Here is a 144,179-nt window from a genome sequence, read left to right on the forward strand (position 1 = left end):
TTTCCAATTTTCCCAGCAATTTTTGTCAAATAATGCATTCTTATCCCAGAACTGGTGTCTTTGGGTTTGTCAAACACTATATTATTAAAGTTATTGGCTATTTTGTCCTTTGAACCTAACCTATTCCATTGATCAACTAGTCTATTTCTTAGCCAATACCAGATGGTTTTAGTAACTGCTGCTTTATAATATAATTTTAGATCTGGTACAGCTAGGCCACCTTCATTTGATTTTTTTTTCATTAATTCCCTTGAAATTCTTGACCTTTTGTTTTTCCATATGAACTTTGTTGTTATTTTTTCTAGTTCATCAAAGTAGTTTTTTGGGAGTCTGATTGGTATAGCGCTAAATAAGTAGATTAATTTAGGTAGTATTGTCATCTTTATTATATTTGCTCGCCCAATCCAAGAGCATTTAATATTTTTCCAGTTGGTTAGATCAGACTTAATTTGTGTGGAAAGTGTTTTGTAGTTTTGCTCATAAAGTTTCTGATTTTCCCTTGGCAGATAGATTCCTAAATATTTTATACAATCAGTAGTTACTTTAAATGGAATTTCTTTTTGTATCTCTAACTGTTGGGTTTTGTTAGTGATATATAAGAATGCTGATGACTTATGTGGATTTATTTTATATCCTGCAACTTTGCTGAAGGTGTAGATTGTTTCTAATAACTTTTTGGTAGAATCTCTGGGGTTTTCTAAGTATACCATCATATCATCAGCAAAGAGTGATAATTTGGTTTCCTCATTGCCTATTCTTATCCTTTTATCTCTTTCTCAACTCTTATTGCCAAAGCTAGCATTTCTAATACAATATTAAATAGTAACGGTGATAGCGGGCAACCTTGTTTTACTCCTGATCTTATTGGGAATGGTTGCAGTTTGTCCCCGTTACATATAATGCTTACTGCTGGTTTTAAATAGATGCTACTGATTATTTTAAGGAAAAGTCCATTTATTCCTATACTCTCAAGAGTTTTTAATAGGAATGGATGTTGGATTTTATCAAATGCTTTTTCTGCATCTATTGAGATGATCATATGGTTTTTGTTAATTTGATTATTAATATGGCCAATTATATTGACAGTTTTCCTAATATTGAATCAGCCCTGCATTCCTGGTATAAATCCTACTTGATCATGATGTATTATCCTGGGGATGATTTTCTGTAGTCTTTTTGCTAATATCTTATTTAAGATTTTAGCATCAATATTCATTAGGGAGATTGGTCTATAATTTTCTTTCTCTGTTTTCAACCTACCTGGTTTAGGTATCAGTACCATGTCTGTGTCATAAAAGGAGTTTGGTAGGACTCCTTCATTCCCTATTTTTTCAAATAGTTTATAAAGCATTGGGGCTAATTGTTCTCGCCAGTCCTCTCTGTATTCATCCGGGCAGCCACTTTCTTGAAGTGATGTGAAGTAGATCTTGGTTTGGGACTGGCTAGACATCAATAAATTAGCTCAACTCCAGAGCAGGAGATCAAAGGTGGCAGCACAGGAAACATATTTGAATTGTTTTTTTTTTTTTTTTTTTAATTGGTTTAAAGTATTAAAAAATAATTAGACCTATCTCCTGGTTTATATCAAAAGAAGATTCTAGCAGGAGATGTTTAAACAGTTTCTTCTAGAGTTGAGTTTAAGGAGTGCTTTGAGGAAGGCAGAGAGTCAGAGTATGCTCTTTATTCCTATTCTCCTCCCTATTTGCCATTAGAGACTGGATTAGTAACAGTGCTGTTGCTTACTGTATGCAGTGTTCTCCTAGTTCTGCTCATTTCACTTAGCATCAGGTAATAATGTGAGTCTCTCCAGGCTTTTCTGAAATGATCCTGCTGATTTTTTCTTATAGAACAATATTTCTTTATCTTTATATACCATAACTTATTCAGCGATTCCTCAACTGATGTATATCCAATCAATTTTTAGTTCTTTGCCACTATAAAAAGGACTGCTACAAATACTTTTGCACATGTGGGTCCTTTTCTCTACTTTAAGATGTCTTTGGAATATAGACTCAGTAGAAATATACAGCTAGATCAAATTTTTGATAGCCTTTTGGGCATAGTTCCAAATTGCTCTTCAGAATGGTTAGATCAGATTACAACTCCACCAACAATGTATGTGTCTCAGTTTTCCCACATTCCTTCCAACATTTATCGTTATCTTTTCTTGTCCTCTTAGCTGAACTGTGAAGTATGTAGTGGAACCTCGGCATTATCTTAATTTGTATTTTTTTATTCGATAGTGATTTAGAGCTTTTTTTCATATCATTAGAAATGGTTTTTATTTCTTCACCTGAAAATTGTCTGTTCATATGCTTTGACCATTTATCAATTAGAGAATGGCTTGGATTCTTATATAATTTGAGTCAATACTCTATATATTTTTAAAATGAAGCCTTTTTAAAAACTTTTGGATGTAAAATCTTTTCCCAGTTTTCTGCTTCCCTCCTAATTTTGGCTGCATTGGTTTTATTTATATAAAAGCTTTTAAATTTAATATCAAATTATCTATTTTACATTCCATAACGTACTCTAGTTCTTCTTTGGTTATAAATTCCTTCCTTTTCCACAAATCTGAGAATTAGACTATCTCTTGTTTTCCTATTTTGCTTATAGTATAACCCTTTATGTATAAATCATGAGCACATTTTGACCTTATCTTGGTGTTGGGTGTTAGGTATTGGTCAATGCTAGTTTTAGCCATACTATTTTCTAATTTTCCCAGAAATTTTTGTCAAATAGTGAGTTCTAATCCCAGAAGCTAGAGTCTGTGTTTCTCAAATACTAGATTTCTATAGTCATTGACTATTGTATCTTGTGAACCTAACCTATTCCACTGATCAACTATTCTATTTCTTAGCCAATACCAAATGATTTTGATGACAAGTGCTTTATGATACAGTTTTAGGTCTTGTACAGCTAGACCACTATAATTTGCTTTTTTTTTAATCATTAATTCCCTTGAAATTCTTGACCTTTTATTCTTTTAGATGAATTTTGATAATATTTTCTAGCTTTGTATTTCTTGGCAGTTTGGTATGACACTGAATAAGTAGATTAATTTAGGTAGAATTGCCTTTTTTATTTTATTAGGTTATCCTACCCATTAGAATTTGATATTTTTCCAGTTGTTTAGATCTAGCTTTATTTGTGTGGAAAGTGTTTTGTAATTATGTTTATATTGTTCCCAGATTTGTCTTGACATGTAGATTTCCAAATATTTTATATTGTCTACAGTTATTTTTAATGGGGTTTCTCCTTATCTCTGTTGCTGGAGAGCATTCTTGTTTAATGGAATAAAGTAGATGCCTTTTTTTTTTGGTGGGGGAGGTCCACTCAGGTCTTGAGAGTTTGTGATTCCGTGTCAGTTGTATAATTTAAAAAAAGAAAAGAAAAAGAAAAGAAAACCTTTAATAGCTTCTCTGCAATTTATAGTCTGATTATGTTGAGAATTCATTGCCTGACATTTCAGGTCTTCCTTTATATGACTCTCAACCTGTCTTTTTCAGTCTTATATCTCATAATTTCCTTTTACATCCCTTTTGCTTCAGCCAAAGTGGATTCCTAGTGTTCTTTTCCATGCTTTCTGTACTGTGTTCTTTTGCTTACACATCTTTCTGCCTTCTATTTCACTTCCCTCCCTCCTCCTCATTCCTAATTTATTGAAACCCTCCCTATCCATTAAGACCCAACTTAAATACCACCTTCTGCATGAAGTCTTCACTGATGTTTCCAACCAGAAAGGATCTCTTGTCAGATGTGAATTTCCATAGAACTTAGAGCTATTCTTAAGAAATTTTTACTACTCTGTCTTGTATTATGGTTATGTGTATGTGTTTTATTTCTGACAATTTGCTTGTAAGCTCAGTGGGAACAAGTTCTCTTGCTCTCGACCTTTCAGTACCCAAAGCACTTATTAGCCCAGTGCTTTATTATACACAGGAGGTGCTCATTTGCTTTTGGTTGAATGATTCTCTAGCAAGACTTTTTGTACTTTTTTTTTTTTTGGTAGTTTGCTGAGCCTCGAAGAGGACTTGTGAAGCTGAGAAAGAACATACCTTTTTGGGAGGGGAAGAATATCTTTTGGAAGATGCTGAATAATGTTGTTAAGAAGGTTTAAATTGAAAGCCAAGGGAGACAGATCAATAAAAGTTGGGGATATCATTCTTCACAGATCCTAAACGGATTACATTCCAGGAAGGGGACAAGATTTCAAAATTTTAAGAAATTTAATTAATTTAAGAAAGCTGGGAAATAAGCTGGAATTTGAATTAGTAATCTATGAATACAACCATGACTAACAAAATAGAGATAATTTGAGACTAAAAAGGTATATAGACAGTTTAATCAGACAAAATAGAAGGAGAAATATGCCTTGTTCATTGAAAATTCGCCCTCCATATACTTTCCTAAGACTAGGAAATAAAGGAAGATTGCTAAAAGAAAAGTTTTTCCTTAACTTAGAAAAAGAAAACCAAAGAATATCTCTATTATAGAGTATAGAGATATACTATAGATTTTGATTCTAAAAGGACACAGATCTTTTTTTGAGTATGTTAAAACAACAAACATCTAGAAATTCATATCTTCCTCTCTGATATATTCAGCATTCTGTAGTCATTTTATAATTAATATGCTGCTTTACAACTTTTCTCATATCGTTATTATATGTATATTTTTCTTCTCAACTATGTTGTATTTCTTTCTTTTTTTTTATAAATTTTTATTTAATGATTACTTTATATTGACAACATTATTCCTTGCACTCGTTTCTTTTCCGATTTTTTTTCCCCCTCCCTCCCTCCCCTAGATGGCAAGCAGTCCTTTATATGTTGGATATGTTGCAGTATATCCTAGATACAATATATGTTTGCAGAACGGAACAGTTCTCTTATTGCATAGGGAGAATTGGATTCAGAAGGTATAAATAACCCGGGAAGAAAAACTAAAATGCAGATAGTTCACATTCGTTTCCCAGTGTTCGTTCTTTGGGTGTAGCTGCTTATGTCCATCATTTATCAATTGAAACTTAGGTCTCTTTGTCAAAGAAATCCACTTCCATCAAAATATGTCCTCATACAATATCGTTGTCGAAATGTATAATGATCTCCTGGTTCTGCTCATTTCACTTAGCATCAGTTCATGTAAGTCTCGCCAGTCCTCTCTGTATTCATCCTGCTGGTCATTTCTTACAGAACAATAATATTCCATAACATTCATATACCACAATTTACCCAGACATTCTCCAATTGATGGGCATCCATTCATTTTCCAGTTTCTAGCCACTACAAATAGGGCTGCCACAAACATTTTGGCACATACAGGTCCCTTTCCCTTCTTTAGTATTTCTTTGGGATATAAGCCCAATAGAAACACTGCTGGATCAAAGGGTATGCACAATTTGATAATTTTTTGGGCATAATTCCAGATTGCTCTCCAGAATGGTTGGATTCGTTCACAACTCCACCAACAATGCATTAGTGTCCCAGTTTTCCCGCATCCCCTCCAACATTCATCATTATTTTTTCCTGTCATCTTAGCCAATCTGACAGGTGTGTAGTGGTATCTCAGAGTTGTCTTAATTTGCATTTCTCTGATCAATAATGATTTGGAACACTCTTTTATATGAGTGGTAATAGTTTCAATTTCATCCTCTGAAAATTGTCTGTTCATATCCTTTGACCATTTATCAATTGGAGAATGGCTTGATTTCTTATAAATTTGAGTCAGTTCTCTATATATTTTAGAAATGAGGCCTTTATCAGAACCTTTAACTGTGAAGATGTTTTCCCTTCTAATTGTTTCCCTTGTAATTGTTGCTTCCCTTCTAATCTTGTTTGCATTAGTTTTGTTTGTACAAAGGCTTTTTAATTTGATGTAATCAAAATTTTTTATTTTGTGATCAGTAATGGTCTCTAGTTCATCTTTGGTCACAAATTTCTTTCTCCTCCACAAGTCTGAGAGATAAACTATTCTATGTTCCTCTAATTTATTTATAATCTCGTTCTTTATGCCTAGGTCATGGACCCATTTTGATCTTTTCTTGGTATATGGTGTTAAGTATGGGTCCATGAACTATGTTGTATTTCTCTCATAGTTCTCTTTACATAATAGGCCTTGGATCCTCTGTGACATCAATAATCTTCAAGGCCAGTTCTGTTTATTGCAGTATCAGTAACCACTTGGAAGGTTCAGCTCCCCTCACCCAAGTCTCATGCTGTCTGCAACAGTTCTCTGTGCTCTGCTTCATCCCTTTCAAAGGTATCTTTTCCTTTCTAAGAAGTGAAAAGACAATCCTGTCATTAAAAGGGTTGGAAACTTCTAGGCCGTCATTAATTTAAAAATCAACAAATCAAATAAATTATTAAACAAGTTCTTAGAGTGGGTTATCACTCAACCAACAAGCATTTATGAAGTGCTTACTTAATTAGATGTAAGCTATTGTGTTAAGCGTAGGTTTTGTGCAGTTTTATAATGGTGTAATTTCCCACTTGAATGGAATCTGAATGAGATTAGATTTCCAAGGCCATTTCTCCCTCCTTCTCCCCTCCATCCCCGCCCCCCCAAACATAATGTGTTTTATCTAGCCTTTCCTTGAAGATCTCTCATGAGGGGAAAACCAGTGCCTCCCTGAGTAGCTCATTGTACTTTATTAGAATTCTCTATATTAGGACATTTTCCCTTATATCCTAGTTTTTCCTCTAAGACCACACCAGACAAACTTAATTATTCTTCTACATACTTTTCACTTCCTTAGGTCTTATATTCTTCTAGTAAATATCCCCATTCCATGGATGCCTTCATTTCAAGCCCCTTCACCTGTTTGGTTGGTCTTCAGGTTTTTCAATGTCTTTCCTAAAATATGGCAACCTAAACTAAACACAGAAATCCAGATATGGCCTTCTAAGGATTAATTATAGTTCTATCATCACATAATTTATCCTCAGGTATTTTAAGTATCTTAAGAAATGAAACTTTTCATTTTTGTCTTTTTATTGTTATTGCTTAGAATAGTGCCTTGTGCAAAATAGGAACTTATTATATGCTTGTTGAATTGAATTGCATAATGAAGATCTCTGTCTAGATTTGTCACAAAAAAGGAAAAATTAAGTCATGAATTGAAATATGGAAGAAAAGCTTGATAGCAATGATTATAAACTGATGTACTTTGAGAGAATAAAGAGGGAAAAAGGGGAGAAACAAGAACAGGGCCAGCTAGTGGGTATTCATATGGTCAGATATCTGTTAATTTTGTTGTGTACAAGGCACCAAGTATAAAAAGATGAAGATATGTGTTTTCTACTTTCATGAAATTTACATTCTAATAAGAGGAATATAATATTTACTCTAATGAACATGATACAAGGTAGAATGTGATAACTACATGAGAGATTCAGATAAAATAAGACAATTTGTATTTCTGGCTATAGTGAGAACAGAATTAAACTTTGAGTTGGGCCTTGATAGTAGATAAGGAGAAGAAAGACCATGTTCTTTTTGTGAGTGGACTGAGCAACATAATTTGAAAATGTCTGGGAGATGAGCAAGCCCATAGCAACCTCAGATAGCCTAATAGCACAGTTTTGCTTGAACTCAAGAGTGTTTGGAAGCACATACTCTGAAATAAAATTGAAAAAATAAATTTAAGGCAAATTATGCAAGGCTTTCAATGATAGGCTAAGAAAATTTTCTTCTATCATTTAGGCAGTAGATATGTGAAGCTTTTTGAGCAAGTGACACAGTAAGCTTTTTGCATTAGGAAGATAATTTTGGTAGATTGTGGATGTGTGAAGAATAAATCAGAGAAGGGAAAAACAGAAGGTCAAATTACAAGTTTTAAGGCAATTAGGATAATCCAGGTAATGAAGATAACAATTTTTTTGAGTGGAGAAAATGGAGAAGATGGTTTACATTCTAGTGGAGTACAGGCTCTTTAAAAGACAAAGAATGTCTACTTATCCTCAAGCCCTAGCATAGTAAACTCTACTCCCTCCAAACCATCTCCTCCATTTGGCATACTTTTAAGTTTAATCTTCATACTTAGCATTTTCTGTATCACTTTTTGTCTAGTTGTCAACAAAATAGTCAGTTTGTAGTTTTCTGATTTCTGAGGTGTTAACACAATGTTATACTGACAATTTAACAGTTGGCTCTCATTAGCCTTTCAAGGTGACTCTAGACATACCCTTGGACATGGATCATAGCTTATTGTTTTTCTTCCATTTGATCTTCAATGATTTCCTATATTTGATCCATAATATTTTCTCATGTCCAATAATACTCCATCACCTTCATATATAATAATTGTTAGATACATGAGTTATTTCTAGTTTTTTTTTTTTCTATCATGAGTATTAGGAATGTTTTTGCACAAAGAAGACTTTCTCCTGTTGATCACATCCCTAGAATGTAATTTTAGTCATGAAATCAGTCAGTTAAAGCTTGTAGTTTTATAGTTTTAATTATACAGTGCTAGTATTTGAATTTTTTCCACTTAATTTTTGACTTGGACTAAAGTTCATACTTACTACTATGTGAAAAGATGGCTTATAAAGAAAATGTTTTCTGTTTGGTTCTTAGAACCAATTTTATATTTGATCTAGTTCATTGAACTCAAGCATTAGTGTGTATACATATACACACTATGTATGTCTATGAAAAGGAATATAAGTTCTTTGTGGACAAAGATATTTCCTTTTTTCTGTATCCCTAGTATCTGGCAGATAAAAATGCTGGATAAATGGTTGTTGAAAGAATGAGAGACAGACACTGCAAATAAATGAGCTGGGCCTAGAACTGAACAGGAATAGAAGATACAGATTGTATTGTCTGAGGGAAAGTGCCAAGTTTTTAAAAATACTGACCTCATACTTCTTTCTGAAACAAACAAGCTTCTTCCTTTTTCTTTAAAGCCAATATTTTCCTAGTAATGTTATATGCCTGCAAGTTAAAGAACACTATAGATTCCAAAAAAATTGAAATTGAGGTTCCTTTCTGAAAAGGCAATTGAGATGCACATGTTAGTGTAAGTAGGCTGCAAAATAGTATGAACAAGTAAATATAGAGGATATCATCAATGATAGGTATGGTGCAGTTCAAGTTAACTGGGAGAAAAAATAATTTGATATAAGCATTCCAACATGTGCCTTTGCTTGCAATCATTTGTTTTATACAGTCAGGCATTGAGTTCATGAGATTTCGATACATCCCTTAATTCCTTATTAAACTACACTTAATTTCACATTGGATAACAAGTATAGCTTTAATGAATAATACACAATAAAATGTTCATAGATATTTTCTATTGAATGAATGTAAGAGAGTGAATAGAATTGTCAAAATGTGGCAACTTGCTAGCCAAAGAGGAAGAAAGAGAAAAGATTATGCTAAATTTTTCCTCTAGGTTAGTAGAATGGTGGTATTATCGATAAAAATGGCTGCTTGGAAGGATAGCTAAGTGCAGCAAAAAATCTGATGAAGAGTTACATGGATTAAAATGTATTTGTTGAATTTAATTTTAGATAGAATATTAATAAGGAAGGCCATCTATAGGGATATCAGAATAATGAAGGGCTTCGAGTCCATGTTATATGGAGGTTCATTAAAGAAATTATGGATATGTAACCTGTAGAAAAGCTGGAAAGGCAAGATCATGGGGATAGAATATAATTGTCTTCAAATACTTGGAAGTGCTATAATGTAAAAGAGGGATTAGAGCTATTTCGTTTTGCTTTAAGAATATTACTAAAGCAAATGCAAGGAGGCAAATTTAAGTTTAGTATCAGGAAAATATTCCTAACATCTGGAGCTATCCACAACTAGAATGGATTATTATTATAGGAGGCAATAGGTTTCTCCTTGGAAATTTTCAAACAAAGAATGTATAAACATTTTTCATGTATACTGTATTGGGAATCCATTTTGGGATGATCTCTTCCAACTGTAAACAATTCTTTGAAGTGGAAATGTTTAGACATCTAGAGAATAAATATGATACACTGAAATTACCACTAGATTGGGGTTCACATTCTAGCTCTGCTCCATATCTGTGTGAACTTGAGCAAGTCATTTCTCCTGTTCCTCATTTTCCTCTTTGGTAAAATGTAGGTTGTCAGCCAACAAGCATTTATGAATAAGCACTAGTATGAGCAAATTGTTCTAAGTGCTGGAGGCACTTAGAAAGGTAAAAGCAGTCTTTTGTTCATATTCTGATGGAAACAACATGCAAATAATTACATACAGACAACATAGATTACAGTGTAAATAGAAGGTAATTTTATAGGGTTCATATTCTGATGGAGACAACATGCAAATAATTACATACAGACAACATAGATTACAGTGTAAATAGAAGGTAATTTTATAGGAAGGACTGCAAGAAAATAAGGTCTTCTGCACAAGGTTGGATTTGAATGGAGATTGAAGCAATCTAGGAAATCAAGCTCATTTCTAAGGGTTAATTATAGTTCTATTATCACATAATTTATCCTCAGGTATTTTAAGTGTCTTGAGAAATGAAACTTTTAATTTTTGTCTTTTTATTGTTATTGCTTAGAATAGTGCCTTGTGCATAATAGGAATTTATTACATGCTTGTTGAATTTTAATCCAGCAGCTAAAACTACTTTTTAGGAAGAAATATACTGCAGTGTATTGGGAATATTTAAAATTAAATTAAAAAAAGTTAATTACCAGTGAATTACTTTAAAATCTATTTTTAAAAGAACATAAATTCCATTATAAATGTACGCATGGTTGATTACCTCATCTTATATATACTTATTAGGAATAATAAATTTGAAAAAAAAATTTTGTGAAGAATTCAAATGCGGTACTAAGATAATTCAAGTTAAGTTTGCAGATTTGACCCACGCAGTACAATCTTTTTCAGTTAATTTTTTTTCTCTTTTGTCTACTGATGTGCATTGTTTAGTCTTTCAACCACATATAGTAAATGAATTGAGTGTTAGGTAACAAAAAAATTTATTGTTTTTGGAGATTCTCCACAGATAAGAAATGCATATTAAGAAATTCACATCTTGATGCGAACATCTGAACTTTTTCTCAAGTTAAAATGTGCAAGATTAGATTATTGAAAAGAACAATTCCAGTAAACATGAATTATTACTTAAATGCCCCAAATTCAGGATGATTTCATATCACTATATAGTATTTCTTTAGCATGATCCTATTTCTTACCCGCAGAATTCTAATAGAGATGTGATTTTATGAAATCTCTCTCTTTCCACTCCTCCAACTCCATTTATAACCTTTCCAAGAAAACCAACTCGCTAATATTTTTGCATGTCTAAAAGATATATAATATATACATATAATTAAGGCTATTTTATCAAAATTTAACTAGTCAAGTGGTATGGCATTAATCAAATAAATCGAGAAATGTGTTTGTGCTTTGCATAATATTCTTCCTCTGTTTTTATTGGCAGTTTTTTCTGGTTTTTAGAACCATTTTTCTTGGTGTAGTCCTATCCGAAGATGGAATTTAGTGGCAAATCCCTTTCTTCGCAGATACTTATCCCTGGTCCTCTCGGGAGGAGAGCCTTAAGACCCGCCTCTGCCACAACTGCTGACTATGACCTCTTAGCTTGTTCGATTACCAGGCCCCCAAGGCCACTCCTTTTAAATTTTCCAATGGTTCTGGCGCAGGCCAAGGCGACTGGCACGCTGGGGCTGCAAAGCCCTTCCTCAGTTGAAGGGTGTTTGGGGAGTAGGGGTCGGTTGAGCCCTGGCGGGGATGGGGGCAGGCGGGGATGGGGGAGCGCAGGCTGGGCGGGCAAAGCTCGGAGGAGTGCGTGGCAGGCGCGCTTAGGAGGGCAGGACGAGCGACGATTCCCCAGCTCCCACGAAGACTTCGTGTGCAAGGCTGAGGGAATCGGGGTGCGTCTTGCCTGCCCCGCCCCTCCCGTTTCCAGAAGCTTCAGCATTGGGATCCAGGACGCAGAGAACTGGGGAAAAAGGAGACCCTCCGCTTTGAGGGGCGGGTCTGAGGGCCTAGTCGCATCTGCTGGTCGGTTTGGCCTCTTGGAACTAGGGGTGGGGTGGGGTGGGGGAGGCGGGGTGGGCAAGGAGCCTCGCGCCGAGAATTATGCGTCTGCGCAGTGGTATGTGGCGGAAGCGCGTGCGCGGTGACGTGGGAGGGGGTTGATGGTGCGCGCGCAGTCTCTTCAGCTGGCTGCAGACACACGGTGTGCGAGCGGAACGGAATAACCCGCCCCCAGCGGGATGTGAAGGACTCGGGGTGAGGTCTGCCGCTCCCTGCACGGTAACTCTCGGGCCTGGGTGGAGGGCATTTGTTTAGTACTGGTGCGATGGGGGCTTTCGAGAGTTCGAAGCTCTTGGTTTTTTTTTTACTCTGCCGAAGCACTCGGCGGTGAGAGCTTCGCGCGCCCTACCCAGGCCGGGCCCGACGCGGGGGCAGCCTTGGGTGAGCGCGCTTCCAGGCCCCCGACCGAGACTGCGCATGACACCTCTTGCGCGCCCCCGTTCCCACTTCCGGACTGCTCTTCTGACGAGCTGGAAAAATCGACGCCAAAGGGATCGGCCACGAGGCGGGCGGGGTGAGAAGCGCCCTAGGCGCGGCCCTGCCCTCGCGTGCGTGGGGTGCTGCGCGGCGTGGCATGGTCTGCGTGACGACACTTTGTAGAGTGTGAGTCTGTTGCGATTGTAGGCAACGCTTTGAACTATGAGTGCTTTAAGCTCCATATCAGGCATCTGAATCTCAGAGAGGGGTCGTTGGTAATACTGTTTTCTGGCTGAAATGAAGAGTGGCTTTGACACCTGTGCACACGTATTTCCTTACGTGTAAAGCCAGAACTGACTCTCTGAGGAGTAGCCAGTGTAGAAAGAAGGAGCCGTCGGCTGCTAACTGGTGAGGAATGGAGCTACTTCTGAGCGGGAACCTTAGTAAACAAAGGGCTGATTGCTCGTAGGTGCTGCTAAGTGAGGGCTGGGAAAACAGGTGGGGAGAGAAGGTGCTATTTTGCCTTTCCATCTGTGGGGGCAGTCTCAGGCTGCTGCTGCACTCTAACTGACGGAGAGGACACATCATCTATCTTCACCTGTCCCCTACATCTTTTAGGTGAAGGGGTGGGGTGTGAATAAAACCTCCCCCAACCCTTCTGCTCTTCCAGTAATTAGGGTCTTTTTTGTGCTTATATGAAGAGTGGAGTAAATAGTGATTTCTTGTGATTGAAAGATGGAAAAGTGTTGTAAGCTTTTTACTATGGTTAGTTTCTCCTTCGGATTCTGGGGCCTCTGTTTGCAGAATTTTAGGTGTGGTTCCTTCTATCCAGCACTTTAGCTAGAATAGGATGATGGCAGCTGAGAAGGGAAGCAACAATCAAAATGCTGATGCTTTTGAAGTTAAAGTGTAGGGAACAGCTCGTCTGGCCTGGTTTCCGTCGCAGAACCGACACGTGGATCCTGTAAGAACTTTCGACCCCACTCGAGTTGTGTCCGCGCGTGCTGATGGCTTTTGCTGTAGCTTAACGTAGCTGAATCTTGTGGCTAGCCCTGCAGCTTTACTCCTTGCTCCTGGGCACGACGCCGCTTGTGGGCTGCCGGGAAAGTGAATGGGGGCGGGGTGACGGCTCTTAGCATGGGGGCGGGACCAGGAGGGCTTTGAAGCGTTCTGTGGTCTCCACGGTAACAGAACGCTGCACCTCTCCCGCGGAGCTCCTAGCAGGTTCCGGCGGGTTGCACGTGACCCTCGGGGCTGCTATTCCCCGGAAGAGCTTTTTCTGCTGCGGTTTTTCACGTGGTACCCAACCAGTCAGACGTTGTCTGCGAGAAATACTGCAAGACCTGGCCTCTTGTAGGTGACCAGGCCATTTCTCCCCGAGTGGGTGACATACTTATATTTCCTTTAGGAAGAACGGCACAGTATTTGGACAGCTATTACACGGCCGGATATTCTAGTTAAAGTGTGTGTGAAACTTGAGCGATCATACTAGTGGGTAAACGTTTAGATTTGATAAAACCCTGTTTCTTGCGTGCGACTTGGTGATAGCGAAGGTGAGGCAGCATCGTATAGGTCATTGTGAATTTAGTACTCAGAAAAATAAATACTTGAAATTGCCCTCTGTTGGGGGGAGTGAATTTAGCTAAGGTCCTAGTTTGGGTGGCTTCTGGGCAGCAGAAGCTGATCTCTCTGGGTTTTCAAGGAATAGGAATGAACCTATTTGCATTAGAATGGAGATGCTGTGTTTTTTGGAAGCAGAGTACAATTCAATAAATTGCTTAGATCCTAGAAAGATTTGTTTTAAAATTAATCTATTGTGTTTGAAAACTGACTGGGAATATGCTCTATTAGGGCTTTTAAAAATTACCCACTCTTTTCTCTTCTCCATTCCAACATATTGCTTCATAATTTTTATCTATCTCCTTCCCCCTTTTTTGAGCTTTAAACTTTTAGGACACTTGGGAAAGGGAACAACTAAACATCCATAGTCTTGATGAATTTACTCTCATCATATCCTCAGCTTTAGAAGCTGGAGTGAAAAAATATTTTGGAGATTGTATCTAAACGGAAAGCTCCTTAGAAGATTTAAAGCTCAACAGTAGGTAACAATCTCATATTGAAGTCTGTTTAAATTGCCCTTTCAAATGCTTGTTGAAGACAAATAGCATTTGGTAATTAATTTTGGATTTTTGAATGTCTAAAAATGAGGTATAGAAGTATTTGGAATTTTGGACAATGGAGTTTGATGCTTAGCTGAATATTTAAAAATTTGAATAGGGACTAGAAACTGGATCAGTGATTTTCTTGGTGAACAAACTCCTACTAATGAATACCGTCTTTAAAATTTTCTTTAAATTGACTTGCTCAGAGTAACACAGGCATTTATGTGTTAGAGATAGAACTAAAAATCCAGATCTTTTTGGCTTTGACATCTACCTTCTAGGCATTGCTGCCTCTGCATAGGGCTTAATCATTAAACTAATTAACTCAGTTGTAGTTTGAAAAGTGTTATTTTGCAACCAAGGAACAATTAGCAGAAAGATCATAGGCAAAAATAGATTTAAATTAAATTTGAAATTGTAACCTTTTGTTTATTGAAATTGCAACATTGCTTCAGTTCAAAATATTCCCTGAAAAGCATTATTTTTTGTTGATTGTGTAACTCTGATGACAATTGATAGGATGTATCATTTTGGTATGTCACTTTGTTTTGCTTTTCCACATTTAAAATTCTAGTTACTAAAATAATTCTTTATATGTTGAATAGAGAGAAATGCTGACAATTCTTTAAACTTCAAATTGGATATTGTTTTTATCTAAGCTGTTTTGTACTCATTGCTGGCATATAAATGTTTATTAACTGACAGCATACAAGCCCTGACAGCTAAATCATTGATTCAAAACATGGTCTCCTTAATTTCTTTTGGGTAGGGAAGCCCCTTTGAGGAAACTCCCTTATCAAAGCAGAGTAATAACTATTCTCAGGCTATAAATTGCCTGGGAATAGCATGAGGTTTAAGTGAGTGCCCTTAGTCACACAACCTGTAAGGTAATTGGAGGTGAGGCATGGGAATATATATCTACATCTATATAATCACTTTAAAATTGTACATTTTGCCCATGCTCAGCTGTATGCCTGGTAGAGATATTGATGGCCAATTTTTAAACAATTTTTTAAAAATTTAAATTCGCTCCCCAAGCAGCACCTATGAGATTTATGGATCCATAGATCAAAACTAAATAAGCTCCTCACATTCTAAGTCATTGGTTAAAGAACCCCCAGTTATGTTTCAGAGTAGTTGCTTTTAGTTATATTCTCAAGATCTCCTATCTGTTACATAGTTATTTTTGTGTTTGAAAGTAGCATTATAACTTGATTTGAATACTTTTCTAAATTAAAAAATCTTTTAAAGATTTATTTTAAAATGTCCTATGGACTAAGTTTTATTCATCTCTTGTAGAATAATGTAAAGGATTTTATCTTAAGGAGAGAAATATCAGAACATGTGGCTTTTTTCTTTAAAACATTGATCTATAAATAGAAATTGTTTTGATTAGGAAATATTGTAGCATTTTGGTATTTTGAATTTTTTTTAATGATATAAGTAGGAAACGTGGTTTAATGGAAAAAAGTGTGACAATAGAGTGTTTTAGTATGAATTCTATTTCTGATGCTTTATACTTGTGTGATCTTGGGTATGTCATCTAATTTTTCCAGGCCTCAATTTCCCCTCCTATAAAATAAAGACATTGGACTTGTATGGCTTTTTAAGTTCCTTTTAAAGTCTAGGTCTGTGATCTCATGAATCTATCATTTTAATTCTTCACATATTGTTTTTGTGTGCAAAAAGTTAATGAAAGTAAATTTCCTGAAGTGGAAGAAATCTAAAAGTTTTGAGGTCATGAGGAAATACTTCAAAAATTATTAGGTGCTTACTGTTTTTGTATGTAATTTTGCATTGAATTTGTGGCTATTTTTACATGAGTGTGTTGTTAATTAGATAGTTATTCTACATTGTTTATTGGAATTGACCTGATCACCTCATTGTTGAAAGAGCCAAGTCCATCACAGTTGATCATCACATAATCTTGTTGCTTTGTACAACATTCGTTGGTTTTTTTCACTTCACTTAGGATCAGTTCATGTAAGTTCTTCTAAGCTTTTCTGACATCAACTTGCTCATCATTTCTTATATAGCAATAACATTCCATAACATTCATATACCATAACTTATTTAGCCATATCCTAACTGAAAAGCATCCACTGTTGCCATTTTCTTGCCACTTTGTAAAAATTTATAAACATTTTTTCACATGTGGGTCCTTTTCCCTTTTTTATGTCTTTGGGGTACAAGCCCAGTAGAGGCACTGCTGGATCAAAGAGGTGTACACAGTTTGTCAACCTTTTAGGCATAGTTCCAAATTGCTCTCCAGAATGGTTGGATCAGTTCACAATTCCAGAACAATGTATTAGTGTCCCAGTTTTCCCACATCCCCATCCAACATTTATCATTATCTTTTCCTGTCATCTAATCCAGTCTTAAAGGTATGTAGTAGTACCTCAGTACTACTACATACCTCAGAGTTTTTAAAATTTGCATTTCTCTAATCAATAATGATTTAGAACATTTTTTCATATGACTAGAAATGGTTTTAATTTCTTTGTCTGAAAATTGTCTGTTCATATGCTTTGATCATTTATCAATTGGGGAATAGCTTGTAGTCTTATAAATTTGAGTCAATTCTCTATTTTAAAAATAAGGCCTTTTTCAGAAACATTGTATATAAAAATCTTTTCCCACTTTTCTTCTTCCCTTTTAATTTTGACTGCATTGGTTTTTCAATATTCATTTTTGTAAGATTTTGAGTTTCAAATTTTTTCTGTCTTCCTTACCTCCTCCCTCCCCAAGACAGCAAGCAATCTGATATGGATTATACATGTACAATCTGATTACTCAGAAATTGATGTTGACTGCTGTTGATTTAAATTTCTGTATTTTTCTCCCCCTTGCCTCCCATACTAATAATATATAAACACATTATTATAGGAAATCCTTTTTTTATTTATCTTGAACTTCTGGTGGATAACAGTCTCATTGTGACCAACTGGCCTATTAGATGTTTCCAATTAGATGTCCTTTAGGCACATCCAGGTTAACGTATCCAAAACATTCTTTTGTCGTCTATCTCATTTCTTCCTAATATTTCTATTTTTGTCAGGTTACCAGAGGTTGCATATTTAGATTTTGCATTAGTTCATTTGTCATACATAGTCCTGGCACCTGTTCCTTTTTTTTCATTCATGTGGCTATTATCCTAGTTCAGCCCTCATTTTATTTATATACTATTGCAATGGCCCCTAAATATGTCCCTCTCTCAATCTTTTATTTTTTACCCAGCTGACAAGATGATATTCCTCAAACAGGTTTGACTAGTCTTTTGCTTTCTCAAAAAGCTCCAGGTGTCTTTCTTACTTATAATATGCAAACTCCTCTTTTTATCACTTAAATTCCTTTACAATCTGCAACTTTAGGTGTTCCACCTCTTAACTGGGTTTTTTGTTGTTGAGGTAGTTGGGGTTAAGTGACTTGCCTAGGGTCACACAACTAGGAAATGTTAAGTGTCTGAACTTAGCCGGTCCTCCCGACTTCAGGGCTGGTGTTCTATCGGCAGCGCCATCTAGCTGCCCCCTCTTAATAGGTTTTTAACCAGAAGTTGGATTATCACTTGTTGGCTATGTTATAGTGCGGATTCTTTTTGTGTGTAGGTTGGACTGAGTGGTTGTTGGAATCCTTTCCAACTCTAATTCTGTGTGATACTATGACACCTTGTCAGGTTTACTACACATTACCCATATTTATCCACTCTACACTAAAGCCAAACTGGCATAATGCTATGATTATGCTTCTGCCTCCACTCTCCCCCCCAAAAAAAAAAAAAAAAGAAAAATTAATTTAACATTTCATTTCCTTGCCATTCCATAGCTGCGTGCACTCTCTTCTCTGCTTCCATCATGTGCCTACTATGGTCTTTATCTCTATACTTCTTAGAATCCATGCTTTCCTTCAAAATCCTTCAAGTGCCACGTGTAAAGTGCTCTCTCAGGCTGTTAGATTGTGAGTCTGAGGAATTGAAAGAATGTGTACTATACTACAGTAATAGGGATAGTGGAGAGGGAATAGGGGGAAAGGTAATGAGTTAATTTTTGTACATGTTGAGTTTAAGAATGTCTGTTGAACATCTTTTAGGGATATTTGAAAGGCAGTTGGAGATGCAATATTGGATATCAGAAGAGGTTGGGGCAGGTTGGGTAGATTTGAGAATCATCAACATATAGAGACTGTAATGAAATCCAAGGAAGCTGATGAAAAATCACTACGTGAAGAAATATTGTTATTTATCCTTTGTTTTCAGAGAGGATCATGACATCAAAAAAGATGATGCCATGCATGACTTGTAAGTGAATTATATTTAGGTGAGGAAGGATTGTTAAATCACCAGTCTCATTCTCTCCTCCAGTCATCTGAGATCAGGGATACCTTGGAGGTGGCCCTGCATACAGTGGGAGACCTTGGCCTTTTGAAGCTGAAGCTTTCTTGAATCTCAATTTGTTTGAAGCCGTGCCCATTCAGTGATTGATAGGTAAAAAACTAGTCTTTTACTTAGTCAAAAACAAAATCAGTCTGGCAGGGGAAGATCCTCAGGGTTTCTGCTCAAAACAGAAACAATGGATGTTGACACTCAACTGAGCCATTGGGGCCCAAATTACAAACAAATTAGTTGGTGCGTCAATCTGTAAGAGCCAGTGATTTAGATTTAAGACATGGTTCTTAAGAAAGAAATCTAAACTACAAACCCCACGATAGTTTGTGAAGTTTCAGTGATCAAAGTTGATATTCCTTTGGGGGAGAGCACCTGCAGTTAAGAATATGATAGCCTAATTTGGCAGGGAGAAAAATTCAGAACACAATTTTACAAAAGTGAATGTTGGAAACTATCTTTACATGTATTTGGAAAAATAAAGTATTATTGAAGGAAAAAAGGGGGAGTGTGTGATTCTCTATGTGGACAGAGGAAAGGGAGTAATGGAAAGAAAGAAGGAGGGATGAACTGTGTGCTCAACTGGAACTAGACAGTTGGGTCCCTAGTGGGGCAGCTACTTCTCACAGGTTGTTTGTCTTTTGTTCTTGAAAGAAGACTATGAAATCAGGAAGTGATGCTTTGGATTTCATTTAAGGAGGGCTATGCAGAGTCATCAGTGTCACTCTCATTTGCAGCTATTTGCAAACAGTAACAAGATATAGATCAGGATGCCTGGAGGTGGCCCCAGTAGAAGTGAAAAGATCCCAGGACAGAAATGTGTGGGACATATACAATTAAAATGAATGATCTGGATGAGGATCTAGCAAAGGAGATGGAGAGAAAGTGGTCAGCTAGATAGGAGGAGACTTGGAGAAAGTTTTGCAGAAAACCTAAAAGAAAAGAAAGTAGAAAGAAGATGATCAATAGTGTCTAAAGCTGCAAGAGGTCATGTAGAATAAGGCCTGAGAAAAGAAGGTTGAATCTTAAGGTGAACTAAAGCTAGAAACTAGAAACTAAACCAAGAAGCTGCATTGTAAATAAGTAAGAAGAGGGTGAGAAGAAAAGAAGTGGGGGCATATATTTTAAATATTTTTTAAAGAGGTTTAACCAGAAAAGACAGAAGTATAAAAGATAGTTATAGGGAATAGAAGGATAAAGGTGAAGGTTTTTTCCAGGACTCATGAGACATCGGCATGTTTGTAGGTAAAAAGGAATGAGGCAGTTTACAAGAAGGGATTGAGCAAGTGATAGAGGGGAGATGATAGAGACAAATAGAAAAGACATAAAAATGAATGTTACCTTATTTTGAAAAACACTAGAAAAAAGACTATATGTCATTATGAATTTGTACTTAACTTTTTTTTAAACATAAAATTTCAATTAAAATACTTCTGACCCTGAGCTGCTTAGTATCATCTCTCCTGTTCTGAATTTTTTATTCTCTTCTGAGCATTTGTTGTTTTGCTGACATTCACTATTCTTATGTCAAACCCTCCCCACCCTCCACAAGTATCACAATAAAAATCTCAGAATGTAGTTTATTTATTTATTTTTTTAAACTTAGATTTGGCTTCAGTTCATTCATCCTATTACTCTGGTTTTTGAAGTAAGCCACAATTGTTTAGGTGTAATTCGTTGTATAGTGTAGATGAATTATTGAGAATATTTTGGGTAAATTGAATTTTTATTGATCCAGAAGAGCTAGATATTTATTGTGGGTGATCTTTTTGTAAAGTGGAAGACTTGTTTTGTAAAAACAACAAAAAAAAATCAATAAAAATCTTGTAATAATTTAGTAAGTTTGGATCTTTAAATACTGAGCTTTTCTAAAATTAGGACATATACTTTTTTATTTGTACAGATAATGCTTATTAGTAAGAGTAATCAATTGGGAGAAATAGTTTGAAATAGATTAAAATTAATTTAAAAAAAATTATCGTTAGCTATATGTTGCTCTTTTTGTAGTGATAAAGAATTGGAAATTGAGTGGATGTCCATCGATTGGGGAATGGTTAAATAAATTATGGTATGTGAATGTAATGAAATATTACTGTTCTATAGGAAATGAGGAATAGGCTGATTTCAGAAAAGTCTGCAAAGAGTTACATGAGCTGATGTTGAGGGAAGTGAGCAGAACCAAGAGAACATTGTACACAGTAACAAGAAGATTATATATTAATCAACTGTGATGACATTGGTTTTTTTTATCAATGAAGTGATTCAAGACAATTCCAATATTATTGATGTGCGTTTGAAAATACCATCTGCATCCAGAGAGAGAACTATGGAGACTGAATGTAGATCAAAGCGTACTATTTTTACCCCTTTTTTGGTTTTTTTTTTTTTTTTTCTTTCTTGTGGTTTTTCTCTTTTGGTCTGATTTTTCTTGCACAATGTGATAAATATAGAAATTTTAAAAGGATCATATATGTGATCATATAAAACCTATTTCAGATTGTCTGCTGTTTTTTGGAGGGAGACAGAAAAATTTAGAACATCAAATCTTATAAAAATGAATGTTGAAAACTATCTTTACATGGATCTGGAAAAATAAAATACTTTCGAGGAAAAAAATCATTGCCAGAAAAATTTACTCAAAATTTTTTTCACCTTTAATTTTACTTCATATTGAATTTCAACTGTATTTATTTCCCTGTCTTTCTTTAACCAGTATGCCTTCCTTTTGGGCAAAGATTTTTTAAAAAAGGAGTGGAGGAAAGAAGTTCAGTAAAATAATGCATTGACTTTATTTGCCAACATTTGTAATATTCTCCTCTGCACCCTTTATCTTGTGAAGGGGGGTATATTTGATATTTTTTTCCCAGGGCTTTATAATAACATTGTACTTAGTTCTTATTCTTATTTGTTTCTTTCTATAGTTGAAATTATTGTATATATTGTTTTTCCTGGTTCTTTTTATTTTATTCTACCTTTAATTCATAAAAGTCTTCTCATACTTCTTTAACTTTTGTCATTTTTTGATGGCATAATAATATTTGAGTTCGTGTATCACAATTTATTCCATCATTTCCCTACTTTGTTGTTAACCTTTTTTGGTACCATTAAAAAGTGCAATTATGGATATTTTGGTATATATTTGATCTTTCTTTAACCTCATTAGATTAGTAATGGAGTTTCGTGGATCAAAGGAATGGACATTTTAATTATTGAATGGGTATTTTTACAGTTTTGTAGCAATGGAATGGTATGGTGAAATAATTAAGGTATATTTTTGAGAATACATTGTCCTTTTCAGTTTTTAGATTCATTTTTCACATCCTTGTCATTTTGAAAGTAAGTTGTTATAATATTGTATTATCTATTTTTAAAGAAGATTCAGCTATTTGTTTTGCTTGTTTTCAGGATGATGAGAACACAGGCCGAGCTGTTTTGATTGTGTGTTGTCTACAATTAGTTCAAGAGAGAATTTACTACTAAAGTTATTATGGAGCAACAGCAGCAGGTTGCATTGAATAATCAAGATGGTGGTACTGTATCAGGAGCAGCTCCTGCTTTTTTTGTCATCTTGAAACAGCAGCAAGGAAATAGTAAAACTGATCAAGGGATTTTAGTAGCAAACCGGGATGCCTGTGCTTTAGCCAGCAGTGTGTCATCATCACCAGTAAAAACTAAAGTAAAGACATGCCTTCCTGCTGATTGTACTTCAGGGGGCATCACTGTCACCCTGGATAATAATAGCATGTGGAATGAGTTCTATCATCGAAGCACAGAAATGATTCTAACTAAGCAGGGAAGACGCATGTTTCCTTATTGTCGTTACTGGATAACTGGCTTAAATTCAAATTTGAAATATATCCTTGTAATGGACATTTCTCCTGTGGACAACCATCGCTATAAATGGAATGGCCGCTGGTGGGAACCCAGTGGTAAAGCAGAGCCTCATGTCCTGGGAAGGGTGTTCATTCATCCAGAATCTCCTTCTACAGGCCATTATTGGATGCATCAACCAGTGTCTTTCTATAAACTGAAACTTACCAACAATACACTGGATCAGGAAGGGCACATTATCTTACATTCCATGCATCGTTACCTGCCACGGCTTCACCTGGTACCTGCAGAAAAGGCTACAGAAATTATACAGCTAAATGGTCCTGATGTCCATACCTTCACCTTCCCACAGACTGAGTTCTTTGCAGTGACAGCTTATCAGAACATTCAAATTACCCAGTTAAAAATAGATTACAACCCATTTGCCAAAGGGTTTCGGGATGATGGATTGAACAGCAAACCTCAACGAGATGTGAGACAAAAGAACAGTTCAGACCAAGAAGGGAGTAGTGTCCCCAGTTCTCCTGGTTATCGGGGCCATCTTACTGAAAGTGATGGATCAGAAATACAACAGAGTGTTCCAGATACTGAATTGAGTGGCCATGAACCATCAGAGATGGACTTGGAGAAGGCATCTTTTAATGCAGAACGAGATTTTCTTGGGTTTTTAGATTCTGGTTTGACTCCTGATGGGATTCCACAACTAAAGCAGGAAGCTTCTGAAAGGTATGACAATGTAGTTCTGGTTTTATAGAGTGATAGGTCTGGAGGGATTGTTTTTGTATAGTGGCATTTTAAAATAATGATTATGGACACTTGGCAAATGCTATATCATACTTGAACTATGCAGCATTTGCAAACATTTACTAATGACCATTTTTCATATCTTTCATGTACTTTTTTCCCTTATGAGGGTAGTTGAATTTAAACATTCCTCTCTCACTTTTTCTCCCTCTTCCTTTTTTTGGGGAAGAATTGATATGTGTCAGCAATGTAGGACGTTCCCAGTGAGGACCCTTTTATCAGTGAAGATTGGTACCTTCACAACAACTCAAAATCTTAGTTGTCTGGTATAGTTTAAAACAGAAGTGTCAAATTGTGATGGCAGCAAGTTCTAGTATTAACAGCTCAACCAGATTAAAATGACATATTTGCAAAATAAATAAAAATACAATACAATATAGAGAATGTAATTTTGAAGTTTTCTAAGTTGATAATAGGACTGTTTCTATTTGAGTTTGCTATTACTGCTCTAAAAGGTTAAGTTGAATGGACTTAAAACCGGTTCTTATATTGCCTACAAATTTCATAAATATTTCCTCCAATTTCAGTAACTAAAATTTCTTATTAAAATTGTTATTGGTAGTTTGAGTTCAGGGTATTTTGAATTTCAGACATCTACAGTTGGTTGACATAAGTAGATTATAACTGCCGTGGAGCTTAAAGTAAACTTCTTTTTTTTTTTTTTTAAATTTTTTAATAATTTTTTATTGATATAACGCATGCCAGGGTAATTTTTTACAGCATTATCCCTTGCATTCACTTCTGTTCCGATTTTTCCCCTCCCTCCCTCCACCCCTTCCCCCAGATGGCAAGAGTCCTTTACATGTTGAATGGGTTGCAGTATATCCTAGATACAATATATGTGTGCAGAACCAAACGGTTTTCTTGTTGCACAGGGAGAATTGAATTCAGAAGGTATAAATAACCCGGGAGGAAAAACATAAATGCAAGCAGTTTATATTCATTTCCAGTGTTCTTTCTCTGGGTGTAGCTGCTTCTGTCCATCTTTGATCAATTAAGGCTCTCTTTATCAAAGAGGTCCACTTCCATCAGAATACATCCTCAAACAGTATCATTGTTGAGGTATATAATGATCTCCTGGTTCTGCTCATTTCACTCAGCATCAGTTCATGTAAGTCTCGCCAGTCCTCTCTGTATTCATCCTGCTGGTCGTTCCTTACAGAACAATAATATTCCATAACGTTCATATACCACAATTTACTCAACCATTCTCCAATTGATGGGCATCCTTTCATTTTCCAGCTTCTAGCCACTACAAACAGGGCTGCCACAAACATTTTGGCACATACAGTCCCTTTCCTTTCTTTAGTATCTCTTTGATGTATAAGCCCAGTAGAAACACTGCTGGATCAAAGGGTATGCACAGCTTGATAACTTTTTGAGCATAATTCCAAATTGCTCTCCAGAATGGCTGGATGTGTTCACAATTCCACCAACAATGTATCAGTGTCCCTGTTTTCCCACATCCCCTCCAACATTCCCCATTATCTTTCCCTGTCATTCTAGCCAATCTGACAGGTGTGTAGTGGTATCTCAGAGTTGTCTTAATTTGCATTTCTCTGATTAATAATGATTTGGAGCATATTTTCATATGTCTATAAATAGTTTCAATTTCTTCATCTGAGAATTGTCTGTTCATATCCTTTGACCATTTATCAATTGGAGAATGGTTTGATTTCTTATAGATTAGGGTCAATTCTCTATATATTTTGGAAATGAGGCTAAAGTGAACTTCTAAGTTTAATCATTAAAAGGATCGGTTATGTGCCTTCATCCAATATGTTAAAAATGTTAACTAAGATACCATTTCAGGTAGGGCCCTTGCATTATGCTATTGATGACCACTTTGAAAAATTATAATTTATTGCTTATGTTCTTTTCCTTCAGATTTCACTGAGTAATGTGTGCTCAGGTGCTTAAAACCCTGTAGAGGTTCTTTAATCAGTATTGATGGGAAAAGAGTTATATCATTGTTTTAGGGTTCTTGCATGGTTCGCACCAACTTTTTTTTTTTTTTTTTGGAGACAGTTGGGATTAAGGGACTTGTACAAGGTCACAGAGCTGGTAAGAGTATAGACTTTTAATGAACCAGCTATTGAAATAAATCAAATTCATCTTAATAGGGTTTTATGGACCATTCAAGACTAGTGATCATACAATTAAAGATAGGTAACATATTTGAATGGATTGTAAGACCATTTAGTTCTCTCATCCAGTTACTGGTTAAATAGTTTGTGAATTATCCATGCCCTAAGTTGCTTTAGTCTCCCTCTTAACTTTTTGTCATTAATACCTCCACCAGAGGCTTAGAGAAAGAGGAGTATGGGTTAACACTGAAATAAATTGTGGGTATTTTTTCCTCCATTTCTTTTTCCTTTTCTTTTTTGTTTTTTCGCTCCTTAACTGGGTAAATGATTTGTTGATGAAACTAGAAGTAAAAATGAGACTTTTGGATTATCTTGATGTATCTTGTTTTTGCTCATCTAGTTTTGCGGGTTCATCAGAATTAATAGAATAAATAACAGATTATTAGCTATTTCATTTGCTTGTATCTTTTAACATATTGTATGTTTGTTTCCACATGTTTACCAAGTGTTTTTCTCCCATTTAATGAGGAGGAACATTTTGCCTAAAAAATTATCTCTTTTCCCTTTCTATTTCACTCTACAGAGATTTTAGGATTTAGTATTTGATTCTTGGGAATCATCTAATCTAGCTTCTCACTTTGCAGATGAGAAAACTGATAGCTAGAGAGGTTTAGTTTTCCAAAGTATTAAGTAAGGTTAGAATTTAATTTATCATCCTTTACTCCCAAATCCAGTGCTGCTTCTACTTTATTAGAGATTTAATCTCTCTCTTTTTTAAGCATCTCCAGTTTCTCTTTCTGTGAGTTTTTGAGGATTTATGTAGGTCTTCTGCTTTCTTGAAAGCAAAAATTGTATTTCAGAGTTTCATTCATGATTTTTGTTTTTTACATGAGCTAATTTTCAAATTAAATTTTTCCCTTCATTTAACCAAAATTTGCCTTCCATTGAAAAAAAAGAAAAGCAACAAAGATGTATTGTTAAGCAAAACAATTTCCCTTATTGACTTGTCCAATAAACTATCTCTCAGTGTGTACTTTGAGTACATAAACTTTTTGTCAGGAGATAGATAGTATACTTCCTTATGAATCATCTGAAATTGTATTTGATTATTGAATGGATCATAATTTTCAAGTTTTTCAAAGTTTTGTTTTACAATATTGTTGTTACTGTATAAGTTGTTGTTCTGCTAACTTCATGCTTTTCATTTCATGTGAGTCTTCCTAAGTGTCTCCAAAATTGTCCCTTTAATCAAAGATGTTAACTTGCAGGCTAATATCAGCCAAAAAAACTCCTGAGTGCTACCTGAAACAGATTAGAATGTAACTGGAAAGTATTTAACAAAATAAATAAAAATACAGTACAATGTGAGTAATAAATAAAAATACAGTACAATGTGAGTAATGTTAATTTGTTATTTTCTAAGTCAACATGACCCCACAGGGATATGTTTTTATTTGACTTTGACACCAGTGAGTTTCATCATTTCCTATATCAGTCATTTCTTTATATATTCTCTAAACCTTTCATTCCTACCATTCAATTGAGCTTCGCTTATACTAAAGAAAACTGTAAGGAAATCCAAGGAACACAGCAACTGTCTGACGTATGCAGTGTTCTGCACCTAGATTCCTTTCATCATCTTTGGGTCCAAGATTGACATATATTACTTTTTTTGTTTTGCTTCCTCTTAGTGATATTTTCATTTGTGTTGTCATCATTGTTTAAGTGGATTTCTTTGTTCTGCTTACTTCATTCTTAACGCTTTTTAGTCATATTTTTCAAAATTCCTTGTGTTTATAATTTTACAACAGTTTATCAGCAACAGCATTACAACATATTCATGTGCCAAAATTTATTTGTTTCCTAATTAATGGGCACTTATTTTAACATTTTTTTTATTCTCTCAGAAAGTGTTGCTATAAGTTTTTTGATATTCACAGGACCTTTATGTATCATACTTTTATTATCTCCTAAATTTTAGTGTAAGCAGGCAGTGTAGCTCTACTTTTTCTCTTGACTCTTTACTAATAGGAAGTAGTATTTTACTATACCTAATATACATATAATAACTTTTCTTTGAAAGACACTAATCATGGTCTCTTTGAATTGGAAGATATTTCAAGGGTCATCTAGTTCAACTCATACCGAATAAAGTCAATCTACTTTATAGCTTCCTCTCTAACTTATCATTTGCCTTTTTTTGGGGGGAAGGAGAGGGTGGAGGGCTCAGGCAGTTGGGGTTAAGTGACTTGCCCAGGGTTACAGAGCTAGGAAATGTTAAGTGCCTGAGGCCAGATTTGAACTCAGGTCCTCCTGACTTCAGGGCTGGTGCTCTATCCACTGTACCACCTAGCTGCCCCTTTAGCTATTCTTTTTAAGTCCTCCAGTGATAAATGATAAATCTTTTTGGAATTAGCCTACTTAAATAGATCAGATTATTAGAAATTCTTCTGCACAGTAGTAATTTAGTAGAAGGAGCATCTGATTTAAGTCAAAAGACCTAAATTTGACTGTGTAATGTCATCAAATCAGTCTCCCTGGGCTTTAGTTTTTTCTTTTTCAGGTCTCTTTTAGCACAGAAACTGTGATCTTACGCACGGACCTTACGCATTGCTGTGAGGTATGTACTAGAAGGACTACCAATGTTTTTCAGATGTCAAAACAGAAATGCATTGAGGTTAAGGGTTAGTTAACAAATAATTACTTATAAATGCTTACTGTGTGCCAGGCACTGGATTAAGAACTGGGGACTTGAGCAACATTGTGATTATGAGTCTAAGAGGTAAAATTTGAACCACTTTTTTGATTTAAAAAAAAAAAACCAAAAAACGGCCATTCCACTGTTCTTTGTGTCTTGTTGCTTTAAGATTCAATCCAACAAGTACCAGGTTATACTCATTGGTAGAGATATAAAGACAAAAAACATTTATTGCTCACCTCAAAGAGCTTTCATTTACTGGAACACAATCTATACATTTGTGTTCTTTTATTTTATTTATTATTTTATTTTATTTTATTTTTGGTAGGAAGCGGCATCTGAATTGTGCTTTGAAGGAAACTTTTAAGGGGTTGAAATAAGGCAGGATAGTATTCTAGTTTTGCTAATGAGAAACAATCATTAGATTTAGATGGGTTCATGAAATTCCTAAGTTCCCCAAAAAGTTTTCCTTCCTAAAAATGCTTATGTACATGTATCCTCCTTGTGGAATGTAAACTTCTTGAGGGCAAGGACTGTTTTTTTCTTTCTTTCTTTCTTTCTTTTTTTTGTATCTGTTTATAGCAAAGTGGTTTTTGTTTATATAGCTTAATAAATTGAATTCATTTAGCATTGAAAGAGGCAGTATGGTTCACTCTGGTGTTGGAAACTCTATTGTTCAGGATTGAGGAAAGTATGGCTGTCTTTTTCTAGGAGTTTGATTGTTAAAAGAAAGAAAAAAATAAAAGAATTAAGATTGTGAGAGACCTGACACAGTCGGCAGACTGTGCAGCAGAGGAGGAACTTATCAGGTAGGGAGAGGTTGAAGATGAAAGGATCAAAAGAGCAAAGGTCCAGTGGCTTTATAATTTAGGAAGCAAATAGGAATGCAGGCTTTGTATATCTTGTTCAGATACTAGAGAAGAAGAAAATTTGGAATGATGAAGAAAGAGAAGTTTTTGAGACGAGGGAGAAGAGAATCCACTGCTGTGGTGGATTGCTGTGGTTGGCATGGATTTTTTTTCTTTTACATAGGAGGGGAGACCCTGTGGTAAAATGGCTTGAAAAAGTGTAGGGGTCCCAAAGAAAGAAAACTTAATAACTGTTTGAGGAGTGTAATTGTCAAGAATAAAAGGATTACTATATAGGTCATGAATGCTTTGTAGTGAGCCCACTTGTTATGATTGTATTGTTTTTTTTCTATTAGTGTTTAGCATCAAAGATTGGAAGGAGAAAAGGCAGGGAAAGACCCTCTACAGTAATCAACACACAAATACAATGTAAGCTAACACCATATCTATTACATACTAAACACTCAAATTATTTTTCATTTGTTGAAAGTACATACTAGGCTGATTTCAGAAAAGCCTGGAAAGACTTACATGAACAGATGCTAAGTGAAGTGAGCAGCACCAAGAGAACATTGTACACGGAAACAACAAGATTATGTGATGATCAATTGTGTGATGGACTTGATGCTTCAACAGTGAGATGGTCCAAGACAGTTCCAATAGACTTGTGATGGAAAATGCCATCCACATCCAGAGAGAGAGCCATGGAGACTGTATGTGGATCAAAGCAAATCCCTTTTTGGTTTTGGTTGTTTGCTTATTTCTTTCCTGTCTTTTTTTCCCCTCCTCTTTTGATCTGATTTTTCTTTGCAACATGACAAATTTGGAAAGACGTTTAGAAGAATTATACACATATAATCTATATGTGATTCCTTGCTGTCTTTGGGATGGGGGAGGGAGGAAGAGATGGAGAAAAATTTGGAACACAAAGGTTTTGCAAAGGTTCGTGTTAAAAACCAATTTTGCATATGATTAGAAAAATAAAATGCTATTAAAAAAAAAGTACATGCTGAAGACTACTTACTTTATTTAGTAAATTTAGGTCTTTATTGGATATGTTGAATACCATAGAGAGGTTTCATTCTTTTGAAGTTTTATTTAGGTTTAAATTTATAAGCCAAGAGCATTACAAAAGCATTTAAGAAGAAGGAATATAAGAAGTAAAATCTAAAATATTGTAAATCATTGGCCTATGTTTATAATCTTCCGTTATTTAGAATTATCATAGTATTTCTATTGTCTTTTTCTTTTGGATCTTTTCGAACCATCTTAATTATATGTATAATATGAATTTACATATAATTAAGATGGTTCGAAAAAGATCCAGAAGAATTGTTGTGGCTTTTAACTATGTGGTTGTAGTCAGTATGCATGTTTAAATGTTATGTATGTTAATTTGTCTTATGTGCATATGCCATTAACAAATAATTTATTTGGTCCTTTCCAAATTGATGATGAACCTCATTTGTTAACAGTTTTTTATTCTTAAAATAAGGCCTTTTTTTTTTTAATCCCTTTCTATGTTGTCTTTTATATATGATTCCAGCAGTGGAACTATTGTGTCACAGGATGGGCACAGTTTCTGCAACTTAATTGTATAATTTCACATTGCTTTACAATTGGTTCAACTGTACCAGCAATATAAAGAACTGCTGTTTTACAAAACAGTACCAGTATTGATTTTTGTCATCTTACAATAACTTTTCCAGTTTAATGATTAAGTAGGCACTGAGTTGTTTGCATTTCTCTAATTACTGGAGATTTTGAACAATTTTTTCCCATGTGGTTGCTAATTGGTTTCATCTTTTGAAAACTACTTCTTCATATATTTACCACTTGTATATTAGGTAACTCACATTGTTAGAAATTTGTCAATCTTTTCTACATTGTGGATGATCTAGAAATGTTTGGTACAATGTTTTTCCAGTTTTGTTTCCTTCCTTATTCTGGATATATTGATTTATCCTGTGGAAAATATCTTTATGAAGTCAGTTAATTTTTTTGCTCTTAAAATTTCCTCTAATTTACATTTTACAATTTTATATCTTTCTCAGAATTATGAAAACTATTAACATCCACTTGCCCCATTGTTGAATTTCTTCACATGAACCTATACAGAATAATTTATTCTGCCAACTTTTCTTTTTGAGAACTTAGACTGTTTTAATTTTTGTCTTTATATCTACAGTGGTTTGCATTTAGGTGCTCAGTAAATGATTTTTAAATTTAATCTTTCTAATACACAGTGACACAATACTTTTAAAAACTCTATTTTTAATGTTATACGTTTCTTTTTTTCATATATTTAAAAAAAGAAAGCATTATTGAAAAATGTGGTATGGATTGAACTATCTTATACTCTTTCAATTTTTTTTATTTTTTTATGTTTTTGCATTTATTTTAGGTTATGCAAGTACATTAATTTTTTTTTCATATTTTCATATGAATCATGTTGGGAAGAGAAAAATCAGAATAAAAGGGAGAAACCATGAGGGGGGAAAAAACAGAAGAAAAGAAAAAGGTGAAAATACTGTGTTTTGATTTGTGTTTATACTCTATGGTTCTTTCTCTGAATGTAGATGGCATTTTCCTTCCAAAGTTTATTGGAATTGCCTTGGGTCACTGAATTGCTGAGCAGAGCCAAGTATATTATAATTGATCATCACATAATCTTGTTGCTATATACAATGTTTTTCTGCTTCTGCTTGCTTCACTCAGCATCAGTTTATGTAAGTCTTTCCAGGCTTTTTAAAAATCGATCTGTTCCATTATTTTTGTATTCCATTATTTTCATATACCATAATTTATTCAGCCATTCTTCAATTGATGATCATCTATTCATTTTCCCATTCTTTCCCACCACAAAAAGAGCTGCTACCAACATTTTTGTATATATGGGTCTTTTTTCTTTAGTGAGACTGCTGCATCAAAGGATAATGCATAGTTCTATAATCCTTTGGGCATAGTTCCAAGTTGCTGTCTGGAATGGTTGAATCACTTTACAACTCGACCAACAGTGCGTTAGTGTTCCAGTTTTCCCACATCCTCTCTAACATTTCTCATATTTTTTCCTTTCATCTTAGCCACTCTGAAAGATATGAGGTGTTACTTCAGAGTTATTTTCTAATTTCTCTAATTAATAGTGATTTATAACATTTTTTCATTTGACTATAGATGGCTTTAATTTCTTCATCTGAAAATTGTCTATTTGTATCTTTAGACCATTTATCAATTGGAGGAGAGCTATACATTTCAAATAGCTGTATTTTAATTATGAGTCCCATTTCTTCAATTGTCAGTGATAAATATAAGATTGATTTTTTTTTATTGTCCCTTTGAATCAGGATTGCTAGTTCATTTTATTTCTTGCCTGTTTTTTTTTGTATTTGTTTATAAGAGACCAAGTTTTATGGCAGATTTCTTTCTTGGATTTTGTTTCCTGTGGATTTCTGGATCTTTAATTAGTGCTTTTCCCCTTCATTTTTAAAAATTGCTTTTATCTGCTGTCTTTCAGAGGCCCATCTAGCCCAATCTCCTCATTTTACAAATGAGGAAACGAACAACCAGAAAAGTTGAGTAGTGTCCAAAGGGATACAAACCAAGGTTCTTTGACTCTAACATTTCCTATTCTTTCCTACTTGCACATGCAGGCCTGGCTCGCATGCATGCATGTGTGTGTAAATGTATATGTGTGTATAGAATCATATACACATCTAAATCTGTCTAGCCCTCTTGATCAGATTTCCAAAACACCACAAATATATACAACCTTTATGGTTATATAATCCATTTCTGGCCAAAAGACCCATCTTGGCTTATATTTTAAACTGATTTTGAAGATTGACTAGCTGTATATGATTATTTAGGTTTATGGCTTATATGCTGTTGATCATTTGCTATAAACAAAATTCAGTTTCATGGTCAAATCAAGATAGTAAGAAAATATCCTTTTTTGGTAAGAATTCTCAAAAAAGAAAATGATCAGATTTCTGGAGCATAGTCTTACTGTTCCTTCATTAAGAGTGTATGTTCTATGCAAGCATAATATTTTATATGTCTCACTAGAATGTAAGAATTTAGGTCCTGGTGGAAATTGAACAAAACAGAAACAACCCTCTTCTCCCCCCACTCCCTTCTTATATAGGTATAAAGTAGTATACAGAAATTAAATCAGGACGTTTAGAGAAGATGAAGGCATAGCCATGAATGGAATTCTGAATTTTAAGAAATAGAATACCCTTAAAATATCTTAACAAAATTGAAATAATTAGGAAAGATAGATCACAGTATTTTGAGCTGAAATAGATATCTATGTAGAGTTTATCTAATATTAGATAAGCAAACTGAAGTCCAGAAGAAAGTCATAGAATAATAGATCTAGAGCAGAAAGAGATCTTAGTCTCTATTTTGTGGCTTGGTAGAGGTCACACAGGTAGCAAATAATGGTTTCAGGATTTGATTCTAGATCCTCTGACAGTATTTTTTCCATTAGGAAATAAGGAAATTGCCATGGGCTTGAAGCAAGAACAGGAATGGTGAAGACACATTCGTTTTTGAAAAACGTTAGGCAAGAATTGTGTTCATTTTTTGGCAGCCTTTTACCTTTCATGCTAGTGAATTTGAACAATCCTATATATATCTCTATACTCTTCCATTTTTTTCCTCTTTATCTTGGCTACTATCACTGTAAATGTCATCCAGGTTTGCACTTTTTTGTTTCAGTGAAAGACAGGATTTATGAACTTATAGCCCCAAGATTATATAATGAAAGACTAGATTTAGGATTTAATTCAGGGTTTTGTTTTAATGTGTGTTAGTTTCACTTTGGCAATAAATTGAAGAGGAATTATTTATGTCCTTTAAGCAAAGATGCATTTATTTATTTATTTATTGGTTGGGAATTTTAATTGTTGCCCTTTGATTTGCATAACAATCTCGGTTCTTGTTTCTTCTCCCTCTCCCTCTCCCTCTCCCTCTCCCTCTCCTCACAGCTTCTTTATTTTCTATCATTAATGAAATCTTGAATTATTGGTTTGTAAGAGGCAGCTGGATGGCACAGTAGGTAGAGCACCAGCCCTGAAGTCAGAAAAGACCTGAGTTCAAATGTGACCTCAGACACTTAACACTTCCTAGCTGTGTGACCCTGGGCAAGTCACTTAACCCCAATTGCCTCAGCAAAAAAAAAAAAAAAAAAAAAAAGAATGATTTGTTTGTAAGATTTTTTTTTAAAAAGCTTTTTTGTTTTCAAAAGATATGCATGGATAATTTTTCAACATTAACCCTTGCAAAATCTTGTGTTCAAATTCCCCCCCTCTCCTACCCCTTTCTTTAGATAGCAAGCAATTAATATATGATAAACATGACTATATATATATAAAATCTAATATGTGCACATTTGTACAATTATCTTGCTGAACAGGAAAAATCAAATTAAAAAGTAAAAAAGAAATGAGAAAGAAAATAAAATGCAAGCAAACAACAACAAAAAGGGTGAAAATGCTATGTTGTGATCTATACTCAGTTCCCACAATCCTCTCGCTGGGTATAGATGGCTTTCTTCATCACAAGATAATTGGAACTGGTTACAGCCTTATTTTCAAAACATACTCTTCTCCACATTGTAACATAGGGGGAAAAATAAGTAAAAACCAACTTTCCTAGTGAGCCTGACTGTTTCTGTAGCAAATAGGACCTCACTTTATCAAAAGATGGGAAATGTTTTTGCAATTAATTAAATTCAGTTTCCTTTTACTATTATTTTCTTTAATGTTACTGTAGTCTTTGTGTTCATAGTTCTAGTTCTGTTTTCAAGTCCTCTAAACTACATGTGTGTAGTAGAGCTACCCTTGTTTTTAATTAGTCACTTGTTCTTTTGTGAGTAATCAGAGAAACTTTGAATAATAGAACTTCATTATGTTCGTAATAGTAGTAAATTTAAAGAGGAAAAAATGCTTGATTTTGTTTCAAATTTGATGAATTGATGCCAACTTATTGCTTTTAAGTTGGGGGTACTAATTAACTATTGAGGTTTTGAGACATATTTTTTTCCACCACTTTCATATCTTAGAGATAATTTAAGAAACTAACCTCAAGTGGAAACACTTGATAGCTATCACAACTCTGATTCTTGGGTTGCCCTCATTACTTGACATCCCTATTGATAGAGTTTCAGGCATGAAAATCATATTAAGTTGCAGGTCTTTTTTTCTTTTCTTTCTCTCATTCTTTCTCTGTGTGTGTTTCTGTCTCTCTTTTTCAAATCTGGGAATGAAGGCTTTATAACTGCTTCTAAAAGATTATAAACTTTCAAAACTTCAGTGGAGTGAGTTTAAATACTTTAACATTTTTTTACCTTTTCTTATGTGTTTATGTATATACCTATTTAGCCTGAATCTAGACAATCTGTAAAGTAAGATCCCTTGCAAAGAATAATAAAAGTATACACACTGGGGGGGATGGACCCTAACCAGTTTATCCCACTTGATTTCTTTCCTCAGTAGACAACTGGGTTTCGTGGTCTTCCTTGAGGAAGTACAGCTACTCCTTTTGCTCAAATTGTCATTAATGGTTTAATCATCTTCAAAGTTTGAAGTAGATATGAGTTTGGTCATAGTCCACATGATTATCTCTTTTAATCAGTACTAGAATGATAAATATATGCTGTATTTGGTGTTAATCTAGGCTAGCATCTCAGTTCTGCCCCTTATTTATTACTTTTGTGACTTTGAACAGATGATTTAACTGTTCTGTTTCAATTTTCTCTTTTGTAAAATGTAGGAATTGGACCATATGAACACTATGGGGTTTTTAACTCATAAATATGTGATTCAGTAGTATATTTCTCAAGTTCTAAACTATCTCAAGTATAAGTGAAATAACTAGCATGATTGATGTTGAATGATTTATGAAGATCTAAAAAGGGGGGGATCTTAATCAAGGATCCATTAACTTAAAATTATTTTTTTAATAGTTAGATACAATTGATTTCTTTTGTAATTCTTAGCATTTTATCTTACATATTTAAAAACATTTTATTCTGAGAAGGGATTCATACTAGACTGCTAAATAGGAACATGACCCAATATATAGTCTACAATATTGAGCCAAATTGAGACTTGCTCTGTTTTGTCTCTTTCCTTACCTCCTCCCCCCGGCCCCCATAAAAACAAGGAACAGGCAGAATTTCTGAAGAATTATATTTAGATTCTGTGTAGGAAAAAAAAGAGTACATTAGAAGAAAGCAAGCTTTGTCATTTTGAAGTCTTCAAGCAAAGGCCCAATGATCAAATGTCAGATATATTATAGAGGATAATCTTTCTTTCTTCAAGTGATATACTAAGTAATCTTAAAAAGTCTTTTTCTCCTCTGGCATTCTATGAGTCTCTGAAATGAAAACCTATTACCTGATCCAGAGTTGGTGGTAACATCCATTTTCTTATTCTTGATCTCTCTAATCATTAGAATTATAAATATAGTTTTGTTTAAACTTGTAATCTGTTGGTGTGTAAAACAGGATTTTGGATCCAGTTATCTATAGTTTGCTTTTGTATTCTGTATTTGAAAAATACTTTTATTTTTAAAAAGGATAAGGAGACACAAGTTGGTAAGAAAATGAGAATTTTTATACTTCAAAAAGAGAAAGCCCTTTTTAAACTTTTCAGAAAAACAGATTGTAGCAGACTTTTTGGAAATCATAAAAAAGCAAAACAAAACAATTTCTCCCCTTTATTTGGATCAGGAGAAAATTGTGGAAACTGTTAGCTCTTAATAAAAACTTAAAATTCTTTTTTTTACCCTTTCCCAGTTTGAACAGAGAAGTCCACTTTCAACTGGCCTTATTTGGTTTTCTGTCACTGAAATGAATTTTTGAGGAAGATGCAGCTAAGAAATAAATAACTTAGTGGTAGGATTCTGGTTTTGAAATGTGTTATCCTGAGACCAGCTTGGTGACTTAGGCAATTGCTTAGATGTGACTGATTTGAAAAATCTAATTTCAGCTGTGCTATTTTAGTGTGAAACTCCAGGTCTTTTATATAACTATACAAGGATATAGTATTATATTTGTTGTGCTGTGGTCCATGAGTTGGGACGAATAAGACACAATTGAAGGAAATCAACAATTCTCTATCACTATAATGATCCACAAATCTTGAAGAAAATTGGAATTGGATTTGAATTCAGAATCTCTGGACTAGATTCTACACTTTTAACTTTTAACTTTGGGCAAAAGTTTTCCTTGCCTTTTTAAGCTTTAGTTTCTGCCTGTAAAATGGATGTATTGCTTGTGGTACTTCTCTTGTAAGAAAATGCTTGGTGGGGCAGCTAGGTGGCGCAGTGGCTAGAACACCAGCTCTGAAGTCAGAAGGATCTGAGTTCAAATTTGATCTCAGACATTTAACACTTCCTAGCTGTGTGACTCTGGGCAAGTCACTTAACCCCAAGTGCCTCAGTGGGCCCCCGCTCCCCCCTCTCCCCAAAAAATGCTTGGTAAATTATATAGATGTAAATAAACTATTGTGCCATGAAACAATAATAGCGTTTATATGGTATTTTAAGGTTTGTAAGACATTTTATACATATTTTCTCTTTTGATATATATAAAATAAACTTCAAGATCAAGGCTGTTATCACACCTATTTTGTAATTTAGGAATTTAGGAAAGTGAGACAAATGGGCTTTCACTTTGCTTGTAATCAAAAGCTTATTAGACTCTTGGGGCCAAATTTGAATCCAGGTCTTCCTAAATTCTAGTCTAGCACTCAGTTGTGCTACCTAATTTCCCATAACAATATTCTCAAATTTATTTGATGCTTTTAATCTGCTAGTTTTGATTTATAATGATAAATGGATTCACTTAAGCCACCAGATAGAGACAACATTTATGCAACATTATGCATTTATTTTATTTTTCACTATTTTTAATTAATTAATTTTAATGATAACTGCCCCCCCCCTTTTTTTTTTAATAATTCTTCCTCTTAGGCAGCTGGGGCTAAGTGACTTTTCCAGGTCTTTCCACTTTTTAAATACATGCAAAGATAATTTTCAGCATTCATCCTTGCAAAATCTTTTGTTCCAAATTTTTCTTCCTCTCCTCCCCTCCCTTAGACAAAAAATAATCTGTTAAGCATTTTGCAATTCTTCTATACATATTTCCATTGTTATCATTATGCATTTATTTTAAATGCATAACATTAGCTGGAATATTCAAAGGCCCTTCCTCATATTTGCCATTTTTCTTAAATGTGTTGAAAGGTTGATTTTAGTTGCTGAAAAGCAGATTTAAAGATAGACTTTCTAATATTGAGACAAAGGCTTCAGTAAGAAAATAGAGGAGTTGTCAATAATCTTTTTCCATTTAGGGGAGCAAGAAGATTGATTTATTTAAAAACTGTTCTTTATTGGATATGTTGTTGATAGAAACATATTGTAAAATATGATTGTTGACTAAGTACTCAGAGAATCTCAAGAATGGATATGAAAAGGTACTTTTATATTTAGCAATACCCTGAGATTTTTTCCTTTTGTATATATTGATTGCTTGTGTACAATTAACAGATTTGTTTTCCTTTTCTCTCTAGTCCTATTGCCAGTAGTTTTGAAGACAACTCTCATGTAGCGTCACCATTAGACCCAAATGAAAACTTTAATGTGGTTATTAAAGAAGAACCCCTAGATGAATATGATTATGAACTTGGTGTGTGCCCAGAGGGAGTTACAGTAAAGCAAGAAGACACCGATGAAGAAACTGATGTGTATTCAAATAGTGATGAAGAGCCCATACTGGAGAAACAACTAAGGAGGCAAGGAGAAATAGATGACCCAGATGTTGATCATTCTGCCAAACGGCCACTCAGTAGCCCATCAGGTGTTGCTAAAGCTAAAATGTTAAAACTGGATAGTGGTAAGATGCCAGTGGTCTATTTAGAACCTTGTGCTGTAACTAAAAGCACCGTAAAGATCTCTGAACTACCTGAAAATCTGTTTTCTCAAAGTCGGAAAGAAAAGTCTCCTGTATTGACTGAATTAGACTATATGCCTGCATATGTGGAGAATTCCAGGAAATCCAGCTTCTGCTTACCCAAGGAAATAGAGAAAGAACTTAGGAAACAGCCACCAGAGCTCAGAGTACCACAGAAATACTCCTCTCTTAAAGATCCTGATTGGAAATATCCTGATTTGGGTGATAATAGCATGTCAAAAACACTTATTACTAATCATAAAAGCTTAGATGGAGATTTTTTTTCAGAAAAAGACGACTTGGGTAGAAAGAGAACAACTGTGTTAAAAATTACAGGGACTCCAAAAGCCTCCACTGCAATTCAGAATGTCACTCCAAGTGTTCCAGGAAAGAGAGGAAGACCCAGAAAATTTAAACTCTCCAAGGCAGGGAGACCACCTAAAAGTACAGGAAAATCTGTAACAGCCAACAAAACTACCCCTATGGTACCTGGGAATGCCTTTCCAGATGTGAAGCCCGATCTTGAGGATGTAGATGGTGTCCTTTTTGTTTCCTTTGCATCAAAGGTAAGTTATTACTTTTAGCATGTTTTTTAAGGTCATATAGGAAGAATTAAAATAATCTGATTTAATTCTGTGTTGGTAATATATGTAGAAATCATAGTTCTTATCACTGAAGCCACTACAGTTCTTCTGAAATATATATTTTTGAAACAATAGCACCTATTATTATGCTGCTTGGAAATTTCATTATAAAAACTTCAACTATAATCTTATTTACATCAATGTGTGTGATTTTTGCTTTAATTGAAAGTAGAATTCAGTCTATTTATTGGCATTAAATCTGTAGAGACCTACATAAACTGTAATTCTTTGTTGTCAAAGATAATGAAGTCATGCACCTTTTGAGAACTAAAGGTTTTTCTCTGTAATCAGAGTTACTAACTATATAACTGATTTTTATAGAGTTGATTTTGCAGTTGTCTAACCAGTGATTTTCTTCTCTGGATTCTCCTCTTGGATACCTTCATGATCTTTCTATGTGATCACAGGTTCTGTTATTTTGCTGATCACTGTGATATTGAATTCCACCATTTCTTCTTGTTCCTACTCCATCATGATATTGAAATAACAATTGTAGTTTAGATTCCAACTTTATTGTCCCCAAGAAATTGAAACATATTTTAAAATATGTATTCACAATAGTGTTATGGCATAGTCATTGGTCTGTTAACTTTGAATTTGATATGATGTATAACTCAGTTCAATTTTAAAATCTTAATGTTGAATTGAAATCTTGTTCTTAGGAAGCTCTGGACATTCACACAGTTGATAGAGCAATTGAAGAACCCACCAGTCTTCAGGATTCTTCCACAAGTGATCCAGGTATTCTGCGTAGTATAAAAGCCAATAAAATTAATATTATTTAGCTCTGGAAGTAGATAGTTTTATTACTTATTAAACCCTTACTATGTGCCAGACATTGTGCTAAGCACTTAAAATCCATCCTATTTTCTTTTTACAATTCAGGGAGGTAAATTCTATTTGTATTCCCATTTTATAGGTGAGGAAATTGAAACAGATTAAGGAACTTACCCAGAGTCTGAGTTGGTCAGGTGTCAAGTGAAGTGGTATTTGAACTCTTGTCTTCCAGACTTCAAGCCTAGGACTCTAAATACTAACAATGCAGGAGGTTTTTAATTGCACAATATGCATTTTATATAACATCATCTTAGCTCTAAGAAGCTAGGAAAGTTCATGATTATCACTGAAATGAAAATTATCCCAGAATATATGCTGTCACTCAGAATATTTCTTTATTTAGATTTGGTGTTTTATTCTTGCCTAGTGAGGCAAGTACAGGCTCAATGATGGACTATTTTCAGAGGATTAGTTTAGCTAAGTTTAAGGAGATTCTGTAACTAGTTTGGCTACAGAGCCTCATAAGTTTATCTGCTAAAATGTAGTGAATTGTAATCATTCAGTTGAGGGAGTATGCATACTGATAGTATCATAACATTTGAAATGTTGAAACATATGCTATTAGTATTTTATTCTTATTACCTCTACTTTCTCAATAGGTAGCAGAGCAAGGATTTGCCAGCTGGAACAGGAGTTGTTAGAAGATTTGAAGTCCTTAAGGCACAAACAAGTGATCCATCCTGGTCTTCAAGAAGGTAAGTAAGGGAATGAAAAGTGGAATGATTTTTATTATAGTTCTAAAAAAGAACTCTTAAGTGAAATAAATAAGATAAGAATATTCTCAAATAAATTCTTTGTTATTTTGTTAATAAAATTTATAAGTTTTTGTAGAAACAAAATTTGGTTTTAATTATCCTTTTTTTGTGTGTATTTTTTAATTTTGTTTCCTTTCTAGATTCAATTTATCATGTTGATTATTTTCTTTTTTTGCAACTGCAAGCATTTAGGGATAATGCATTTTCCTCTGACTGCGGTTTTCACACATCACTGAAAAATGTTCTCATATTTACATTTTTATTACTAGAAATTCTATTGTGAAGTAGATTTTGTTTCTAACCTTTCACTAAAAAGATTAAAAACTTTCCCCTCTAATTTTTTGTGTTATGATCTGAGGTTGGTATATAGAATTGCTTTCTTTTAAAAATGTAAGTATCTGTAATCTATTCAACATGTAAAGGACTGCTTGCCATCTGGGGGAGGGGGTGGAGGGAGGGAGGGGAAAAATCGGAACAGAAGTGAATGCAAGGGATAATGCTGTAAAAAATTACCCTGGCATGAATTCTATCAATAAAAAGTTACTTTTTTTTAAAAAAAAATGTAAGTATCTGTAGAATGCCGGCCCTAAAGTCAGGGGGTCCTGAGTTCAAATCCGCCTCAGTCACTTAACACTTTCTAGCTGTGTGACCCTGGGCAAGTCACTTAACCTCAATTACCTCCTCCAAAAACAAAAAGTAAGTATCTTTATGGACCAAGTATATTTGAGAATTAGCATTGCTACTTACTGTTTGTAATCTTGGGCAAATCACTTATCTTTTTTCTATTCGAGTTTCCTTATTTCTATGCTGAGGCTGTTTGTTTTAGAAGCTAGATGCTGCATGGCGTATAGAGCACCAAGCCTGAAGTCAAAAGATCTGGGTTCAAATGTGGCTGCATACTCTTACTAGCTCTACGATTTGGGGCAAGTTATTTAACCTTTGTTTGCCCTAGTTTCCTCATCTGTCAAAGTGGGATAATAATATTTACCTCTCAGGGTAGATGTGAAGATCAAATGAAATAATAATTAATTGTAAAGTGGTTAGCATAGTGCCTGGGATATGTTATCTATCATCATCAGCATCATCATCAATTATCACACAGGGTTGTTCTATATAAAACTCTTTGTAAAATGAGTACTACATAAAATGTAAATTATTTAACCCAATTAGTATATATTCTTTTTAGGTTAATTTAGTCCATATACGTGTTCTATTTTAATGTGTGCCAGTGAACATAATGCTAAACTTTTATTTTTTAGTTACATTGTTTGCTTTCTTTTTGCTTATATTTTTCTCTAGGGATTCTAACTTGCATTTCTTTTATAACAGGTTAGAAAATAAAGATATCCTTAATAGGTACAAAGTCATCATTACCAGTGTTATTATGAGTTTCTATACTGGTGATTTTTTTTTTAAATGTTTAGGGATTTCCTGTTGGAAGTTTATTCTACCATTGCATATCAGCAAATATGCTCCAGCTGATTTGCCCAGAGTCAGACAGCCAATATATGATAGATGGGGGAGGGGGGGAGGAGCTTAAACATAGATCTTCTTGAGTTAAGGCCATGCAAATTAGCATAGGGAAACAAAACATTAAGACAAAGAGATTCTCTCAACTGATCACTTATAACCTTAGTTCCATCTCATACATCACTCCCTCTTTGCTTAACAGTAGTAGTTATCTCCCAGCTGTTGCTCTTGTTTTCAGATATTTTCTTCTATAGTTAAATTTTTTTTTAGTTAATTGTTAATACAAAGAAAATACTTCTGACCAAATAAGTTGTTTTGTTCTATGGAATCCACCCCCTTCCCCCCCCCCCCCCCCCCATTTCACAAATTCTGTTTTTCAGGGAATTGTTTTCTTTTTCCATTCACAAATTCTGTTTTTTAAAGAGTTATTTTCTTTTTCTGTTTCACAAATTCTGTTTTTCTGGGACTTGTTTTCTTTTTCCATTTTATCGAATCTATCTTTTAATGAGTTATATGCCTTTTCCAAACCCTCTTGCATAGTTTTTATTTCCTTTCTCCATTTTTCTTCCAGTTCTCTTTTTAAGATCCCTTTTAATTTCTTCTAGGAGAGCATTGTGTGGGGACTAGTTTATATCACCCTTTGAGGCTTCATCTAGAGACAATCTGCTTTTGGTCTCCTCAGGACACTCAGAGTTTGAAATCTGTTCTCTCTCATTATAAAAACTGTCTATGGTCAGAGATCTTTTTGCTTTTTTACTCATTTTTAAAGAAAGTTAAGGTCTGCTTTTAGGGCAGGGGAGGTTTTCCAAGCTTTCTCTACAAATGGCTGCAGCTGCACTAAGTTCATGCTGACTCTTGGTGCTGGGTGGACGTGGCCAGATACCATGAGATTCTGGCTTTTCGGGGTTCACTATTTACCTTTTGTATTTGTGTTGGATGTTTTATAACTTCTCTGCTGATCTGCTGGCTTGCAGCCAGAGAGAGTAGCCAACATTGCTGTAGATTCCCCATAGCGTCCCATGCATTTCGCACAGCCCGGGGTCTGCAGTGCCACACTGATAACTGCTTGGCCTGCTCCCCTCCCCGCAGGATTGAAACAGACCTTTTCTGGAGATTTTCAAAATTATCTTCTCATAATTTGTTACACTCCTAATATTCGTGGATTCTGTCGGTCCAGAGCTAATTCAGAGGCTAGATTTGTGAATTAATCTAAGGGTTGTGAGAAAAGGTCAGAATGAAATGTGTGTCCTCTCTGTCATTTTGTCTCTACCTCCCTCAAATACTTTATATAATCATGAACACATAAAAAGATATAGTAGTGATGTGAAGTTAGAAGTTCCTTAGAAAAGTATCGAGTGAATAATAAATTACACATCAGAAATAACTTTTCAAAGTATTTTGAGTAGTGATACCGAGTATGAAAGCAGGGCCAAGAGAGATGACAGCAAAACATTCTGAGGTGAAAGGAGAAATGATAATCAGATAAAAATCATTAACAATATAAAGTACTTGGACCTTAACCAGTAATGTTTTGCATTTATGTGAAGACATATTTTAAATTATTAATCTGATCATTCTGCTTATTAGTAGAAATGAAAATGAATTTGAAAAAAGAAAGGTAAGACTTAACTTGTTTATTGGAGTAAAAATTTAGGCAGTGATGGTGGTGAACACTTTTAATCCCAGTAGTATCTGCTTCTGGAGGAGATCTTTTGACCTCAAGAATTTCGAGCTGCCTAAATCTAAAGTGCATCAATGTTTGCTGCCTAAATAAGCAAACTTAGCTAGGTTAGAAAGGGAAGTAACTCAAAGTTTTCTTGCTGATAAGCAATGGTATTCATTCAGTCCATGAGTGTCCTGTTGTACTTTTAGCAAAGGAATAATAGAGGAGAAAGAGTTGAGGGAGAGGGAGGATGGATATTCTTAAGTTTTGACTGGTTTAATAAGTGTTTTTTTTTTTCCTGCCAGGAGTTTAAAAAAATTCAAATTTAAAGTTTAAGGATTCTTATTTTAGAACATATTACTGAGTATATTGTTCATAGTAATAACTTGAGAAATGAAGAACTGATGAAATTAGACCATTTAATATTAGGAGGAAATGTCCAAAAAGTATATTCGGTAGTCCAAGGGCTGGGGATATAATATGAATATAAAAAATTAAATACAAAAATATATACAAAGTAATCTGAGGGAGGACATTTAACAGCTGGTGGGGTGTTTTTAAACTTGCAGTCCATCGAAGATAGATTTCAGGAGAGGTGGTGGTGATGCCTGTGAACTTGAATGAGGGAAAAAAATTAGAACTTTATTTTCACTAATCTCTAATTGAAATGTAGTGATTAGGTGGTATCCTGGGCTGAATGCTGGACATTGAGCTAGGAAGACAGAATTCAATTTTCGCCTCAGGTACTATCTGTGGAATCCTGGGGAAATCATTTCTGTCTGCCTCAGGTTCCTTAACTGTAAAAATTGGAATAATATGCCCAAAGGACTATTAAACTGCATACTTTTGACCCAACAGTATTTCTACTGAGCTTGTATCCCAAAGAAATCTTAAAGAAGGGAAAGGGACCCACATGTGTAAAAATGTTTGTGGCAGCCCTTTTTGTAGTGGCAAGAAACTGGAAACTGAGTGGATGCCCAGTAGTGGGGGAATGGCTGAATAAATTATGGTACATGAAAGTTGTGAAATATTGTTCTATAAAAAACGATCAGCAGGATAATTTCAGAGAGGCCTGGAAAGACTTACGTGAACTGATGCTAAGTGAAGTCAGTAGAATCAAGAGAACCTTGTACACAGCAGCAACAAGATTACATGATGATCAGTTGTGATGAACTTGGACTCTTCAATAATAAGATGATTCAGGCCAATTCTAATAGACTTGTGATAGAGAGAGCCATCTGCATCAGAGAGAGGACTGTGGGGACTGAGTGTAGTTGATAATAAGTATTTGTCTTTTTTTGTTGTTTGCTTGCTTTTTTTTCCTTTTTTTATATTTTTCCTTTTTGATCTGGTTTTCCTTGTGCAGCGTGACAATTTTGGAAATATGTATAGATGAATTACATATGTTTATCATTTATTGGAATGCAAATATTGGAGGAAGTTGGGGAAGGGAGAAAAATTTGAAACCCAAGATTTTCTAAGAGTGAATGTTGAAAGCTCTCTTTACATATATTTTAAAAATAAAACTATTATGTATTAAGAAAAATTGGGATGTTAATTAGTACACAACTTCTTGCGGTCATTGTGGATATCAAGTGGGATAATATTTGTAAAATACTTAGCACTGTGCCTGACATATGGTGGTGGGATTTAAACCTATGTCTTACTTTGTTTAGGCCACACAAATTAGTGTAGGGAACACAACATTAAGACAAAGAAATTTTTTTAACTGTTTGACCACTTTATAAACTTAGTTCCTTCTCAAACATCATTTCCTCTTTGCGTTAATAAAAGCTGTTATGGTGATGAGGACAATTAAATCACAAATCTAGGACAAGAGAATGATTCCAATGCATCTATATAAGCAAAGCCTCAAAAGAATAACACAACTTGGACAGACATTCAAATAGAATTTCTGAAAGAGATGCTTAAAGTAAGTGTTTTTTAAGAGGTTTAAAAAAAATTTTTTTTTAGCAATGAAAAGAATATGCTAGAGGAAAAAATGGGAAATTAATGAGATGTATGAAGAAAGGAATGAGTAACTTTGGCACAGTAAGTACCAAAACCTAATCAGTAAGAACCAAATAGAAGTCAGTGACTCTATGCCACTAGAAATATTTAAAAGAATATCCAAAGACTGAAAAAAAAAAACCTAAAAGAAATTTTGTAAACTATTCAAAAAGCAAAAGGAATTGACATGAAAGAGATTAAGAAAACTTTAAAAATTAGGCCACTTGAACACCATTAGCAAAACAAGAGTCTAAGCATCATATTTCAAGAAGTCTTAAAAGAAAACTGTTCAGATTTCTTAGAACCAAAGAGCAAAATGGAAATATAAGACATACACTAGTCATTTTCTAAAACTCCTACGTGGAAGCTCCCAAAATCATCATAATCTAAATCCAGAACTTCCATGACAATGAAAAAATACTGCAAGTAGCCGGAAAAAGTGAATTAAAGTATTGGGGACACATGCTTTTCAAGTTTGGAGAGAAAATAGATTTTTGCTGACATAAAAATAAAATAGGATTTTAAAAAGACAAAAAAATCTACGGAATCATTGATGCAAGTAATCTTGTCTCTAATGCAGATCATAATATCAACCCTTTTCTGAGGCCTTAGTAGTCTGTGTAAATTGCTATGGTTAAAATTTTTTTTTGTCATCTGGTAGTTAGTTAACTGTCTGATTATGAGCCTGTCCAAATTTAGCTAGGCAGAACTCTTAAGAACAAATGTTAATTTCTCATTTTTCGTGTTGATCTGGAGTTTGTTGTTTTTTTGTTTGTTTTTTGGATGAAGTAATTGGGGTTAAGTGACTTTCCCAGAGTCACACCACTAGTGAATATTAAGTGTCTAAATCTGGATTTGAACCCAGGTTCTCCCAATTCTAGGGCTGATGCTCTATCCACTGCACCATCTAGCTGCCCCTTTAGTGTTATTCTTTAGGTCTATCATTAAATACTTTTCAGTCGTGTCCAACGTTTCATGATCCCATTTGGAATTTTCTTGGCAAAGATACTGGAGTGGTTTGCCATTTCCTTTTCCAGCTTATGTTACAGATGGGGAAACTGAGGCAAACAAGGTTGCCACTTTTTAGGGTCATACAGCCAATATCTGAGGCCAGATTTAAATTTAGGAAGATGAATTTGGCTTCCCTTTAGTTTTAATCTAAGGGTTTTATTTTAGTAATAAGTTTAATAAACTTAACAATTACTTTGGACATTTATTTTCATTGTTTGGTGTGTTTTCTCTTATTTCTCTTTCTCTATAAGTGTTATCTTTTTGTTTCTACAAATTCTTCATAGAGAATATAAGCCAATAAGCCAGAAGTCTTCTAATTGTTTTATCATCTGAAGGATAGTTAGTATTGTAACATTAGGACTGTCCATATACTGTCTGTAGTCTGAATAGGCCTATTTTACAGACACAGAGCTCTAGAGCTAGAAGAGACCTCAGAAGCCATCAATTCCAGCCTCTTTATTTTACAAATAAAAAACCAAGATCCAGGGAAGTGAAGTGATTTGCCCAAAGCCACACAAGCAAACAAGCATCAATGATGGCATTTAAGCCCATATCCTCTAATTTCAGAGCCAGAGTTCTTCTGTACTACTGTACTTCTCATTTTTTCAATCATATTGTTCCAGCCGCTTTCATTTATTTTTTGTGTACAGATACCCAAGTGATCAATATTTAACATATCTTGTATTTCTGGTGGTATATGTTGTGAGTTTTAATTAGTAAAAATGCTTTATTTACTCCAAGTTAAACTGATGAGTACGTTATACTTACTGTTTGATAATAAAGCACTGAGTTACTTATCAGGAAGGGAAAATTCCTTCCCAGGTTTCCACATCATGAAATGGAAACTTACCTTCCTTCTCTCCCTTCCTTCCTGCTTTCCTTTTTTTTTCTTTTTAACAACTGTATCAGTTTGTATGTCCAAATATACACTTGGCATATATAATAGCTTCTTAAAGATATCAACAGCTATTCATAAAATATGTCAGTTGAAATTATCTTTGAAAACTTCTAATTATTTCTCAAGTATGTCTTAATATGATGATGCATTTATTATTATTGATTGAATGGCTTTAAAGAAAATCAAATAACATCTCAGTTTCATCATCTGTAAAATCGTTTTTACTTGTTTTATAAGATTGTTGTGAAAGGAACCTTATTAACAAGACTTTCAGTATCTCTTCATTGGTGATGAGATTGTGTTACATTTATTTTTGAAATATTGATTTCTTTATTTCTGTCTTAATTGTGTTATTTCTGGCAGTGGGTTTAAAACTGAACTCAGTGGATCCGACAATGAGTATTGACCTTAAATATTTGGGGGTACAACTGCCTCTGGCCCCTGCCACTAGCTTTCCTCTTTGGAACCTTGGAGGAACCAATCCTGGCTCTCCGGGTAAGTAAATTGCATTTGAAAAATCAAATCCATTTTAATTATTTAGGCCTAAGATTGTATATGATGTGAATGTAAGAATGTATTTATTGAAAAGCAAGTGAAACCAGCTTTTATGTATAGTAGTGTGGATCTTAGCAAATGAGGTCTTAAATAATTATTTAATAACATTAGTTATTGGACTTTTTCTTTTTTTAGATGCTGGATTTCCTTTCGTTTCCAGGACAGGGAAGACCAATGACTTCACTAAGATTAAAGGGTGGAGAGGAAAGTTTCATAGTGCTTCTTCTTCTTCTAAGAATGAAGGTAACTAGATGTTGGAGAAGGAAATAATTGTTCCTAACAAATGTTCTATAAAATATATAATTTGATAGTTATTCTTTCTTGGTCTTTCCCTTATGATTTAAATTAAACCAGAAATTGTGAAAAGAAATGTATTTTTCTCAGATTTATTCTGTTCTTTTTATTTCTACAACTTATATCTTAGTTCTTTATCCTTTTTTTTTTTATCTTCTGAGACAATTGGGATTAAGTGACTTGCCCAGGGTCATACATCTAGGAAGTCTTATGTGTCTGAGACAAGATTTGAACTCAGGTCCTCCTGACTTCAGGGCTGGTGATCTATCCACTGTGCCACCTAGCTGCCCCAGAAAATTTTTTTAATAGAGTTTTTGTAATAAATTTTTTTGTAGTTCTTATCACCATTTTTTGCATCAGTTCAAGTCTTTGCATATCTCTCTCTAATTAACTTTTTCATTAATTCTTGTATTACATTAATGTTCATTATGTTTATCTGTCTTAATTAGTTTAGCCATTCCCCAGTTAAATGGCACAGTCTTAGCTTTTACTTATACTACAAAAAGCTGCTACAAGTATTTTTGTATATATAGGACCCTTTCTAATTTCTTGAATCCTCTTTGGGATATAGACCTAATAATGGAATAATCACTTCTTTAAACAAGGTTTTTCATCATGCTAGTAATGTTTTCCTTTAGAACCTTTTAAATAATATCCAGAATCATTATAGATGATTTCTTCTGAGACTTCTGAGACAACTTGTAAAATGTTTTGTGTTAGGTATGAATATTCTCATTTAAACAATGATACAATAAGGCTCAGGGAAACTAAGTGATTGCCCATAGTCCCATAATTTCTATGAGTATGAGAGTAGAATATGAACACAGCTTTTATCTCTGTGTTCTGTTCTCAAAGTTCTGCAAAACACATTTTCCTCAGGAAAGCCTTCTCTATTAAGATCTTAAATCGTTCCAGTTCCCCCTTATTTGTCTGCCTAGTCCCAATTATGTGTGTATACTTTTTTGGTTTGTTGTCTCAGTTATATGTTCTTATGTATATTGTTATTTACATGGAAACATAAACTGAAAGAAACTTTATTTTCTACTTTTACTTAGAAACAACAAAACTCAGCCAGTATAATACTTGGCACACAAATAAATGATTAGTTGTGTTTTTTATTTATTGTTTTTTTCTCAAATAGTGAACTTAAATACTAGTGAACAAGAATATTTCAATATACAGAGACATAAATTTCTTACAGATGGTTCTTTAAAGGATATATTGAAGTTAACATGATAGTATTGACATGGCCCTATATTTGATTTTTGTACCATTTAGAATTTTCTTGATTTGGAATTCTTATTCTTTTTTATTCTTTTTTTCTATTTTTTTTTCCTTTTTTGATTTTTTTTTTAAGAGAACTAAGTTTTACAAGTCCTTTTTTAACTTGAGAATTTTAATTTAATAATGTTTTGTATATCTTAACTGCTGGCTCTTCTTTTCTCTTGTGTTTTACTCTTAGAAATAATAATTCTTTAAAATGAAAGCATAGAAGTTTTGGCCTTTAGGAACAATTTTTTTTTCTCTGATTATGCAGTTTGCAAAGGAAAATTTCTTTCTCTTTTGCCATGACATCTCTCTGGATTCAAGTCCTCACACTTTTCTGGGTGCCACTTGCCTTCAGGAGTTTTATTTTCCTTTCTGAAGCAGAATGACTAGTCTCATTAACACTAAATATTTTATACTTATTATAAACTCTTATCACCCATTATCTAATCTCTCTCTAATCCTCATGGGAACTTCCTTCGGTAGAATTTTTTTCCACTTATTTCAATTACTTCCTTTGGCTTCTCGTTCAGTTCTACTGTAGACCCTCTCATCCCAAGATAGCTGCTGGGTGAGTTAGGGATTAGGAATTTGTCTTCATTACTTTTAGTTGAAATTACTTTCTCTCTTGTGCATAATTCTTATTTCAAAGAGATTTAAGAAGTGGTAAGGATCAGAAAAAGTGTGGTCTTCCAACTTATTGTTCATATGACCAGGAAACCCCATTTGAAATTTATTCTCTCTTTTCTGAATTTTGTAATGTTTCATAATTGGCCTTGTTTTCTGGTTTTGTATCACTGTCATTATTGCACATTTCTCTCATACCATCCTCTTCTTCTCCCCCCAAAGTCAGGGAAAACAGAGTCACACTTTGACTCTTTCTGAACTTTTTTTTTTCCTAGAGGTAATTTTGTCTACATCAGTCTTGTAGGATTGTGAATGTCATTGTATTGATTGGAATTTCAGGTTAGTCAATAAGTGACAAAATTAGAGTGGAAAAATAGAGATGGGGGAGTTACTGTTTTGGAAACAAAAGCATACAACACAGAGACATACACGGCTGTGGAAGAAAGGATGGTTTTCAATAAATTGTTAGAAAGGAATCCCTTTGAGATATGAAAATCAGTTTGATGAAATGTATAAAAGAAGAAGACAGCAAGAAGAGTACATGAAAAACAATATTATGAAAACTAGAAAGTTAGGTTGACCCCACATAATATAAAGAGCCTGGAATAAAAGACCTAGAATTTAATGAGTAGGTATTGAGGACTCCTTAAAGGTTTTTATGTAGAGGTATGTGGTAATTAGAGTGGTGCATTTATGAAGATGATTTGAATTGCTTTTTTAAGGATGAATTAGAGAAGAAACAGAAAGCAAGAAAAGTATGCAAGTTTTAAAGTGCAAAGGATATATAGGTTAATTTTTATCCTTTTTTATTTTTCTCCCTTCTTAGTATATATTATCAAATTAAGTAATTTTTTTATTCCAGGACTGCACAAAGACTTGCTTTTTGTTATAGTGTATTTTTTAAGGATTTATATTATATTTTCTCAAGAAATTATTTGTTTAATTTCAGGTGGCAGTTCAGAGAGTTCCCTAAAGAATCGCTCTGCCTTTTGTAGTGACAAACTTGACGAATATTTAGAAAATGAAGGCAAACTAATGGAAACAAGCATGGGCTTTTCATCAAATGCTCCCACATCACCTGTGGTTTATCAACTGCCAACGAAGAGCACTAGCTATGTACGAACATTAGATAGTGTCCTAAAGAAGCAATCTACTGTTACTCCATCCACATCTTACTCTTTGAAGCCTCATCCTGTGCCCTCCGCTCCTCGTAAGACCAAGTCTCTCAATAAACAAGCAATTTCAAGTGGCCGAACTAAATCGTCTTATAAACCCATTTTGCCATCTCCTGTTTCACCAAAGCAAAAATCATCTCAAGGAGATAAGGTCACCAAGACTTCCCCAAATAGTAGGTTGGAAAGTCAGGGGGAAAACTTTGTTGTACCAACTTTGGATGAAAATGTATTGCCAAAGCAAATCAATCTTAGGCAAGCACATCATCAACAGCATCCAGCAACTCGTCCTCCAGGATTGTCTAAATCTCAGGTGAAGCTGATGGACTTGGAAGATTGTGCCCTGTGGGAAGGGAAACCACGGACCTACATTACGGAGGAGAGAGCAGATGTGTCTTTAACAACTCTCCTTACAGCCCAAGTATGTATCTTGCGTTTTCCAGAAGGTATTAATTTGCATTAGAAGGGGTGTGATTAGTAAAGGGAGGTTGGAGTGGGATTTGTCAGTAAAATAGATTAGTTTATAGTATTTAACTTATCTTTGTATCTTGTTTATGACCAAGCTTAAGGAGATGTCCTTTCCATTTGTCCTTTACCAGTTAGTCACATGAGTACAGTTCTTCTACCGGCAGAGGGAGACAATATAATTGTGCTTTTAAATATCCCACTTCTGTACAAAGGCAGATTGTCATTCTAAAATCTCTTCATTTTAATCCCCAGAATGTAGATAAGAACGTTTTGTGATCTTATTGAAATAGCTTTGAAAAATTTTGCTGAAATGATAATTATGGAAATATGTATAGAAAAGTTGCACATATTGAACATGTATTGGATTACTTGTCATTGAGGGAAGGGGTGGGTAGGGAGAAGGAAGAGAAAAATTTGGAACACAAGGTTTTGCAAGGGTGAATTTTGAAAATATTATCTATGTATATGTTTTAAAAATAAAAAGCTTTGGGGCAGCTAGGTGGTGCAGTGGGTAAAGCACCAGCCCTGTGAGTTCAAATCTGGTCTCAGACACTAAATACTTCCTAGCTGAGTGACCCTAGGCAAGTCACTTGACCCCAGTTGTCTCAGCAAAAAAAAAAAAAAAAAAAAGAAGAAGAAAAATAACTTTAAAAAAAGAAAAGAAAATTCTGCTTTAAAAGGTACTACATCCCAGGAAATGTAATCAAATTTATGAATATAGAGGGGAGGAATATAAAATTTTGATTTAAAATTTTGCAGTAGGAATTTTTAAATCAGTAATGATAGCAGAGATTTCTGGGTGCAATCAATGATGTTTGATCATATTTTTTAAAAAGCTAATAAAAACAGTGAATATAGCAGCTTCTATTTTAATCTTTAATTTCCTAGTCAAATTTTTTGATTCTTCTTTTACAACAAGACTAATGTGGAATTGTGTTTAGTACGATTCTACATGTACAATCCTTATCACATTGCTTGCCACCTTTGGGAAAGAGTTGGGGTTGGAAGGGAGAAAAAAATTGGAACTCAAAAGTTTATATAAGTGAATGTTGAAAACTATCTTTTCATGTAATTGGAAAAAATAAAATATTCTTAAGGGGATGAGAAAAAAGAAAGAAAATGAATAAAAATCTTAATAGGAAGGAAAACCTTGATGAGTCTGCTATCCTGGATTCTATCAGAATCCCAGGAGTACTTAATTCTTTAACTGAAAATCTTCTCATTCAGATGGGACTTTTCTTCGTAGAAAATACTTTAAATTGATAGTCATCTCTAATATGAAGTGAAGTTCTAGTTTATTGATCCCTAAACTCCTAGTGCACCTATTCAATATGTATTATATCCTCTCTCACTCTTCATTATCTGATATAAAGAAATAAGTGTATGTGCTTCCAATTGAAAATAAGTTTACTAAGAACATTCTTCTGCTTGTCTGGACCATGAATTTTTCTAAGAGATTGCTCCTTGCTCTGGCTACACAATCATCTTGTCCTTTGAGTTCTAGATGGAACTCATTCTGATTATATTAGTTCTTAAGGATTTCTCAAATGAAGGATGATTTTTCATTGTGGTCATAATGAGGAAAAGATTAAAGTTGTATCTGTGGTATTGATGTAGATTATGTGACACTACATTTAGTAGTGGTTAGGGATGATGTTGGAAATAAATTTTTGTAGAATTACAAGTGTGTGCTTTTATTTTAGGCATCTCTTAAAACTAAACCCATCCACAAAATCATCAAGAAACGAGCTCCCCCATGCAACAATGATTTCTGCCGACTGGGTTGTATATGTGCTAGTCTAGCCTTGGAGAAACGCCAACCTGCTCATTGTCGTCGGCCTGACTGTATGTTTGGCTGCACCTGTTTGAAAAGAAAAGTTGTGCTGGTTAAAGGAAGATCAAAGAAAAAGCGCTTCCTGAGGAAGGCTGCTCGAAGAGACTCAATATTTTCTGGCACCCTTGGTGATCAGAAAAAGGAAGGAGGAAAAGAACTGACCAGAGAGGAAGATCGATTAAAAGAAAAAAAGAAGAGAAAGAAAGTGGAATATAGTGAGTATTAATTAGAGTTGGGCAGAAGTGGGGTTTGTGTTATTAGAGAAGTCTTATGAGAACATTAATGTTATAATTATTTCAGAATTTTTATAATGATTTAGTAATACATAGGTTTTATTGTTGTTGTTGTTGTTTTTTTTTTTTTAACGTTCATTGAATTGCTAGCTTCTGATTTGGAATTCTCTCCATCAAATCATATTGTATTCCATATTTTTAACATAAATTTGAGGTGAAATCTACTTGTGTTAGGGGAGACCTGCTTAGGTTTTTCCTGATATCTTTAAGGCACCTTTGGAGTATTATGACTGTCTACTTAATATCTTTTCTTTCTCTTTCTCTCTCTCTCTTTCTCTCTCTCTCTCTCTCTCTCTCTTTCTCTTTCTCTCTCTCTTCCTTTCTTTCTTCCTTCTTCCTTTTAAAGATAAAATAATTCCTTGTTTTAGTTAGTAGGTTTTCCTTAATTATTTTCTAGCATTCATTCAGTTATTATTCTGGTCTTTCATGAGTTAGACAAGAAATACAAAACAGTTTGATTTGAACCATAGTTAGTTTACATTTTTGAGACCATTATTTTGAGTGCTTTTAAATGGTTTTTTCTTTCATTAAGGTAATATGCTGTTTAAATAAAGAGCACTTATTAAACATTTATTATATTATATGTAACATTACATAATTATATATAAAACATTGTGTTAGATTCTGGAAATATAAGTTGAAAGGAAAAAGGGGTCTCTTCATTCATTTATGTACCCTTTCATTTTATTTATTGAATAACTGGATTTAGATTCACACTTGGCTTTATTCTTTCCTGTTTTCTGCCATTATAATTTTTTTCCATTAAATCTTTGATAAGAAGTGACATAGTTAGCTTTGTGTATTGGGAAATGTAATTTATCTAGGCTCTTGCTAGTGCTTGCCTAAGACTCATATTTGACAACTTAGCCAGATGAAATGAAAATCAGACTTAGCCATTTTCATGTAATTCTTCGTCTTTGAGACTATTTGTGGATTTAATTTTCCATCTTGTTCCTGTTACTCATTAACATGACTAATAGAGAAATTTAATAAAATGCTATTTATTAGGCACTTTATGTGTGTTAGATATTACTCTAGGCACAAACGATAGAAAGACAAAACAAAATTGTTACTGTTGTCAAGGAACATTTTATTTTTTACATTGACTTTATTGGCTGATGGAAACATATCTTAATAGATGGATGACTAAAATATTTATTTAGCATTTACTATATCCCAGGCATGGTGCTAAGAAAGAAGATACAGATAGAAGCAAGCATGACAATCCCTGTATTCATAGAGCTTACAGTTATTGGGAGAAGACAATAACTAAAGGGGAGATGGAAAGAAATCGAAGTTGAAGTGGAATATGCCTGCTTTGGCAGGGTGAGGAGATGACCAGGAAATGGTGTGAAAGCCTAATCCTGACAAAATAAGATGAGAGTTTGCCTTTCAGAGCTGAGGAATCCATGGATAGGGAATCCAAGGTTGCATAGGAGAATGATAATTGAAAATGATAGCTGAAGTGTAAGCATCATGGTGAACAGATGTATAGAAAGTAGAATGGAGGTTTGATAACAAACTTGCCTAACATTGGGGGACTTAGGAATAAGCTCCATGTTTGGAATAGGAAGTGTGTGGATGTTGTTGGCTGAGTGTATGACATATCTTTAGGAACTATGGAGGCCATCATCCAAAGTTGAGTAAAGAGAAAATAGATTGTGGGTTTTTGTTTGTTTGTTTGTTGGCCTGAAGTATTTGGGGTTAAGTGACTTGCCCAGGCTCACAAAACTAGTAGCTGTTAAAAGTTTCTAAGGTCATATTTGAACTGAGCTCCTCCTGACTTAAGGGCTGGTGCTCCATCCACTGTGCCACCTAGCTGCCCCAGAGAAAATAGGTTGTATTTGGTTGAAAGAGGAAGAATGGCTTTGGGAAACACATATTGAAATATTTCTTTTGTCATTTGCCTCCTTTGCTTTCTTAGAAATATGTGAAAATATTTCCTTATTTGTTTTTTTATAGTACAATAATATTCCATTACATGCACATATTATGATTTGTTTACCTGTTTTTCAGTAATAATAAGACACCTCCAAAATTTCTGATTTTTTTTTTTGCATTAATTTAAAAAACATCTACTATAAGTATTTTTATTCATATGGGTCCTTTTTTCACTTTGATCTCTTTAGGGTATAAGCCCTATAGTAGTAGTATTGCTGCCTCAGTGTTTGTTAAGCATAGTGACTTTTAGGGGCTAATTTCCAAATTACTTTGTACAATGGCTGAACCATTTAACACATGCATTAATGTGCTTATTTTCTCACAGCTTCTCCACTAATTTGTCTTATTGTTGTTGTTAGCAGCTTGGTTTTTCTGTTGGGAGTGGAATAAAGAAATTGAAGTTGCTTTAATTTTCATTCTCTAATAAATTGCAAGTTCAGATTTTTTCCATTGAAAACTGTTAAAATGATTTGACTATTTATGAATTTGAGAATGCCTTTTATTCTTATAAATTTGGATTAGTTCTTTTGTACCTTGGAAATGAGATCTTTATTAGGTGAATTTGTTACCAGGATTTTTCCTTTAGTTGTTTCCCTTCCAATCTTAACTGTATTCATTTTGTAAACTTTATGTAATCAAAATTATCTTTTTTATTGTCTGTATTCCTCTCTGTTCCTTGTTTGCCATAAACTCTTTGCCATAAATTTAAAAGGTAATTCCTTCCTTGGTCCTCTAATTTATGATACAGCTTTTTATATCTAAGTCATATAAGTCAAAATACAAAATATTTGTTTTATAATTTGATATATAGTGTGATATGTTGGTTTAAAACTTAATTGCTAGCCCTCAATTTGACATCATACTCTGCTCATTATTCCTTTATTCCCTAACCTGCTTTCATGCCCTTTTCCACTTTGTAATGTCCCACTAAAAAAACATTGATTCACCTGTAGGCAGCATATTACCAGATTCTGTTTATGATGTCTCAGGCCCACCACCTTCTCTATTACTTCCAAATAACTTTCATCTTTATTTCTGTTTCCCTTTTCTATTCCCTTGTATGTATTTAAAAAGTCTTCTATTGGTCTTTCTGCTGTCACTCTGTTATTGCCTTTTGCTGTTAGGTGTCCTATAGATCTCTCAAATTACCAGTTGTCTAAAATAGAACTCCTCTTCCCTCTTCCCTCTTCCCAATTTTACTGTTGTTGAAGATACTGCCATTTTCTTAGTCACTCAGTCCTGAAACCTGTTTCTTACCTCACATGAGCAGTCTTAGCAAATATTGTCATTTTTAACTTTGACAGCATTTCATGAATGTCCCTTTCTGTCCACTTATGCATGCCCTCCTTACTGCTCATCCTTCTGATTATTTTTCTTTTCTCAAGTTTCTCTTCACTTCTGAATGTCTTGCACTTAATTCTGAAAACAATGTTGCTATTAAAGGACTAACCCATATTCCTTGCTTACTCAGTAAGCTCCAGTGTTTTCATTTATCTCCTGTTTGTCAGTTAAAGTCTTTTAAAACTTTTCTACCTTTCCAGTCTCTGTATACTTTATGATAACAGCTACATTGCCTTGCTTGTTCTTTCCACATGACGCTCCATCCATCTCCTAATTAAATGCATTTGCACTATGTAGAATGCTCTCCCTCACTTTTGTCTCCTATCTTTCTTGGCTTCCTTCAAGATTCAATATCTCACTTTCTTTAGGAGCCCTTTCCCAACCACCCCATTCCCTTTATCTTGATAGGGATCTTACAAGATTATCTTGTCATTATAGTGTATGTAATTTTTACATACATGTTTTTCCCATTAAAATGTGATCTCCTTGATTGTACAAATCATATTTTTGCTTTTCTTTGTATCTCCTACCCTTAGCACTTGGGACATGCAATTTAATAAATAGTTGTTAAGGTTGAATTAGGAAAGGCTTTTTCTGGGACCTGCACTTGAAGTGATCTCTGAAAATATGGAGCGAGTTTATTTTTTTTATCATATTGAACTGCTTATTCAAAATCAAGAATTCCAAAAATAATATATTGACTCCGGGGAATGTCAAATTGGATATTTTGACCAGAAAGTAGTCAGTAAAGACATGTAATGAGAACTCATAAATCTTTTTCAGCTGGGTAATAACTTAATCAGAGAAACCAGTCAATTTGATAGTTGTGTGACTTGAATTGGAGTGGAGAGAGCCTGGAGGTTGGAGACAGGATAACTAATTAGGAAACTATTCCAGTAGCCTAAGAAAGAGATAGTGAAGATTGCTTGATTTTCAGTGGTGAGCATGAAACAGATACAAAATACAGAATCAATAAGATATGCCACTTTATTGGATATTGTGAAGAAGATATGGAAAATTCAAATTTTACAGATGACTCTAAGGTTATGCATTTGGGTGACTAGAAACATGGATGGTATTTTGGCTAAAATTAGGCAAGCAAAGAGGGAGGGTAATGAGTTTTGTTTTAGTTATGTTGAATTTGTGGTATCTTTGGGTATTGTCTAGTTGGTGATGTTAGCTGGAATTTAGGGATGGAGATAATAAGTAAAACTGTAGATTGAGGAGTTATCAACTTAGAGGTCATAATTGAACCCATGAAAGCCTAGGTCACTTAAAGAGATTATAGGCAAAGAAGAGAATTTTCATTCACATGTGAAGTAGAGCATGGATGACGATTCTGCACAGGAAACATAGGAATGATCAGAAGGTAGGAAATTAAAAAAAAAAAAAAAAAAAAAAAAACTTGGTCAGGAGAGAAATATCAGGACCATGCTGTCATAATGCTAAACATTGCACTGATGTCAAGAAGGCTCTAAGGGCCACAGGGTGTTTAGTATTTAAGAGATAAGAATTTCTTTTTTGAAAAGAATTGTTTCAGTGAGATTGGAAGCTATATTGCAAGGGGTTGAAAAATGAGTAGATGTGGAAATGAAAGCTGCAGAGTAGGATACCTTTTTAAAAATTTAAGTTTTTATTTTTATTTTTTAAAACACTACCATAGTTTAGCTGCAGAATCTTTTCCCTTCCCACAAAGTTGTTAGGATTAAATTATATATGTGTGGGTTTTTTTGAATAGTTTTCTATTTTCAAAACATATGCATAGTTTTCAACATTCACCCTTGCAAAACATTGTGTTCCCAATTTTTTTTCTCTCTTCTCCATACTCCTCCTTTAGACAGCAAATAACCTTATATTAGTTAAACATGTACAGTTCTTCTATACATATTTTCACAATTAACATGCTACTCAAGAAAATTAGATCAAATGAGAAAGAAGCAAACAATAAAAAAGTGAAAATGCTATGTTGTGATCCACCCTCAGTCTCCGCAGTCCTATTACTTGATGCAGATGGCTCTCTCTATCACAAGACCATTGGAACTGGCTTGCATCACCTCATTGTTGAAAAGGATCACATCCATCAGAATTGATCATCACATAATTTTGTTGTTGTATGTCATGTTCTCTTGCTTCAGTTCGTGTAAGTCTTTCTAGGCTTTTCTGAAATCATCCTCCTAATTCTTTCTTATAGAACAAATATTCTATAATATTCATATGCCATAAATTATTCAGCCTCTCTCCAACTGATGGGTATCCAAGTTTCCAGTTCCTTGTCACTACAAAAAGGGCTGCTAAAGGGCAGCTAGATGGCACAGTGGATAGAGTACCAACCCTGAAGTCAGGAGGACCTGAGTTCAGATCTGGCCTCAGACACTTAACACTACCTACCTGTGTGACCCTCGGCAACTCAATTAACACCAATTGCCTCAGCAAAAAAAAAAAAAAAAAAAAAAGGTGGTGGTGGGGAGGCTGCTACAAATATTTTTGTATATATGGATCTTTTCCCCTCTTTTATGATTTTTTTTGGAAAACAGACCAAGTAGAGACATTGCTGGGATAAAGGGTATGCACAATTTGATAGCTCTTTGGACCTAATTTCATATTGCTCTTCAGAATGGCTGGATCATTTCATAATTCCACCAGTAATGCATTAGTGTCCCAGTTTTCCCACATCCCCTCCCAATATCTATCATTATCTCTTTCTGTAATGATTAGCCATCTGAGAGTGTGTAGTGGCACCTCAGAATTGTCTTAATTTGCATTTCTCTAATCAATAGTGATGAGTATTTTTTCATATGACTAGAAAGGACTTTAATTTCTTCATTTGAAACTTGTTCATTTCCATTAGTCACTTTCTTTGTTAGTCACTTAGTCACTTTGTTACTGACTTCTTAGTCACTTTTCCCAAGTCACTTTTCCATAATAGTTGTATCAACTTACAGTTTCATCAGAAATACACCAGTATGCCTTTCCACAGTCTCTCCAACATTCTGTTGCAGTGTAGATACCTTTTTTCAGGAAATTGGCTATGGAGTGGAAAAGAGAGGTATAAGATGATGGGATGGTGTGGTCTATTGAAGAGGTGTATTTTTTTTTAATAATCAGGGATATAAAATCATTTTTTGTAGAAAGTATGGAGGAAACTAGAGATACAGAGGGATGTTGAAGAGTAGAGACGATGAAAGTGGCAAATTCCTGGAGCAAATAGGAATAAAAGACTAAGTTGGGAGGGGATTGGGTGTTGAGGTTGGCAATGAGAAAAGCCAGTTCTTTTTCCAAGAGTTGGGGCAAAAGAAGAAAGTATAAAGGGTAGTATTATATATTAAAATTGGGAGGGGTAAAATGACTAGAGGTTGGTATAAATAGAAATTAGGTTTAGGAGTGTTGAAGATGGAGATGTAATGTCAACATCAAGGAATTTCAGAATTCTTGACCTTACAGGTAGCTTCTTTGTGATCATGAAATCAAGGTAAGACCAATCCTATATATGACAGAGCTCTATTGAGATTCAGATTTTGTTAGTAGAGGATGTTCTTTAGAACAAGGGTCATCAGATTGAGAAGTGACACACTATTTGATCAGTTTATTCAAAGATTTTAATATCTTAATAATGATAATTACATTTATATATGGCTTTACCATTTGCAAAGTGTTATGTGTTTGTTTGGTGTTCATGATAATTTTGGTGAAATTGGCAATTGATAAATCATTATTTTGTTTATGAAATATCTTACACCTTAATTATGACTTTCTAAGGTGGAACACAGAGCTAGCTAATTATTGATGGAACTATAATTAGGATCCACATGTTTTGATTCTTGGTTCAATAATTCTCACTAAATCTTGCTTCTCATCTATTTTAATTCTTGTTTGATGGATCTCAATAACTAAACTATTACATGGAAATATGATTTTTATAAGCATCATATATTTTTAATTATTTATTGTACTTTTCCAGTATCCAGCACATACTTGAATTGATTAGTCTGTATATGGATGAAAAAGTATATTAAACACTTGCTTATATGTCCAGTGGACTGTGTTAAGTGTTAGGGATACAAATAGAAAAGCATGATGGTGTTTGTTCTTTAAGGTGGCTTATATGTTAACGATGAAGATAAAAAAGATTTCAGTGGCAAGTTATAAGAATAGGCCTTTCAGTTCTTTAAATGTAACAGCAAAGCAGATGGTCATTTATTTTCTTCAGTGCTATTTTCATTGCTAAACTATTTCTGATGTTGAAATAACTGTTTCTGATGTTGAACCATTTGATGGTGTCAAGGGCTTTGATGGAGTACTTTCTTTTTGGGGTTTTTATTAGCTATGACTGCTGAATGAACTATAATACCTGTAGTAGTAGTTGCCAGATTGAATCTCCAAAAAGGGTGCTTTCCTGGATCATGACTGTGATTGGGACTGTGTTAGAATCAGGGCCAGTGGTTGGCAAATGAATCAAGTAGTCTTTAGGTTCTTAGGTTCATTGATCTAGGCTGTTTTTATAAGAGTGTAGGGGGAATTAATAGTAGGTGATGTCATCTGCCTAACACATGCTATCTTATGTCTCATCCTTAGCATTCTCATTACTTTAGCCAGCCTAAATGTTCAACCTTTTTGGTAATAGGTGGTTGATATTTGGTGCATTTATTAAGGGTATAATACATTTTAGGCATATGCTAAGTACGGTTGAATATAAAGAAAGGCAAAAGAAAAGATAGTTCCTCCCCTTAAGAAGTTCCTATTCTAATGAAGGAGAAACAACATGCCAACAACTACTTGTGAACAAGGTATGTTTGGGATTAATAGGAAATAATCAACAGAAGAAAGGCACTAGAATTAACAAAGAGCAGAATAAGCTTTCTGAGGAAGGTAAGAAGCCAGGAATTGCTCCTTTGACTAATGACTTTGACTAACTGTACTGGAAGCTGTCAGTGATCTGTTAGCCACTTTTAGCCCAGTTACTCCTGAATTGTCTCATTTATGATAGTTGGTAATTGGTTCATGATGGTGGGTCAACAGGTTGGAATTAGGGCTAATAATCCTGGATAAAGATCTAGAAAGACAAATTAAGATTAGATTATGGAGGATGAAGAAATTAGTCAACAAACATTATGTGCTCACTCTGCTAGTTAATATGCTAAGCATCGGGAATACAAAAAGGACAAAATCAGAGACTGAGGAATTGGAATTGTATGGCACTGATATAGATAGAGGAACCTTTAAAGATTTTAGAATGACAGTCACTGTGATGCTTTAGAAAGGTTAATAATAATTGAATAATCTACCCTGCTTGAATGCAAGGATTGTTTTTCCTTCTTTTTTAAATCCCTCTTGCCTAGCATAGTGCCATGTATATAAAACAGTAGGGATAATTAATACGTGGTTTTTCAATTGGATTTAATTGTATGACTGTTACCCATTTATGTAGCACTTTCAAGTTTACAAGATACTTTCCTCATAGCTCAATCATCATTATGAATTAATAGTACAGAATTCAACTCTTTGGCCCTCACTCATACCCTTCCAGACCAATCTCTCATAAGAAGGGTGTGCTGCTGGTGGTCTAGGATATATTCAGCAATTTCTCTATTACTGTAGTATTGGCCAGTGTCTGCCTTGTAGAGGGCTGAAACTCTTGAGTCTTTGAACTGAGGGCGGTTCAAGCACTTAGGGCTAATTACCGATTGGACAATACTCTATGGGCATGTGCTTGGGGAATGGCCCTTCCCATTATCCTGTGCTGGCTCAATGATTGGTGTATACAGAGAATTGTAGGAGGGACTAGAGGGTGGAGTAAGACTAGCCAGGGTCAGTCTCTGGGCAGGAGATGAAGAAGGAAGGCAGCCTTCTTTTCAGTTCTGTGTAATCACCCTAAATGTAGCCAGGAATTAAACTCCCCTCAAATGCAGCCAGGGATTAAAGTCCAAGACTTCTCAAAAAAGTGAGAACCCCCAAAAAGAAGGTTATCACGTCTTCCCTGACTGCTCAAAAAAGGAGTGAAAACACCATAAAAAGGAGGTGGTCACACCTTTCCTGATTGTCAGGAAGGAAGATGAGAACACCAAAGGAAATGGGAAATCAAGTCAGATTAGCAGGTTTCTGAAGGGTCTCACTGTTTTATTATAAATATATAAATCCATCGATATGGGAGGTATTACACATAATCACATAAATTACACAAGCACATAGTAACACTAGGCTAGTAGTGATGTGACAAATAACATGAATCAACATGCAGAATTATACATGTCCATAAGTCCTAGAAATAGTCCAAAAGGAATCTATTGTCCATTAGTTCATGTGCCAGGAATCCAATACTTCCTGTAAGTTTTGAAGTCCTACAATAGTCTCATCTTATGTTAGGGAATCCAATGATTCCTGATGGTTTTCAAGTCCTGCAACAGTCTCATTATCAGCCATGCTTTTTCAGTATCAGATTTTTTTAGGTATTCTTCTTTGTTTCAAAGTTTTTCTCTTTTTCTGTCTCTCTGAACCAGGTGCTCATTGGCACCCATCTGATTCCTTCTCCATCTGTAAAGATACAAACAAACCCTTTCTCCCAAGCAGTTAACCTATCTAGTCCCTTCTATTTGCCACTTTCTAAATCTTTACTCATCATCTGGTGATTATATTGTAGCTGCTCGTTCGCAGTGGACACTGCCCTTCTGTTGGATTAAAAAAGCTGGCATTCTCCCCAATTGTCATCCCTTTCTGTTCTCTGATTGCTTTTCTGCTGGTTGACCATGTAATCCCTTTCTGCCATGTGATTGCTTTTTGGCTGATAAATCACATCAGAGTCCTGACCTTCTAAAGACTCTCTGGGTATAAATTCAGCTGCCATCATGCCCCATCTGTCTTTTGTATGATATCATGGCGCTGGGCCCTGCTTCTCATTTCCCTGGGTCAATCTACATTTTGAGGCCCAGTGGAAGCCCTTGTGGCATTTTGGATATAGGGTTTTAGATCTTCTCTCAGCCTGTCTTCTCACTCTATCTCCATATCTACAATGGGCTCTCAGATATCCTATTTTTCCACACTGAAAACATCAGATTTTCTCTAGAAGTCCCTTGCCAAGAGGGACCCTGTCTTCCCATGCTCATCATAGTTTGGGTATAATAAGCATTTGTGCCCACTGTGTCACAGTGTCTTATGATCTCCTCTAAAGGAGCATCTTTGTGTAGTCCCCATATAATTCATCTGCAAACCTAATTAGCATTTTCCTTAGCCAGATGTCTGGTCATTATTTCTGTAGCTGCATTTTCTCCAATGGTTTTTGTGACAGCTGTTTGCAAACATTCCACAAAATCCACAAAGGGTTTATTGGGCCTTATTATATTTTTGTGAAGGCTTTGTCTCCATCTTTCTCTGGGAGGGAACCCCAAGCTTTTATAGCAGCAGTGGTGATCTGTTCATAAGCTGTTGTAGGGTAATTAATCTGTTCTGAATTCTGTCCATACTAACCTTCACCTGCTAGTTGGTCAAAAGTGACTTGTGCATTAACTCCTGTTTGCCTATTGCGTCTGGCTTGAATCCTACATAATTCATGATACTCCGAAAGCCACAACAAGTTTTGTTCAGGTTCTAAACATGTCCTTGCTATGGATTTTCAGTCACTAGGTTAGGATTCATAAGACAAATTATCTAGTAACATCTTATCATAATGTAGCCCCATTAAAAGTGCAACCTTTTTTCAAATCCTTAATTTTTTCCAGATCAAAAGGAGTGTATCTTCTCCTTTGTTTACCTGAAAGGTCAAGCTCTTCAATCACAGAGTATGCATTTATTTTTAAATCAGATATAGCCTGTCCTTCTCTCTTAGCCTTGACCAATGCCTTTTGTAATCTTGTCATAGGCTGCTTAATAGGTGGTTCTGTTTGTGTCACTGCCTCTCCCCCTCCTCCTTCTCTCTGCACCCATGAAGTAACCATTGAGGGAGGTAGGTCAGAGGATGTGGAATGACCTAAATCCTGCTGTGAAGTATCACACTCAAAATTGTACTTAACTCCATTCTTATCTGATTCTTCATCCTTTTCACCTAAGTTTAGTTGGCACCTCCCCCTCTTGCTCTTTCTTCTTTTTCCTTATTCTAACACTTATATAATTTCTTAAAGCCAGTTGTATTAAATTATATGTATTAAGTGTGTCTTTGGAAATTGAGTCAGGTCCATTTTCATTATAGAATTGAAATATAGTTCCTCTCCAACTAATTTCCGCTCATCTGGATCCAATTCTTTTCCATAGAGAACCAAGGAGATATGTACTGTCCAGTTCCTAAAAGTTCAGTGGTCTGCTCCCAAATTATAATCAAACCTTGGCTTTTCATAAGTCTGACAATGCTCTCTACACATTTTCCTTGAATTGGAAAACAAGGCTGTTTTCTAAATATCAGTCCCATTTTAGCTGAATTTCTACTTTAGCTGTTTAACAAAGTTTCCTTGTTGTACTCATCCTAATTTCTGGATCGAGGAGACTTTTCCACTGAAATCAAGGTCCATGCAAGAAATGGCATCTGATTGATTAATCAGCCCTTGTGAATGTTCATTTGAGCTTATCTCCAAAGCAAGATGTTCCAGAATAGTGTGAGACAAATTAGAAACTTGAGAAAATAATTTAGATGAAACAAAAAGTAAATTTATGACTTGCATGGCAGAAATAATTAGTAGAATAGAAATACTAATTTATGCTTGATCAGTTTTCTAATATAGTGAAAGAAAGAACAACACATTTAGAATGTTATGTTGAAGTAAAAGGACCATTTGAAAGGAGAAAGTTTTTTTAAAAATAGCATTAAAAGAACACAATCTCTATGTAAGCAAAAACCTTTGACATCAAAGAAATACAAGATGAGAAACAACAACTTAAGGATCATAGAACCTCAAGAGCATAAATTTTTAAAACCTGGACATCATAATGCAAAAACAAAACAAAAAACCCAAAGTGAAAAAATAGCCCAGAACTTCACAGAAAATTAGACACAAATAGAGAAAATCCACACATTTTTCTCCAGAATGTATGGGAGGAAACAACTTGTTTCAAACTCACTGGTCTCATTAGAACCATCTGGGTCTAATGGCAAGGTATGAGTGTAGATGGCCTTGGATGTAGTGAGAGACCTTGGCCCTTTTAAGCTTTTTTGGGGGAGAGGAATGGAGACAATTGGGGTTAACGGTCTAAGGGTAGATTTGAATTCAGGCCCTCCTGACTTCAGGGCCGGTGCTCTATCTGCTATACCATATAGCTGCCCCCTCTTTTAAACTTTTTTAGACCTTTAACAGGTCTCATTTTGTTTGAGGCAGCACCCAATCAGTGATTAAGACTAGATAAGGAAGGGGGGGAGAAGGTGATTTAAAAGAGGGCATATGGGGAAAGGGTAGTCAGGAGCAAAGCACTTTTGAGGATGGGCAGGATAAAAGAAAAGAGAGGAGAGAATAAATGAGGGAAAAATACAGTTAGCAGTATTAAATGTAAAAAGAATTTTGAAGTAAGTTTCTCTGGTAAAACTTTTTTCAAACAGAAGGAACTGAGTGAAATTTATATACATGCCAAGGCTAAGTAATAATTGAGACACAGAATGGCCTCTTAAGCCAAACAAATAAACAATAAATAGATTTGTATGTATGTGTACACATGTGCGAGTGTGTATGCACATGTGCACATGCTCACACATATGCCCCTGGCAGGGCAAGACCCTCTGGGTTTCAGACCAAAATAGAAACATTTGCTGTGTACATTCACTCTGACCTAATGAGTTTTGGTCAGGGATCAGTCAAGGAGAGCCTCAGAGGTCTGGATATAAGGCATGGTTCCTGTTATATAAAAGTTACATTCCTTTGGGCAGAGTACCCTTAGGTAAATATATGATATCTTATGGGAACTGAGGGAAAAGAAAGGAAAAGAAGAAAGAAAAAATTAAGTTAGTTCTGGCAAGTTCCACTTGGATCCCCAAGGGGGCAGCTGCTACTCCTACTCACAGAGATTGTTTCTTCTGACCATAATATGAGGGAGATGATACCATGGTATGCTGGTAAACTGTATTTAAGTGAAGGGCTATGCAGGCACCAATCTCACTTCTCCTTTGGAGCAATCTCCTTTCTTCTATAGTTGAGTCAGTGTATTTTGTAGGATTAGATTAAAGGATGGACAGAGAGAAGATAGAAGATAGGGCAACATATGATATATCTTTATTAAATCCATGGTAAACAACATAGGAAAATGACCCCTTGAGTGTCCTAGCAAGAAAGACAGGTTCCTGAAGAATGGATGAGGTGTCATGAGAGATTGAAATGAGAGAAAAGAGAGAAAACTTGAATCGATGGTGGGGGAAGGAGATTCTTTGAAGATGTCCATGGGGGAAGGGATATATTCTGAAATAGAAGATAGAATCTTTGCAATAAATCTAATCTGGAGGGATTTGGCACACTGTGAGACCATTTACTTCGTCTAGGAGAATATCATACTTCCCATGACAACATCTTGCCTTGAAATAAATTAGAGCTCTATAGTGGCAACTAACATTGACAAGGTGGAAGGACATCAACCCAGAGTGGAGATTGCTTGGTGGATTAGGACAGAAAGTCCTAGGGAAAACAGAGGATAGAATTAGGCTAAATGATTTGGGAAGCAGGGAAACCCTCTACAATGAGAGTATACATATTTACTTTTTTCATGAATTCATATTTTTAAGAGTATGTCAACAAGAAAAAAAGATGAGGAGACAATATCTACAAAGCACTATCAAAAGAATTATTTAAAAGAAGGAATTTAAATTTCATATTTTAGAAGCTTTTAATTCAATGAGGAGCAACAACAACAACAAAAAAATAAATAAAGAAAGAAGAAATAAATATACCTAAAGACCATAAACTAGATAATGAGAATTTAGAGGGAAAAGGAAAAGAATAAAGAGAATAACATGAAATATAAAATAATCAAATTAGCAGAAAATCAAATGGAGATCTAAATTCCAGTGCTTTCCTATCAACTCTAGATTGAAATATGAATTCTCTGGCTCTCATAGCTTTTCATAACCTGCCTTCTGTTTTTATTTTTTTCCAGTTTTTTAATACCATATTCAACTTCATCTCTTCTGTAATTCAGTGACATTGACTTCCTTGCTATTTCTCAGATAGAATGCATTATCCCCCAACTTTAGGCATTTTTATTGACTATCTTACATGACTGGAATGTGCTTCCTCCTCACTTCTACCTACTGGTGCTTCCTTCAAGTCCTAGATAAAAATCTTACCTTTTCCTGGAAGCTTTTCTCTTTGCCTCTTAATTTTATAAAACCTTTTCTCTGTTGATTATCATCAATTTATCCTATAGATATAACTTTTTAAAAATTTAGATATTTCCATGTTGTCTACTTCATTAGACTGTGGTCTTCTTGAGAGCATGGATTGTCTTTTGCCTTTCTTCATATGCCTAGTGCTTAGCACAGTGTCTGACAAATAGTACACATTCAACAAATATTTTCCAATTAAAATACATATGATAGTTCAAAGCTAGGGAGAAAACAAGCATTTAATCACATTTAGCAAAAAACATACCTTCATAGATGCAGAAAATACCTTTGTCAAAATAGAGAACTCATCTATTCCTTAAAAAAATACAATTTACATGCATTTATGTGATATGTATATGTGCATACATATATATACACGTGCATACATACATATATGTACACATAGGCATGAATATAATCGTGTGTTGTACACACATATGTGTGCAGAGAGGAATGTTGGCTGTCAAGGAGTATTTAAAACCAAAAGCAAGTATCACATGCAATGAGGAGAATATACTAGAAGCTTTCCCAGTAAATCTAAGAGGAAGGCAAAGATTCTCTTATTTTATATATTTTAGAAATGCTGTCAACAGTAAGATGAGAAATAGAAATGTAATGCTTAAATAGGCAAAGAAGAGAGAAAGCTATCTCTTATTTGCTGAGTATTATAACTAGGCCTAAGTAGGCCTAACTGAAGAATATAAGAATATAAGCCATTTCCTAGTAGATGATTTGAAGATTTAAAAAAAGTTCATAAAAGAATTGCACATTTTCAACAACTTATGTGAAAGACTTTCCAATAGCACTAGTAACAAGAAAAATGCAAATTATAACCACCCTGAAATTTTACCTTACACTGAAGAAATTGGCAAAGATGATGAACAACTAGAATAGATAGAATGTAGAAAGCTGCTGTTAAGTCATTTTAGTCATATGCTAAATTTTAGTCATATGCTCTTTCTTACCTATTTGGGGTTTTTGTGGCAAAGATATTGGGGTATGTTTTTTTTTTCCCATTTCTTTCTCCAAATAATTTCACAGATAAGGACCTGAGATAAACAGGATTACGTGACTTGCCTAGGGTTGCATAGCTAGTGTCTTAAAGTCATATTTAAAGTCAGAAGATGCATCTTTCTGATTCTAAGCCCAATATTCTATCCACTATGCCATCTATTTGATTGGAAAAGACAGATTCTAAGACATTGTTGGTAAAGCTGCCAAAGCAGTACAGCCATTTGGAAATAATTTGGAATTCTGCGAATAAAGCGACTAAAATGTCATAAAATGTCTATTCCACTGCTAGTTCTTTGTAATTTCACAACATTCATTTTTGTTGTTCCTACCATTAACACTATTATAGTCATTGTGTATATTGTATTCTTTGCATCAGTTAAGTCTCTCCATATTTCTGACATTTGTGCCTATCTAAATGTTATACATTCTTTGAGACTTACTCAAATCCATTTCCAGGAATCTTTTTGCAGCTTTTCTTGCCAGCATTGATCTCTCGGTGTTTCTGTCTGTTTTTCTCTGTTTTCTTCCCTCCTCACCTATGAACTCTCATACTTCAATAATCTTATTTTCTTTTATACTTTTCATTAGTCAGTTATCACATTGTAGCTATGCTTTGCACTAGAAGGAGACTTGATCTTAGCTATCAAGGAACTTTGTCCCATTGTTACAAAAGTAACATTATAAAACAGTAAAGGATATACCAAATGTCATACTGATGTATATGCTGCAGCAAATCAGAGGTAGGAAAGACTACCTTGAACTAAAGTACAAGCTGTTAAAGCAGACAAAATTGAGCCTTGATGGGAAATCAGAAGAACAGATAGTATTGCTAGTTATTTATCTGTCTTTTCTTAAATCTTCAATCATCAAGTATTTATCAATTTTTTTATTAAAGGTTTTTATTTTCAAAACATACACATAATTTTCAACATTCACCCTTGCATAATCTTGTGTTCCAAATTTTTTCCCTCCTTTCCTCCTTCCCCTTCCCCTAGACAACAGGTAATCCAATATATGTTAAACATGTATAATTCTTCTATACATAGTTCCACAATTATCATGCTGCACAAAAAAAAAAATTAGACCAAAAAGGGAAAAAATGAGAAAGAAAACAAAATATAAGCAAGCAACAAAAAGAGTGAAAATACTGTGTTATGATCCATACTCAGTCCCCACAGTCCTCTCTGTGGGTGCAGATGTTTCTCTATCATAAGACCATTGGAACTGATCTGAATCATCTCATTGTTGGAGAGAGCCACATCTGTCGGAATTTATAATTGAATAATGTTGCTGTTATCAATTGTTTACTATGTAATTCAAGAGGATTATAAATTCCTACTTATTATTTTTAGTATGGGTGACATGCCCATCTTTATAATAATTTTTTTGGCTGATTAAATGCTGAAAAGTTTTTCTCCACATTTGGCAGGCACTTCATGTTAATGAAAATTTTCTTTTATTTAGTTGCTTCTCTCTCTCTCTCTCTCTCTCTCTCTCTCTCTCCTTTTCCTCCCCTTCCTCTCTCTTTCTCTCCCTCTCTTTCTTTCTCTCATTGAACTATAAACATTTTTCATTGGATTGACAAATAAAAAGCATGATTAGGAAGTAATTAAAATAACTTACTTGGAACAGTTTATTTGTCTAAAGTTTCATGAGATTTATGAGAGTTTGAACAAAAAATCTGGACCTTTTTGTATGGATGTCTTATTCTTTATTATCCTGACAGTGCTTGGAAGGGTGTTATTTAATGAGCTGAACTTGTTAAAGTTAACCATGGTTTTTCTGTTTTATTATTTAGCTATTTGTGATACGGAACCAGAACAGCCCATTCGTCATTATCCATTATGGGTGAAAGTAGAAGGCGAGGTAGATCCAGAGCCGGTTTATATTCCAACACCTTCTGTTGTTGAGCCAGTGAAATCAACTGTTCTGCCTCATCCAGAGATTTTGCCTACCAGCAGCAAGAACAAACTTACCAATGGAGTTAAACCAGTGCGTGTGTATACTCCCAAACCCAACCCTGTGGTAAGCCTGGGGCTTCACTTTTTAAGACAGGATCCTTTTCTCTTTCATATATAAAAGTAGTGTATTTTTATTAGATTTATTTTTAATTCTCTGAATCTTTTTTTTCTCTTTTTATTAGATTTTTTTATTTAATAAATTTGATTTGTAGCATTCAGAGGTCAGCAAAAGGATAGAGTTGTAATATACTGTGTCTGTTTAATTTCTACAAGTAGAACTGCCTAAACTAAAAGTTGTAGTCTTTTTGGCATCTGTACAAATAATACTCTTTGATTTAATTTTATTATGCCTTTGTAGTATTTTCAGAAATCTGTTATTTCAGATTTTTTTGATTCAGATCTGCCTTTTATTTTTAAAGTTTAGATTAGTAAATAATAGGGAACATTGTAATCAGAGAACTAATAGTACCTGAGTTGTGTTAATTTATAAAGAAGCTTATTAGTAAATTTCAAACTGATAAATTTTATTTTCTTGGCTAAGAACAAGTTCTTTACCATGAGAAAAAATGTTTCATTCTGACAGAGTATTTGTTCCAGAGGCATGTCTAGTGGTAAAGGCAATTGAGAAACAGTATTATTCATAGTGTAATGAAAAGGTTATTGAAGAGTATTGGATTAAAGTCTATACTTTTTTGCTTGCTAGAAATGTAAATTGTATTTGTATACTCCATCCATCTTAAAGAATTATTGTGTACTATATGATGATCAATTCTGATGGACCTGGCCATATTCAGCAATGAGATGAACCAAATCAGTTCCAATGGAGCAGTAATGAACTGAGCCAACTACACCCAGCGAAAGAACTCTGGGAGATGACTAAGAACCACTACATAGAATTCCCAATCCCTATATTTTTACCCACCTACATTTTTGATTTTCTTCGCAAGCTAATTGTACACTATTTCAGAGTCAGATTCTTTTTGTACAGCAAAGTAACAGTTTGGACATGTATACTTATTGTGTATTTAATTTATACTGTATGTTTAAAAAAAAGAATTATTGTGAGAATCAAGTTTTAAAAAATCACAAAAATACTTATAAAAGTCATTTAAAAAAAAAAATTTAGAAAGCACTTTTTTATAAACAAGGTTTTGTATTATGATCATTATCCCGGGCATTTAACTGTTAACTATCTATCCTGAAGTTTCACAAACTTTTATGGTTATAAGTCTCTAGTAATATTTAATCATTATCCTCTCTGAACATTCAATTCTGAGAGTGGACATTCATATTTTAAATTCTGAAGATTTTTGTTTACCTTGGTCGTTTTTATTTTTGATCTGGAGATTGCAATGTATGTATGTATGTATGTATGTATGTATGTATGTATGTATGTATGACAGAATTCCCTTTTATGTAACTTTCAGATTCGAGAAGAAGACAAAGATCCCGTGTACTTGTACTTTGAGAGCATGATGACTTGTGCTAGGGTTCGAGTATATGAACGGAAACTGGAAGAAGGAGAGCAACCATCACCATTGAGGCAACAAAATTCATGCCAATCTAGTACTAAGAATTATAGTGCCAAGGTGAAGTACTGCATGTATTATTTAATATTCCCTTTCATAAGTAATTATAAATCTTTGAGCTTTGATTTTTTTCCAACAATTTAATTCTATATTTTACTTTTGGTTTATCTTGGTTAGATTAATACAATTTTGAGATAAAATTATTTAAGTCCCCCATATTTGGGCTAACTTCTTTTCTTTGTTATTTTGCCATTTGGAATATAAATGCTAGCATTGCTATCATTTGGTTATGACAGTCTGAATCAGATTAAAATGTAATTGGGTAGTATTTTTTAAAAATAAATACACTATTGAGATAATGATAATTTGTGGTTTTCTAAGTCTGTAGCCCAAGGGTATATTTCTTTTTGAGCTTGACTCATCTATGATTGCCACTGGTTTTATGGTACCTTTAAAAATATATTATTTCCCTGCCCCAATGTAGACCTGCTATATAGTAAGCATTTTAAATAAATTCTTCTTGTCTTGTTTATCTCTCTTGATAATTAGGAATTATTTTTGCTGTAATACAGTGATTTTCAGCTTCCGCTTTAATAGTCAATTTGTTCCACACTCTATTTTATTCTTTTTGTATATTTATTTTTAGATGTGTTGTTTGTATATATCAAATTGTCAGATTTTGTTTTCCCATACTTTCTATCGTGTTTTTTCATTTAATTGTATTGTGTAATGCATTTATATTTTATATTGTGCTTATTCAGCCTGTTTTCTTCTATGTATTGGTTTTGTGTTGATTTTTAAAATTCCCTTCCTCTTACTAGTGTTTTGTTTCTCTGATAGTTTTGTTTGTGGTATTTTGATCTGTTCCACTTTCTTGCTCTTCTTTGAATAATTTTTTTACTCATTTTTCATTTTTATTTTTTTATTTTTTTACAGCTAGATAATATGAACCAAAATTTTTCTGTTTCTCTCTTCATTATTTCCCCTTAATTTAAGTAACATTTTCTTTCAGGAAGTCAATTTTCATTGAGTTTTCTTTTACTTTGCCTTCCTCTTTATTCTCTTCTTGTAGTCTGAATTTTATTCCTTAGCTTTTGTTAATTCACAATCTGTCTATGGCTCTCAAGATGGTAGAGTCAGGAGTACCAAATTTGAACCTCCACTTCTATTCTTTCTCTTTCTCTCCTCACATACAATCTATATTATTCTTTCTTTTCCCTTTTTTCTCCTATTTATCATTCTCAATTCATGAAAGAAGTAATAATTGACTGGAAACTGCCAGGAGTTGCCAGAGTCTTGAGTCAAGAAGTTTTATTTTTCCTCCTTGCCCTTAACATTATCACTTAACCATTCCAAGTTCTGATTATCATTTTTCTCTTTTATGTCTCTTTTCCCGTAAACCCTTAACATTAAAAACTCTTGGGGACTCATTCCCCTTAGCTAGTAAACCAGAATTTGTCAAAAGCTTCTTGTGTGCCGAGAATTCAACGACTAAAATGAAATCTGCCCTCAGAGACCTTACATTCTATACATATATGTGTGGGTGAATGTCTATATCCAAAACAGCACAAGGTTGTTTTACAGAAGGGGTAGCATTGCCTTGGGGGAATCATCTTCACAAAGAAGTTAGTTTTAAGCTTAATTTTTTTTAGGAAACATCTTTTTTGGAGTAGGGTGCAATTCTAGTTGGTATAAGATTTTCTCAGAGAAGGTAGTAACCTAAATCACAAATTACTACCATTTTAAGAGTCCTTAACTAATATTACAGGATTTTGTTATTTATTCTTTATTTATTCTTCTTTTGCCTTTTTTGATTGGAGTCTTTGCAAATCCAGTATTCTTCTCTTCTGTTTTTGTTTTTCTAGCAGTCACCCAAATCCCTCTTTTTTGTTAAAGATTCAGGTTTTTTTCATTGAACAGTATTAACTTTGCATGTTATATAGCTTGAGATCCTTTCCTTTGTTGAAATTATTTATCTATTTTCTTTTTATATCCTGATTGTGTGAAGCAATCTTAAACTTTATAAATTGACATTTCTTTATATATGATGACGAGGTGACTGCTTGTTTATTTATTTATTGTGAAATTTAGCTGTTACATACTTTGGAATTTTAAAGGTGATAATTTTTCTGTAGAAATTATTTTTGGATTCACTTGAATCAGTATACCTTGTTTGTATTCAAAAGCTTATTTGTATTGTTTCCTACTTTATAATATTCAGGTTTTTTAATCTATTTTGAGACCTACAATCTAAATTAGCATTATGTCTTCAAAGCTATTCACATTTAGAAGTAATATATTTTGTCAAAGCTGGTGCTTCTTTCGGCTATAATTTTGCATTCCAAACCTGTTATTCTTTTTGAGAACTTTTACTTATTGGAAGAGATTCTTTACCTTTTTTTCTTCTTTCTTTTTAAATTCTGCATTGAGTTCTTTGCCAATCTGATTTCATTCTTAGTATCTTCTTAATTCTGAAAATATATGCAACATGCATATATGGACTTTTACTTTTATCACAAAGTAGGATATAAGTATATTTGTTCTTTGTAATTTCGCAATGTTTACTTACTTGTGATTGATTTTGTATTATACTAAAAGCTCAGACTATTGGAAATTATTCCCAAAAGGGTTCTAAATCTTTGCAGATCCTTTGACCCAACAAAGTATTACTATTACTAGGTTTGTATCCCCAAAATATTTACCAAAAAAAAATAAAAATAAAAAAGAAAAAGAAAATAGATGTAGATATATTAAAAATATATGTAATACTTCTTTTTTGATAGCAAAGATTGGAAATTGATGGAATTCCCATCATTTGGGGAATGGATGAACAAGATGTAGCATGATTGTGATGGAATATTGTGCTATAAGAAATGATGAGTTGGATACTTTCAGAAAAATTTGGAAAGACTTACATTGTACACAGTATAAGCAATATTATATAATGATCAACTATGAATGATTTTAGCTCTCCTCAGCAATACAGTGATTTAAGATAATTCCTAAGGACTCACAATAAAAACATTCCATCCCCCTCTAGAAAAAGAATGATGGAATCTGAATGCAGATTAAAGCTTAATTTTTTTAATTTTATTTTTCTTGTTTTTTTCCTGTTTTCTTTCACAATATGATTAATATGCAAATATTTTCAAAGTGACTGGACATGTATAATGTATGTCAAATTGCCTATCTTCTCAATGAGAGGGTAAGGAGAGGAAACCTTGGAGGGAAAATATTTGGAACTCAGCATTTTAAAAAAGAATATTAAAAATAATTACTCGTATAATTGTACAAATATATATGCATATATAGGTTTTAACATATTTCTACTATATTTAATATATATTGGATTATTTGCCATCTAAGGGAAGGGATTGGGGAAGGGGAAGAAATTGGAACACAAGGTCACATTGCAAGGATTAATGTTGAAAAATAATCCATGCATATGTTTTGAAAATAAAAAGTTTTAATGTAAAAGAAAATTGTAATTGGAAAAAAAAAGTATTTAAAAAGAATACTATAGCCAGCATTAAGAAACACAGGAGCCTTATTTCAAAGAACTTACATTCTAAGGGGAGAAGATAACACAGGGAAGCTGAAAGAAGACAGTGAAGTATGAAGAGAGTTAAATACCAGCCCAGGGGCATGGTATTGAAGTCTAGAAAGTCAGAAGCAAATCCCAGAGAAAAATTATAGTCAGGCTGGTCCTCAATTCAAAATGAGCTCTAGGGACAGCTAGATGGCACAATGAATAGAGCACCAGCTTTAAAGTCAGGAAGATCTGAGTTCAAATGTAGCTTCAGACACTTAACATTTCCTAGCTATGTGATCCTGAGCAAGTCACTTAACCCTAACCCCCCTTACCCCCCCCCCAAAAAAAAAAAAAAAAAAAAAAAGAGCTCTGGAGAAAACTCACCAATGGGATAAGGGATTTGACATCTTGTTGAAGGATATTTCCAAGAAGAGGAATCATTGTGTGTATTGTTCTCTTGACTCTTCTGGTTACGTGTGTGTGTGTGTGTGTGTGTGTGTTTTAATAATAGCATTTTATTTTTCCAAATACATGCAGATAGTTTTCAACATTCACTCTTGAACAACCTTGTATTCTAAATTTTGTCCCTCCACTCACCCTCCCCTACAGAGCAAGTAATCCAATATAGATTAAACATGTGCAATTCTTCTAAACATATTTCCACATTTATCATGCTGCACAAGAAAAATCAGATCAAAGGGAAAAAATGATGAGAAAGGAAAAACAAAAGCAAGTAAACAACAAAGGTGAAAATGCTATGTTGGGATCCACATTCAGTCCCCGCAGTCCTCTTTCTGGGATGCAGATGGCTCTCTCCATCACAAGTTAATTGGAATTGGTCTGACTCAACCTCATTGTTGAAAAGAGCCAAGTCCATCAGAATCGATCATCATATAATCTTCTTGTTGCTGTGTACAATGTTCTCTTGGTTCTACTCACTTGAACTTAGCATTAGTTCATGCAAATCTCTCCAGGCCCTTCTGAAGTCAGCCTGCTGATGGTTTTTTATAGAACAATAATTTTCATAACATCCATATTTAGCCATTCCCTAATGTATGGGCATCCACTCAGTTTCCAGTTCTTTGACTCTACAAAAAGGGATGCTACAAACATTTTTGCACATTTGGATCCTTTTCCTTTTTTTATGATCCCTTTGGGATGCAGACTGAGTAAAGATACTGCTGGATCAAAGAGTATATACACAGTTTCATAGCACTTTGGGCATAGTTCCAGATTGCTCTCTAGAATGGTTGCATCAATTTACAACAGTGTATTGATGTCCCATTTTTCTCATATCCCCTCCAATATTTAATCATCATCTTTTCCTGTCATAATTTGCATTTCTTTAATCCATAGTGATTTAGAGCATTTTTTTCACATGACTAGAAATGACTTTAATTTTTCACCTGAAAATTGTTCATATCCATTTATCAATTAAAAAACACTTGTATTATACATTTGGGTTAATTCTCTATATATTTTAGAAATGAGGTCTTTATCAGAATTCTTTGATGTAAAATTTCCCCCCAGGTTTCTGTTTCTCTTGTAATCTTGGATGCATTAGTTTTGTTTGTGTAAAACCTTTTAAATTTAATATAATCAAAATCATCCAATTTGCATTTTATAATGTTGCCTAGTTCTTCTTTGGCCATAAATTCCTCCTTTTTCCACATATCTGAGAGGTAGACTGTCTGCCTTATTTTCCTAATTTGCTTATGGTATCTTCTAAAATCATGAACCCATTTTGATACAAAGTTAGGTGTGGGTCAATGCCTAACTTCTGCCATACTATTTTCCAATTTTCCCAGCAGTTTTTGTCTGATAGTGAGTTCTTATCCCAGGAGCTGGAGTCTTTGGTTTTATCAAACATTAGATTACTGTAGTCATTTATTATTGTGTCTTGTGAGCCTAAACTATTCCACTGATCAACTACTCTTATAGCCAGAACCAAATGGTCTTGATGACTACTGCTTTATATTGTAGTTTCAGGTTTGATACAGCTAGCTCACTTCACTGGCATTTTCTTTTTCTTCATTAATTCTCTTCAAATTCTTGATCTTTTATTATTCCAGATGGATTTTATTACTATTTTTTCTAGCTCTATAAAGTAATTTCTTGGCAGTTTGATTGGTATATCACTGAATAAGTAGATTAATTTAGATAGAATTTTTATTTTTATTATATTAGCTCAGCCTATCCATGAGCACTTGGTACTTTTTTCAGTTGTTTAGATTTAACTTTATTTGTGTGGAAAGTGTTTTGTTAATTGTGTTTATATAGTTCTTGGATTTGTCTTGGCAGGTAAAGTCCCAAATATTTTATATTATCTACAGTTAGTTTATATGGAATTTTTCTTTCTATCTCTTGCTGCTCTGGTGATATATCTTGATTGAGCCTTATACACAGAGTATTTGGGTTTGGAGGTGAAGATGCTCAATGTAAAAAGTCTTTGTATTTAAGTTATAAATTTTTTTAACTTGTTCCTCTTTTGTTTTATTTTGGTAAATCATTTTACATATGATTTATAATTCTATTTCTAAGAATTTTGTGTTAGAATAGTTTGTAGAAAGCAATTAATTATTCCTCTAACTTCTCAGTCAATATGATCCTTCATCCTCTCTAGTCTTTTAAAAATTATTTATTTTATAAAGTTGGAAAACTGACTAGGAAGAGACTATGAATGGCTTTTATTATTAGCTCAAGAAGTTTTTTCAAATGACAGACGATAACAGAAGGTTTTGGATCAGGACAGTGACATGGGGAAATAGTGCTCTTGAAAGATTTTTTTTTCAGTGTCATGCAGAATGTTTTGGGGTCAGAAAAAACTGTAAATGATCCAAGCCACTTCCAAAAGACTCATGGTGGAAAACATTATCCATATCCAGAGAAAGAACTATGGAGTCTGATTACTAATTGGAGCATTCTATTTTTACTTTATTATTGTTTGTTGTTTTTTTCCCCTAGTTTTTTCCTTTTTTCTTTTTCTTTCATAATCACTAATGTGGAAACATTTTCATGATTGCACTTATATAGCATATATCTGATTGCTTTCTTGGGGAGGGTAGAGAAGGAAAGATAAAAATTTGGAACTTAAAATCTTAAAACAATGTTTAAAATTAGTTTTATATGTAATTGACAAAAATAAAAAAAATTAAAAATAAATTTAAAAAATAAAAAAATTACTTTATTATCTGTATATTACTTTGCAATGATATAGATGTGCCCCACAAGTAATTTTTTTAAGTCTCATATGTACTGCGTAGATACTAAATAAATTTGTTCAAACTAATTTTTTTCCTCTAATCTTTCTCATAGGAACATGATTCTGAACATCAACCTATGAAGCAGAATACTTATGAAACAGAGAATGGAGATAAATCAGGAGGTAAAAACGAAAACTTATTCTTATTGTATAGTTGACTTAAAATGTGGTTAAATAAAGCAATCCAGATTTCTAAAGATGGCCTTACTATATCAGCCCCTTCACCTAAGAATTGAATGCACTATATCAAAATTATTGTTGGGTCTCTTTTTTATAAATTGTAATTTTTATTAATATCCTTTTTTCCCTGTCCTTTTAATTTCTCGATGAATCTTTTATCTTTCTTCCCCATTGTAGCTATCCGTTAATATAAAAAACAAAAAAGAAAATTAAAAAAAAAAAACAGGAAAAGAAAAGCCAGTTTAGCAAAACTTAAGCAATGTATCAACCATGTTCTTGATATTCGATATTTTGCATTTGAGTTCCCTTGTTTTTGCAAACAAAGGATGGAGTTTTCCATAGATTTTCTTCTAGTGACAAAGCAGTTTTTTTCAAGGGGGATAACAGAAGGGTAGACTTCTTGTAGGTCCAACAGGGAGAAGAAGCATTTCTCCAGTTGATTTTTCTCTACTTTTTTTTAGACAAAGATAGTTTGTCTCTAGGAGCTTGTTCAGTCCAGCAAAAGGAAAAAAGGATGTGTCTAGGAGTAAGTGAGAAGAAAAGAGAAGTGAGAGAGGGGTTTTCTCATTTCCATTAGATATAGCTACCAAAATACCTAAATGGTTAAGATACAGTAGACTGGATTTTGCCGGATAGTTGTTTTTTAAAATCTAACTCTTTTTATTGCACACTGATAACTACACAACAGATGAAGTGAAGGCTAGTGAGGAGGTGGAGATGCAGGAATCTTATGTAGAAGCAATCTCAGAGCAACTTGCAGTAAGAACCTTTGAAAGTAGAATATGCAGCTTGTTGCCATAACGATATCTTTTTTGATCTGAAGGACTAGTCTTATGTTAAATGTCTGAACATCTTGTTCATGCCTGATTTGCATTTATGAATGATAGAATATGTCAAAAACTTGGCTTTTGTTGCACACGTGGCAAGGAAGCTCTTTTATGGGATTTCATGAAAAAAATTTTAAGACAATTTTACAGGCCTAAAATTTCTATTTTGTCAGGTAATGAAGGTCTTTGTGATCTAGGATCATATTCTAGAGAAAGGGAATAAATGTCCTTCTAAAATGGAAAATTGTGAGATTGACATTTTGTTGAGAAAATGAGATGATATTGAGATGAAATAGTATTATGTTTACCAGTTGCTTTTCTGAACTATTAAAGAAAATATGAATTGATCACAGTTTAGCCTTAAAATGATGTAGTAAAATGTGTTTTAATCCTTTGTCAGAAAAAAGCTGGAGGTCCTCCTGCAATGAAGGGGAATCATCTTCTACCTCCTACATGCATCAGACATCCCCTGGTGGGCCCACCAAACTGATAGAGATCATCTCAGACTGTAATTGGGAGGAAGATCGAAACAAGATCTTGAGCATTCTGTCCCAGCACATTAATAGCAACATGCCACCACAATCCCTCAAGGTGGGAAGCTTCATTATTGAGTTAGCTTCTCAGAGAAAGAGTCGTGGTGAAAAGAACCCTCCCATTTATTCTTCTCGGGTGAAAATATCCATGCCATCATGCCAAGATCAGGATGACACAGCTGAAAACTCTGACTCAGAAACTCCTGATGGTTCACCATCACACAGAAAAGTTGATGATACCACCTTTGAACAGACAAATGCCCTAGAAGCACTGAGAGAAAAATTGCATGGAGGCAAAGCTCTGCCTTTCTATGCTGGACTTTCTCCTGCAGGAAAGCTAGTAGCCTATAAACAAAAACCCAGTTCAAGGACATCTGGACTAATAGAGGTGAGAACGATCTTTAATCTATATAGTAACACTTGCTATTTAACTTGGAAAAACAAATCTGCTTTTATGACCCTTTGTGGTCTTAGTGCTATTTATTCTCATATTTATTAGCTGGGTGGCAAATAATCACATTCCATAAATGAGGTAAGCCAGACCTTAGCTAGAGAAATGAATTGACCAAATTCACATTTGGAAGCTAATAACAAAGCCAGAAACTGCTGTTGAGGTAGATACCTTATCCATGTATTAGTTTAGGTTACATTTTCTTTTTGATTTTCCCATGAACGTGTTCTTTTTACTACCAATATAATCGGTGTATAATCTATACATTGTAATTTAGCTTTGGCAGTAGTCAATTGTTAATCTACCTTTAAGATAAGGAATTTTATTGAGAAGTTAACTTTGTTATACTCATTCCTAGAATGGGAAATAGATGCATATTTTTAGATATTTAGGTGGTCTTTTAAATTTGTGTAATCTGTTTTTCAAATTTTATAATTTTTTATTTATTCAGTGGTTCCTGTAAGGACAGAAGGTAGTGCTTTTCCTAGTAGTTTATAAGTTGATCGTGTATCATCCTGACTTCTTAGGACCATGGGATTGTCTTCCTTATTAGAAGTTGTCATTTCAAGCTTTTTTTTTTTTTTTTGCGCTCATTGTAACAAGACAATTTTACCCAAACTTAGAGATAAAGAATTTTCTGAATAAAAACTAAAAGCACAGGACTATGTTTTCTTACCTTTTAGCTGCTATTCATTATGTGGTATAATCCATTTGCTGTAAGACATTTTCCTGGTTCTTATTTCATGGTCTGTTTTAACCTTTGTGACATAGGTGAAGAAAAGCATAGCCTACAAATACATTGACTGCTTTTGCAAAAATGTTAGGTAAAATGGGAAATTATTTTCACAGAAGCAAGGTTCTGAATGGTTAAATTTAGTTTTATGATAAAGTTTTGTTATAATTTATATAAACATAAACATTTATAACTATGTATTAGTTACATTTCAGAGAAACAGTTTAGATCAGGGGAAATATAATGTAGGATATGCCTGTGATAACTAAAAGTTGTGGATATTGAGTTGAGTATCTTATAATCCACACTTACTAACTTTTTTTCAGGGTTTATCTCAAAAAAAGAAATAGAGTTTAGAGTTTTACACTAAATGTTTTATATATATATAAATTTGAACAAAGTGATTAGTTATCTAAAATCTCTTGCTGTAAGATTCTTTGATGGTTACAGACATCTTTTCCTTCTCTAAGAATCATTACATTCCTCCCCCCCACCCCCACCCCCACCCCTCCCCCGGAGAAGCCAGCTCAATTAAGTAGGTTGGCAGGCCAGTATAATGTATACTTTTGAATTGCACATCATAATCTGGATTTCACAGGTTTATAGTAAGAAAGATCGTATTCTTTATACTAAACTTGGATTCGAGGTTTTCTTGGTTTTTGCTGATCTGCTAACCCAGATTGTTCAGTAGTTCTCATTTTTTCTTGTCATTCGTTCTTTTTTGATGAAGAGACTGTAGTTACTTCCCTCAACTCCATAGACAGGAAAATGGAGGCAGGAAAAGTAGTGCATCTTATTTCAAGTCACTTAAATTGATAAACAATAGGGAAAGAAACATTGCGTCTAAACATCCAGCTGGATATTTTTTCTTTGCTTTTTCTTGATAAGGATTTTTTTAATCTAGGTGTAGAGTAATCATTAGCATATCCTTTTCTTCCTAATTCTACCTCTGTCTTCTTACTCCTAGTTTGATTTTCAGATGAGCTAAAGTGACTCTTAGCCAATTGTGTTATTGTCAATTTAAACTTTGTTAAACCTTGAGAAAATAAAGGATCATTCCTGATTTTTTTGCCAACTAAAAGCTGATTTGGCTCAGCAGTCAAAGTTATAGGAGGCTTGTTAGTTAAAGTGAAGTTGAATATAAATATCAGAATGAAAATGGTATCCTACAAAAGAGAGCCTCAATAAGACTTTATGGTATTTTGTAAAATAAACTTGGAAGACTATAATTTTTCTTCTTTCTGTCAACTAAATTATTGGATCATAGTTGCTTGTTAGCAAGCAAAAATCCTGGTTGATTTGATATCATTTCCTCCCAGTTTTGTAGTTCTGAGGAATGAACAACATCTAAGATTCTCCCTTTTTTTTTTTAATTATTATTATTATTATTTTTTATTGTAGCTTTTTATTCACAGAACACATACATGGGTAATTTTTCAACATTGTCCCCTGCACTCACTTCTGTTCCAACTTTTCCCTTCTCTCCCTTCACCCCCTCCCCTAGGTGGCAGGCAGTCTCATTCATGTTAAACATGTTGAAGTGTAAGATAATCCTTTTCTAAACTGCCAAGTAGATGCTAGAAATGTCTTAGACATTTAGATAGCAGTATTCTCTCTCACCCCTTGATTACTCAGATCATCCTGAGTAGAAAATCTCATTTTCCCTTTTTAAATTTTGGGGGGGACAAAGCCCACTGAAATAGCTTTAATTTTTACTTATTTATTTTTTTTAAAAGCAGCACTTTTCAAGGGAGGTGAGTTAGCAAGATAATTTTATTTTTACAGAATTTCTCTTTGCCACTTGTTTCAGGTTAATGGTAAAAGTTACCCGCAGGCTAAGTTGCTATTGGGACAGATGGGGGCATTGCATCCAGCCAATAGGCTAGCTGCATATATCACAGGCAGGTTGCGACCCTCAGTCCTGGACCTCTCAACCCTCAGTACTGTCATCTCCAAGGTAGCATCCAATGCCAAGGTGGCTGCATCCAGGATACCACGCACCCAGGTGCCTTCGCCATCCACTTCCCAATCGATGTCCTCCAGCACTACGACATCCTCCACGATGACGACTCTGAAGGCGTTTGTCCCAGCCCAGAGGCCGATTGGTAAGTTAGAACTCATTTGTCTTCTCTGTGTTTTGTAACCAAGTATTTAAAAGTTAGGTGCAGATGTGAAGTTAAAGAGATTAGGAACAGGAGTTCACAGTTGTTTTTTATCTGTTTCGCATAACATTTTTCCTATTTATGCTTCTCATAAGTCTTGATTTGAATATTTACTAGATGTCATGACTTGAACTTAAGTTAGGAACTACCCTTTTTACAAGCTGTTTGTGTAGACCTTTTGGATTGTTAGGAATGTTAGATTTGGCAATATTCTGTTAGACTCTGATGCTGATGGTGGTATCGATTGTTGTAATTCAGGATTTCTGAATTGGCCAAAAGTTGGAGTTGTGCAAAGAAGGATGTGCTGTGTACCATGACAGTATCTTTGCTTATTAAGGAATAGCTTTAACTGATGTTAAAAATGCAGTCCTTTCCTGCCTTTTTCTTTAAAAAAAAATTTTTTTTTTCATTTTTTTGGGTGGGGGTTTATTATTGTTTGGTTTTTGTTTTGTTTTGTTTGTTTTTTTCCTGCCCTTTTCTTAAAGAAGGATATGTGCATGGTTCAGGAATATGAAGGATTCTAGTACTGACATTCAGGAGTTAGTAGTGAAGGAGGTGGAGGTGCTGGGACAGGAGGAAGATGGTGAAGAAAACCTTATGTAAGAGTCTTAAGAAAAATCCCTTAGGTTCTCATGCTGCATCTGTTCCACATGATAAAATTGTGTGCTGCTTTGTATTATCTTTCTAGTGTCACAACAAGCTGAGTCTTTTACATGGCCAGAAAAAAATTAATTAGGCAAACTGGAAAAAAAAAAAAAAAAAGAAAAAGAAAAGCCCTATTCTCTGAGTAGTGCAAGGGGGTTGGACATCAAAGAGAATTGCATTAAACTTTCATGGGTGGAAATTGGCATGAATAATGCAGGTAGGTGGTACCTGTAAGAAAAATTGACCCAACAATGTGTAAGAAATGTTAATAAACAGAATCAGACAGAGGGTGAAGGATGGGAGCCTGTTGAAATTTTTGACCTGCAAATTTTTATTTGCAGCAGTTCGACCCTCTCCTGGTGGTGTATTCACACAGTTTGTGATGAGTAAAGTTGGAGCCCTGCAGCAGAAGATACCTGGCGTTAGCACACCCCAACCCCTAACAGGGCCACAGAAGTTCAGTATCAGGCCGTCTCCAGTAATGGTCGTCACACCTGTGGTTTCTTCCAAGCCATCTCAGGTGTGCAGCCTAGTGACGGAACCAGTCACTACCACTACCCCTCAAGTATCTTTAGAAAGTATTACTACTGTGACATCTCCTGTGACTGCTGTTTCCAGCTTGGGAACTAAAGAAACTACTCATTCTCCTTCTGGCACCACCTCTGCAGGGACTGTTGAGATCACTGAAACTAGCGTCAGCACCCCTATTACACCCACCCTGCCTTCAACCACTGTGAACGTTACCAAAGCTACTGGGATAGCCTCCCCTATAACTTCCATTGCTTTACCTAAGTCTGTAGCATCTTCACCAACCATCACTCTTCCTGTTGCTTCCACTGCCTCCACCTCTGTAGTCATAGTGACCACAGCTGCATCTTCTTCCGTGGTGACCACACCAACTTCATCTCTTGGCTCTGTTCCTATTATACTCTCGGGAATTAATGCGAGTCCACCAGTGAGCCAGAGACCAGGTAAGGCCTAGATGCTATTAGCTGATTTACAGTGTAAATGTTTTAATCACTTTTGTGGTTTGGTTATAATAGGATTATTGGTATGTCAAGGAAGAAAGTAAAGAAAATGGAAGACCTTAGTAGGAATAGAACCCCATAAATTCATGTCAAATGCTTGTATTCAGTTCAAAGAAGTAAATGACAATGTTTGAATTTTACTTGTTGGCTTGGTCAGATGAATTCTTAGTGGGAATTTCTTGTTTTCTATCCTTAACTTTTTATCTAAAACTCTTACAAGTTAAAGGACCCACCCTACACCAGACAATAGTGTGTGATTTGTTTTTTTCAGAAGAGAAACAAGATGGTTAAAGTATGAATCTTTGGAAAATGTATATCTTGGTCCATTCACAATAAGTCCACTGCCTCTCATGGTAGCAAATTTGCTTTAGTTACTAATTGTTTTCCTTACACTGAATAAATTTTGTTTTTTAATTTAGTGACAATATATTCCCCTATAACCCATGTTTTCTTTTTTTTTTTAATTCAATAGTGTTTTATTTTTTCAATTACAGGTAAAGGATAGCTTTCAGTATTCATTTTTGTAAGATTTTTGTGTTCCACATTTTTTCTCTCTTTTCCCTAACCTCTCCCCTCTTCAAGACAGCAAGCAATTTCATATAGGTTATATATGTACAATCATTTTAAATATGTTTCCATATTAGCTGTCATGTTGTAAAAGAAAAATTGGAACAGAAGGGAAAAAACAAAGAAATGCTGATGGTAGCCCAAATTTCTGAAGGTGACTAACTAAAGGAGTCAGAGATACAACCAACATCAGAATATTTGGGGATATTTGTGATGCCTGTTTTTTTTTCCTTTAAAATGATAAAAATATGTATGTGGATGATAGTTTTGGCATTGTAGTTTGGGAAGTAGAGTCAATGGTTGAATGTAGTACCATAAAGCAGTGATAATACAAATTCAGCTACTTAGACTTGCCTCTGATTTATGCTTACTGAACCTTTCCCAAATAGCCAAGTTTCTTCTTCTTTTTTCCCCCTTACATCTTGTCCCCCATATACGTAGAAAAGACAAAAATTTTTATAGGAGACATTTCATGGGAATGTTTAGATTTTGATTAGATGTAAATGAACTCCCAAGTAATGATATTTATAAATTTTTGTAAAATTCTCTTTGACATAGGACATTTGACATTTTTTCCTCTTTCTGTGCAAATTGTGTGTTGAGATTTTAATTAGGATTTTTCCTTGCCAAAGTAGTTTTATTTCTGTAACAATCAACTTTTTTGACTGATTCTAAAGGACATAGTTTCTCTTTTATCAACTTAGATATAATATGGGTAATGAGCAGTTCTGATGTTAAGTCATTATTACTTCTGGTTAATTCAATCTTCTGCTTTATAGTAGCAGGATAATGTGAATACACTTATAAGGCAAATAGACTAATGTTAAATGGTTAAGTTATTTTTATTTTTGTTGATTACTAGGAATTTTCTGTTCTGTGTTCTTGGAGCTAATTACATAAGTCCTTTCATTTCCTTAAGAGCTAATTTTATATCTAAATTTATCTTATAACTTTAGATGTAAACATAAACTTTTTAAGTCATTTGTTTTTCATAAGATTTAAGTCATTTGTACTTGAGTATTGTAAGACTTAATTGGTATTGAGTTTTTTTGCTTGGGTTTTCCCCTACCCCCATCCCCTACATATCTCTCCTTTTCCGGTCTATCTAGCCTCTGCATAGCTTTCATTCCCTTTAGCTCCGTGACTTCATTTGGATTAGCCCCTGGATTCTATTAACAGGTGGAGTTTTCCTTCCTTCCCCCCCCCCCCCCCTTTTGAAAATGTTTCTGAAATAACTTAAAACTTCTACCCATTGTTTAATGAATTATGCAGTTGGGCACTTTTCAATAATTCAAATAATTATCCCTGGTTTCATTTGATGTGAATTTGAGCCAAGTATATTCCTTGTGATTTTACCATGCTATCAATATGGTTGCACAGTGATGCCTCGCTTCAAGCAGTACTTCACTGTAAAAATAGTACAACTGTGAGGGATTTATAAATTCTGAATTTCTACTTATACTGTAAAAGATAGCCAAATTTTATAACTTTGCCTAAGTTTCTTATAAAGCAGATTATTTATCTCTTGTTGAATTGTCCTTCCTAACAGCATATGATTCTCCTTTTAAATATTCTAAGTGCATTTTTTTTCTAGCAAAGTTTATAACTTTTAAAATCATCTGAAAGGCAGTTTTTTATAGTATAACACATCCAGAATTTTAGGATTTTCCCAATTTCCCAATTTAAATATCTTGGAGTTAGATTAGAAGCCATGGCATTAGTGATTCCTGTTTGTGGTAGTGGAAAGTTGGGATGCCATGTGTCTATTTCTTGTTTTTCAGAAAATGCTCCTCAGATTCCAGTGGCTACCTCTCCAGTTTCTCCTAGCCCGGAAAAGCGTGCTGGACCTCGGCTACTTTTGATCCCCGTGCAACAAGGCTCTCCTGGTCTTCGACCTCTCCAAAACATGCAACTTGTTCAGGGTCAGAGGATGCTCCTTCAACCTGTCAGGAGCCCTAGTGGAATGAACTTGTTCAGACATCCCAATGGTCAGATTGTCCAGCTTGTTCCTTTGCAGCAGGTGCGAGGCTCTAATACACAGCCCAACTTACAGCCTGTTATGCTTCGAAACCCAGGTATAACAATCGTTTTTATAAACTTTTTTTTTTTTTGTCACAGGACAGTCCCTTCCTCCTTTCCACCCCCAAAAAAGTTTAATAGAATTAGTGCTGTATATTCCAGCTTCTTTAAGCTGTGGGTCACGACTTCATATGGGGTTTCTTAACTGATTGTGAGAGTTGCAAAATTATGATTTTTTTTTTTAACCACTAAATGTTTTTGATATACCTGGGGTCATGTAAAAATTTCTTGGGTGAAAAAGTCATGAGTGGAAAAAAGCCTTGCTTCCTAAATAGGAAGGTTTTGTTTGGAATAAAAAAGCATTAATTAAGTGCATACTTTGTGCTAAGTGCTATGTTGAATGCTGGAAATATAGGTAAATAGTTAAGATAGGGGCCCCTAAGTGGCCCAGTAGTTAGAGCCCCGACCTGGAGTCAGGAAGACCTGCTTTCAAATCTAGCCTCAGACACTTAGTAATTGTATGACTCTGGGCAAGTCCCTTAACCCTGATTGCCTCCCCAGAAAAGAAAGATGGTCCTTGGTCTCAAGGAGCGCATGTTCTATTTGAGGGAGGCAACACATTAAGAAAGGATCATGTTTATCTTTCAATTCATGGCAGATGAAATATCAAATGATACTTTATCTATGAAAGTAGCAAATTAAGGGAAAATTAAGACATTGAGGATCCCAGATTTTTTTAAATGAATGAAGTGTACTTTGAACTTTTCCGAAAGTGACATACCCAATTTAAGAAAAGAGATTCTTCCTGGTGAGTGACAATTTGTCATTTCATTTTCCTTATAGGATCTGCGGTTGGAATCCGCTTACCTGCACCTTCCAAGCCTCCTGAAACACCTCCTCCTAATGCCTCTCCTTCAACTTTCTCAACCATGAGTCCCATGATTCAGGCTGTTGGCTCTTCTCCACCTCTGAATTTAATTACTCAGGCATCATCTGTACTTTCCACTGTGCCTAGCTTTGTGTCTCAAGCTGGCACCTTGACCTTGAGGATATCTCCTCCTGGAGCAGGCAACTTTCCAAGTCAAACAGGCTCAGAATCTAAAATAACTTATAGCTCAGGTGGGCAGCCAGTTGGCACAGCTAGTCTCATTCCTCTCCAATCTGGTAGTTTTGCTTTGCTGCAGCTCCCAGGACAGAAGCCGGTTCCCAACTCAATTATTCAGCATGTTGCTTCACTGCAGATGAAGAGAGAGTCTCAGAATCTAGATCAGAAAGATGAAACAACTTCTTTGAAGCAGGACAGTCACAAAAAGACTTTACATTTGGAAGAGGGAGATGTCACAGAGCCAGAGAATGATTTAGGATTGGAAGCAGAATTACCTAATAGGACTGAGACACTTTTGACTGGTACAGTAAAGCAAAACCAAGGTGCTACTGCCTCTGAGGTAGCCCAGAGAAGTATTCAAGAACATGGAGGTAATGCCTCAAATAAAGATCCCCTTTTACAAGAGGATATTCCTGCTGATGTCATATCCTCAGATCACTCTTACATCAGTGGGTCACGGGCAAATGAAGGTAATAAAGAACTTAATGAAGAAAAAGAAAATTGTAATCTTAGCTCTTTGGAAGAAAAAGTAAAAGAAGATAAACGTAATCCCCAAGAAGTCAATAATAAAGCAGTTCAAACAATGAATAAGGTACAATTGAAAACCGCTAGTGTTCAGGGAGAGACATCTCAGCTGAGAATTGTAAATGAGGAGCAGAATGGTGTAAAGAACCCAGAGGAGAAATTAATGAACAGTGAACTTTCAGCTAACTCTAAGGAAGACAAATCGTCCAGGAGCAAAATAGTACAGGAAGAAGTGACAGCACAAACTGAAACAAAAGAGAAAGATTGTGAGATTTCCATAGAGAAAAAAGGTACAAGAGAAAGTCAGGAAAGCCTTCTGAAGGAGAATTTGGCACAGAAATTTGATGGTATTTCAAAAGAACATGAGCAAGCTGGAGATGAACATTTAATTGAAAGAATTGAGGCAAATCAAGAAAACTCTGTTCTGGGTCAAAAGCAAAGCTCTTCTGTCTTATTGGAGGAAAATGAAATTACTAAGAACACCAGAAATTTAAATGTTGAATCCGATACCTGGAACAAAATTCCTAATTCTACAGCCTTTCCCCTTGCTCCTCAGATGGTTGAAAAAGCCCCAAAGGGGGATAAAGTTGTTCAAGGTCATTTGCTCCTTCCAGGAGAGCAAATACAACAACATCTAAAGCAAAGGAAGAAGAGTGGGAGAACCATTATTGAACTCCCTGTTTCAGACGTGGAGGAAGAGGAAGAGGAGGAGGAAGACGAGAAAACTGATGATTCTGCTGATGACATGGTTGATGGCATCTCTGACTACCAGAGTGAAGAAGTCGAAGAAGTAGAAAAGGTGGTGAGCCCCTTTTTGTTTTGACTGTAAAGTTTCTAAAATTCTATTTAATAGTTTGATACAGCCAGATCACCAAGACCTTATTGAAAGACTGATACTTCAGTTAGGTGGTCAGACTTAAGTTATAAGTAAATAAATTACCTTTCTATTTTTATTTTTCATATTGTCAGGCAGTAAATAGATTTCTCATCCTATTAAAAGCACATTTTTGACACTTGTTTGAGTATCTGAAATGGTTAAAAAATAATTTTGGCTGTCATGAGACTTTTTGATAATAGTCACGCTAACAAATTGTGGTTTTATTTTTTCCCAACCAATTTTCTGTTTTGTATGATTGAGGTTCAGTACTATTCTCTATATGAGTCTCAATGTTGATATCACAACTCTTTTGGTATAGAATTACCTATTTCCATTTATGTTAAATGCATTCTTTTTGAACATGTATTTTTAAAATATGAAGTTACTGGCAGCTAGATGGCACAGTGGATAGAGCACAAGTCCTGAAATCAGGAGGACCTGAGTTCAAATGTGGTTTCAGACACTTAACACGTCTTGGCTGTGTGACCCTGGGCAAGTCACTTAACCACAATTGCTTCAGCAAAACTGAAACTAAAACTAAACTGTGAAGTGACCATTTAGTCTTTTTAACTTAATCTTGCGGTGATGATTTTTTTACCTTTTCTTTCAAAAAATAGCTCTTTAAGTCTCTTGGATTATTAAATTACTCTGAATTTTAATCACTATTCTGTATAATTTGGTGTCAAATTTAGGGGGCCGAATATAACCTGAGATTTTTCTGAATAACTTGGACCTCACTATCCTTTCTTTTAGCATTGTTAGCTGATTATCCTAAATATACTCTACTTGAAACTGTCATTCATCCCTTCTCTGTTATTTCCCCATTCCCTTCTGTCACCTGATTTTTTGTGTGTTGATGTAACTCTATTTTTCTATTTCCTGATGTTTGAGCAAAATCAAAAACTATACTCAATTTTTGTATGGGGTGTAGGGAACTAAGCAAAAAACATTTAAGTACTTCAGGAATCTAATTTTATCAGTATGGATACTCAGTGAAGCAAGTTCCAGACCCTCTATGACATGATAAATGATCTTCAGAATTTTCTTTGACCAGATAATTGATCACTATTCAACTTAATGATGAAATTCTTTAAACTTCCTCAAACAGTAGATGAGACAATCCATGAATAGACCCGCATAATTGAAATCTATCAAACTTGTTAAGACTTGACAGAGCTCTGCTACCATAACTTTTGGAAACTCTGGGTCACCACTGTACCATGTAGATATCAGAGTAGGATACTGGTGAAACAAAATATTGAAAATATGTTTGTGCCACTCTTTTATTATGACTCAACTGTTTCTTAGAGCTTAGTTTTCTTCAGTGGATTACAATGAAGTTGAAAGAAGGCACTTTTCTTTAATCTAGTGACCCTGGAGTCTGTGTTATTGATAATGTGAAGCTTTTTGTATAGTCTTCTATTTTAACTAGCACTGGATAAGAAAATCAAGAAAAAGCTAATTTTTAAAACCACCTAGTAGTTGTAGGTAGTTATATTGTATGGTAATACATTTGTTCTTTTGGCCAACCTTCCTCTCTTCTTCCTCTCCCTCTCCCAAAAAAAATGCTTTTGCATTTTAGATGCTCACAATATTTTTGAGCCAACATATGCGTAAATGTGGGTATTTTTATCCCTCTCTTATTAAAATCCATTTCTTTGAGGTATATCAGTTAGGTTGTCCAGCAAAAGGCATCCATTTGGTATATAAAGATCTAGTTTAAATTGTATGTGGTATCTAACACATCTGTAGACCATACCAAATGTTGGCTTATTTTTTAAATTATATTACTCTTTTGTCCTACTAGCTTCATGGAATTCATTGAGTTTAAGAGGTAGTTAGACTCACTGTATGTCCAAGTTGTAAAGGTTATAATGTAGGTTTTTTTAAGATCATTAGAGTACTACTAGTCTTTTGATAACAAAATTCATCCCAAGAAGAATTTCTTTATTATTGGTCAGAGTGGAAGGATTGATGTTTAGTTACTTAGACTATTTGAATTGAACAGAAAAATCAATAGTTACTTTGTGATTGTGGAAAGCAAATATTCAGTAACTTTTCTCTTGTTTGCCAAGAGTGAAGGAAGAATCTGTTTTCTGTTTCAGCTATTAATGGAGGCAAGTTCAATGGGAGTTGGGGTGGGGGTGATGAGTAATTCTCAATGATTTCAGGTTCTGTTAATAAGGCAGTTAAAAGATACTGTTTAATTTGACTTATATTTAATGCCTGATACTCTATAGAGAAATTTTTTTAAAGTTTTCCTTGTTTCTGATGTAGGAAATAGCTATTTTGAAAGCTGGAGAATAACAAAAAAAATCCAGTTACGTAATACTTTGTTAGCAAAGCATATATTCACATTATCTTGTTTTGAGACTCCAACTCTGAGATAGGAAGTAAAATATTTTTTCCCATTTTGCAGATGAAGAAACAGGTTTGGGGAAAGGAGTTTAAGTAATTTAACCAATGGCACAGTTAGAAAGTGGAAGAACCAGTATTCAGACTTGATTTTTGGCTAAAAATTAGTTGTTTTCATCTCACTGCACCAAATTTTTTAACATAATTTTACCCCATAACTGATGTTAAAATGGCTATATCACATACCATTTTTAGTTAGGGTATTTTATATATAGTTTACTCAGTAAACTCTCACTAGTTTACCTATGCCTTAATATAGTAGATAATCCTATATAGACTTTGTTTTGGAATCTAAAGTTTTTCAAAAAGCAAACTATAGGATTGAAAAATGTGCCAGGTTTTTTATTCTGCTTCTTTAGCTACTTTGAGAAAGCCAGTGATACTTTGTGATCATCTAGCTTAATGTTTCACTGTTAATTGTTATATTAAAAAAAAAAAAATACTAAATCTGACCCTATTCATGTGTTTTTAAGTAAGTTTTTTTTTCAAGTAAGTTATTAAGATTACCTTTCATAAAAATTAATATTGGAAAGTACAGTATCAGAGTTAAGGTAATACAGTCCTTTGAGACACTTTTTTTTCCCTTTCTGAAGACCAGTATCCTTATGTGACATAGCTAATAAATATCTCTTATAGATTAAATTGCAGGCTATCTGGTCTAATCATCTTATTTCTAAATGAAGAAACTGAGGTCCAAGGCAGTTAAGTGACTTGCCTGAGTCTACAGGTATTGAGCATCATAGTCAAGATTTGAACCAAATCCTCTGATTCCCTGCTGTATTGTACTGTAAAGCTTAATTTCATGATGGGAGAAAAAATATTAAAGCTTTAGATTTGTTCTAATTTAGTTTGCCTATAGCTTACCATTTAAAATTGCTTGTTTCAGAATAATTCTATGGATTACACTGAAGAGGAAGAGCAAGTAGACATTGAAACTGTTGAGGAATTTTCAGAGAAAATGAATATTGCTCGCTTGAAGGCCTCAGCTTCTCATATACATTCTCCTAAGCAACCGTAAGCTTTTCTCATTAATTTGTTCTTTAGCAACTTAAATTTAATGCCATGTTTAGGAACTTTGAGTAACCATCCTGTATCCTTTCTAGCCTCTTAGCTTTGTTCTAAATAATAGAAGAATATGAATTAAAATTCAAAAATATACTCAGTTCCCTTGAAATTACAAAATTCAGAAATTGTTCTCTGTTATGTTTATCATTCTCTTTTACTACTACTTAATCTAGTTATTTTAATGACACTTTAACACTCAATGATTTTGAACATACTAACTGGAGGTTATCTGTACTTTTCAGAAATAACTTGCAAAATAGTAATAATATTTTCAATAATAATTTTCTTCTTTGGGGAGATATAGTAATTGTGTATATTAATCTTTTTTTATATATAAAACCTCCTACAAAATAGCTCAAAGAATCGTATACTAAACTTGAAATTAATAGTAGATAATGTTTTAGACCTCACAAGTACAAATGGAAAAATAGGAAGTTGGTCAATAGAACAATTATTGAAAGAAAAATTATGGAAAATGGCAAATTGGGACACAAAAGTAAAAGTGGGTAAACATGTCATTGAGGTAAACAGATAATTAGGCAAAGCAGAGTTTCTTAAGAAAAAAGTTTATGTTTCATAAGTCATAGGTTATTTTCAGGAAATCACAGTGAAGACTTGGACCATCTTCCAGATTAAGCACACTGTCTCTTCCCACTTTTGTTTCCACTCTGTGTAGATACTTATTCACTTCATAAGTAGAGAATTTAATTAATATAGGGTACTCCTACATGAAGAGTGCCTTCTTTACCACTTATGAACTGAGAGTGTTACTTGATATAACTTACCAGAGCCATACAGCTAGTGTATGTCAAAGATTCAAACTGAGATTCAAACTCAGTCTTTTTGGCTCCAAGATCAGCTCTCTATTCCCTACTTATGGCCATGCTTCATTTCCTCTGTGTAGAATAGGAGGAAAGATAGGACTTGAAAAAAGCAGCTTACCTCATATTCTTTTTTATTGGACTATATGTTGATAGGGAATAGAGAAAGCATCACAGATCTCATTTAGTTCTCTCGTATGCTCATTAAATGCATTTCAGTAAACAATGTTTAGTTTCTACTCTGTAAGTTTTAATGTTCAAAGACATAAATAAGAATTTCTTCCCTTAATGATTTTACATTGTGCTAATGGGGGATACAATGCCTATACCAGTGAGTATAATACGAGCAAAATTGAGGAGATAGCACATATTAGTGCTGGGAATTGTGAGATTAGTAGTTTCTTTTATCTCCAGAACTGGGCTGCTTAAAGTGGACAGTATTAAAGTATATTGTAAATGCAATGTAATTTGATATGATTTTAAGGTGTATTTAGGCATTTTCACACTTGCATATAAAAAGATGTGCAGTCATTAGGTAAAATTTGCCAGAGAACTGTTTTCAATAAAAATTTGCTATCATAGCATAAAATTCCAATTGTAAGATGTTAGGAAATGATTCTGTCTTCCTTTTCAGATGCCATACCCATGTTCCTTCAGACGAGAAAGCACCTGAGAAGAGTCGAAAGGTCTGTTCAAATATTTCCTTTTTCCTTTCCCTCTCTTCTTTCCTCCTTTCCTCATCCCTCATTTACTTCTCTTTCCCCTTCTCTCCCTCCTTCTTTTCTCCCATTACCCTTTCCTCTCCTCTTCCTCCTTTTTTTTTCTATTTCCCTCCCTTTTTTCCTTTTTCTCTCCCTACTTCCTCCTTCTCTCTTTCTCTACCTTTCTTTCCCTTCTCCTCCATCCTTCCCTTTTTCCTCCTTTTTTCCTTTCTTCCAGAAATAAGGGGCCAGGGACGTAGCTGGGTCTTTGTTGAAAGTTTTGTTAGATTTTCTCCATTGAAAGCATTTTGGGCTGCTGATTATTTGAATGGCTAAGTGCCATGCCATATTGAATCCTTTACTTACAGTTTTCCACAATTGCTGCCCAGAATCCTTGTGAATCTTAACATTCTGTAGCCTTTTCCCCTATGATAGTCCCATTCTTCCCAACACACAGTTATGTGTGCACCCTCCTCCTCACACTTAACACTCAAAGATTTGGATCCACCAGAATACTCATTGTCTACCATAGGTACTAAGGATAACTGTTATGAAAGTCTGTATTTCTAACCCTGATGTCTTGAGCATTTACTGATATATTTCTCATTGATAATTATTACTTATCTGTATTTAAATAAATATTTAAATTACTGACATATGCACATAAATATAACTTATTAACAAATGAGAATAATAGTAACATCAAGATATGTAATTTATATTTATGCATATATATTTTCAATATCTTCTCTGTGATCAATCTAATACTTTTAAAATATCATTAATTAATGTCTCTTTCATTGTCTGAAAATTCAATATTATAATAATAAAACATTATTAAGCTCCTATTTTGTATCAAGAGATACAAAAAGAGACAAAAGGCAGACCCGGCCCTCAAGGACCTTACAATCTAGTAATATTACTTCTTTTTTTCTCGATATTAGAAAAAGTCTTTCCTAACAAATATTCTTAGATAAAATTGAAATTAGCTTTCTTGAGAACAAAAATCTCTTAATCTTTTTCTTTTCTGTGTCTATTTCTGCAGCTTATATTTTTAATAGTTTTTATCAAGTAGTTACTGATAGGATAAAAAGTGAACAAAACATTCTTTCTAGGATTAATTAGGCCAAGGCACATGTTGTGTAAATATATCATAGATCTTCATGGATGATAGACAAACAGTAATACCTTATCTCTAATGCTATCCGGAGTAGTATTTTATATTCATTTTTAAATTTCTCACCTGTCACTTCCATTTGCCATTCTTCTAACATTCTCTCTATATTTTAAAGTTGTGGTAATATAGTATAGTATAACTGATCCAGTAGTCTCTAAAATAGATATTCTAAGCAAGTTTGCATTTCTCCTTACAGCCTAAATTTTTCAGTCCTCAGAAAATAATTGAGGGGTACATCAAGTCCAGAATATAGTCAGCACACATCTGTCTGCTAAATGTTTGGTAGGATCATACACACAACACCTATAGATATACAGAGAGTAGAAAGATGGTATTAATAATATACATTTATCAAACAGAGCAACATTATAAATAATTCAATACTGTGTTATATGCCCAAAAAAGTAACCACTTCTTCTGCACTATCCTTATGTAACCTACTTATATATTATACAGGCCTAATTCTCTTTTGGCCTTTTGATCTCCACTAAACCTAATTGATGTAAAGTTTTATGTTATCAATATACCATCCACCCTTGTCTTTGTACCTTTTAATGTGCAAAATTTCCAGAATTTGAAGGGAGTACACTTTTAAAACAAAAACTGTCAGTTCTGTGGATAATTTTGGTTTTACAATTAGGTTTAAATGCATTTGGATGAGTTGGTTCAAAGTTTGGTTGATTTGTCCATTTTTAATTTGAACAGGACCCACCAATTCCTGTGAAACTGAAACCTGAATTCTGGAGTGAAAAACTACAAAAAGAAGCAGAAGCTTTTGCATATTATCGTCGAACACACACAGCCAATGAACGGCGTCGGCGTGGTGAAATGCGGGATCTCTTTGAGAAACTGAAAATAACATTGGGACTGCTTCATTCTTCTAAGGTCTCCAAAAGCCTCATTCTCACAAGGGTGAGTTTTCTATTCACTTTGTACATATGAATTGAGCAAAAGGGTTCTTCCAGAAAGATTGAGGAGGAGGAGTATTGACTACTCCCCAATAATCATTGGTAACTTTGTATGGAAGTATTTCACATTCAGAGGTAAACTATTAAAAATCTAGTCAAACTACTAAAGTACAATGATATTTTCATGTTTGGGAGATTGTCATTTCTTTCATCAACTCAATTCCTAAATGACCAGATTATCCCATTCTTTAAGTTAAAAAGGAAAATGATTCACAGAGAGGATCATGTTTTCTCTACATTCTCTCTAATTTTCTATAATATCAAGTACATTGTCAGGTATAAAATAGATTAATAAATGTTTGGAAATAAGGAAGAAGGAAAGAATTTGTTTTTTCTGTTTTGTTAACTGAGTATGCCTTGTGTTAACATAAGAGGATCTTAAAATCTTGAATCATTAGAGCTAGAGGTATTCTAGTACAACTTACACAAAGGCATTAGAACATTATAGTTAAAATACTTTTGAGATTCAGTTTAGCAATTAAATATTACTTTATAATATCTTTAATAGTTATGATTTTTTAAAAAGGAAGATTGCATTAAGCAAATAATAAGTGTTTTAATATGCAAAAAGATTGACTTGATAAGTTCTTTGTTACTAATTATAAAATCATCCTAATTTTTAAAAATATTTTTAGTCAAATAGATGATTTTAAAATAGCATCTTATTAATTACGGGACAGGTCTATTGAATGAACACTATATAGCAATAGTTGCTTGTCAGTATAATATTAACCAGCCAATGATACATTTTGCTAATAATAATGATGGAGGACCCCATCCAACCATCTGTAATTTTTAAAATGAACAAAACCCTTCAATATTTTCTGGGTTTTTAAAATGGCCTCTTAAAGTTTTCTTTCTTGTTTGATTTCACTATATTGATTAATGATGGCAGACTTCACCCCAAAATATAATGGGAAATTATTCCAAATAAAGTGAATTGACTGACATATGGTGGGTTACCTTTTCTCCTAGGCCTTTGGAGAGATCCAGGGACTAACAGACCAGGCAGACAAGTTGATAGGGCAGAAAAACCTCCTAACTCGAAAACGGAATAATCTGATTCGCAAAGTATCTTCTCTTTCAGGTAAGGTTTATAGATGGAGAAGAAAAGGAATAGTAACTCTAGGAAAAAAAACAAACTGTGGTATGTTTTATGTGTTTAGAGAAATTAGATGTAGATGTGTACTGGTTTTAACTCGTGAGGAAATTTCTTCTGAGGTATAACCAATGTTGCTTTACAAATATATGCTTGCCTTTGTGACTAAGCAAATGGATTTCACTTGCTGATTCTCATTTTTATCTGAGCCATAGATATCAAAAGAAGGGTGCTTAGATTCTTTTTAACATTCAGGTAAGACAGAAGAAGTTGTCCTGAAGAAGCTGGAATACATTTATGCCAAACAGCAAGCATTAGAAGCACAAAAGAAAAAGAAGAAGATGGACCAGGATGAGCCTAATGTACCTCCTCGAGTAGTCAAACAGCAGGAAGGAGCTTCTACATCCTCTGTAGAGTTGGGGCAGGTAGTCATGACTAGCAGAAGGGGAAAGCCATTGATACTCGCTAGGAAAAGAGCACCATCCACAGGTAGGAATGGTATTTTGTGATCGTTTCAAGAATGCTATAAAGAAATCTAGTTTGTTGAACTATTAACTCCTCCCTTGGCCTTTATTCTTCTATTGAATATATTAAAAACAAAATCGTACATCCAATTTTGTTATATATATTTCCCTTTCAACATATTTCAGAGGAGAATTCATTTACCAATAGCTAAAGGAGATTGCTACGATTGACAAGAAGAAAAAAGCAAATTAATCAGTCACTTAGTAATTTAAAACTTTTCTAATGCTATAGTTAAAATTGAAGAATGATGAATAATGAGTTATTTTAATAGATAAGATAAAACCATGTTATTGAGTTCTACATAGAAGTTATGTCCACAAGTTTTCAATTTTAGAGCAAGATGGGACTTCACAGATAATGTAGTCTATTCTCTAAGTTTTAAAATTAGAAAACTGAAACCATGGGTCAGTAATTCTTTTGTGTCAGGTCCTGTGGTAGGATCTAGATTTATTAACTCATTCTCATGCTCTTTCTTTTATACTTAGAGTAAGTAGTATACTGCACGTGGAGTAAGGAAGATTTGTATTGAAATCTGGCCTCAGACACTTAGTAGTTATATAGCCTTTATCATGCTGCCTTGGTTTTCTCATCTTTAAAATGAGGGTAATAACAAGAGGGTAAAAAGAAATAATATTTGTAAAGCACTTTGCAAACTTTATATAAATGCAAATTGTTATTATATTATATTACTCTAGGTTTCCATAAAGGTTTAACAAACTGGTGTTTTGATTATCTTGGACAATTGTAAAATCTTGATGTTTTTGCTGAAATTATTGTTGAAGAACTTTTTTGAATCAGTAGTTTCAGGGATTGGTTCTTTAGTAGGGAAAGTATCTCCTTATGGAGGGACAGTAAACAAGGAACTGAAACTAATTCCTTGTTTCACAGTGATAAAAACAAAAAAATGTATTCCTAAATGTGGCTCCTGACTTGCCTTAAAATTAAGCTGTGCTTATCTAGTAAAGGAAGGGGTACTTTCAGAGATTTAAATTAAACTTCTAGGTGTGTTTGAAGACTTTTATCCTAATTGGCTTCTAATCTTCATTATAGAAAAGATCTCACCTTCTCACACAGTACATAATACTGCCAGTCTGGTGATGACTCCACAAGGACAAGTGCTTACCTTGAAGGGACCCTTAGTCTCAGGACCTATGGTAACTGTTTCTCCTGCTCTGTTACAAAGTGAACTGAAGCCTCAAGTTACCAACAGTGCTGTAGTTCAGCAAGGTATGTCAGTGTTGTCCTATATACACTGAAGAAATCTGTCTGACTTTACTCTAAAGTCAGAGACAGTCTTTTTTCTTTTGTCTTGCTAATATGAATTCCATCAAGTGCAGTCTTACCTAAATGTAGTTTTGTCTGATTCTGTCTTTGTTGTTTTTATTAGTTTGGTCTTGTTTGGGATTGATGCTGATCTCAGATACAAATTGTGAAGTGCTGCTTCAAGTAGAAGCTTGGGGATAGAAAAATAGAAAATGTATCTTTACAAAAGGGAAAAAGTATTCTGAGGAACTGGTGTCAACTTTCTGTTGACTATTCTGGTCTTGTAGTGTTGCTTTTTGGAATTTAAATATGAAATCAAATTACTGGAATGAAATTTTATTTCATTTAACTGGTTTTCTGTCTCATGGCAAACACAGCTGCAGATATGGGGCTGCCAGGCATTTCCATTAATGGGGTTGGTGCTTTAAGCTTGTAGGGCATTGACTTCAAAGCCACCAGTGAATTCCACCAGTATAAGTGCCAACATCTGGGATCTAGTAGAACAGAGGCAAGAGAGTTTTTCATATGCCTTCTCTAGATCAGAAGAAAGCTCATTTCTCTATGTGAGCTATATTATTTAGGATAGTTTTCTTTCATTCTTTATCTCATTTTTTACTTTTGTGGTATTTTAATTGGTAGGAAGAAAATATTAGTTTTGAGTCTTTTTAATCCATTACTTCAGGAATCTTTGAAGAGATACTGTTATCTGTCCATTGGCTAAGAGTGCTGTAGGGAAGAACCTGTAGTTTGCCACCTCAAGAGTACATATCTTATTACTCTTATTTAAAGGAGGTAAGAGAGACAAGTTAGCATTTAGAAACACAAGCCCATAATCAAGAAAAAGACTATTGGTACAATTAAATCAGAAACAGAATATAAGGAATATATGTAACTATTTAGATACATACATAATTTTCTATGTGAGAACATGGTCCAATTAGTTTAAAAAGAAATATATTCTTTTCAGCCATTTCTAGTAAAACATCCTTTTAGGCAGGAGAAGCTCATAGACTTTCTTCTGGTTCTTTTTTTCTTTCCTTCCTTTCCTTCCTTCCTTCCTCCCTTCGCTTCCCTTCCCTTTGTTTCCTTCCTTCCTTCTTTCCTTTCTTCCTTCCTTCCTTCCTTCCTGTCTCTCTTTCTCTCTCTCTCTCTTTTTCTTTTTCTCTTCTCTCTCTCTCTCTTTTTCTTTCTCTCTTTCTCTCTCTCTCTCTCTCTCTCTCTTTCTCTCTTTCTCTTTTTCTTTCTTTCTCTCTCTCTTTCTCTCTTTCTCTTTCTCTTTCTCTTCTCTCTTTTCTCTCTTTCGTTTCTTTCTTTCCTAGTTAAAAGAAAAAAGCAAAGAATGCATTTTAGCTTGGAAAATAAATGCTAGAGCAAGTGTAAGTATATTCTATATGACTATGTTTCTTCTGTTGGATCTCCCTGGAGTGAGGAGGCTTGCACCTGTATTGCTTAATAGCAAAAAGAAAAAGGGAGGGGAGATGAGCATATCTTAATTCAGAGAAGTAAAGGAATGTGTGTGTGTGTGTGTGTGTGTGTGTGTGTGTGTGTGTGATCAAAAAGTAATGCTCCTGCATGGTGAGGCATGTCCTAATAATGAATCAGATTTTGTTAGTGATTAGACAGTTTTTCTCCTCAAATGATTACCTCAAAGAGAAAAAAAGGAAAAAGTAGCTGAGAATTTAGTAAATTAAATATAACATATTTGAAGAATATTTCAAATACTGAAGAAACTTGTTGGAGTACATTATTGTTGTGTATACTTTTAGAAATCTTCAAGTTAATATTCTGATTTTCAAATGTCCATAAATAAGTGAAGTTAACATTAGACATGCCTATAGTAGGTCATTTTAGGAAGAAAGAAAGAAGGCTTGAGGGATGTTTTCTTATATACTTTGATTACTCCAAAGTTTTCCTAGGTCTGGTCATATAATCTTGTATGTGTGCCCTTATTGGACTTTAGCCTCACCATGCAGGGTTTTAAATGTTAAGGGAAAATGAATTAATTTACATAAGCATTTGTTTACTTTTAGAATATGAGTTTTCAATATCAGGGCTCTCACACTTATAAAGTAGATCATCAGACAAATATAGCTAATAGAAAGGACACTTATTACTGTCAAGTTCTTCACTATAGCCCCAGGCTTTTAACAATGACTTCAACAGTTTTCTGAATCTACTTTGGGTTAACAATTCAGTAATTTGTATACTTTGATTGGCACTATATTTTTCCCTATGAAATGGGATAAATAAGACCTAGATGAATGTCTGTCTTAGGATAAAACAATGGATTCTTGGCACTAGTTAGAAGTGGGCTTGGGAGGCATTTCCTTGACATAGAATACTTAAGAAGTTATCAAAGTAGGATATAAGGGCAGTGCTTAATTGGCATTATTTTGTTGTTAGCCTAGATCTAACATTTTAAGGGATACTATTATTTTCAGGGGACAAGTAGGTAGAGTACTGCTTAAATGGCCAGTCTTGATATAAATAACTGCTTAAGATGTTCAGCTGTTTTATTTGATAGAAAATGACATGGATGCCACTACCGATCTTAATGATGAGTTCTGCTTTTCTTGGTTTTGCAGAAAGTGATGACTTGTTTATGATGCCCAGGATTGTTAATGTGACCTCGCTGGCCACCGATGGAGGCCTCAGCTTAGATGTGGGTGCCAGCAAGCATTCTCATGAAACTTCTCATGCCAAGACATCTGAGCAGATACTGAAAGAAACCATCAGGAATGATACTCCATCCCTTGAAGATCTGACAAGAATATCCTCTGGAAACAATCATGGAGATGGGAGAATATTGCCAGGAACCACACAAGATTTTGTGGAAAACAAAGATGTTAGTTTTCCACAAATAGTCAATGTTTCTAGTATTCGGACACCTTTGGAAACCTTGTCCAGAAAAGTTTCTGGAGGGGTTGTAAGTGGTAGCCAGAGTAGGAGAAAAGAAAATGAATCAGTAGGTGAGAGGTTGAAGTTAAAGGAGATCCCATTTCGCAAACTACAGGTGAAAGATCTTAAAGATTCAAGTATAGAGATAGAGCTGAGAAAAGTGGCCTCTGCCATTGAAGAAGCAACATTGGACCCTAATGAGCTTCTGTCTAGTATGGAGGAAGAGGATGACACAGATGAAACTCTAACCTCATTGCTCAATGAGATTACCTTTCTCAATCAGCAGTTAAATGATGACTCTTCCAGCATGACTGAGATCCCCAGCTCTGTAGGTGCAGAATTCCCTAGATTGGCAAATGCCCAGCGAGCTGTTGCCAGCAAGCTAGCCTCTGGCAATAGAGCCACTTTTCAGCTTGGCACCCTTGGGAGTAATTTGAAAGAGCTGCCTGAGGTACAAGAAGCCAGTGGTTCCATCAGTCCCCTTCTTCTGCACCTGGAGGATGATGATCTTACTGAGGGTGAAAGGCAACCCACAGAAACTGATGTCCTTAAGATTGTCATTGACCCAGAGATAAAAGAACCATTTCCTTCCCATAGGAGGGCCAGTGATACTGGAAAAATGACCGCTAACCTCCCAACTGAGCCTGAAAACTTGTCCTCACCCCCCATTCTTCATATGAAGACTGGCCAAGAGAGCAGCAGCACAGATACTTTATGGAGGCCTATGCCAAAATTGGCACCATTAGGGCTTAAATTAGCTAATCCTCCCAGTGACATAGATGGACAGAGTCTCAAAGTGATGCCTTGCTTGGCACCTATAGTTGCCAAAGGGGGATCAGTTGGGCTGAAAACCATAGTAACAGGCCACAGTGACCAAGAAGGACAGGAGAACAAAGTGATGCCAACATTAGCACCTGTGGTAGCTAAATTGAGTAACTCTGGGTCCTCCTCGAGTTCTTCAGGCAAATGAGGAAGTTTGTCCTGAAGCTAAGTGAAAAAGCCTAAAACTATTAAGGCTGTAAAGGGAAAAAAAACTGCCTCCTGCTCACTCTCTTTTCTGTAGGCATCATCTTATTTTTTTGTCATGGGACTATGGTCCTTTAATAGAGGGTGGGGTAAGTGATGGGAAATGTTGGCCCTGGAATCAGTGCTATGAAATTCTGATCATGCTAAAGTTTGTTACCTCACTTTTGGTGCTGGGTTCCATTATTCTCTGGGGGAGGATGGTCATCCATCATTGCTGGACATAGGGAACCCCTTTTACCAAGGAATTTTTCCACGCAAGGGAAAGTAGCCCCTTATTTCTTCCTCCAGAGAAAAAAGCTGCTTAAGGCTGAGGAGCTGCTATGAATTCTGGCTCCTGGTACAATGAACTGTCTATGCAGATTCAGGGTTGTTTGTGTCTGAAGTTTCTGCAGAACCCTGGGAATTTGATGAGCCTTGTGCAAAGGAATCCAGAGGATTGGTATTCCAGGAGTTAGGGGTGGAGGAAATCAATTCTATGGAATACCAAAGTGAGGAATTTTCTCAGCAAAAGCTTTCACTTTCCTCATTGTAAGCTTCCATTCCAAATCTTTTCTGGTATAAGCCCAAATGTCTTGTAAAATAGGGAAGCTTTTAAATGGCTCACAGCTAATTAGCCTAATTCATTTAATAGCTATGTTCTTTCATTCTCCTATTGGGCTTCTAGTTTACCATTTTATTACCCCAGAATATACCTCCTGGAATACTCCTAAGGGTGTACATGGAAATCCTTTCATCCCTTTTCTGCCCTGGGTCATCCCAGTGACAACCCTGCTAAGATACAGTTTGGCTCATGGAGAGTATGCTTTTTTCCCAAGATAACAGCCAAAAAACAACAACAACAACAACAAAAAAGAACCTGTGGGGCTGTTTGCTAGATCAAACTAGTCTCCTCTGCATACAAGAATGGTGCTTGGACAAGGTTTTGCTGCACTTGCACAGGGTTGTATAGCAAAAAAAAAAGAAAAAAGAAAAAAAAGAAAGAAAAGAAAAAGAAAAAATAAAGTCATAGCAGACACTCATTACCAGGGAAATAGGGCAGTATTTGAATCACAAGATGTATTTTTTATTCTCTGCCACCATGGATTCAATGATATATAGAGCCTTTTCACTCATAAGCTATCAGGTTGTTAAGGCCTGGCAGCATGTAAAGATATTTATATTTTTGTACACAGTTGTTTTCATAGCTTCCTTAAAGGCTGAAGTTTTCAACCTAAGAGATGAGATTTGTAATGCGTATAGAAATGTTTTTTCCTATCTGGTTTGTAAATAAGTAGGAATCATGGTGCACTTGAGGGGTCTCTTGAAAACTCCTGGAAGTGAGAATCACTGCTCTGAAATTGAACTGACTCTGGGATCTAGCTGCTGCATTTTGCCTTTCTTACGTAATTGTATTTTGGAATGTAACCCTTGTCTTCACCACCTTCATTGGCAGGATTTCCTTGTGTTGTGGAACACTAGCACGAGAGCTTCCAGCTTTTGAAGCTCCTGGGCAGTGCCTAGGAGATACTATCTCTTCTCTCTCCCCTCTTTTCTTTACCCCACATCCCACACAGCATATTTTTCCAACCCATTTTGTGAGGTTGTTTGATATGTTTTTGGCAGGTAAGTTCTTTCTGACTTCTATGTTTAACATCGTTCCTGCCAATCTTGAAAAAAATGAGATGTGTTCCCTGTAATCTTACTATATACAAAGATATTGGCAAGGTAAAAGCCCAGTAATTATAATTGCTTTGTTGGTCTTGTACTATTAATATTAGGACCTAAAAGTCCTGTGCTCTGACCTCCTTGCTCCTTAATGAAGAAAGAAGTAGGTGAAGGATACCCTTTCCTCACCCTTCTCCCCTTTTCATGTCCAAAAGATTTCATTCAATGCCTTAGCCAAGGAGAGCAGCATCTTCCTCCCTTGCTTGTCCCCTCCTAACTTTTCCTCCTGGCTTCTCCGGGCTCCTTTGGTGGCTGTTAGTGGAGGGTCCGCTCAGCAGTAACCAAGGGAATCATCCTCAGGATAAAAGGAGCATTTTAGACTCTAAACATTTTTCTTTCGCTTTCTTGGAAGAAAACAAATAACCTCTTCCTGTCTGGAGGACATGTTTGGCTCTGGTATTGCATAATTATATAAAGACTTGAATAGGTGGCCCGAGGTTCTCAGGAATAACTGTTGCAAATAGTGTACTATCCAACAAGGTAGTACTCTGGAGCTGCCTAATGCTAATACTTGGCAAGGCCAGCTTGGGGAGGGCTCAGACTTCAGAGAGAAAGAGTCCACATGTCTTTTTCCTGTAACTTGCCAGCAATCTGAAATCTCCAAGGCCCCCTCTTCTCCTCACTGATCCCAGACTTATTCTTATCTCAAGGGATTGAATGAAAATTACGTATGTGATATATAAAAGATGTAGCGGTGTGGAGAGGGATTGTGAAATCAGGACAGTGGGCTTTCACCCCCACCCTGCAAAGAGCATGTTCTTGCTAGACCAAGAATCCTGTTTTTTTTTTTTTTTTACACATCTGTAAATAGATGGAATGTTTTTAAGAATATAATAATGTCAAATTTAGCTTTTCCTTTTATATATTAAAAATATAACTTTCCCTCTTTACTGCTTTTGAAAAATGGTTATTTTTTTAGAAGTCTTAACAATAGGAAATGTTTGGTGACTGAGAGAGGCATAATGTGTAAACCTGAAATAAATCAATCATGTTAATTAAGGTGTTGGGAGGTTTGTGCTGGTTTGGAGAAGGGGGTGGAAATACTGAGACAGACCTTAATACTGAAAATTTATCTTGGACTGGCCTTTTTCTTGGAAATTTCGTGCTGTACCTTTTGGGAAGAATGTTGAAACACTATAAGGTGTGACTTCATATACCATTTATCTCCATTAACTAGGTCTTAGAGGGAGTCTCTCACAATAAAGTGAGGCTAGCAGTGTACAAAAGCACTGTTTACTATTACTTTGCAGAAAGTCTCTTCCCTTTATAGAAAAGTTTCACTGAAGAGTCCCTTTCAATATTGTGCTCCATTAGTGCCTTTGTTTTGTGATCATTTACTACAGGTAACATGCCATTATATGAATGCCATGCAAATGTCTCTGTAGAATTTTAATATGAACATCTTGTTAGAAATGCTGTTTGAGAGCTAGAGGTCAAATAGGTGATTCCCAATAAGTAAAAAAGTGTTTTGAACATTAAGGAAAGAGGGACATGTGTGATTTGTTTGGGTTTGGGAGTTTAGCTGGGATTTTCTGGAAATGCTGGTTGAGACTGAAAGGTAGATGAAGTAAATTGAAGGATAATTTTTTTTTTTAGGACAATTCAACATATTTACCTCCTAAAAACTATGCCCAATAAAAAGAAACAAAAGATCCTATTATCAATTACTCTTTTAAAAAAAAATTTAGATGGTAAGAAACCATTGAAAGCACTCAGGATTTTTCAATCAGCAAACTAATCATTGTCAAACATGAAGTGGCTATTAATACTTTCATGTAATTGGTTTTGTCAGTAGTGAAGTTTTACAGAAATGCTAGGATATAGATAATTTTGAGGCTTGTGATTATCTGTTTTTGATAGAGTTTTGGGATTGTTACATTTTTGATCATTTAAATTTTAAATTTTTTATTGGTGTCTTTTGTTTTTATTTTGTGAATATATCATCCCTTTTCCTCTTAAAAGAGAGGGCTCTCCATTTTAACAAAAATTACAAAAGAGAAAAAAGTCATTTCAAAATTTAAGTTCACCCCACTGATTATATGCAATATTCCACACTCATATATCCCATTCCCACTAATGCCAACAACTTTTAAAATGTTAAGGTATAGGATCTCAAGAGTTGAAATGGGTCATCAGGGAGACTCAGTACTAGAATATCCCTACCTAATGATTATTTAGTTTTTATTTAAAGAATTCAAGTGAGAATTAATTCCAGAGCTCATTTATTCCTTGTTTTCTAATTAAGTCTTCCTTACATTGAATTAAATCGGAGACTACATTCTCCTTGGTGTCATGAATTATATCATACTTTTTGTTAATTCATTACACTTGCATTCCACTAAGTTTTCTAGTTCTTTTACAGACAGATTGCTATATAGATCCTCTACTATTTTGTACATGAGCATTGGATTAAATTTCATTTTACTAGCACCAGTATTCCAACCTATGTTATCTTTTTGAATCTTACGATTTTGTCATTTGCAAGCAAGTTTTTTGATATGTGATTGAAGTTTTCTATTGTCATGTCAGATAATATAACATTTCCCCCAAAACAAAATGGGAAGAAAACCAGCTCAATCAGTACATTAAAATAAAATTGAAAAACTTGTGCAATGTGTAACACCCATGAACCTCCCATCTCTTCTTTCAAGCCATATTTTTCTTTATAATTTAACAACATTCTATTCTTTCCATTTTTATTGGTTGTAGTCAATGGGAAGAAAATCAGCTCAATCAGTACATTAAAATAAAATTGAAAAACTTGTGCAATGTGTAACACCCATGAACCTCCCCATCTCTTCTTTCAAGGCATATTTTTCTTTATAATTTAACAACATTCTATTCTTTCCATTTTTATTGGTTGTAGTCAATCGTGTATGTTATCTTGGCTCGATTTCATTCTTTTGTCACTTCATCACATTATTTATTAACAGTATTTCATACTTTTTATACTGTGCTATTCGTGTATATGAACGTGTATGTTTCTAATGTTGTCAGTATTTTGGTGTAATGTGGAAAATTTATCAGTGACCTCGTAATAAGTCCAGTATTAGAATGTCTGGGTTAAAGGTTATGAGCATTTTAGTCATGTTATTTGTAAGAAATTCCACATTGCTCTTTAGAATAGTTACGCGATTTCATAGCTACACTAGTAGTTTGCTTGTCTTCCCATGGCTATGATTTCATTTAAATTACAGATGATAAAGCAAAGGATAATCATCTACCATTCCACTGTAGAAACCCTCATTCAAGTTGAAATCATTCCATAATTGCCCATTCATTGAATCAATTCCAAAGTGCCACAATTAAATTGTTACCTAGGGTACAACTTTCTTCTTTGGTTCCAAATTCCTTTTGTCAGAATCTGTGTATGGTGTATAGACTGCCTATCATGATTAGAAGTTCATTATTTTGTAAGTATTCTTGAATGAAGGGACTATCTCTTCTTTCTTATTAAGAAATACTAGACAAGATGATAGAATGATAAAAGTGTTCCTAATATCCACAAACGGCAGAACTGAATTGGGTAATGTAGTAAGGAATTGGTTCTCCTAATTCAGTGTTCAACAAGCTGTTATGAAAGACATGCTGTGTACTTGGGCCCTGGCCAGCACTGTACAAAGATAAACCCTCCCTCTCCTCCCAAAAAAGTCTAGCCTTCAAGGAATTTGCATTTTAGTAGAAGAATTGTTCTAATAAGCCATTTAGGTTTCAGGTTCTCAGAAAGGAATGAGGAATGGAAAAATCCAATACTAATTTGCTAATCTCAACTGGGTCCCTATAGTAGTAAGACAATTGACTTATTACTAATTGATTGCATAGTCCATGCTGAACAAAAGTTGTTCTAGGTTCCCATCTACCCCTTTCCCCAGGTTGAGGATTTTACCTCATACTTTTCTAAAACCATCTACTTTCAAATCTCATCATCCTTAACATCATTTACTAACTATTCCTTCAGTCTCTGAAGAGGTACTCTTTGTAAGTGTTCAAGTACATCACTTTCTGTATTGGAAGATTTCTACATGATTTTATCCACTCTGTAGACTCTAGACTTATTCCTTATTCAGGTTATTTTCTTATATCTTTCCCTTTTCCAGTGAGAATCCTAGGAATAATTTTTTAAATTTTTTCAAAAGCTTCCTTAATTCTAGGCCCTTTGAAGTCTGGGTTCTGACTATCACTTAACTGAAACTACTTTGTTCAAAATTAATGATGATTTCTTAATGGCCATTTCCAGTCCCATTTTTTGACTTTGTAGCATTTGACACTTGTCCAATTCCTGTGGGTTCTCTCCTGGTTCTCAGGCTATGCTATTGCCTTTTCTGGATCACTGTGCACATCTTTCCAGCTCTTTTAACGCAAGATTTTGTCTTAAGACACTGTATTACTACATTCTGATTTGGTGACTTCCATCATCTCCCATGTGTTTCATTCTCTCAGCAGAAATTGCTCAGATCTATACATCCAAGCATAGTCAGCTAAGCTATATGGCACAGTGGATAAAGTTGCTGGGTTTTGAGTCAGGAAGACCAGAGTTCAAGTATGATCCCAGACACCCTGGCATATTTTATCTTTTGCCTCAGTTTCCTTAACTGTAAAGTAAGGACAATGACAGCACCTGATTCAGGAATATTGTGAGCAAATAAATTTTAAAAATCACTCGTGTGGGACAGTGACCATTAACCCAAAATAATTCAAATAGAAGCTTCTCAGATCCAGAGCAGAAAGAAGTTTATTCAATTCCTTCAGGAAAAGGGTATGGCCTCCACCAGCATAATCTTATAGAGTGAAACAAAGTACAGGCAACAGAGGAGAGTTTTTGGTACCCTGAATTTGGGCCCCAGCTGTCTCTGGTTTAGTATTAGAGCTCACTATCATAAGAATCCACTTCACCCTCAGGATACAAGAACAAGGGGACTATAGATTGATTACAAAGTGGTTTGTGTGGGATTAAGCAAGAGGTTTTTCCTTGGAATTGTAGTCCTAAACTAGGGGGAGGTCAATTTTCTGAGAAGGCCTCTTGTCCATCCCACTTAGACATACATACACGCACGCACACACACATACACACACACACCTTTTTTCCCTTCCCTCCCTTAATCATTTTTGAACTCCTATCACAACATAATGGGCTTTTGTTCAACTGTATCCCATCTCAAGCTCTGTCCAAAATGGAATTATTCTTTCTTGCTTCCCCTTACCCCCAAGAACTTATGAACTCAGTTCTGTTAAAAGCTCCATCATCCTTCTGGTCACCCAGGTACACAACCTTAAGAGACATCCTTAAACTCACTCTTCCTTACCTAATCAACTGTCAGCTCTTACTGCCTCAACACCCAAGTATTTAGTGCCTTTCCCTCCAGAATTACTTTGTACTTATTTGATCATTTTTGTAAATGATAGGGAGAAAAAATGGGTTCAAATTCAGCTCTGACCCAGAGATTGGGTTACCGAGGGGACATTGGACCACTTCTCAGGACTAAGTGGCAAAATCATTTACATAAAGAATATGTTTTGGAAATTTTGTGGTGGCAGTAGGAAATTATTGATTATACACATTAAGCACTGATATTTGAGACTTGAGAACTTCTCATTTTTTACTAATCCTTCTTTAAACCTTATTGTGTTAAGTGAATTCCTAAAAGGATTTGAAAGCCTTACAAGATGCAGCCTATTTTTAATCATAAGCACTTTCCTGCAGTATTTTGTCAATAAATATTTGTCAAGCCAGAGAGTGATTGTTGACTACAGCCTGCAGTTTTCCAAAATCTAGTGAACCAATAGTTTTTTCATGGTATGAATTAGCAAAATTTATATCTATTCAAGTATAATGTTAAATAGAATTACATAAAATCCCAATACACTTGAAATCTTAGACTATTAGACACTATGCATTTAGAACAGATAAAAACAAAAAGACAAAATTGGTCAAGTGCTTTTTTAGGTTATTATGCTATGGTTGTTTTAAGGTAGCTCTAAGGTAAGGTACACAGAAGGCAGATAGGGGACAATATTGAATTCATACTGAGCCAGTGACGAGTTATTTCTAAGAAATAATTTGTGCAGAAATCTCTTGGTGGCATATCTTTGAAAATTTTTATTGGATTAGAAAAATATGGGGATAGAAGAATCCATTGTTCTGATGGGTTTCATCTTTAGACCGTTTGTGGATAAAGATCAGTATTAATTTTATCGTAGGACCTTGGCATTGCCTCTATGAGTATACCTACAAATAGGTATTACTACAAATAAAACAATTTATTGTGTCATAGAGTCATTTGTATGTAGGCTTCTTCACAGAATATTAATTTAAAATGTATAAAATGGGATTATAAAGGAAATCAATCACATTCAATTAGTTAAAAGTACATAGAAATCATGTTAAGAACCTCCATTGAAAATCTGTGGAGGGAAACCTGTAGTACCCAAAAAGTGACACGTGGTGGCACAATTGGTTACCATTGAAATTATTTGCCCTGAAACAGGTATCTCCACAGGGAAACATGTAAGCTAATGTCTTCTGGACAGTACTTAGGAAACATGTAAATATGCTACAAATTAGATTTCCTTAAAAGAAATAATTTCTTGATCACACTGGCTCCTGTTCAGGCTGGTAAATTTCAATGGTATAAAGAACGCTGGATGAGCAAATTTATACCAATGCAGATTGACAGTTTCCTGCAATTGATATTTAGAGTGCCTTGTGGGCCTGAGAGCTTTGTCCAGAAGCAGAACAACTGTATGTCGGAGATGAATTTGAACCCAGGTAACAAGTCTGTTAACTGTTTTTCAGCTCCTAATAATTTGTGTCTACAGCCCCACCATTTAAGGGCTGCAATTTACCCTAAATTATTTTGCCCCTAGGAAACACCAAAACTTCATTTCCCACCTGCTTGGTTTCAGTTCTATCATTTCTGATTAGGATAAGCTTACCAAGCTTTATAGAGTTTGCTTCAGCCCAAGGTACCACTTAAGTACTCTCAGTTGCCTCTGTCCTTCTAATTAGAAGTTGGACAAAAAACTACTCCTGAATGGAGATTTTAAACAGGAACCTCAGCCAATTCCTTATTTCCCAACAGTTGCTGGTTTTTGATTCCATCATTTCTTCTCCATCCCCATCTCAGCTTTTCAGCTTTCTTATCTATGTTGTCATCTCCCATTAAATTGCAAGCTCTTAGAGGGCAGATTTGTTTGTTTATTCTTTTTAATCTTCAGTGCTTAGTAAAGTAACTAGCCCTTAGAAGGTGTTTTATAAATGTTGCATTGTGAGATGACTTTATACCAGCTCTGGATGAAATCTATCCAGAGATGACAGACTTAGGAAGAAATCCGGCCAATCTATCTGAAGTGCTATTCTACCTTTTTTATGATATAAGGACAGAGTGGACAAAGATTAATTTGGGACTAAGAAGGGCCTGTTGATATATCGGCACAAGGTCTGGATCTTTCATCAGATGGTTCAGATGGTTTATTGTGAGTGGTAATGAACTCTCTTGTTCTCCAATTCCCACACTAATTCTGCTGCTTCTCAGAAACACTGTGAAAGTCCTAACTTAACAGTTCATGGCACACATTAGGTCTAATCCTCATTTCTTTTTCCCATCCCCCATGTAAAGATGGATTAATTGGCAAGTAACCTTTGTAGAATTTTCCAATATACAGGTAAGTTTGGACATGGGGAGAGAAAACAATAGGAGTTTACAAGTAAGGAGCAAAGAAAAGGTATCTTGACACTCCAGCTCAAAAAGCTTCCATACTTTAAAAATTTCCTCTAGGATATTGTACAAAAGTGTGGCATTTAGAACCATTCACAATTTTTCCAGACAATTCACATTACCTTCATGCGTTGTAAATCCAACTATGATGGATTAATAACAGTTTTGACAACTTGGCATTCTAATTTTTCTTAATTGCATTAAGTCATAATAGCTATTATTTAGGAGGCAGCATTTGAGCTGAGCTTTGGGGAAGGATTCGATATGTGGAGGATATACAGAGATAGGATGTAAAATATCATGTAAATGGTTTGAGATTTTGGACTTGGAGAGAACTTGGTGGTGATCTAAGACAGCAAGCTCATTTTGTAGATTAGTAAATGGAGCAAGAAAATTTGTGACTTGTTCAATATCAAATTATGTAGACTAGAATTTGAAATCAATTCCAATAGGAAAGGGAGGGTTGTTTTATAGGCTCTTCTATGCTTAGTATGTCTTTTCTTCACCAGGGTTGTTGGCTGCTATGAAAACACTTTGGCCAATAACCTATTAAAAACAGGAAAGGCTTTACTTCACCTGAGAGAACACAAGATTCACACAAGTCTGTGATCTGGATTTTGTCCCACCAAAATTAAAACTTCACTGATGCCTATTAATGGCCTTTTCTCAGTCTTTATAAACTGCACTTACATCCATTGGCCACTTCCTGCTCTTCTGGCTTTCTCCTAGCTGATGGATTAAGAAATCTTTGAATTTCTCTATCTTAACAGAATTATCCATGCCATTGTTCCTACCTATGGGGGTTCCCCAGGGGCTATGTCTTGAGCCCTCCTCTTTAGTAGTGGTGTCATTAACTTAAGTTTGCTGTATTTGGGGCAGCTAGGTGGTGCAATGGATAAAATGTCAGGCTTGTACTCAGGAAGATTTTCCTAAATTCAGATGTAGCTTGAAATAACTAGCTGTATGATCCTGGGCAAATCACTTAATTTTGTTTGCCTCATTTTGTAATCTGTAAAATAAGTTGGAGAAGGAAATGGCAAATCACCTCAGTGTCTTTGCCAAGAAAACCCCAAATGAAATCAGGAGTTGACAACTGAAATGACTGAGAAATAAACAAATTCAATTGTCTTTATGCAGATAACTCCTAAGTTTAGACATATTACCTTCAATTCTTGATTTCTAGTTTTGACTTTCCAGTTGTCTACTAGATGTCATTTAAAAAAACATTTCAAATTCCACATGTCCAAATCAGAATTCTTAAGAACTTTAAAACCATCTTTTGTTCTAAATTACTTATTTCTGTTAAGAGCACCACTATTATTCCAAACCTTGACTTTTCTCATTTCCATATTCATTCACTTAACAAATCTTATTTCTTAAATATTTTATTTTATTTTATTTAATAATAACTTTATATTGACAGAATCCATGCCAGGGTAATTTTTTTACAACATTATCCCTTGCACTCGCTTCTGTTCTGATTTTTCCCCTCCCTCCCTTCCCCCACCCCACCCCATGGCAAGCAGTCCTATATATGTTAGATATATTGCAGTATATCCTAGATACAATATATGTTTGCAGAACCGAACAGTTCTTTGTTGCACAGGGAGAATTGGATTCAGAAGGTAAAAATAACCCGGGAAGAAAAACAAAAATGCAAATAGTTCACATTCGTTTCCCCAGTGTTCTTTCTTTGGGTGTAGCTGCTTCTGTCCATCATTTATCAATGGAAACTCAGGTCTCTTTGTCAAAGAAATCCACTTCCATCAGAATACATCCTCATACAATATCGTTGTCGAAGTGTATAATGATCTCCTGGTTCTGCTCATTTCATTTAGCATCAGTTCATGCAAGTCTCTCCAAGCCTCTCTGTATTCATAACATTCACATACCACAATTTACCCAGCCATTCTCCAATTGATGGGCATCCAATTTCCAGTTTCTAGCCACTACAAACAGGGCTGCCACAAACATTTCAGCACATATCGGTCCCTTTCCCTTCTTTAATATCTCTTTGGGGTATAAGCCCAGTAGTAGCATGGCTGGATCAAAGGGTATGCATGCCAAGTCTTATTGATTCCACCTCCCAACATCTCTCACATCTTTCCGCCTTTTCACATCACAAGATTCCAGGACCTCTTTCATTTTTTACTAATTGGTTCCTTCCTTGCCTATAGCCACCTAATCATCCCTCATCTATTTTTTTTCTCTCCAATCCATTTTTTACATAGCTACCAAATTGAAATTCCTAAAGGAGAGATCTGACCATTAATTATAGCATTCTTGACAATTAGACATACTTCTATTTCTTGGTTAGCCCAGAATTGAAGACAAGAGGATCTTAAGTTCAAATTCTGCCTCAGACACTTATCAACCAAGTCATTTAATTTGGAAGCCTGTTTATCTGTAAAGGGGAGATAATTGTACCTAATCTTATTGAATTAGTTGTGAGAGTCAAAGAAGACAGCTTATGTATTTTGCAAAATTAAAGTACTAAAGCTAATTTATTATTTGAACACCTCTGATGGGGAGATGTGGTGGGGCAGAATCTACAACCTCCTAAGGTAGCACATTCCAGGATAGTTCTAATTGTTAAAAGTTGTTCCTGACATTAAACCTAAATTTTTCTCTGAACATGCACCCATTACTCATTTCTGCTGAATAAAGCCAAACAGAACAAACCTAATTCTTCTCCTAACAATCTTTTATATACATGAATATAGCTACCACATCTCTGTGTTCTTTTATATAAATAAAATATCCCTAGTTTTTTCAACCAATCCTCATATGAGTAGACTCTGTCAATCTGGTTCTCTGGATGATCTCCTCTTTTATCAATGTCATCCCCAGAACTAAGCACAATGGTATAGATGTGGTCTGATCAGGGCAAGAAAGATGTGTGTGTGTAGGGGATAGGGGGAGAATATCACCTGCTTATGATTGATATCTAGGTTCTTTAAACCCAAGAATACATTAGTTTCTTTTTGGCTGTCAAATATTAATGATGCTAACTCATATTAACACTACATTAAAACATCCAGATTATTTTTTTCAGGTAAACTTATCTAGCCATGCTATCCCCATCCTATACTTGTGTTGATTATTTGAATCAGTATTAAGACCTTATGTTTATCATGTTCAGCCTAATGCTATATAGCCTGTCAAGATACCTTCTGGATATGACCATCAACCAATTTGTTGATCAATCCCAACTTTTTCATCTGCAAATTTAATGACCATTCTATTTCCTATTTAAGTCATTGATAAGGATTTAAACAGCACCAGGTCAAGCATAGAATCCTAAGGTACTCCACTGAAGAGTTCCATTTAATCAGTTTTAAATCCTTCTAATTGTCTTATTGTTTAGTTCATCTATGTCCTTTTTCTCCTTGGATGCTTTTTATCAAATATTTGGATCTGTATGCATAAACATACATTTATGTCCTCATTTGAGATCTCAATTTGCTGATTTTGTCCTTTTTTCCCCTCTATTTAGTAGTGGTACTGATGAGGTCTAGATATGGGGTGCTTAAATGAAATTAGGGTTTAATTGAGGTCTAGTGGCAGGTTCGGGGTACTGGGAGTCAAATAGAGTTCCCCTGCAACCCCTTTGGATCTGGCAAAGGATATGGAGTTAAATGAGGTCTAGAAGCAGCATGAGTTCCTGCAAAGGAATTTACAGGCCTGAAAAGGTAAGAGGTTTATTATGGGGTTTGGAAGTAAGGTTAAAGTATAGTAAAGGAAATAGGAAAGGATAAAGAGATAAGAGGACACCAGAAACAGGATTCCAGCGGAAAGAGATCTCTGGCATGCCAGGCTGGCATGTTTGGAACCTCTGCAAAGAGAGAATTCCAGCTTAACAATGAGTCAGCTAAAGGGACCCTGTGGGTGGAGTCCCAAGTTGGCTCCTCACTGGATTTCAGCAGGGGGTTTGAATCTGCGTGGTGGGGGTTGGGAAACCTGAGCAGATCATTAGAATGGGGGCTGGGAGAGCCCAAGTTGGATCAGATCTTCTTTTGGAATTCAAAGGGACCAGGATTTGTGAATCAAAGGTCCTAGCTTCCTGGATTGATAATCATCCTAGGAAGGGTTGGCAATCAGAAAGGAATAAGTCAATTTTTAAAGGGACCACAACCTGCATCATTACTAGAATGGTTTGCCGTTTACTCCAGCTCCTTTTACAGATGACGAACAGGGTTTGCTAGAGTCACATTGCTGGTTAAGTGAGGATGGATTTGAACTCAGGAAGATGAGTCTTCCTGATTTCAAGCCTAGTGCTCTTATCCACTGCACCACTTAGTTCCCCAAAAGTTTAGTAACAGCATAAAAAGGAAATAAATTTAATCTGACATCACATTAACCAAAGTCACATTAACTCTTTGTAATCACTGCTTCCTTTTTTGAATTTTCATTTTCCATATCTTAGATTTTTCCTAATAACTGGAGTCAAGTTCCTTGGCACATAAGACTTTTCAGACCCTATAATTTTTTTAATCAAGGCATTTGCTTTGTTTTACTATTAAAAGGTCATGATACCTTCTCCTGTTTTCCATGAATTTTTAGAAATCACATCCACCTCAGTAAATGAGGATATAGTTGGTATATGCCAAATGACCTGAATTTATTAAAAGTAATTTTATGTTCTTTTTATTTCATTCTCATGGCTATCAGCTTCCTGTTATTTTTGTTTTGGAATTTCCAGTACAAAAGGAGGACTGAGTAGCTCTGACCTTTGTTGTCAGTTATAATCATCCCATTCAACCCAAATAGAAATCCTAACCTAAATTCCTCTTTCCAGTATACATATTTAAAAAAAAAAAAACTCAACTTTTTGCTATTTTTATCTTTTCTAACCTGTTTCAGCTCATTATGAGATTGAACACTATTGCCAGGACTTTATAAGATGATGCCCTGTGTTATATTTATTCTGATATCTGCCTTTTTTTAATCTTCTGAACACATATCTGCCTTTTTTAATCTTCTGAACACATCCTTAATTTTAAAATGAGTTTCCTGTGCATCCATATATGTTCTCCATACAATTCCTGTCCCTATGTTTCCTTTACAAACTTTACACTCCAATCAGATAGTATTTTATGTTCCCTAGATAATCCATCCCATATTTTTTTTCCCCTAGGCCAAGATGTAGTACAGCTCTGAAATCTGACTTGATCTTTTCATGACTAGAACTTTTGCCTGGAGAGTAATTGCCTCAGTTGCCCACTATATCTGATTTAGGCAATCTCATGAACAATTACATCACTTCCCTCTCTTTGCCAGTTCTGGAATGAAAAGTAAATAAATCCTTGTTATTACTCCTGGAAAAGTCAATCTATTCCCCAAAGTCCTTATGTATCTATCATCCTTATAAATTTCCATACCAAAATGTCCTTGTCACCATATTTCTCTCTTTCATTAGGTTTCCCTGAGGGTTTGGCATAAAATGTTTAATGCCTTTTGGTCTTTGGTTTAATGCTTCTAGGAATCTTTAGTTTCCTTCAAGTACTATCTTATTTAGGTGGTCTCCTCTAAAATATATAATCAGAGAGCGGGGGAGACATGGACTTGCCCTCCAGCATGACAGAAAGGTTTTCCTGACTTACTGGCCAGCTTCTCTGTTGTCTCTGGTGTGTGTATGTATCTGTATATGCATATATATATAGAGAGAGAGATGTAGATATATATTTTTAAATCTCTGACATTTGACATGTTGAGTCATGTCCAACTCTTCACCTGCAGATCACAACAGACCAGACCCTTCTATTCTCCGCTATGAAAGTCTATCCAAATTCATGTTTGTTGTTTCCATAACTATCCATCTCACCCTCTGCCCTCCCCTTTTCCTTTTGTCTTCAGTCTAATACTTGGTATATAATATGCTTAATAAATGCTTGTTCGTTGATTTAACTGATATGAAACTAAATTGTGCTTAATTTTACCTAGAGAAAATCATACTTGGGTAGAAATTAAAGTGAGAGTCATCTAATATTTTGGGGGCCAGTTTTTCTCTCTGGGTAAACTCTAGGTACTGGGACTCCTAGATTTATCTAGGCCTATTCTGGCAGGTGGGCATACCAACTAAATATCACTCAAAAATCCAGTAATAGTTTCTGAAGCTCTCCTTTGGCCTCTCTGCAGGCCCTATGCAAGTAACAGGTCCACCGGGTTCTGATTGGCTTGAGGAACTGTCAAAGCGGAGGAATCTTACCGGTAGGCGGTCGGTAGGTTTGTTCCAAGCACACTAAATTCCAGCTTTCGGTAATGAGCCACAGAAGGAGTACAGATTCATTCCACGTCGTCTTTTGACGTCATCTACTTCAGCCTCGAAATTTTGCTTCAATTTTGCGTCCCAAATTGAACAAGAGACTCTGAAACAGGCTGCAGCCTACACATGTGGGGTGCAACCTTCCTCCATTAGCATGACTGAGCGAACTACATTTACAGCATACCCCATTCCAACTTTCCTCTTCTCTCCCCCTCCCCCCATTCCTGAAGCCAGGTTCTATGAACCTCCTTTTGACAACTGGACTCTCACTTTCCGCTTATCAGAAAGGTCCTTCCCCGCCTAAAAAACAGTTCTGCCCCTCTCAACGCGTGGTAGTCTTCGCAGATGGTGGGGTGAAGAGGGGTTGGGGCATGCTTTCGAGATAGGGCCTATGAATAAAGTAACCTTAGTGGCCAGCAGGGGGCAGATAATACGTCTTGCCGTATAGTGTCCAAATCCCAGACATAGCTACCTATTTCTAAGCCTCAAATTCCTTTCCTATAAAATAATGGGCTCCGTTGGACTTTTAAGGTCTCTTCCCACATTTGCATTTGCTGCAAAACTCTCCCCGTAACTTTATTCACGTTTCTCTCTGGGTCCAGTCTCCCTCCTGCTCTGTCCTTTCAAGCCAGGTCTCTCTCTTCAAACCCCGCCTCCGCAACACCTCCTAAGAGAAGACCGTCCCTCTCCCTGCTGCTCCATTCCCTCCCTGCTGGCCCCTCCCCCTCGTTGGCTCCTCCCCTGGTGGTCCCGCCCCCTCCCGGCACCAGCACCCCTAGGGAGGGAGTCTCGGATGCAGCCGCCGTTCGCGTTTTGAGCCGTCTGTGCCGCCATAGCTGCCTGTAGCCGCAGTTGCGGCGAAACAGGAGTTCCGACCGCGATGCCCGAGGGACCTGCGAACGGGACAGTCTCCGATTCCTGGGGCTGGTGAGGAGGGGAGGGGCCTCTGAGTGTAGGGGGTGTGTGTGGGGGCCGCTGACCGGAGGCCAGGGATTCTGGAGAAGCCGGGGGAGGGGGACGGGGACGAAGAAGGGGTAGGAGCGGTTTCGGGAGAGGGGGAGGGGGAGATGAGAGCGGCCGGCGCTGGGCCGGGGTCTTGGGGCTGCTCGGGCCGGCTCCGCTGCCCCCCCTCCCTTCAGCTCCCCCTCATTCCACCCCTTGCCGCGCGTTGCCATGGGAACATTCGCGGGAATCACCCCGGGCTCCCTCCGGGCACTAACTGATGTGCGGGCCTGAGGGCTTGCTCACTCTCTCGGGGTTTCTGGGCTTCTCCCCTTCCCCTCCGCGTCTTCGCTTCTGACGTTTTGGCAGCTCACTGCGGGCCGGGGTGTAGCGTAGAAAATACCGCAGAGCCAGGCCGGGGCCGGGCTGATGTAATGACCCCCGCCCATCTAGGTCGCTGCTGGGCCAGATCCGAAGACCCTATGGAATGAGGAGCGCGTGCCGAGGCTGGGGATCCGCCTGAACCCCTGCGCCTTTCGGGGTTCCCTCATCATGATGTCTATGGAAGGTTCCACCATAACCAGCCGGATCAAGAACTTACTCAGGTCCCCATCTATAAAATTGCGCAGGAGCAAGACTGGTAGCCGGAGGGAGGATATCAGCACCAAGGTGAGGTCTGGTTCACTTTCTGGAGGGAACAAGAAAAGATTAGGAGGTGGACCGGGTGGAGAGACTGAGACTTAAGATCACTGTAGAGAAATGGGAGTAAGGCGTTCTGATTTCCAGTCATAGTCTCCTCACTGCAGATTGAGTGTGCTTGGGTAAGCTGCTTGTCTTGTGGTGACTCAGTTTCCCTTCCTGGGAGGGGATAGTGGTAGCTTGCGTGCCCTTTTAGAAACTGAGCTGTGACTAATGCAGTCTTTCCCGAGGGCTGCGGAGGAGCAGGTGAGAATTCTATGCAGCAGGAAGAGGATTATGAAAACATTTGGCCTGGGGGTTTGGCTTGGAGTTCAGGTGCTCTCCTTGGTAACAGCTTCTGAACTTCCGGCTAATTTATGCCAAAACATAAACGAAATTTGAAATTCGGAACAAAAGAAAATCGAAAAGGAATCTGCCTGGTTTCTGCTGGCACGATAGAGTTGATGCCCATCAGAAAGTGGAAATAGTCTCTTTGCTACCTATCAGCAAAGTGTAGTAATTATCTCATTTCAGAGTCTGGAGGAGAAGAGGGCTCTGAAAACCTCTGGCTACAAAAGGATCCTGGGAATTAAACCTTGAAGTTAGCCCTTTCATTTCTTCCCTCTCTTTTCGTTTTGTGTTCTGCTTCATGTGCTGGACACATTTGCTGGACGGGCAATCTTGGGAATGCCAAAGTAGAGTAAAGTTTGATCCTTGAGGAAAACCAGAGGTTCAGTTCCACAGGATCAGATTAGACTTTTGCGTCTTATTAGGCCTGTAAATACAACAGCTCTGTGAGGCAGAAAAACTGCTACAGGGAGAGGTGTTTTGAGACAGCTATATTTTATTGCTTTGCCTGCATCTCTTCATTGGGTCAGCAAATCTGGCAGCTAGTGATTTAGTGCTCTACTCTCCAGTGTGGTAGAGTTTTAAGAGAGCTTTGTTCAGATCCCTGTGCCTTAGGAGAACCTTACTTGGACTTAGTGAGTAAACGGCCTTTCTGTGTATTTTACCAAAGAAACTGCCCTGGATTGAAACTGACCCTGAGTTTTTGTACTGCTATTGTTTTGAGAATTGTTACTCTCCAATGCAGTTTGCTGTGATCGCTATAAATATAAATTTGATTCCAACTGATTCCACTTTGTGGTACCTTTGACTAAATTACTTATGTTTCCTTAAGTCTCTCAGTTTCTTAAACTACATGACTTCTGAGGTTCCTTCTAGCTCTATGGTCTTATGATCTTATTTATTTGTTTATATCAGATTTTTGTGAATATTGACTTATCTTTAGAAATACTAGTGTAGATCCTTGACAAGTAGCTTGGAAATGATCAGCATTTACAAACCTATCTCTATCCTGTGTGTGATGGCTGATAATAGTGAAATTTGGAGGACTTTATATAAGGAGCTTAATTAGCAAGTAGTATGATGCTGATTTCATTTTTGCCCTAGAAGTTTGGAAGCTCTGTGGAAATTTCCACTTTCTGGTTCTTTTCTGGAAGAGAATTTAATACAGATCTTGGAAATCCACATTTGAAATCTTATTGTAGCTTTCCCTAATCTAGAGCCACATGGTTATAGAAAGTTTGTGTACCTTTGATCAAAAAGGGCGAGGCAGTGTTCTGCGTAAATGGGGACTACTAGAAAAGGTCTTCAGTGTCTAAAAGAATAGCAGCTGCTTTTGTGTGACTGTATTCCTAAAGACCAGGATCTATCAGCTGACATGAAGATGAAAAATAGTCTTTTATATCTGGCAATTGCTAAAGACTTTAAAAAATATATTGACCAGAAACTCCATATTTATGCTGAGAATCTCATGATCATCCAAACAGCTTATGAAATACTGCAGTTGACAGATACTGATATTAGATGTTAATAGTAATTGATTACTGAGGGAACTCTAGTGGTGCTTGTGGATTTAGTTCTAAAAGAAAATTTACCAATGAAGATACTAGGGCCCTATGTTGTCATCTTTTCAAGATAAGAAGGAAAATAAAATCCACATGTTACTTCCCTGGTAAATCAGTGACAATAGTTTTATTGTAGCATTAGGACAGCCCAAATGAGATTTTAAATGGTTTTGAAATAAATTCTGAAGGAGACTTCTATATTTCCTATGTTCATCTGTCTCAACTGTTGAGAAACAATCAGCTCATTAGCAGGTAAAAATTAGCCAGTGTGATGTGGATTTGTCTCTTTTTGGATTTATCTTACTTTTAGCAGAATCTGGGAATCTACTTTATCTGAAACTTGAATGTAAAATTAGATTTTGGAAGCAGAGCCAATCAGGGAATCTTTTCTGGTCCCTAGGTCACCTAAATATAGAGAATTCAACATAGGAGAGAATAAAGGTTGCTACTTGTTCCTTACTTCCTGCTCCTGGGTTTTCTATGATCAGAAAGTTGAGATAGCAAGCAGTGACTCCACTTTGGAGAAATCTGTGGAAGACCTGTAAAAGCTTCTGAAAGCTGAAAAGTCTTTACAGTTTCAGAATTGGTATTATAAAAAAAATTAAAACTGATCACAAAATAGAAAATTTTGATTACATCAAATTAAAAAGCCTTTGTACAAACAAAACTAATGCAAACAAGATTAGAAGGGAAGCAACAAACTGGGAAAACATCTTCACAGTTAAAGGTTCTGATAAAGGCCTCATTTCCAAAATATATAGAAAACTGACTCAAATTTATAAGAAATCAAGCCATTCTCCAATTGATAAATGGTCAAAGGATATGAACAGACAATTTTCAGAGGATGAAATTGAAACTATTACCACTCATATGAAAGAGTGTTCCAAATCATTATTGATCAGAGAAATGCAAATTAAGACAACTCTGAGATACCACTACACACCTGTCAGATTGGCTAAGATGACAGGAAAAAATAATGATGAATGTTGGAGGGGATGCGGGAAAACTGGGACACTAATGCATTGTTGGTGGAGTTGTGAACGAATCCAACCATTCTGGAGAGCAATCTGGAATTATGCCCAAAAAATTATCAAATTGTGCATACCCTTTGATCCAGCAGTGTTTCTATTGGGCTTATATCCCAAAGAAATACTAAAGAAGGGAAAGGGACCTGTATGTGCCAAAATGTTTGTAGCAGTCCTATTTGTAGTGGCTAGAAACTGGAAAATGAATGGATGCCCATCAATTGGAGAATGGCTGGGTAAATTGTGGTATATGAATGTTATGGAATATTATTGTTCTGTAAGAAATGACCAGCAGGATGAATACAGAGAGGACTGGTGAGACTTACATGAACTGATGCTAAGTGAAATGAGCAGAACCAGGAGATCATTATACACTTCGACAACGATATTGTATGAGGACATATTTTGATGGAAGTGGATTTCTTTGACAAAGAGACCTAACTGAGTTTCAATTGATAAATGACGGACAAAAGCAGCTACACCCAAAGAAAGAACACTGGGAAACGAATGTGAACTATCTGCATTTTTGTTTTTCTTCCCGGGTTATTTATACCTTCTGAATCCAATTCTCCCTATGCAACAAGAGAACTGTTCAGTTCTGCAAACATATATTGTATCTAGGATATACTGCAACATATCCAACATATAAAGGACTGCTCGCCATCTAGGGGAGGGGGTGGAGGGAGGGAGGGGAAAAAAATCGGAACAGAAACGAGTGCAAAGGATAATGTTGTAAAAAAAAAAATTACCCTGGCATGGATTCTGTCAATATAAAGTAATTATTAAATAAAAAAAAATTAAAACTGAAGACTGATACTCTCAGTTAAGTTGTGCATTTAGCTACTTTTGCTCAATCAGAATATATGAGTGCTTACATTGTATGTCTTGCACTGTGAAAGGAGCTCTGGAAAGGAAAACAAGATCTAGCATCTCTTATCCTCATTGCTTCCAGTTTAATCGGGGAAAACAGGATACACTGGAGAAACTTTGTGTTCTTCAGTTGTATTTTATCAGTTAATGCAAATGAGTTAAATATGTGGGTTGGAGGAATACTGAGGAAAATGGAAGTTAAGTGGTATTAAACATGGCAAGCTTCTCTAAGGAGAGTGAGTTTTGAAAAAAAGATTATATGGAGATGAAGGATACTGGATTACAAAAGACTGGAGGGGAGACTATTCCAGGAAAAAAGGAAAGCCATGTACGGAGCAGAGGTGAAAACAGATGAGTTAAGGACCGAGAATATAATAATATCAACTTGGGAGGAGGAAAGGGTCTTTTTAGTTAAGTAATGGAAAAATGAAATTGTTGAACTTGTGAGGAGGAGTTAAGGGGTGTTTGAACAGAGGTCCCTTCTCCAGTGTGGAACATTTAAATTTTATTCAATAAGGACAGGGATGGGAAATCTTCCTTTTGGTGACTTAATGCCATTTTATTGCATGTTAGTATAAATATACATATCTGGGCAAATAGAAACTGGAATTTTGATTTTGATTATTGAGTATATAATTACATAGACCACTGTCCTGAAGGGAACTTTTTGGAACTACTTTTGGTTTTCTAGTGAAAAAAGATTTCTCATCTTTGCAATAAGGAATTGGGGACAATAGATCATGGCACTGTGAGAGAAGAGCAATGTGTTTAAAAAAAAAACTATTAATCTTACTTAGGTTAAATGCTGTCTCTTGGGGCTGTAGGAGAATAAAATCATCTAAGTACCTTCCCTGCTTTAGACTCTTGCTTCCAAGTCTCACTTTTTCATAATGTATTGATTTTCCCAGAGTTACAGGGTGGTATTTAGTCATATCTTCAAGAAGGGTTTGTAGGTTTCATAGAAAGGAAAGGTTGAAATATACTTAGGTTATTACTGATTATTTGATTGCTTTATACTTTTAAGTACTTAGTGATATTCTGGAATCTTTCTGCTCTCTGATGAAGGAAACTTTTTAATCTTCAAAGCCCATGCCACTTTTTTGGGTGCCTGTGCTCTGCATGTTTCTAGTTTATCACCTGGGTCCATAATTAGAGGTTTTTTAGTGGGTTCTTCCACTAAAAGTTCTTCTCTTTTAGAGTATCCATATCAGTATTGTGTCGTCTAAGAGATGACATCTAAGAATGAGGCAAAAGAAAATTTTAGAATTGCCAAGCACTTTCATTCCAGTCTTAGGCCAACTCCAAAAAAGTAGATGCTTTAGGTATTATTAACCCGTTAGGGTCAGAGAGAATTAGAGCTCAGTAACCTTAAGGGTCATTGAATTCAACAGCTTCATTTTAAAGATGAAGACGGATTAAGTGACTTAATTGATTACATAGCCAATTAGTGTTAGTGATAAGATTTAAAACCAGGTCTTCTGATATCTCATCCAGCATTGTTCACTATGCCACACTGTGTTTCTTGGCATTTGTCCTAGAGAATATGAATGTCAGTTACCCTGGAAAATCCCTATTACAGCCATAGATCTTGAAACAAAAGTTCTCAAATTTTTTGTGTCCCATGGACTTTTTTAAAGTCTGGTGAAGCCTCTTAACCTCTTCTCTGAGGCAGCCAGGTGGTGTAATGGGTAGAGCACTGGGCCTGGGGTCAGGAAAACCTGAGTTCAAATCCAGCTATCCAGGGCAAGTTACTTAGCCTGTGTTTATCTTCTTCATCTTATTGTCTTCACCTCTAAAATGAGGATCAAGTTGTTATGAAGATCACAGCCAGATAATATTTGGGAGGTGCTTAGCATATTCCTTTCTTCCTTCTCCCCGCCCCCCTCAGTGTTTTTAAATACATAAAATACCGCATCACAAAGGAAACTAAAGTTATTGAAAATAAAGGCATAATTTTTTTCTCACCTTTGTTCACAGGCCCTCTGAAAATGTATCTGCAGGTCCCTAGTTAAGAACTCTTCTTGGTCTAGAGGATGTGATGGTCATTTAACTTTGAATGACCTAGATTCAGAGCTGACACTAGAAGCTTTAATAATTTAGCAGAAGCTTCCTAAGGGGATAGGAATAATGAATTCTTTGGTCAGATTCAATTTTCACTATGCTGATTCAGTCAGTGTTCTACTACCCAATTTTCTTGGGACTTATGGGAATTGCTAGTTTTCTGTGACTAACACTCAGGGCCCATTCCTGGGCTTTTTTTTTTCCTGTTGACTAGAATAGGGGACAAAGTTGAGCCCCTTGGCTTCCAGCAACTCTGACTGAATTTTTTCTATATGAAATCTTGGACAAGCCTTTTCGGAATCTATTTCTTGTCTCTGAATGTATATTTGCTTCACTGAGTCAGTGAAAAAAAATCAAACATTTATTTGTAGAATGTCTTAATATCTTCAGAACAAATATTCTAAAATAGGAATTGTCCCCAGGCCTTTTAATTAAAGTCTTCATTAGCCTTTAGAAAACTAATCTCAGCAGAATTGGGAGGCTCCTCTTCTGTCATTAGGACCTAATACCTTTTCCTCTGCTGCCTAAAATAGCTCAGGCTGGTAGAGTCACAAATTGGCTTATTCTTGGTCTGCTGGCTTCTAGCATACAAGGAATTAACAGCATTGCTCTTTTCCAAATTTCCCGCTATAAATTAGGACATTTTGTGTCACAATTTTCTTTCCTTTGAGAGATATCTGATATCTTTGGGGACCACTAACATTTTTCTTTTCCACTAGTTACCTGTACCTACATACTCGTTTTCTTACTTGTGAAAACATTAGCAGAGATAAGGCTTTATTTATCTTGATCTTTATCCTCACCCCCTTAGTTCAAAGCTAGACCTATTGCTGTTATTGTTGCCTTTGTTTGGAGAACTGCTGTAGGCCTGAATTTCAGGACTTGTGTTAATTCAAAATAATCTTCCTTGGGATCCTGGCTTTATAACTGGCTATAGAATACATCTAGTTTTCACTTCACCTGTAGGCAGTAAGCATGATAGAAAAAACAAAGGGCTGTGAGCATTTTGGATTTTATTTGCTTTTTCACTTGCCTTATGCCCTATTTTTTGTCTTTGTCTTTCCGTAATAACAGAGTTCTTAGCATCTTGGATATATAATTGAGTTGCCAAGGACCATCTTTTTGGAAGTTTGAATTTACATTTGTATTTGTATTCAAACTGAAGTTGCCTAATTAATGCTTGGTTTTGAGAACTTGTTTATGAATTAAAATATAAGGAAATTTTGTCACTTGGAAATCAATTTGCTGGCAATACCTCCAAATTTAGATAAACTAGGCCACAGATTACAAATATAAGGTTTGTCATTGGACTTGCACTCATCCTTTCCAGCTTTGTAGGAACCTGCCAGAGCTTGTATTCTACTATCATAGCCTCAAATCAGAATATTTTGTTTCAGAGTAGGATCTTAGGAAAAGATCTAAGAAATATGCATATTATTTCTTATTCTAACTCTAATCTCATTTTTCCCTCTTCAAAAAGTGGTGAATGTGTGAAACAGGATCTTGGGTGGGTCCATAGGACCAGTATTTTCATATGTTCAGATTTTCCAAGTTTCTGTTTACTTTTTGCCAGTGACTGTATCAGCAAAGTCTTCATTACTGAATTGGCCACAATATTTTCCCCTGGTATTGAAGGACATTTAAAGAATGCACTTGGGGTATTGGCTAACTTCTTTCTACCATCCAAGCAATAAATTCTGTCCCTCCCATTTCAGAGAGAACTTCTATAGTGCTTTTTTCCCCCTTCCAGTTCCTGTAAAGAATTCTCTAATCTTCAGTTATTGTATTTGCTAACCCTTATTTTCCTTTCACCTCCAAAACTGGAATGAAGTTGAATATTTTGTTAATTGTCTCCTTGTTCCTTTCATTTCTACCAAAGTCCTTTACTTGAAAATCTTGGGAATGGTCTTTCATGGTGCTTCATGACTAAGTTCTGGTCTTGCAACCCTCTCAGAAATTTTGACACAAAAACTTGATACTGAAGTCTCCTATGTACTTATAGATTTGAATATTATTAATAAACAAATATGTATTTATCTGTCACTGTGCTAAGTACTTGTACATAAAGAAAGATAACACAAAAACAGTCCCTACCTTTAAAGAGCTTACATTCTAATGGGGAAATAAGCATGTAAATAAATAGCCACAGAAACATATAGACAGAGTAAAAGGAAAGTAACTTTAAAGAACAAGGCTTAAGTGGCTTAGGAGGCAAAATGGCATTTAACCTAATTGAAGGAAGCTAAGGTTGTCAAGAGGTGGAGGTGAGAAGGGAGTATTCCAGGCAAGCAGAGACAGCCAGTGATGCTAAAAGAGAGCTGAAGTATTCAAGGTACTTGCTGTCCCTAGATTTTGGAGGGCATGAAGGAGAGAAAGATTTGAAAGATTCAAAAGTAAAGGCCTTGAAATGGGAAGAGCTTTAAAATGCCAAAGAGAGGGTTCCTATTTGATTCTGAAAGTAATAAGGAACCATTGAATTTTATTGAGCAGGAAGGTAACGTTGTCAGATATATGCTTTGGGAAAAAAAAAAATCACTTCATATTTGAGTTCCCTAGACTACCTAATTTCCTTCCATCTGCCTATCTTAAAGTGCCCTGGCCAGGTTCCCAGTTCTCCTCTGCGAGGTCTCAATTTCTAGGGACCCAGATGGCCATATTGGAAATACTGTCATTTTCTGGAGAAGAGGAGTCTATATGTGATATCTCAGTGTTCTGGTCTACAAATCATCTGAATTACAGGCTGTGTGTGTGTCTGTGTGTGTGTAGTGGGTAGGGGGTGGGGGGAGTGCGCAGTAAGAACAAGAATTTCCCCTTATATGGGAATAAGGAGAAGGAAAGATTAGCTGTGGTCTTTTCTTTACCACCTAGACCTTACCTACTGCTTCATTTGTGCTTTTTGGTGAACTTAATGCATTATCTGCATTACATTGGTATTATCCGCCCGTGAGATATAGCACTCTGACAACAGGAATTAATTTAGTCTTTTTTATCTCCCTTGGTGCCCAGTAAGATGTTTTGCATGTAATAGGAGTTTGATAAATTTTCACTGAAAGAATTGACTTTAATAAGTTGTGAACCTATGTGTGGAGGTCATGGATACCGCTTATTAGAATAGCTGATGTAACTTGATTCCCTAATCCCTTTTTGGTGAAGTAAATGCAATTTCTTTTGACCAAGTTGGGATGCCTGGGAACCCAGGCATCATTATCCATTAAAAAATTGGTTTTCATTTTTAAAAATTTAATATTTATTTTTTCTCAATTACAAGTAAAAACAATTCCTTTTTTCAAATTTTGAGTTCCGAATAGTCTTCTTCCACCTTCACCCTTCACTGAGAAGGTAAGCAATTCGACATAGATTATACATGGGTAGTCATGAAACACATTTTCATGTAAGTTGTTATGAAAGAAAATAGACAAAGAAATCCCAAGAAAAACAAAGAAAAAGTGTATTCGATCTTTTTTTAAAAAACTTTTAAAAAACCTGTTTTTAAGCAATTAATTATTATTTATTTTCCTCTCTAACCAGTTTTCTCTGCCCCTCAACTCCTTGTCTTCCTTACCCACATTATTTTTCCTTAACAATATTTTATTTTTCAAAGTCTATGTAAAAAGAATTTTCAACATTAATTTTTGTGAAATGTTTTTGTGACCCTCCCAAGACAGTAAGTAATCTGATATAGGTTAAACATGTAACAATATTTTTAAACTTATTTTGATATTTGTCATGTTGTGCAAGAAAAATCATTCCAAAAGGAAAAAACCACAAGAAAGAAAAAGTAAACAAACCAAAAAAGGTAAAACATTATATTTCAAACCATATTCAGTCTCCATAGTTTTCTCTCTGGATGCAGATGATATTTTCCATCCTATTAGATGGGAATTATTTATTTCCATCCGATTTTATTGTATGTCTATTAGAATTATCTTGAATCTCTTCATTGCTGAGAAGAGCTAAGTCTATCATAGTTGATCATCACATAATCTTGCTGTTACTGTGTATTATGTTCTCCTGGTTCTGCACACTTCCCTCAGTGTCAGTTTTTATAAGTCTTTCCTGTCTTTTCTGAAATCAGCCTGATCATAATTTCTTATAGAACAATTATTTTCCATTACATTCATATACCATAACTTATTTAGCCATTCTCCAGTTTGGTGGACATCCTCAATTTCCAATTCCTTGCCACTGCAAAAAGAGCAAACATTTTTGCACATGTGTGTCCCTTTCCCTTCCTTATGATCTCTTTGGGATACAAGCCCAGTAAAAACATTGCTGGGTCAAAGGGTAGGCACAGTTTTGATTGCCCTTTGGGCAGAGTTCCAAATTGCTCTCCAGAATGGTTGGATCAGTTCACAATTCCACCAATAATGTATCAGTGTATCAATGTATCCCACATCTGCTCTAACATTTGTCATTATCTTTTCCTATCATTTTAGCCAACCGCAGAGGTGTGAGGTGCAACCCTAGAGTTGCCTTAATTTACATTTCTCTAATCAATAGTGATTTAAAGCATGACTAGAAATGGCTTTAATTTCTTCATTTGAAAGTTTTGTTCATATTATTTGATAATTTATCAATTGAAGAATGACTTGTATTCTTATAAATTTGAGATATTTATCAGAAACACTGGCCATAAAAATAGTTTCTCAGCTTTCTGCTTCCCTTCTAATTGTAGTGTCTCTTAACGCTACCCTAACCTTGTAGCTCCCCTTTGAGCTACTCTTAATGCCCGTCTGTCATTGGCCAGGCTAGGCCACACTTAACCTGTCTTTGGGCATCAACCCAGATAACACAGAGACAGACCACCAGGAGGTAGGGGTGAAGCGAAAGAGCTTTATTCTTAGCACATATTTATACCCTCCTGAGGATCCTTGAGAAGCGGAAGTCCTCTAGGAACCTGGCATAATGGGATTGGCCCGAGAAGAGGGAGGGAGGCTTGCTAGGTTTTGAGAGCGCCAAGGAGGGAGACAGTGTACCTGGGGTCAGACACCGCCTCCTGGGGCTATGCCCCACCTCCATGTAGGACTCACCTGCCCCTCAATACTTCTTATCCCTCAGATCCTCCCACATGCCTTGAGCTTCATTCCTTGCTCCCAGAGACTTTTAAACCCTTACATTAATCTTGACTGTATTGGGTTTGTTTGTTCAAAATCTTTTCAATTTAATGTAATTAAAATTATCTATTTTGCCTTTCATAATGTTCTTTGGTTCTTCTTTGGCCATAAATTCCTCCTTTCTCCAAAGATCTGACAGGTAAACTATCCCTTGGTCTCTTAATTTGCTTATAAATACACACATTTCTATTTCTGTGCACCCTGCTAGGGTCCGTATAGAGTATGAACACAAGGGATGGATGCTGACATAGTACAGCTGTGTGATTTCTAGCTGACCATAAATCACAACCAGTTGCTTTTTCTCTATCCTAAGAATACAGACAGAAGTCATGGTGTGTGTCTTGGTAATTGAAAACTCGTTTGTCCCTTAGTCACTAGGTTGGAAGTGGAGCACCCTCCTAGCGTGACTGCTCTGCCCTTCTTCTCTGGGCCTCTTCTACCTTCCACCTTCATCTGTTTCTGTTTGTGACCATGACAGACAGAGCACAGAGCTTTCATTTTAATTCCTGTGAGACATGAATTGTGTCCAAACACAGATATTTTCCATAGAGGAAACTGGAGCCGAGGTACCTCATGCCAAGGGTGATATGAGTGTTGATTGTTGGGATTTTGTGGAGTAGGAAAAGGAGCATAAGCTACATTGCCTGTCTTCTTATCCTTTGGGGCTGCTTTACATTCTCTTTGCCTCATCAGATTTGCAGTTTGGGTTTCATTTACTCTGACTCCAATAAGCAGTGAAGGCAGTGTAGGGATTGTGATGGGATTTTCCCTATCAGCCACAGGCAGCCGGCCTATCAAATAATGAGGAGCTCCTCAGCCAGGGGAGTTGGGTGGGAGCACTACTTTTGTGATTGTTACCGGGAGAGTCTAGGAGGGAGCGTTTCAGAAACTTTGAATCACTTAGAAGTTTCAGAGGCTGTTTAAGTGATGTCAACCCCAGGTGAGAAGTATAGTTGTCTCTCTCATGGATTAGCTTCAAGGTAAGCTGCAACAGTGTACTCCCTCTAGCTTAGGGGAAGTATAAAAGCAGCCAGTGTGATAACCATCTTAGCCTGGATAGACAAGTACCTGTTCTTTTTGTTTTCCCCTCAGGGGTCCCACTTGGACTCTAAAGTTTTTTTTTTTTTTTTTTTTAAATTTTTTTGAAGGCTGGCTTTAGAGATTGGACTTGGGATTGAACTAAATCGTGTCTCCAGAAATGGATGGCCTTGGTGGTAAAAGTGGGTGATAAGAAAAGAAAGAGAGAGAGATTATAACAAGTTGGTGTTTTTTGGTACAGCTTCTTCTTTGTCCAGCTTTTATTCATTTTCTCAGTTCTTTTGTCTGTAAATAGCAGTGACCCTATTTCCAGTTCATTTTCTTGTCAGCATTCTCAATGTTAAGGACCTTAACTATTAAAGATGAATAGTTAACATCTCTTTGTAATAACAGTTATTGTAGAGTCAATTCCAGGACCAAAGAAAAACCACACCAGCACACTAATAGAATTATTTTAAACACCTGGATAGATCAGAGACTACTGAAATAATAATTTAGCTTTTAACAGTAACAGCTGAACTTGTTTCTTCTTTTTGCAGTAACTAATATTAAAAAGTCCACTTTTAAAAAGTCAAAAGTTCTCTTTCAGCTTTTGATTAAAGAGGAGGAAGAGAGTAATTCTGACCTGCATAATCCAGTGTTTTTATGTATCTTGTATTGAACTAAATGAAATGTTTTAGTTTTAGTTTTTAAAAATCAAGATGAATTACACTAAAAAGCAGTCAGATTGATTAATTGTAATGACCAATCTCAGTCCCACAGAACAGATAATGAAATAGTCATCTTTCCTCCTAGTTAAAGAGATGGAGAACATAGATAGGGAATATGGAGTAGGGAGTATGAAAGCCAGTTGGTTTTGCTTACAAACATCATTTTTCAAAGAACACTGAGGAAAAAACCATGTAAGCAAAACATGGTTTTTTTCCCAGTGTTCTTTGAAAAATGATGTTTGGAGCAAAGAGAAGACAGGAGAACTACTATGGTGTAAAAAGCAACAGGCAGCAGCAAAACTAATAGGACAAGTCATATTTCCTATTTAAAGCCAAATCATTAGTTAAAAAATAAATGTTTTGTTAAAACAATTGTGAATGTAATTATATAATTTATAGCTGTGATTATTTGATTGAAAAAGTATATCCAATACAAGAAGCTTTATGGTTGAAGAATTTAAATTTGTTACTTTTGCTTTTGATGTCTTTTTCCCACAGCATGACAAAAATACCTGGTTAACTTAGTTGCAGATAATTCATTTCTCATTTACTTCCCAGACATCTGCTTCAGTTAGCTTTGGTAAACAAAATGATGCAGTTTTGGCTTTTTGGTGCACCAGTTTGCACATTATTTCAGTACTTAAAAGATCTGTCATTTTTGTCAGTCTACTTCCATCAAAACAAATTGTGATTCTTCTGCCATTCACTTAACTCCATTTGCCTTAGGGGGAAAAAAAGGACAAAAGAAAAATACAAATATACATATACCCACATATACATATGTAGGTATATGCATACATATACATAATGTATACATATGTGTATTGCCTTCAAAAAAGATTAGTTTTTTAGAAGGCACAGAATAATAAGTACAGATTATTACAGAAAGGTGTGGTTAAGATCTTCTGACAAAGCTCTGGAGGACTTCAGTAGACCGGAAACTATGACTTTTTCATATTGTGAAGTGACAGCTTAGCACATCTGGAGTATTATGTTTAGTTCTGAGTGTCAAGTTGTTAGAAGGAAGGTAACCAGATGAGTGAAAGGCTTTAAATTCATATTATATGAGAGTCAGTTGAGGGAAGTGGAGGTATTTAACTTGATGAAGAGAAGGCTCAGGAGCACGTGTGAAAACTGTATTCTAATGTGCAGAAGAAAACCTTAGATAAATAGAATCAGAAACAGCGAATGGAAGTTGCAAAGAGACAATTTAGGCTTGACATCAGGAAACTTCCTAACCAGTGTATTTGTATTAAAGTAGAAGAGGCTTCCAGAATGGATAGTGGGTTTCTTCTCTCTAGAGGTTTTCAGGCAGAGTGGAGGACCTTTTTCCAGTCAGGTGTGTTATGCTAGGGATTCCTTTTGGGCCTGGCTTGGATTAGAGAACCACTGAGATCTCTTCCAGCTCTCAGTTCTGTAATTCTGTATACTGTTTTCTGTCCTGCCCTTAATTTTGACTCTGGTGAGTATATATGACATTCTCTAAGTGATAAAATTTCTCCCTTCAGTATAGTTAATTCTACTTTCTAGAAGTCCAGGAGCAGAATAGAATAGTGTGACAGGCAGCATTATCCCGACATATTAGGGGAAAAAAGATTCCTGTATAAGAAAAATCCATCCTTACTGATATTGAATAGGGATTTTGGAGATTTGCATTCTTGACCAGTTACTGAGTTCTCACCCCAGCCTGAGCTTCTGTTTCTTCATCAGTAAAGTGGGGATAATGATACCTGCCCTGCCTACTTTGCAGAATTGTTGTGACATTCAAAGGAATGATGTATTTAAAAAGTGGTGAGAAATGAGAAATGCAGAGATTTAGAAGATGGCTCTTGGCCTAGAGAAAATGAATCTAGTAGGGGAGATAGGGCATATTCACAGCTTTTTATAGTCCAGGGTAACACAGATTATTTCTCTGCAAAGATGGGTGAAGAGGAAGGAGAGAGATTAGAGAAGACTTTTGAGTGTGGTTCATTCACTTCATCCACAAGTACTTATTATGTGCCAAGCATTATGATAGGCACTGGGGTTATAGACAAAAATGAAATAGTTCTTGCCCTTGAGGAACTTATTTTCCATTAAGGGAAAACAAACAGATAAGTGTACAAAATAAATATGAAGTAGTTTTTAAAGGAACTAAGAGTCTTGTAGGCAGAGATAGTGGGGAAGATAATTCCATTTGCAGGGATTGGCATAATCCAATCAATTTTTTTGAAAATTTATATAGGCACAAAACCTTTTTTAAATAAAAAAATTTTTTTGCTTTTCTTAGCACATTTTTCATTTTAAAACTCTACATAAAACTCTACACCAGATTTTAGGTCTTTTTATTTATTATGGTCTTTTTATTATATAGGGTCATTTGTCTAGCCATTTCATTTTGTAGTTGAGGGAATGGAGACTTAAGAGAAGTTAATGTATTTTCCCAAGACCACATAAAGTGAGCAGGAAATGCACTGGAATTCTGAAACTTTAACCTCCCCTCTCCCTCATAGACAAGTGGAAATAGAGTAGCAGATGGTTCTAATCTTTTCACATTGATGAGCTTGAGTTTGGAGATCTTGAGAGAGGAAAAGTCAAAGCCCCAACAGGCTGGGTAGAAAATTTTTTTAGGGGAAAAAAAAGAAAGAAAACTTCCTTGATCTGAAACAGGGATGACAATCCTGAGATGGGTGACTCTCATGGATCATTAGAAAAGCCTCTGAGCACTCCCACTGTTACTTTCACATAGAGCACTGCCACTATGAATGCTTTAGGCTGCAGGCAAATGGAGGTGAGGGAAAGTACATCAATTGGCTGGCTAAACAAATTGTGGTATATGAATGCAGTAGATTATATGACTTGATGAAAAATATGAAGAGTTCAGAGAAATTAGGGCAGGCTTATATGGTAGACTGAGCAGCTGGGTGCCACAATGGATGGAGTGCTGAGCCCTGACTCAGGAAGACCTGAGTTCAATTATGACCTCAGACATTTACTAGTTGTGTGGCCCTGGGCAAGTCATTTCATCCTGTTTGCCTAGGTTTTTCATCTGTTAAGTGAGCTGGAGAAGGAAATGGCCGACCACTCACAGTATCTTGGTCAAGGAAACTCCAAATGGGTCACAAAGAGTAAGGTATGACTAAAATGTTTGAACAGCAACAGCAACAGATCATATTTGTCTCATACTGATTTGATAATTAGAGACAGGAAGAAAACAAGATCTTCAAAGACCATCTAATAGTTAACAAAAGGAGATTTACTTATAGCCACAGAATAGAAAGATGTAAGATTAGTTCATTTGGATTTTGTCTCTGTGGTCATTCTGGCCTGCTAATCAGAAATCTAAGAAGCTCTTGATTCTACTCCTCCTTACTGCCTTTTTTACCTAGGCCACCAGGTAGCTATGTGGTTCAAGCAAACTTCATTGTCCTGGGCTAGTTAAGTTTTGATGCCAGTTTCAGTACTGTTTTAAGGAAAGACTAGTTGATCCTTCAGGGTTAGAATTTAAAAACATTGCTTCTACTCCAAGTCCAGTAGAGGTCCTCTAGAGGATCTTCCACCTCTTAAATAGCTTTAAGGCCATTACAGAGCAGCACTGACCCCAAAGATGCAAGAAGCTTAGCATAAGCAGCACTGAAATGAGAGGTGAAGGGAGTAGAACTCTTTAACAGAAAGATAGCAGCAATGTAGTAATAATCTCTTGAGGGAATGACCAAATATGGAAGGGAATGAAAATCAGAAATCCCAGGTTTTACTCCCCACCTCCACTCTTTGAAAGGACTGAGTCTGGATATTAATGATCTGGTCCATGTGGTGGATGATAGGTGCCCAAATCCTTATACTTCACAGTGAATTCATGATGTAAAAATGGTGACAGTGAGCAGGTGAAGAAGTGCAATACCAAGAACGTCATGTCTACAGGACAGTTGAGTCATTCATTCTGATCATGGTTTAGGATCATCTTTGGTAAGGTGGGCAATACTGTCTTGCATTAATAGCTTGTTCTATTGTCTGGAGTGATCTTGAAAATTTCCCTGTGCTACTTCCTCTGTTTCCCTTACTTACCCCACAATCAGGATTTCCCTTCTTTGGGAGTCCCTATCTGCAGTCAAGGCAGAAAACAGGAATGTGGAAATGGAATACTAAATCTTTGTCCCTTTGGAGGCCTGTGCTGAGAGACTGCTCCATTTCTTCTGGGGAGTTTTGCCTTTTCTCTATTATCAGAAAGCTAACCGCTGACGTAGATATTACAAATTATTCCAATTTCTTCTGTAGCTTCTGTTGGGTATGTGGAAAAGTTAGTGTTTGGTGCCCCTCGAAATGGGTTAAATCTCTTCTAAACTAGGTTGTTGACCTCCCCCTCCCCCCTTATTTCTCCAGCAACTCCCACAAACATAAAGTCCACAGAGGATGTGGAAGTACAGATAACAAGCAGTTTCAACAAAATCACCGTATTTGACATCAAGATAATTATGGAGACTGAATGTGGATCAAAGTATAATATCTTCACCTTTTTTTGTTTGTGTGCTTTTTCTTTCTCCTGGTCTGATCTTCTTGTACAGCATATATTGAAATATGTTTAAAAGTATTGTATATGTTTAACCTATATGAGATTGTTTGCTGTCTTAGGGAAGGAGGGAAAGAGAAAAAACTTGGAACACAAAATCTTACAAAAATGAATGTTGAAAACTATTTTTACAAGTATTTGGAAAAATAAAATAGTTTTGAAAAAAAACAAATACATTCAAATCTCACAGTGTACACACTAATTTACAAAACCTCTGCTAAGAAGAGAAATGGATTATTTTCTTAAGTTCCCTAGGGCCAATCTTGGTCATTATAAAGTTTTCATGGTTCATTTGTGTTTTGTTCCTCCTTTTTTTACATTGTTGTCATTGTGTATATCATTTTCCTAGTTCTGCTTGCTTCAGCCTTCTCAGTTTCACATCAATTCTTATGTGAAAGTGACACTACATTAGGATAGAGTTTGTTCCGCTATTTCTCATCTATTTTGTTTCTGGTCCTTCACTATCATAAAAAAGTGCTGCTATGATTATAAACTCTTTTCTTTGCCCTACTTGTAGGAATTGACATAAGCCTTTTGATCTCTGAAGCAATGACATCTTTAGTCAGTTTTTAAACTTAATTTCATGTTGGAGGAGACATGGAAAAACTGGGACATTAATACATTATTGGTGGAGTTGTGAACAAATCCAATCATTCTGAAAAGCATTCTGGAAATATGCTCAAAAAATTACTCTTTGACCTAGTGGTGTTTCTTTTGGGCTTATATCCTAAAGGAATGAAAGGGCCCCACATGTGCAAAACTGTTTGTGGCAGCCCTTTTTGTAATGGCAAGAAACTGGAAACTGAGTGGATGCCCATCAGTTGGAGAATGGCTGAGTAAATTGTCGTTTATGCATGTTATGGAACATTATTGTTCTGTAAGAACAAACATGTTTAACATATACTGGATTGCTTGCCATCTAGGGGAGGGAATGGGGGGAAGGAGGAGAAAATCTGAAACACAAGGCTATGCAAGGGTCACTGTTGTCAAATTGTCCATGCATATGTTTTGAAAATAAAAAGCTTTAAAAATTTAAAAAAACAAGCAAAACTTAATTTCAAATTATTTTCTGGAATGTCTGGATCATTTCACAGCTCCACTATCAATGACTCATGTGCCTGTCTTCTCCAACATTGATTTTTGTTCCCTGCAAGAGTGTGAGGTGAAACCTTAGATATATTTTTATTTGAATTTGTTATAATTGATGATTTGGAGTCCTGTTTTATATGCTTGGTAATAGTTTAAACATTTTTTGTAAATTCTGGCATTTTGAAGAAAGTAACATAAGATTATCAATCCTCCATTTTAAGGCCAACTTTATAAATAGGTGAAGTTGGGTCTATGTGGTATGATTTAATGGACACCAAGAAGAGTTCTTACCTATTTCCAAAAAACACTTGGTCCATTGCTTTACTGAAATTATACTTTTAAAACCTAAAGTGTAGAGGACAGTTTGCTGATGCAGTGGATAGAACAACAGCCCTGGAGTCAGGAGTATCTCAATTCGCATTCAGCCTCAGTCACTAGCTATGTGACCCTGGGCTAGTCACTTAACCCCAGTTGCTCCAGTACCTTATAAAAGCTAGTTTTATTAAAGAGACAAGCAGGGAAGACTTGAAAGCTGATTAGCTGAAGAAGAAAGTGCTCTAGGATAAAGAAAAGACAACACAGCCTTTAGGGTTCCAGAGAGAGATCTAGAAATCTTGTTTTCTCCCTCCCGATAACTGTAGGAAAGGAATCGGGGATGAGACTAATGCTAGGGATGAGACTAATGCTAGGACACTACTATCTGCATTTCACAATTCTTGAGTTCCATATTCATGGGCAGATAGAGGAGATTCTTGTCACTTATCGGTTGCCCCGTTTCTTATTTCACTCATTTCTTTTCCAGATGGGTACTGCTATATATATTACAACCTAGTCTTTTAGCTAGTTTCTCTTTTTGAGGCTCCTACTCCCTTTTCTCTTCCATTTGTATACAAAATTTGATTCTCCAGCTTGAGACAATATAATATTCATTACCATGGAAACTGCTGTCAGCAGTCCAAGTTAGTCTGGTGAGCTCCTCCAGTATGAGCACAGTGTGGGTGAGCTCTAACCACATGGGGTTCCCTCTCTGGGCATTGAAGAACATAGGCTCTCTCCACTCTTTTGCCTTGAAATTTCAGCCTCTTTTCAATGGGGAGATGAAGTACTTAGCTACTCACTTAGACGCCTTTAGCTGCCTAAATAAGAATGCTTATTCCTGAATGATGTCTTGTAGAACTGTGTTATTTCTGCCTTGTGTCTCCTCCTTTTGCCATGACTCTTAAGGCCACCCTGGCTGCCCAGTTGTTTTTTTAAGACCCAGAAACAGATTAGTGGCATTAAAGCACTTGATCTCTCCTGCTTCACACTGTTAAGGTTGCTTAGGAAGTATGCCCTTGATAGAAGTATCCTTGTACTTCCTCTGTGAGCACAGGTACCCTTGTACCTGTTAGCATTGTGTTCTCTTCCTAAGGCCAGGTAAAACTTTGATTTGATTTCTTAAAACTGGTATAAAAATGAAAGAAATTCTTTTTATTTCTTTGTATCCTTAGGGACTTTTATCTAGATCAGAGCTTCTTAAATTTTTCCAACCTGTGACCTCTTTGCATCCGAGAAATTTTTATGTGACCCTGGACTTACAGATATATAAAATAGGTATGCAAATCAAACATTTACTGATAATAAATCATAACTTTGCAACTCCCATATTCAGTATAAGATCCCATGAGGTCACAAGCCACATTTTAAGAAGCTGAAAATTAGATCATTGTTTTTCAGAATGGGGGCTCACATAACTCTATCTATGATCAATCAATGGGAGAATGGGAATGAGTTAACCACCCTGCCTGTGATAGCCAGTTCTGGGCCTTGTTCTCCCTTGCTGTTCCCTTTCTGGTGGTTGTACAAACCCCCAATCTTTCTCTTTCTATCCTGTTGTGAACCCCTCAGGGCAATTATAACCTAAGTTGGGTACCTGAACTAGCACTGAGCCACTGCTGTTCATCTTCCCAGATCCTAGGGGCACATTGATTGACCCTATGTTGGGGGCAAATGGCC

At 35.4% G+C, this 144,179-nt stretch overlaps 2 protein-coding genes across 6 annotated transcripts in view; both read left to right on the plus strand.

The window, feature by feature from the left end:
- Positions 1–22,408: 22,408 nt before the first annotated feature.
- Positions 22,409–109,220, plus strand: MGA (MAX dimerization protein MGA). Of its 3 annotated transcripts, none has more exons than XM_051977123.1 (23): positions 22,409–23,577; positions 38,870–39,815; positions 40,556–40,634; positions 41,330–41,425; positions 48,901–49,032; positions 49,228–49,335; positions 52,229–52,872; positions 54,623–54,968; positions 72,422–72,648; positions 74,012–74,173; positions 80,961–81,030; positions 82,315–82,835; positions 85,442–85,736; positions 86,780–87,409; positions 89,815–90,108; positions 90,896–92,481; positions 95,861–95,988; positions 97,495–97,546; positions 99,444–99,650; positions 100,682–100,793; positions 101,061–101,294; positions 102,381–102,557; positions 105,179–109,220. In XM_051977123.1, exons 1-23 carry the CDS (start codon positions 22,508–22,510, stop codon positions 106,459–106,461), a joined length of 9,399 nt encoding a protein of 3,132 aa, XP_051833083.1. In that variant the 5' UTR covers positions 22,409–22,507; the 3' UTR covers positions 106,462–109,220. The 3 variants fall into 3 exon arrangements, with proteins under 3 accessions (XP_051833083.1, XP_051833085.1, XP_051833084.1); XM_051977125.1 differs by having other exon boundaries at positions 85,589–85,736; XM_051977124.1 differs by having other exon boundaries at positions 72,422–72,615.
- A 13,787-nt stretch (positions 109,221–123,007) lies between these two features.
- The window catches only part of MAPKBP1 (mitogen-activated protein kinase binding protein 1), a 79,476-nt gene continuing 58,304 nt past the window's right edge, over positions 123,008–144,179 (plus strand). For 2 of the 3 annotated variants that reach the window (XM_051977126.1, XM_051977127.1), the window contains exons 1-2: positions 123,008–123,128; positions 123,597–123,812. In XM_051977126.1, coding sequence (XP_051833086.1) covers positions 123,696–123,812 — 117 coding nt within the window. In that variant the 5' untranslated portion in view covers positions 123,008–123,128; positions 123,597–123,695. Of the gene's footprint in view, positions 123,129–123,596; positions 123,813–144,179 lie in introns of those variants that run through there. The other variant, XM_051977129.1, reaches the window with a different exon arrangement.

The sequence above is a fragment of the Antechinus flavipes genome, chromosome 2 (assembly GCF_016432865.1).
Source record: "Antechinus flavipes isolate AdamAnt ecotype Samford, QLD, Australia chromosome 2, AdamAnt_v2, whole genome shotgun sequence".
Classification (NCBI taxonomy): Eukaryota; Metazoa; Chordata; class Mammalia; order Dasyuromorphia; family Dasyuridae; genus Antechinus; species Antechinus flavipes.

Bases quoted from the DNA above. Each gene is read 5' to 3' on its own strand.
- MGA (XM_051977123.1), top strand. From the start codon at position 22,508: ATGGAGCAACAGCAGCAGGTTGCATTGAATAATCAAGATGGTGGTACT. The intron at 40,635-41,329 runs GTATTCTGCGTA...CTTTCTCAATAG, and splicing joins TTCTTCCACAAGTGATCCAG to GTAGCAGAGCAAGGATTTGC. The intron at 49,033-49,227 runs GTAAGTAAATTG...TTCTTTTTTTAG, and splicing joins AACCAATCCTGGCTCTCCGG to ATGCTGGATTTCCTTTCGTT.